The sequence below is a fragment of the Oryx dammah genome, unplaced genomic scaffold (genome assembly GCF_014754425.2).
Source record: "Oryx dammah isolate SB20612 unplaced genomic scaffold, SCBI_Odam_1.1 HiC_scaffold_2, whole genome shotgun sequence".
Classification (NCBI taxonomy): Eukaryota; Metazoa; Chordata; class Mammalia; order Artiodactyla; family Bovidae; genus Oryx; species Oryx dammah.
The window spans coordinates 177032523-177175728 of NW_024070186.1; the positions used below are offsets into that span (position 1 = coordinate 177032523).

The following is a 143206-nucleotide window of genomic DNA, read 5'->3' on the forward strand; positions in this document are numbered from 1 at the left end:
CTGTCCCGGCCACCGGCCCCATTAGCCAAGGTACAGAACAGATACGCCAAAGGACAGTGGGTGTTTAGCCCTTTCCTCTCTCTCCTTACATAAAGTTGCTGGGACCCAGCAGGTCCTGAGTTCCGGTGCAGCATTCTGCTTCTCCTGCTTATTAATTTCACATCTGACAGTCACAAGACAGCTGTGTGATGGCACCGGAGGTCTGCAAGAAACGCCCAAAGGAAGCCCTGGGCTCTGCCTTCCTGGATCAGCTGGCATTCCTGTTAGGCATCTTGTTTAGTAAATATTGGTAGGGACAGACGTGAATTGCTGCAGAGTGTTCTGGCAGAAATATCTTTACTGCTGTTTGAGCCCTTTCCACACTAGGCGGGGGCTCATTTGTTAAAGTTAACAGATAACCCTAGCCTTAGCAGAAAAGAGGAATTTACTACAATGATAAAGGGATGTCTGCAAGAATGTAAATGCCACTGGGCCCTGGAAAAGCCTTAAGCTGGGAGCCACAAAACCATCAGAATTTCTCTGTGACTCTCTGCTCTTCCTCTCATTTTATCATTATTTTTCCATTCACTGGCTTTCTCTTCTTCTCCAGTCCATCCCACAGAATCTGGCCACCCCAAATCCCAGTTCAGTCAGTCGGTCTCAGAGACTGACCCCAACACTTAGTACAGTCAAAATAACAAATCAGGAACTCACCATGTCTCATGATTGGTCTGACCTCTGTCCTGTGTTTACCATAGAGCCCACTGGCCACGGTGGGGGGAAGCTGACAATTACTAGAAAAGTAGAATTAGGCAGCTGCTGCTGCGATTCCAGCAATTATTCTTCATCATAGGGATATTTCCTTTTGGAAAATCCAGCACATAACTCACAAACAAATACAGTTCCTCCTGGTACGAAAACACCATGAACAGATCAATGTTTCTATTGATTGCAAGGACTATTCCTCACTTGGTTTTGATCCTCTCACAATGCCTGGCCGAGATAGATGGCTGCTTCTGTATTTATTAAAGATTGCTTTAAAAGTAACAAACTCTCCCAGTACAATGAAAATCTTTGTACGTCAATACTTATTTTAAAGGTAGATGGAGAAAGAAATATGCATTAAGGAGGAATTGAAGAGACAGAGGAATATGGAATGCCCAAATATCAGGGTGTGTGCCAACTGGATATTAACCAGAAACTTGAATATAACGACTTAATATAAACCACTTAAATGTCCATCTTCATAGCATGGAATAAATTAGATCCATATATATCACAATAAATAGAAAGTGTAATATTGGAGTAGAAAAGCAAGTTGCAGAATAATATTGGTACAATGTAGTAAGGATTATAATAAAAAGCAAGATCACACTATATATTTTTAATGGATTTTTAAAATGATCACATTCACATTTTTAATGAAAAGCATATACATAAGAAAAGAACTGGAAGTAAAATGCCACGATATTATGTAGTGGGAATATGGATGATTTTTTTGGTATTTTTTCTATATTTTAAAATATCTACATATACATCAATATGGATAGATATTAGAGAAAAAAAAAGGTGAAAAAAAGTCAGTTGCAATAAATACTCAGTTCAGTTCAGTTCAGTCGCTCAGTCGTGTCCGACTCTTTGCGACCCCATGAATAGCAGCATGCCAGGCCTCCCTGTCCATCACCAACTCTCGGCGTTCACTCAGACTCACGTCCATCGAGTCAGTGATGCCATCCAGCCATCTTATCCTCGTCCCCTTCTCCTCCTTCCCCCAATCCCTCCCAGCATCAGAGTCTTTTCCAATGAGTCAACTCTTCGCATGAGGTGGCCAAAGTACTGGAGTTTCAGCTTCAGCATCATTTCCTCCAAAGAAATCCCAGGGCTGATCTCCTTCAGAATGGACTGGTTGGATCTCCTTGCAGTCCAAGGGACTCTCAAGAGTCTTCTCCAACACCACAGTTCAAAAGCAATAAATACTACTAGTATGATTAATATTTATATTTATGTAAAATCTATAACAATAAAAACAAAACACCTATTTCTATGGATATATCTATCCATATGAATATATCCATATATATTCACATAAATTCACAATAGAAGATCCAGAAGGAAATGCAGTATACTAAGCTGTATAATGGTTACCTCTGAGGAAGGGACTTAGATACCAAAGGTAAAAGAACATTAGTACTTTATCTAGAAAGTTTTCATATTTTGCAATAATTCACATATTATCTGTGTAACTAAAAATTAAAACAGATAATTTTAGAGAAAACTGCCTACACCAGTCCACGGGTTTGGCTTTCGGAAGCCCTGGTGCGGGTTACTGCCGAAATCCATCATTTACTCCGGTGTGGGTTAACCTGCTTAACGTGTTAAACGTCCTACTCAGAAAACAGATTCTTAAACTGCATTTCGTTCTAAGATCTGTTCGGAAGAAGTGTGGGTCTAACTACTGGAGAAAATATTTTGTTTTTAGTAGCCGATACGTTCTAAAATAGTTCTATAGGGATGAAATAAAACATATATCAAACAAAGAACCAGAAATGAAGTGTACTTGCATGTAAATGCATTAAATAGCTTTCTGGAAAGCTTCAATCACAACTGGGTAGCGTGGCCGAGCGGTCTAAGGCGCTGGATTAAGGCTCCAGTCTCTTCGGGGGCGTGGGTTCGAATCCCACCGCTGCCAGAGTGGGTTTTTTTGCCTCTTGCTACCTCCTCGCCAGCTGTTTTGCTACTGCGTCAGCGCCCCCTGCTGCCAGGCCAGGGCTGGCCGCCCTTATGAATGGAGCGTCGGAGGGGGCGGGTCCGCGCGCGCCGGGGCGGGGCATTGTGGGTAAAAGGAAGCGCTAGGGCCCGCCCCTCTCGCTCCCCCCACGTGTCCGCCTGAGTTTCTCCACCGGCAACATGGCCGCTGCCTGAGAGGATAGTTTGGCCACTGCCGCCTCTGCAGCACGCGGGTACCTGGGCCGTTGCTGCGCCCGCGTGCGGGCCCCGCGGAGAGGTGAGTGCTGTCTTGGCAGTACCCACCCGGGCTGGAGCCGGGCCGTACTCACGAGGTGGGCTTGGGCGGGGCTGCTGAGTAGGCCGGGAGGCCCGCGCCGCGCGGTGCCCAGGGGCCGGGGGCCTCTTAGGACTCCGGCGGGAAGGACGGGCAGCCTGCCCCAGGAGACCCGGGCCGGCCACAGGCTCCGACCTCGCCTCGCCCTGGCAGTCGGTGACGCCAAGGCCGAGGCTACCGGCGGTGACTCAGGGTCCCGCCGCCTTGCCCCACCCGGCTCAGGCCGGCCTCCTGCGGGAGCACCTGTCCGAAGGCAGCCGGTGTCCTGCCGGCGTGGCGGCTCGTGGCAGTGGCTGTGTGGTGGGCGTGAGAAGGGGGCCTGACCACCCACGAGGGAGGCGAAACCCATTGGACAGTGTGGCGCGGGGCAGGCGGCCCGCCCCGATGGGCAGGGGGAGGGTGTCCGGGGCCCCCTCCTCGCCGCCGAACCGGATCAGCTCGAGTCCGGCTAGGCCTGGAATTCTCCATTCATTTATTCCAGCCACCCTTCAGTGCTAATTGGGAACGTGCGGCCGATGGGGCCGGCCCTGAAGGTTTGATCAGACGAGGTGTCAGTAAGCACGTCAAGTAAACCAGTAAATAAAAAAGGTCGTTTTGTTGTGTTAGCTTTAGAATCATTGGAGGGCAGAAAAAGGAGATCTTAAAGCAATTGTCACGGTTTTCTTCATCTGTGAATTGGGGATAAGAGGATTCCCCCACCTCCTAGAGCTGTGATGAGAGCTAAATATAGGGTAAGACGGGAGAAGCGCCAGGTTGTAGCGTTTGTTTCGTGGCTATGTCTCCTGGCCCTTTTATATTGGAAGAAAACATTGTGCCGAGTAAGTAACAAACCTTCCCAAAGATTACGTTTCTACTTTACTTAATCTTAACAGTTTTCTGAGGTCGGTACTTTCGTTAATACCCATATTTGGGGTGAAAATAGTGAAGATCAAACAATGCTCGACGGGGTAGGGGTACCAGACGGCAGACCTGGGATTTGAACCTGTGTAGTTTCACTCCAGAGTCCAGGCTTTTACCCACTACACCATCCTGCCTTCCACTGAAGGATCTAGCAGCATAGTCGTTAAGAATGAGAATAAGGCTATTTGACATCAGCTAGACCCAGGTTTGTGGCTTTGCTCTGCCTTTCTCTGGCACTGTGACCTTGGGTAAGTTACTCTCTGAACTTGAGTTTCCTCTTTTGTTAATTGGGGATGGTATCAATACATCCTTACTTAGAGAGCTACTGAACAGATTACATGAGGATGAATATATTAAGTCCTTAGAGAAGAGAGGGTCTTATGAGTTAAGAATTAATTCTTTTTGCCTCTAGGCCACCTCTCTCCTTTCATTGAGGTGGAAACTGACCGTGACTCAAAAAGGGGAGATGCCTTGTCGAAGGGGCACACAGCCAATAAGAATCCAGACTTTGAGACTGTTTACCCTGGGCCCCTTACCCCTTAATTCAGTTTTGTGTTGTCTCCTTCCAGTAGCTGGAGACTGTTTTTCTGTTTGCCTCTGTTTTTCTGATTGGCCTACAGGTTAGACTCCTGTGTGACCCAGCTATGGCCTTCAGGCATCTCCTCTGCTCTGGACCCTCCCTGAGATTTTACCTTGTCCCCTTTCCATTTGTTGAACAGTCCCCTGGTGGGGATGTTTTCTGTGCCCAGTGCCGTAGAGCCGCTGCCATAGGGTATCTTTGTGGTCACAGGAAACCCTCTTGAGGTCAAGGTGGTCACTGCTGCCTTGAGGTGGTGGCCTGGAAGTGCAGACCACAACCCTGTCCTCAAGTGTCCAGGAGGCCCAAACTGTGAGGCCGCCAGTCTTTGGTTGGGGCTGAATTAGGATCACTGGGTAAAGGGTCTGTCACTGCCTGATCTCATGCACTCATTTACTCAGTCTTTGTACTATGTTAAGTGTTTACGTCACTGTTCTAGATATTGGGAGAACAGCATGAATTTTTAAAAAGATAATAATGCCCGTATCAACTCCACAAAGTAAATTAAATCATCTCTGTTTTATGGTTGAAGCACTGAGGGCACTCATGGAGCATACATTCTAGTGCAGAAGACAGACAACACATAAGCAAATAGACCAACTAGGTAATTCCAAGTTATGATAAGAACCATGAAAGAAATAAAATGGATTTGGTAGTGACTGGAACCAGGTGAGGGGTGGAGGCCTTTAAGGTGAATGGTCAGGGAAACTTGTCTGTTCCTGGAGGGGGTGGGATGGGTGATATCTAGTGAAAAGGAGCCAACCTTTTTTGAAAAGACCTGAGGAAAATAGATGATGTGCGAAGTTCCTGAGACTGGCTGGGGCTTAGCTTGTTGGAGGCCCAGCAAGATCATGTGGGACCTTGGGGCCATGGAAAGGAATTTGGATTTTATCCTATGTGACAGTTGAAGAGTTTTGAATGGGGGAATGATAACTTTCCTTCCAAGGAGCAAGGGTCTTTGAATTTCGTGGCTGCAGTCACCATTTGTAGTGATTTTGGAGCCCAAGAAAAGAAAATCTCACTGCTTCCACTTTTTCACATTCTATTTGCCGGGAAGTGTTGGGACAAGATGCCGTGATCTGTTTTTGAATATTGAGTTTTAAGCCAACTTTTTCACTCTTTCACCCTCATAAAGGAAGAAGGTCGTTAGTTCCTTTTCACTTTCTGCCATTAGAGTGGTATCATCTGCATATCTGAAGCTGAACTATTTCTGCCTGCAGTCTTGATTCCAGCTTGTGATTCATCCAGCCTGGCATTTTTTATGATGTACTCTGCATAGAAGTTAAATAAACAGAGTGACAATATACAGCCTTGACCTTTCCCAGTTTTGAACAAGTCAGTTGTTTTCTTTTGAGGTTCTAACTGTTGCTTCTTGTTCTACATACAGGCTTCTCAGGAGACAGGTAAGGTGGTCTGGTATTCCCATCACTAAGAATTTCCCACAGTTTGTTGCGATCCACACAATCAAAGGCTTTAGCCTAGTTAACGAACCAGTAGTAGATGTTTTTCTGGAATTCCCTTGCTTTCTCTATTATCCAACGAATATTGGGAATTTGACCTCTCATTGCTGTTCTGGGGGTACCGCAAGGGACACAACAGATGAAAATCTCTGCCTTCGTCTAGTTTACCACTGAGTGGCAGTGGGAGTGGGGATGGATGATAACCACGAAGCTGTAAACTGTCACGTGGTCATATGTGCTGTGGAGAAGGAACTGGCTGGGGGGCTATTGTGGTTTTAACTGGGTGGGCAGGGAAAGCCTCAGCCATGAGGCAGAGTCTGAGCAGAAACTTGAAAGAGATGAAGGAGGGCGCTGTGAGGTTATGGGGGCCAGGGAAGCATGACAGAGACCCAGAGGGGGGTTGGGGAAGAGGGGGAGGCCTGTGGAAGATGAGGTCTGAAAGGAAGAGGGTCGGGGAGGGGTTGTTTAGGGCCTCGCATGGGATGGAAACGATGTTGGCTTTTATTTCTGGCAATATGGGGAGACTTTTAAGGGGAAGGAGTGATGTGATTGCTAGCTGTGGGTTCAAGGTGGAAGCAGGGAGGCCAGTTAGGAGGCTGCTGCTCTCAGGTGGGCAGGAGCTGGAGGTGACAGTGGGAGTGCCCAGATGCTTGGCATACTTTGACGGTGGAGCTTACAGGATTTGCTGGTGTGGGATGAGAGGAGGAGAAACACTGAGGATAATGCCAGTGCCTTGGCCTGAGCCTTGTTAGTGTCTGGAATAAACAAGATGACTTTGCATGGTGGCTAGGACAGGGGCCTAGATGCCATTGAATCCCATGGTGAAAGTATGTATGTTCTTTTAAATATTAAACCATTCCAATGTTAAGTAGATTAGACAAAAATTGAGCTGGTTCCATCCCTGGGTTGGGAAGATCCTCTGGAGAAGGAAATGGCACCCCACTCCAGTACTATTGCCTGGAAAATCCCATGGACAGAGGAGCCTGGTAGGCTACAGTCCATGGGGTCACAAAGAGTCGGACACGACTGAGCGACTTCACTTTTATCAAAAGAAAGAGGTCTGGGAAAGGCTGAGATCAGAGGCTGCCCAGGTGCCTTATTTATTTATTTTGGTCTACCCTAGGTCTTTGTTGCTGCCTGCGGGCTTTGTCTAGTTGTGGCTACTAGAAGCTGCTTTCTGGTTGCAGTGCCCAGGCAAGGCCTCTTTTGCAGAGCACCAGCTCTAGGGTATGTGGGCTTCGGTGTCGGGATCAGTAGGTGTAGTTGCCTCTTGGCACGTGGGACCTTAGTACCCAGAACAGGGATGGAACCCATGTCCCCTGCCTTAGCAGTCAGTTTCCTAACCATTGGACCACCAGGAAAGTCCGCCTAGATGCCTTTTAAAACTGAGCATATCCTTCCTTTAGGAATATGAAGGTGAATTATAGTCAGACCTCCATGTTCCTGGATTCAGCTCACCTCAGAAACTACATTTGCCTTGCCCCTGGCAACTATTACATAATATTTACATTGTATTTATGACTTTTTACATAACATTGAATTAGGTATTATAAGTAAAGGCAATGGCACCCCACTCCACTACTCTTGCCTGGAAAATACCGTGGATGGAGGAGCCTGGTAGGCTGCAGTCCATGGGGTCGCTAGGAGTCGGACATGACTGAGCGACTTCCGTTTCACTTTTCACTTTCATGCATTGGAGAAGGAAATGGCAGCTCACTCCAGTGTTCTTGCCTGGAGAATCCCGGGGACAGGGGAGCCTGGTGGGCTTCTGTCTATGGGGTCGCACAGAGTCGGACACGACTGAAGCGACTTAGCAGCAGCAGTAGCAGAGGTGATTTAGAGCTTCCCTGGTGGCTCAGCTGATAAAGAATGCACTGGCCAGGCAGGAGACCTGGGTTCAGTCCCTGGATCCGGAAGATCCCCTGGAGGAGGGCATGGCAACCCACTCCTATATTCCTGCCTGGAGAATCCCCATAGACAGAGGAGCCTGGTGGGCTACCGTCCATGGCGTCTCAGAGTCGGACACGACTGAGTGAGTAAGCACAGAGATGATTTAAAGTATAGGATATGCTTAGGTTGTATCCAAGTGCTATGCCATCTTCTGTAAGATATTCCCCTGTATTCCCCACCTCCCCACCCTCCACCTTTCCCCAGCCGATACTGAGGGACACTGCACTCACCCTCTACCATGGAGACCTGCCTTCTATCCTCCAGGTACCTGAAGTGCTTCCTGTTGCCTGGAGTCCCTCTTCCCCTCTGCTCTCCTGGCTTGTCCAAATCCTTCTGTCCTTCAAGACCCAGCCCAAACTCCCCTTCCCTCCCCCGAACTCCCCAAACTATAACTGAGACCTGAAGTTGGGTGGTGGTGATGTCTTCTTGGTCCTCTTGCTTCCTGTGTGGCTTTGGTAAAACACAAAATAGTGTCTGAGTTCCAGTCTCTTTGTGATTAAACGGGGACAGGTGAGAGAAGAGTATGTATGTGAAGAGGGTCAATTTTAGACATACACACGCACACACAGAAAATCACAGAAAGGAGGTCATCTCACTTGGGGTTGGGTTTAAAGTCAGCTTGAAAATCAGCTATCAGAGACGGAGTCACCCTGGGATCCAGGCCTTGGACTGTCTGCTCTTCCTGCTGCACATCAGGCTCTCCTCTAAAGGTTCCCCACGGCACCTGATTACTTTCCAGGTGTTTTCTTCGTGGCCGTGGACCAGCCAGCTACCATCCTCCTGCCTGGTGGTAAATTCTTCCTTGTCAGTGGTCAGAAAACCCCTGAGGCTAGTCATTGACCCTTTCCTGTGGGTGTAACTCACATGTGATGTCTTGGGTCCACCTGTTTGTACCCACTGCTTCGTGGTTTCTGCCTGCTTTTTTTTTTTTGTTGTTGTTGTTACTTTTAATTGTTTTGATTGATGGGGTATATCAGCAAAAATGTTGTGGGCTGTCCACTTTTGACTCCATGAGAGATATAGGAATAAGATCTGTTTCTGATTGCCTCAGGCTTCTTCCTCCCAGAGCAGGACTGGTTATAGAATGGGTGTCCAGGTGTGTTGGTTGAATGACTGACAGGCCTCTTGTTATCCTTGCAGATCAAGTCCAAGGACCACGTGGCTGGCTCCCCCCTAGTATGGCCAATGAAGAGGATGACCCAGTCGTACAGGAGGTAACTGCCAGGGCGGGGTCCTTTGCATCCATCCTCAGGCCAGCCAAGGACCTGCTGGCTTCCTCTCTACCTGGGACCCTCTTCCGCGTACCTGCCTGGCTGACCCCCTCACTTCCTTTAGGTGGCTGATCCAGCATCAGCTTGTCAGAGAGGATTCTCTGACCAGCCTGCTTCACGTGACGTTCTCATGCACGCCCTCCCTAGCCCTTTACTTTGGCCATGCCTTGCCTTTGGCCACAGCACTTCTCAGCCCCTACACATAAGTCTTCTTCTGCTAGAGTGTAAGCCTCTTCAGGGCAGGGATTTTGTTCTGTTCACCACTGTATCTGCAAAGCCAAGTTCAGTGCCTGGCAACTAATACTCAGCGACTATTGAATGCATGGGCTTACCCAGATTCGGGCCTTTACCAGGTGTTCGCTGAATCCATTGTGTGCTGGGGGCTATGACAGCAGTGAGCCAGGCAGTGCTCCCCCCGTGGGAAGCTTAGGGTCTGTAAGACTGGTAAGGAAGAGGGTTCCAGAGTCGGCCCAGACTGAGACACATCCTAGAGCCACTGGGCCTTTGCACATGCTGTTTCCTCCACGTGTGCCTCCCCGTGCCTGATGAGCCTTCTCTCATCCTTAAGGCCTGGAGGTGGGAGAGGCCATGGTTCATAGGAAGAGCTAGGAAGCAGGAAGGGAAACTAGGTGTGGCAGGGGCAGTGAGGGTTGAAAAGAAAGTAGGGCCAGTCAGATCACCGAAAGACAGGCCCGCCCAGGACAGGAGGTGGAGGGCACAGGGAGGAGGCCCTCCCCTGCCCCTTCCTCATCAGAAGAGCATTTCATTGGTCCCTCTAGCATGCATCTGATCTGGGCACCCTCAGGGAATACATTCTTATTGGGGTATAGTGACCTGGGCGGAGGACATACCGAGGTTGGAGATGTGGTTCCCTTTGTTTTTAGCATCAGTTGAGCTAGTTCTTCTTCCCCCAGACTGCCTCAGGGCCACTAGCCCTGAAATCTGAGGAGCAAGCATGTGCCCGGGGCAGGTTGGGCATTGAGTTCTGTCTCCGGGTTAAGTCTTCTTCTCTTGTTACCAGATCGACGTGTACTTGGCCAAAAGTCTGGCAGAGAAGCTCTATCTGTTTCAGGTAATTATGAAACATAAAGGTAAGAGGGGAGACACAGTAAGTGATAGACAAGGAACAATGTGAAACCTCCAGTGGCTTAGAATTCTTTGCACAGAGGGTGTGGTAAGACACTCTTTGCTTTCATGGATGGGCCAGTAGTAGTCTCTAATTTCAAAGATGGGAAAACCAAGACAACCCTAAGAGAACAGTGTATTGGATGAAGCTTGGGCCCTGGGGACAGCCTGCTCAGTTGTGAGTCCTTGGGCAAGTTCCTTAAAAAAAAATGTCTGTGCCTCAGTTTCTTCAATTGCACAGTGGTGATAGTAATAATACCTGCCTGATAGGGTCCTCATGGGAATCAAGTGTGTCCTTATTAAAGTGCTTAGAATGCTGCCTGGTACAACATTAGCACCACGAATGATGGCTGCCGCTGTAGTTGAGACTCAGGGAGGGGCTTTCTGCGGCAGCTCCAGGGCCGCATCAGCCAACCCCTCCCCTCTTTGCTGCGCTGGTAGTTCTTTATTTGCTTGTTCCAGGTCTTAGTTGGGGAGTGGGGATCTAGTTCCCAGACCAGGGATTGAACCCTGGGCCCCCTGTACTGGAAATATAGAGTCTTAGCCACGGGACCACCAGGGAAGTCCCTGGGCCAATAGTTTAATCCTGGTCACTCCTCCTTGTAACCCTAGACTGTCTGCAGGAATCATTCAGAGCACTTTACATATGTTAACTCATCTCATCCCACAGTAGCCTGTAGTGGTTATTATTACTGTAATTTAATAACAGCTTTCCTGAGATCTGATTCACACCCATGCAATTCCCCCATTTGAGTGTAAATGCAGTGAATTTTAGTCTGTTCACAGAGTTGTACCACCACACCAGTCTATTTTAGGAAGTGTTTGTTGTCCCATCCTCCCAGTCCTAGGCAACCATTAATCTATTTTCTGTCTATAGATTTGCCTTTTCTGGACATTTCATATAGATGGAGTCATGTAATATGTGGCCTCTGTGCCTGGCTCCTTTGTTTAGCAAGATATTTTCAAGATTCTCTCTTGTTATAATGTGTATGAGTACCTCATTTCTTTTCATGGATGAACATCCTCCATGGTATGGACATGTATACCACATTTTATTTCTCCATGCATCAGCTGTTGAGTATCTGGGTTGTTGTCGTGTTTTGGCTATCATGCATAATGCTGCTATGAACATTCCTGTCCCAGGTGTTTGTGTAGAGAGGTTTTCATTTGTCTTGAAATTGCTGGAACCTGTGGAAGCTATGTTTAATATTTTGAGGAAATTTATATTCCCAGCAATAAGATTACTAAGTATTGGGTTGGTCAAAAAATTCGTTTGGGTTTTCCCCATAAGGTCTATGGAAAAACCCAAACGAACTTTTTGGCCAACCCAGTATTTTCATCCGCGTGTTGCATGTGAGAAAAAGGCCCAGGGAGGCTAGGAACTCGCACAAGGGGCCTGGGACAGGGCGGCAGCTCCCCGCTGGCACATGCCGGTGTGCTGGGAAGAGACATGGTGTTGGGCCCGTGGGGCTGGAGGCTGTTGTTCGGGGCCTTCTGCGCTTGCTTCCTCGACTGACTGCAGAGTGATGGACCTGGTGTAACAGTTCATGGTGCGCCAGCCCCGTGCTGGGCCTTGGCTTCATTTGCCTCATTCCCTGTTCCTATTGGTCCTGGGAGGCAAGGAGCTTGCCTGAGCACACTGAGGAGTCTGATTCCGGATCCGCTCCCTTCCCCACCACCTTTCCCAGCGGTCAGGAGGTCACAGGGCTGCCCTGGATTTTCGCAGACCATGGGCCCTCCCGGGCTGTCTTGGGCAAGTCTGTCTCAGCTCCAGGCCCAGTCCAGACCAGTTGTGCTCCAGGCTGCTCCTGGACCTGAGCTCCAGCCCAGGAAGCAGGGAGGAGTCACTCTATTGCTATTTAAGAGAGCTTTTAGGGAACAGCCATCTCCCTGGGTTAGAATATAACTAACTGATCTCAGATGGCCTCCGAAGAAGCGTTTACTTTACGCAGTGCCACGCCTCTGCCAGGCTCCTTCTGGAGACTGTTGTGCTTCTCACAGCGTTGGCCACAGTCTTTTGATAGTGAGTCCAAACCATGACTTATCCATCCCCCCAGAGGTGTACGTACAGCACGGGAGAAAGAAAGGAAAAGCGGGTCTGTGAGGAAGGATGTTACCACGGTCTTCTTTGTTCAGAGCAAAAGAAGTGATTTGAGAGCAGTACACTCGTGTGATGCAAAATAACTTCATATGTGCTGACACGGGGGCCCAGAGAGGCCTCTCTGAGCAGGTCAGTTGGCAGACCAGCTCCCTTCCAACTTTATGGAAAAGCCCACACATCAGCCTGCAGCCTGTAAAGAATCTGCCTGCAACACAGGAGACCCGGGTTCGATTCCAGAGTTAGGAAGATCCCCTGGTGAAGGAAATGGCAACCCACTCCAGTATTCTTGCCTGGAGAATCCCATGACAGGAGCCTAGCAGGCTGCCGTCCACGGAGTCGTTGGACATGACTTAGCAACTAACTCACCACCACCACCGCCCATCAGCAGAAGGAGAGAGAATGGGATAGTGATTCCTGTAGATCTGTTGACTGGGAAAAAAGCACAATCTGACAGTTGAGTGAGAATTATATTTGGTTCAGCAGATGTACTGAAGAGGAAAGCCCAGAGATAGCCTCTCAGCCCTGCAGGACTATTTTGAAGAGAGATGGGAGGAGAGGGTAGATAGTTTTTGCAAACGAACAGCTTCTCTGTGTGGGGGAAGTGGGAACAGCCTGCGCTCTTTGAAATCGCTCCTTTGTTATGCGCCTTAACTGTCAGGTATCCTGTTTTTTCCTTCCTGAATGCCCTTAGGGTGCCCTGTAGGTGGAGTGGCTGCAGGGGCAGAGGGTTTGAAGGCCACAGCATCCTTTGTGGCAGTTGCTTCTGCAGCGAGCAGTTTTTGTTTTCCCTTTTTGCTTCCTGTGGTCTCATTTTACTTGTCCTTCTCCACCTGGGTGGCCTATAAATGAGCAGTTAAGACTGTGGACTCTTACTCTTGACTCCCATGGCATTATGCTGGGTTCCTAGGGGCCATAGGGCCGTATGTGCTGAGGCCTGTTGGGGTTCCTAATGCTTGGACGTGTCCCTCGGATGTGTGAAAGTGGCTCTTTGGAAGGAGGCTAGCTGGAGCCAGTGAGACGGGACTCAGGAGACCAGCGGGGGCCTCCAGTCTGGGGCGGGAGTGGAGAGTACCTATTGATTCTTGGCCAGCACCCCTAGAGCCCAGCTCTGGGCAGGGTGGACTGACGGCTCCCTTCCCTTCCCCAGTACCCAGTGCGTCCAGCCTCGATGACGTATGATGACATTCCGCACCTCTCAGCCAAGATCAAGCCCAAGCAGCAGAAGGTGGGATTGGCCTCCTGGGCGGAGGTGGAGGGACGGGAGAGGTGATAGAGTGGGAGCTGAAAGAAGCCCAGAGGAGTGATTGGAGAGTAAAGAAGAAAACCAGCAACTTGCAGGGCCTTGAGAGCTGCAGAAGGAAACTTCCAGAAAGAAAGGAGGTGGGCAGCTCCAGAGAGGCCAGGCAGGAGGAAGGCCTGAGTTGAATTAGAACACGGGATGGGGTGGACTCAAGGTCACAGGACAGGGCCAGTGTGAAGAGGGCCCAGTACGGGAAATCTCATGCTTCTCAGCACTGGGGTGACACAGGCCAGGAGACCGGCCTGTCCTCAGGCAGCTGCAGCTCTAAGCCCTGTCGTCATGTAAAAAGCTACACCAGCATTGCCAATTCTGCTGACATTTGAAAGGAAGTTAGAAATAAGGAATAGAAAAGCTCTTGATTTTTAAATGTGGGTACCTCATGTAGACTTTGGGGAGTGGAATGTGGCGGCAAGCAAAACTACATGAACCCCTTCCAAAAAAAGCACTCAGGCCCTTCTCTTGGAATTTGGGTCTGTAGCCTTTGTGTGGACTGAAGTCCAGGGGCCTTCGGGGAGGGATGGTGTCAGTCCTGCTTCTGGCAGAGACTGAGGTTAGGAGATGGGTGTGGTGGGGTTGGGGGATCCCCTGAGCGCTGTGCCTCGGGGTCCCCATAGCTGGTGGGGGTGCTTGGTGCCTCCAGGTAGAGCTTGAGATGGCCATCGACACGCTGAATCCCAACTATTGCCGCAGCAAAGGGGAGCAGATTGCGCTGAATGTGGATGGGGCCTCTGCTGACGAGACCAACACGTATTCCTCGTGAGTGCCCTGGGCCCTAAGAGTGCCGAGCTTCGCTTTCTTCAAATATGAGCTTTCCACGGCCCTCAGCGACACCGAGGCCCTGTGCCCCACAGCTGGGCTCCCCACCAGCGGCTCATCTCTGCATGACTGGGCCTGGCACGGGCTTGTCCCTAGGGAAATAGTCTTCCCTCCTGAGATGGCTCCTCTGACCAAGTTCTAACTGGGCCGAGAGGAAAGCTGGCCCCTTGGTGGGAGAGGGAGCTCCCATCCACTGTGTGTCTCTTGGGCCACAGTTGAGTTTCCTCATCCCAGCACCCCTCCTGCGGCACGTGCGGCCTTGGTCTCTGGCTGTTGGAGTTCAGGTGTCGGGGTGGAGGGGGCTGTGCCTCCAGGCCCAGGCCTGAGCTTCCTTCCGCTTGACCCTCATTCTCCCTGTGCTTCCAGGAAGCTGATGGACAAGCAGACGTTCTGCTCTTCCCAGACCACCAGTAACACGTCCCGTTATGCTGCTGCGCTCTACAGGCAAGGTACCCACTCTGGGCTGCCGCGAGGGCTGAGTGGGTGGGAGGGAAGCAGGATGAGGGCTGGGACCAGGAGAGGACACCCTGAAGGTTTCATCTGAAAGGTTGTTGCTGAGCCGTGAAAGACGCCGGGATTCTTGGCCTCTGGAGGAGAGGAATTCAATCCGGGGTCAGTGACAGGCTTGATTGCTCAGAGCTTTTGTGTAATAAAATTTTATTAAAGTATAAAAGAGAGAGAAAGCTTCTGACATAGACATCAGAAGGGGGCAGAAAGAGTGCACCCCTACTAGTCTTTGGCCGGATGTTATATAGTTGCTAAGCTGCTGCTAAGTCGCTTCAGTCGTGTCCAACTCTGTGCGACCCCATAGACAGCAGCCCACCAGGCTCTCCCATCCCTGGGATTCTCCAGGCAAGAACACTGGAGTGGGTTGCCATTGCCTTCTCTTCTATAGCTACAGGCTGCTAATTAGAGAAAGGGAATGTCTCAGAACTCAGAGACTGGCACCAAGCCCTTCACCCACAACATGCATTTTGAGATAACATGGGCACAGGGTGAGTCATCCCAGGCCATAAAACATTGACATGAATCTTGAAGAAAGATAGGTTTCCAAGTAAATATATAGTTTCGTTAACATAGATTGGGAGAACAGTGTATGAGTAACCCTTACTGGTTCTGAGTCTTAATGCGAACCATCTTGAAGAAAGACAGAATCTAGGGTAAATACATAGTTCCTTAACATGGCTTAAGAAAAACATTTCCTTGAGAAAAACGCGTTGGTTAGCTTAAGGTTTGAGAAAAGTTAAGTTCAGGTAGAACCAGGTGTCATTATGGCAACACAGAATTTTAAGAGAAACCTCCTTTTAAATTTGTATAGAGAAGGGGAAAAAAATCTGACCCTTGTAGTTTATTTCCTCCTGCCACTTAAGAGAGAGAAAAAACATCTGACACTTGCAGCCTATTTCCTCCGTTTGGAGACCCCTGGCCTTCCTGCCTGTTGCCCTCTTACCCATGGGGGCCAGGCTGTCAGGGGACTGGGGTTTGCCACCTCCAAGGATTTTTACAGATACTGCCAAACCTGAAGGGGTGGGGCTCCAAAGTCATCATCCTCCTGGGACACAGACACACACAGAGCATGACCTTTAAGGCAGGAGTAGAATTTTATCTTAAATAGAAGGTATTTATGACCCAACAGTTCCATTCCTAGAAAGCATCTATGCGAGAGAAATGAAACATCACCACACAAAAACTTGTACGTAGGTGTTCACAGAAGCATTATTCATGGTAGGGAAAAGTGGAAATGATCCACGTGTCCATCAGCTGATACATGGGTTACAAAATATGGTATAGCCATACATGTGACTATTATTTAACCATAATAAGGAAAGAAGTATTGATATGTGTGCCAACATGCGTGAGCCTTGAAAACATTAAGCTAAATGAAAGAAGCCAGGCACAAAGGACCACACGTTACATGATTCCATGGCGTATGAAATGTTCAGGACAGGCAAACCCATGGAGATAGAAAGTGTTGGTAGATTATTGGTTCCCAGGGGCTGGGAGGAGAGTGGAATGGGAACATGGTTTCTTTTGGGGGTGATGAAATGGTCTAAAGTTGATTGTGGTATTGGATGTATTGCTTTGTGAATATGTTAAAATACATTGAATTGTATGCTTGAGATGGGTGAATTATATGTTATGTGAATTATCTCAGTAAAGCTGTAAAGAAGTACAGGCTTACTATAAGTATTTAGAGTTTATAAAGCAATAAAGAAATTTGAACACTTAGGTGATAAAGTGGGATAGAATAAAAGTAATATCAAATAGCTATACTCTTCTGATTTGAACTCATATCTCAAGGATATAATTCTTTAAAGCCACATTCCTTTTTAAAAAAAAAAATTTATTTGGCTGTGCTGGGTCTTAGTTGTATGCAGCATGTGGGAGCTAGTTCCCCTACTAGGGATCGAACCCAGCACCCCTGCCTTGGGAACACGGAGTCTTAACCACTGGGATGCCAGGGAAGTCTTTAAAGCCACGTTTCTTCCTCTCCCTAGTCACGTATTTACTCCTCATATCGAGTACTCTGCTCCCTCTGGTGTTGCAGAGAACCTGCATAAAGCCTTGCGTCTGTCTGATTTCATTCAAGCCTATATTGACTTGATTGAAACTGATTATCTTTGCACTGCCTCCCAGTGCACAGGTCTGAGGCCCAAGGAAAAGTTAGAATCTGTGTCAGAGGCATGTAGACGCTCTTCTACCTGGCTCCGCCAGGCCTCTCTCCAGCCCACTTGTAGGAGCCAGTTGTTTTTTTTCCTTTTGTTTTTTATTTGTGAGCTGCACTGGGTCTTTGTTGCTGCTCGGGCTTTTCCCTTCTTGCAGCACACGGCCTTCTCATTACAGTAGCTTCTCTAGAGCTCGGGCTCTAGAGTGCAGACTCAGTAGTCGTGTCACACGGGCTTAGTTGCTCCGCGGCATGTGGGATCTTCCCAGAGCAGGGAGCGAACCTGTTACCTCCGCATTGGCAGGTGGAACTTGATCGACTATGCCACCAGAGTCCCTGCACTAGCCAGCTTCTTAATAGGACGGGTGGGGCTTGACAGGGAGACAGGTTGGAGGATGTGGGCTTAGGAAGGCAGTGAGGTTGGTGTGGCAGAGGCCTGGCTGGGGGCCAGGGAGAGTGGGGCGTGTTTGCTGAGTCACCATTGGGGCCAGAACAAGCAATTTGCAGGGAGGGGAGTGGGGGCTGGGGTCGAGAAGCCCTTGAATGTTGGTGGAGGAGGGTTTGCAGGTAAGCCTTAAGAAAGCAACTTTGAGCAAGAGTCTGGGTTCACGTCTTGATCTGGTTTATGTGCTTGCTGTGTCCAGCACAGCCAGATTGGGTTGCGAATGGCTGTCAGCCTGATGATTCCAAGGCTCTAGGACTGGGGGCTAGAGCAGAGGCGGGAGGCAGTTGGGCAGTGAGCTGAGGCCTTTCAGGGAATCTGGGGCCCCTGGTGACTCCCGTGAGCCAAGCTGGGTGGGTCAGCCTCAGCTCCTAGCGTCAGGTCCAGGCCCTTCTTCCTCTGCCAGGTGAGCTCCACCTGACACCTTTACATGGCATCCTGCAGCTGCGGCCCAGCTTCTCCTACCTGGATAAGGCAGACGCCAAGCACCGTGAGAGGGAGGCAGCCAATGAGGGTGAGCTCGGGAGCCCCAGCCCTGCGTCTCTGTACATGTTAGCGGGCGAGGTCGGTCGTGGGAAAAGTACTAAAGGGCTGGATTACAGGATCCTTGGCAGCATCCCCGGCCTCTACCCCCGATGCCGGTAGCACCCGCCCCCATGATTTTGACCACCAAAAATGTCTCTGAATTTCCAAGAGTCTCCTGGGGAAATTGAAAACCACTGACTTAGGCAGCTACCTCTGTCTAGAAGGAGAATTCAGACACTACTGCTTGAGGCCTGCCTGGTGGGTGGGGTGGAGAGCCTCTGCAGAAGCTGCGAGCAGGGCCTTTTCTTTTGCAGCAGGAGACTCTTCCCAGGACGAGGCAGAGGAAGACGTGAAGCAGATCACGGTGAGCCCGGGCCCCGAGAGTGCGCTGGGAGGTAGCGGAGCCAGCTTTGTACTTGGCTGTCTGGAGGCAGCAAGGGTGGGCAGGTCTGCGTGGAGCATGGGCTCAGGGTGAAACAGAAAGAGTCCATCCCTTAGGACCTTCTTGCTGGACTACCTGGAAGGCTAATCTGCCCAGCATGAGGTGTCTGGGAGTGGGAAATGCCCCAGTTGCTAGGTTCTCTGGCCTCTGGGTGGGCCCTGGACGACAGCCTGGAAAGGCCCCAGGCCTGAGGTCCTGGCCCCCACCCCAGGTGCGGTTCTCCCGGCCTGAGTCAGAGCAGGCCCGCCAGCGCCGCGTGCAGTCCTACGAGTTCCTGCAGAAGAAGCATGCAGAGGAGCCCTGGGTCCACCTGCACTACTACGGCCTGAGGGTGAGCTGGGGTCCCTGGGCGGCGCGGACACTGGCCTCAGTGGGCTCCTGGGAGAGAAGCGGACACTGGCCTCAGTGGGCTCCTGGGAGAGAAGCCCCAGTGCCCGGAAGTGTTACCTGCCTCGTCGTCTCACGTCCCCTTTCTTTCAGATTGAGTTGTAGCCACTTGGTAGTGCTACGAGGAGAGAGGTTAGGTTCTGGGGGCAGTTTGTCCTGTGTTCCCGCTTTCCTGCCTGTGTGCGCCCCCGGGGAGTGAGTGACCTTGTCACTGGCGGCGGTGGTGGCCCCTGGGCTCTTGCTGAGTGTGAGCATCTTGGGCTCAATGAGGCTGCTGTTTGGTTACATACTTTTATGCATCGTGGGCCCTGAATGAAGGCCAGACGCCCCGTCAGGTGCTCCGTGGAGAAGCAGCCGTCTGTCCCATGGCTGAGTTCGCTGTGCACCTCACCTGCCAAGGGTGATTTTTACTGTACTTGACTTAGAGCCCAGTCTTTGGAACTATATTGAGTAATGGAAGCAATCGAATGTTAGCTCACAAAGACACCATAGGCTCCGTCTCCCCAACATTTTTGTAGAGGTGGAGCAACTTATGATTATTCTGGAACCTTCCTGAAAGAGATTTTTGTGTTGACAGAGCCTTAGACTTGGGGTCAGTCAGACTTCCAAAAGCTCTCCTGTTTCCTAGTGTATAACCTTCTGCAAGTTACTTAATCTCTGAACCTCAGTTTCCTTATCTATAAAATGGGAATAATAATAACGGTACCTAACTTCACATTATTTTGGGGATGGGATGAGTTGGAGTATGTGTGCAGCCATAGGAACAGAGCCTGGCGTGTGCATAGTAGGTGCTCAGTGAACGCTAGCTGTTATCATTGCTGTCTGTGTTCCTGTGTCAGACAGGGCACAGAGGCACAGATGCGTTGGGACTGTGCAGTCATAAAGGCAGGAAGGGATGTGGTTGAGGCCACATGCAGAGGCCTTGAGTGCTCTGCTCAGGAAGTTGGGGTGATCCTGTGGCCGGCCTTGGAGCCGAACAGTGGGTGACTGTAGAAGGTGATATAAGGCTGAGAACCAGATTGCAGGGGGAGGCCTGGAATGTTGGCTGAGGTTCCTCTGACTCCCTGTTCCTCCCCAACAGGACAGTCGCTCTGAGCACGAGCGCCAGTACCTGCTGTGCCAGGGCTTCAGCGGGGTTGAGAACACGGAGCTGGTCAAGTCCCCCAGGTGAGAGCAGCCAGGCTGGGGCCGTGGAGGGCTGCTGAGCCTGGCACTGGCCCCGGGGGCATCCCTCTCTCATGGGTCCTGCCTTGAGACTGTGGCCCCTTCTGTAACATGGTGGGGAGATGTGGAGGGTCCCTCATCCTCTGCAGAAGGCCAGGAGGGGGTGCTGGGCTTTGGTGGGGAGCGGCTTGGATACAACCTGGTTGGGGGCCTGGGTTGGGCAAGGACAGAGCCCTGCGAGCTGCTGACCCGTTCTCTCCCCCGACAGTGAGTACCTCATGATGCTGATGCCCCCTAGCCAGGAGGAGGAGAAGTGAGTAGGGGGGCCGGACGCCTTTCCGCACTGCCCCTTTCCACCCGCTAACCTGCCCGTGGCCTCCTAACCCTTGGTGTTGGTTTTCAATAGAGACAAACCCGTGGCCCCCAGCAATGTCCTGTCCATGGCCCAGCTGCGCACTCTGCCCCTGGCTGATCAGATCAAGATCCTGATGAAAAACGGTGAGTGGGCAGCCCTGCCCTGGGGGGCCCCAGCCTTGCCACCTCCTGGGGAAGTGGAGTTGGGACAGACTTAAGGAGCGAGGCCCAAGGCCTTTGGAAAGTGCACTGAAGCTGGTGACAGGCCATGTTAGAGGGGCCGTAGGTCCCTGTGAGCCTGGGCAGGCCACTGGCCTTCCTGGGATGTGTTGTTTATTTATGAAAAGGAACTAAGGTAGCTACGGGGCTGAGGTGAAGATTCAGAGGTGAGGCTTCTTAAAGGATTGTGCAGAGCCTCGCGTGTGAGCATGAGCTGTGTTCATTTTCACAGTGAAGTGTGTTCTTGCACCGCTTTGTGGTCCGTCCCCAGGCTCCCCACAGTGAGGACTCTGAGGCCAGAACCGTCAGAGTAGACGTGAGCCTCGAACCTCAGAGCTGCGGAGCCAGAGTGGAGAGGGGAGCTCCCCGGGGTCCAGAGGCTGCTGGCCTTGCTCAGAACACATGGGCCTCCCCTGGCCCTTCCTCTGCTCACTAGGGCTGGGGGCTCAGTTGGGGGTGGGGAGGTGGGGAGAGCAGAGCACAGTGACCAAGTGCATGAATTTTGGAGCCAGACGGCCTGGGTTCAAGTCCTGGCTCTGCCACTTACTAGCCAAGTGATCGTGAGTGAATTTTGAAGCTTCTGGGGCTGGGTCTTCTCATGAGGCACTCCTCCAGGGCTCAGTGAGAGGCGGGGGCCTGCCCCGAGTGAGAAACAGTGACTGCAGCTGTTGCGTTACCACTGTCCTGCTCGACTTGCTGCATGAGCCCACGGCCCTCTTGGCTTGTCTGATGTCTCCTGTGTCCTCCTCAGTGAAGGTCATGCCTTTTGCCAACTTGATGAGCCTCCTGGGCCCCTCTGTCGACTCTGTGGCTGTTCTGCGTGGCATCCAGAAGGTGGCGATGTTGGTCCAAGGAAACTGGGTGGTGAAGAGGTAAGTTCCTTCTAGTCCCTTAGTTGGGAGCACTTAACCCAGTTAAATTGAATATAAGTACTGATTGACTGACTGACAAAAACTCAGTTTAAGTTTTGGGCTTAAATCTATCTTAGTGCTTTCTGTTTGTCCTGCTTACGTTGCATTTTATATTCATTTTCCCCTTCTTTTCTTGTTACTGTTTTCACCAGTAACTGGAAAGTTATCTCAACTCTTTCAGAGATTACCCTACAGATTTCTCAGTTTAATATTAGTTGCTACTTTTTACCCTCATCCATGATGATTCAACAACCTTTAGGTTTTGGTCTTCCTCTCAACTCATTTGTCATTATATTTGTATATTTTAATTCTCTGTTTTAAACCCTGTAAGACGTTATCCAGTTAATATTCTTTTTTTTTAAATTAATTTATTTATTTTGCTCATCATTTCTTTCTGTATCTCTGAGTTCCTAAACATGATGATTTCCTTCTGCGAAATTGAGCATCTGCAGGTCATAAATTTGTTTCCGCTTTGTCCGGAAATGTCTATTTCACCTTTGTTCTTAAAGATTATTTTGGTTTTTAATTTTATTGAAGTAGGGCTGATTTACAATGTTAGGGATGTTTTTTATTGAGTATAGAATTTTAACTTGGTTATTTTCCTTCCACACTCTGATAGAATTTCATTGTATTCTGACCTCCGTTGATTTTATCGTTTATCCAGTGTATGTTCCACTGTCTATGTTTCTTTGTTTCTCTCTGGCTGCGTTCAAGGTTTTTTCTTGTTTTGGTTTTCGTTTTGCACAGCTCGTTAAGATGGGCCTAAGTGGGAATTTCTTATGTATCCTGTCAGGCTGCATAGGTCCTGGATTTGTGGCTTGCTGCCTTTTATTAGTTTCTCTTCTGTGATTGCATCTCCAGACTCTGTCTCCTCCCTAGACTGTCAGTTTCTAGGTGGCAGGGACTGTCTTGACTCCCTTTTCCCCTGGTACTGGGTATAATGCCTGGCACGTGGCCGACCCTTGGTAAACCTGACTACATTTAGTGCGCACTTGAATTATGTTATTTCTAAATTGTATAAGGTAGAACACATTGAATACTCACGGTTTAGGAATGTGATACAAAGTGAGCTATCTGTCAAAGTGTAGATTGTTCTAGACTTTTAAAAAGTTGTTCATTGCGAAAAGTCCATCATTTCCCAGTTGGTTGGCCAAGAAGACTGCAAAGTATATTCGTGTTAGAACCGCATGGTGACAGCCTTTCCCTGGAAAACGGACGGTGCTCGGTGTGCTTTGTGGGGCCTTGCAGCTGCCGTCTGTGTGACACAAGCATCTAATTATGAGGGCCTTTGGGACGGCACTTCACCTGTTATTGGGACCACTTATGTGTGTTTGTGCCAGGCCCCTGTCCTGTAGTGCTTTCATGGGAAGGTGGGCACAGCTCAGCCTTGAAGGAAAGTAGTAGGTGGGTTGCCAGGTGGGCTTGAGGGGGCAGGGAGGGCAAAGGAGTGTGTGTCCCTGGGCAGCAGGGCCTGCATCTGGATGGGGAGTCAGGGTTATGCTGTGGAAATGCTTTTAAGCTTTGGCGCCTGTCATTTGCCCTTGAAGGTCCCTGAGCCTTGAGTGCTGGTCCCATTCTCCCCAAGGGCTTCACCCTCACCCATGCTTGGGGTCTGTCCAGTCCCAACCCCTGACCCCTCCTGCCTCAGCTCACACTGCCTGCTCCTTCCATTTGGGCCAGGGGCAGGGCTTCGGGTGCTGCTTCGTCGCTGCCTCTCTTGGCGTCTCACCTGCTTTATGTGTGGGACTCGCTGAACTCCAGAGTCCTGGGCTCAGCCTGTCTGTCTTTGAGCCCCTGACCCTCTGACCACGCAGGGGCCTTGGGGCTGGGCCCCCGTGAGGGAGGCGTTGGGAAAGGGGTACGAGAGGAACTCGGGTCTGTAGGGGAGGCTGCTACTTTCCTCCACACGGGTTCAGGGAGCCAGGCTCCCAGGGAGAACGGCGGGTGATGGGAGCCCTTGGGGCCCATGTGGGAAAGAGGCCTGGGCTTCTGCTTGGAGCTTGAGGGAGTGGGAGGCAGGAGGGCTGAGGACAGGGCCTGACCGGCCACCCGGTCCCCTTGGCAGTGACATCCTGTACCCCAAGGATTCCTCCAGCCCTCACAGTGGCGTGCCGGCCGAGGTGCTCTGCAGGGGCCGAGACTTTGTGGTAAGTGCCCAGCTCTCTGGCCTCCTGGCGGACCATGGGGGGTGGATGGGGGCTGCACAGAGTCCCAGACCTTCGCCCGGGCAGTGGGCAAAGGGCAGGAGCGTGGGGCCCAGTGGGGCAGTGGGGAGTAGAGGGCTCTGGACTCTGCCTTGCTCCTCCCTCCTCTCAGACCCTGGAGTCTTCAGTTTCATAACCTTTGAGTTCTTAGCCTGGAAGCCATAGGTAGATTCTGACCTGGGAGCCATTTGACCTGAGTGGTATTTTTAAAATGCTGACTCACTGTCTGTTTTTACAAAAGGCAATCAGACTCACGCTAGATTTCTACCTTGTCATAAATAATTGGACCGTCTGGTATCACTAACCCCCAAACAGCAGCCACTTTGAATGCGCCTGACACTCCCCGGTCACCAGTCCCTAGCATGCTGTTCCCTGCACTGTGGCTCTGGGCTTTAGCAACTCCTGAGCTGGCTCATCCTTCACCCCATCACCCTGTCCTGCCCCCCACGCCACCTCCGCGTTTATCCAGAGCTGAAGTCCCAGCCAAGGCATCCCTCCTCAGGGCTTGGCCTCTGAGCTCCCGTGGCCTGCACTGCCTCCCTTGACCTTGGCAGTGGGCTTTGAGTTTGCAGCAGTGTCGTCTTGGAGCTGTCTGTGGTGACCTTGGTGAGCTCATGCACAGGTCTGATCACACCGGGCAGCCCTAATCTGTTGAGGAGAGCGTCTCCGTTTTCTCTTTTCTCACGGGGGTGTCCCGGCTCCTTGGGGAACTGAGCATCCAGATGCCTGTGGGGTTTATTTTCATCTTGGGGATCAGGGTGTGGTGACATCAACTCCCACGCTCACTCATGGCACACGTGCGCTGCTCACCCATAGCTGCCTGTCAGCTCTTCTCTGTTCATGCAGACACTGTCGCATGGGTTATCTGGGAGAGGGTCTTGTCGGATCTGAGGTGTTGTCGGTGACATAGGGGCAAGGCATCCCCCACCCCGGGAGGCTTCTGTGGTGTGGAGTGGGTCCAGCTGCCCTCCTGGAGGTGGTGGCCCTGGAGCTTCTTCACAAAGGAGGAGACAGAGGCTCAGAGTGGAAGTGACTGCCCACAGCCAGAGTCCAGACCCAGTCTGCCTGACACCCCTGCCTGGCTAGGAGCCCTCATCCCAGGCTCCCAGGACGACAGCAGGGGCTTGGGGGACAGTCCTAGGCGTCCTGGAAACACACTTCTTTTTCTCTGTCAGATGTGGAAGTTCACACAGAGCCGGTGGGTGGTAAGGAAAGAGGTGGCAGCGGTGACTAAGGTAAGTGGTGTCCTGCTTGGCCTGAGGTCTGGTCCCACTACTGCAGGGCCGGGGCTGAGTGGGGCTTTTGGGCTGGGCGTGCCTCACCTGGCGCCGTCCCCACAGCTCTGCACAGAAGACGTGAAGGACTTTCTGGAGCACATGGCCGTAGTAAGAATCAACAAGGGTTGGGAGTTCATTCTGCCTCATGACGGGGCGTTCATCAGGAAGCATCCGGACGTGGTGCAGCGGCAGAACATGCTGTGGATAGGCATCCAGGCCAAGTAAGAGCCTGTCGGGCAGACGGGGGGAAAGGACTATCACGTCGTCCCCAGCCACCCTGCTTCCAGCAGGGAGCACAGCCTGGCTGCAACTGGGATGATGACTGCCAGTTTGGAGCTGTGCACACCCCTCCTTCACTCAGGTGGACTTTGCTCCGTGATCCCCGAACCCCCCTGGCAGAGGCCTGCCACCGCCCATTCTGCTGATCCAACCTGACCGGCCTCTATTCTGAGGGGTCGGGGAGGAAGGGGAAAGCACTCAGGAGCAACGTCCCCGGCTTATGTGGCCCAAGGCAGGCTGGCGGGAGGCTGGCTGAGGAAAGGAAGGTGGGCTGCCACTGCCCACCCCCACCATTTGGCTCCAAGCTGCAAGCAGGGACCACCAAAGCTCCATATGGGTGGTGTCTTGTGGGGACGTTTCTCTTGGGAGGCAGACGACTGGGGCCATGATTTACAGTTACGAGGGTTTTTTCTTCTTTTCAGATTAGAAAAAGTTTATAATCTTGTGAAGGAAGCCATGCCAAAGAAGCCAGATGGACAATCAGGTGTGGAGGGCGTTGGCTGGGCGGGCCCTCACCCTCATACTGGCTCCAGAAGTGCTGCTTTTCTAGGGCTTGTCGGGGCTCTGCCTGGAGGGGCTGTGGGGCTTGTTGGTGGCTGCCCTTCTGTGCCTCTTCCCCTTGCCCACAGACCTCAGCTGAAGGCTTGTCTAGTGGCAAAACCTTGCTTCAGGGACTGAGGCTTCTGGACTCCAGGGCAGTGTCTGGGTTCCAGGCCTGGAGATTTCTCACCCTCCAGTTGGCAGGGTGGCTACTGGCAGGGACTCAGCAGTAACTTACTGGGCCTCTGAATGTGGAAATCTGATTTTTCCGGTTCTGTTTTTTCCCTCATGGCTGGGGTAGCCAAATTCCTTCTGGGTAGGGTGGTGGTGAAAGGGCAGACTGGGCCACTTGCTTCTGCACCAGCTGGTTTGCATTTTTCCTGTCCCCTTCCTGTGCTCAGCAGAGTGTCCCCATCAGGATAGAAGGGAGTGTCCATGGGGCAGAGGGGCCATGGGCCTTCTCCCCAGGTCCTTCCCTGCACCGTCTCTACTGTCCTGAGCAGCCCTGTGTCTTCTCCCAGGGCCTGTGGGGCTGGTCTCTGGGGACCAGAGAGTCCAAGTCGCCAAAAGACAGGCCCAGCAGAACCACGCGCTGCTGGAGCAAGAGCTACAGCAGAGGAAGGAGCAGCTGCAGGCGTCTGCGGTCCTGCCCGGTGTGCGGATCAAGGAGGAGCCCATGAGTGAGGAGGGGGAGGACGAAGAGGAGCCCATGGACACCTCGCCCGGTGGTGGCCTCCACGGTGGGCTGGCCAACGGGCTGCCTGCCGTGCGGGCGGCAGGCGGGGACAGCTTCAATGGGCACCCACCCTCCGGCTCTGCCGGCACCCTCGTAGCCCGGGAACTCAGGGCCTTTGTGCAGGCCACCTTTCAGAAACAGTTTGTGCTCACCCTGAGCGAACTCAAGCGCCTCTTCAACCTGCACTTGGCCAGCCTGCCCCCTGGCCACATGCTGTTCAGCGGCATCTCGGACCGCATGCTGCAGGACACGGTGCTGGCCGCCGGCTGCAAGCAGATACTGGTGCCTGTAAGTAGAGCCCCCGGCAGCAGACGAGGTCCCATGGAGGGCTCCTGGGCACGCCTGCCTGTCCAGGAAGAAGTGGCTGTGGGAGAGAGGCTGGCAACCAGACTGGCCTGAGCCCTGCTGGCTTTGGGGAAACAGCTGTTGGTAGGGTGCGTGGGGCAGGGGCACTTGGGAGACCGTTGGCCTCAGTGTAAATGTAGGTTCCCACGTGGTTGCTGTGTACGATATTGGGCTGGTCAGTCTCCCAGCCCTGCACCCTCATCTGAAGTGGGCAAATGTTGGTTTTGTGTCACGGGCTTTGGTGAAGGCCGAGTGGGTGCCTGTAGGCCATCGCCTGTTGCCTGGCACACAGGAGGGCTTTGGCCATGCCAGCTCCCCATCCCTGGGTCTAGCCCCTTCCTGTGCCAGCACCCCACCCATTCCTGCCAGCTTTGCCATTTTTTACAATGATTTCAATTCTAGTGTCATTTGATCTTGTAACCGAAGATGAAGAAACTGAGTTTCAAAGAAATAAAATGCACTTGCCCAGGAAGTGATAGAGCCGGACATTGAACCTCAGTACAGTGGCTGCAAGTCTTAAATCCTTTCTGCTGCAGCTGAGATGAGCTGACCTCTCACCAGAGCCCTCAGCTGTGCCTGGGTCCTGGCGGGCCTCCCTGTCCTAGAGCTGGCTGGCCAGCTCTGTGGCTTTTCAGTGAGCATTTCTGGTGCAGGCCTGCAGGTGCAGGGTGGGCCACCCCCACCCCGGGCTCCTTGTCTTGTCCCGTCATTGGAAGGGGTCTTAGAGGGGAGGAAATACAGGAGCAGAGGGATCTTTGGAGACCACTTCCCTGAGCTGAGGGTACAAGGGTGCCCGGCTGGGTGCTCTCTTCATTCTCCTCCCAGGCTCTGTGCAGACCTGTCAGCGAGTCGGGTGAAATGGGCTGTGTCTGCCTCTTAACAAGGGAGCACTGCCGTCCGCAGCGTAAGATCAGAAGCACGTGCAGCCTCGGGTGATTTGAGGCAAAGGCCCATCCCTGTGTATGTGAGGAGCAGAAACTAGGGCAAGAGGCCCTGGGTCCCAGGCTGGCTGGTGTGTCCCAGGGGATCTGGCCCTCGTGGCAAAGGGTCTCCTTGGTGAGGTCTCTATAGAAGGTAACGAGTTTGGGCACCCTGCCCTATTTGGACCCTCCCTTGTCCACCCAGTAAATAGGTTCAGTTACCTGCAGTTTTGCCTTTCTCTGATGGAGCCAGCCAAGGCAGGGGCACCTGCCTGTTAGCCAGGCTATCTTGGGCTGTTGGAGGGGATAGAGGACAAGGGACACGAGTAGCCATCCCCAGGACCTGCTCATCCTACACTTCTCAGTAGGGTCGGCATCTCTACTCAGAAGACCCTGGCCTTCTCTTCCAGCTCTCTTGCTGACTTTCCTCTGTATCTTAGTCACGTCCAAGGTGGAAGATTCCTCAGACCTGTCCAGCCTCATTTTTTTTAGCACAAGGGAGCTGAGGCCCAGGGAGAGCGAGTATATGCGCCAAGACTCAGCCCCTAGTGCTGCTGCTTATTAGTGGCGTGGCCATGAACACTGAGTAAACCTTGCTGCATGGGACCTCCCTCATGGAGAGTGGCTCCCTCTCTGGTAGCAAATGAGATTTAAAGCCCACCTGGGACTTTACGTGGTAGGAATTGTTACTGTTACTTGGGTTGTGGCGCCAAGACCGGAATCCACTCTGCCAGGTGCCCTTTCCACCGTCCCCTTCTCCAGGCACCAGGAGCCTGGGCTGCCCTCTCTGTGGTCCGTCTTCAGACTCTGCTGAGCCACGTGGCATGGGCTGCTCAGGGTGGATCAGGGCCTCTAACCCATGTTGGCATGGCTTTTGTAGGAGGAGGGATTGAAAGGGATCCCACGATATTCCTAAGGATTTTAGGGGGGTGGGAGTGCTTAGACACATCTGAGGGTTGGTTGAGGGTGGGAGGACACAGGATGTTGAAGCAGAAGGGAGAGCTAGTGGCAGGCTAATGGGGAAACACAGACGCCACCTCCCCACCTTCCCGAGCACGTCTGGCTTGGGCTGGGCTTGTCTGCGCCTCATGGAAGCGGTCTCCGCGCGTGGCTCAGGAGGAGGGGGAAGCCGCAGTAGGTTTGTGGCTGCCCACAGCTAGTGAGAGGCAGAGGCTAGGACTGGAACTCTGTTCCCAGAGCTGGGCGGGTGCAGGCCGACAGGATGAAGGCAGGTGGATTCATGTGTTAGAGCCAAACGGCCAACTCACGCCTGGGCCTCGGTCAGTTTCCCCCACAGACGGCTGCTTCCCCGGATGAGCAGAAGGTGTTCGCCCTCTGGGAGTCTGGAGACATTAGTGACCAGGTGAGGTGACCTTCCCGTCTCCCCAGGAGGGAGCAGGGCGGTGTTCTGCAGGGGGGTACCTTTGGGGAGACCCAAAGTGTAGTCGTATCCATTTCAAATTTTCCAGCCACTCCCGGTTTTAAATATTCTCTGTGTCTCTGTATATTTCAAAACATACTGGATGTGCCAGTGGTGTGAGCCAAAAGCAGTGGTTCCCAAATGTCAGGCTGGACTGGCTGCATCAGAAACACCTTTTAAAAAGTACAGAGATTCAGTTTCGTTCTATAGGAATGGGGTAGGGTCCTAGGTATTTAAGTTTCCACAAAGCCTTCTAGATGATTCTACTGCCCAGCCAGGCTTGTGAACCGGTGATGGACCACATTTCTCAGATGACTGATGGTGGTAGGAATCAAAAGGATTTCTTATCAATCTCAGGTCTCGGATCAGATGTCAGAGAAATGAGTCCTTTTGCCTCTAGTCACACCTGGACAGGAATGAACAGAATATTAATTCAACCAGCAGGATCTGAGATCCAGAAGTTTTCCTTAAATCATGAGGTTGCCTGAATTTTAAAGATTAAGATTTAATTGCTAGACTCCAGTAGATGTGTCCTTTTCCAGGTGTTGTCCTTAGGAACTGGGAGAGAGGGAGTGAGCAAAAGCCCCCACTAAGATCTGTGTCCCCTTTTGCCTCTTAGAAGGAGACTGACAGGCAGGCTGAGAACACCAGAAGGGCAGGGCCTTCTGTGATGGAGAGCCATCTGGAACAGGTCTCTGTGCTTTTGGCCAGAGTGGGTGGCATCTGGGTTTCCTCCTCTTGAACTATTCCAGTAATTAAAAGGAAAAAAAGGTAGTAAATGCGTATTCTTCAAAACAAATGAGACTGAAAGCTGTATGGGAAGCTGGTCTCCTGCTTTGCCTGACCTGATTCCCACTCCTCAGAGGCGATGACTTTTTAATTACAAGGTGTCATTTTATATGTACACACGCACAGATATACACAGATTGTGCTTCTGCTATTTGATGTCTCACCTTGTTATTTTCAGTGGGCTTCTGGTTGCATTGGTTGAGGATTTAGTTTTCAGCTATGTTGGGAGAATGGATGTGTGGGATGTATTTTTTTAGTTACATCACATATCAATGCTAGACTAGAAATGTGTTCATTGTGGAGACAAATATCAGTAGTTTACCATATCCATTTCTTTTTTATACTGCTTTTCTTGTTTTCACTTGCATGGTTTTCTGAACACATAGACACCATCAGGAGTACTGTTCTTGAGTCCCGGACACCTCTCCAGTGGGACCAGCTCCATGTCTCTTGCTGGCTTGCAATCTTGTGTCTTCCTTGTTGCTTAATCTTAGCTTCTAAGGGGACCAGAGGGGTTGTCTGCATTCTCATGTCTTAAAATGGCTTTCTTTTGTCCTCAGGTATTATTTGTCTAGGACTAGGGTTTGGATGGAGAAGGCAATGGCACCCCACTCCAGTACTCTTGCCTGGAAAATCCCATGGACGGAGGAGCCTGGTAGGCTGCAGTCCATGGGGTTGCTAAGAGTCGGACACGACTGAGCACTGAGCGACTTCACTTTCAGTTTTCACTTTCATGCACTGGAGAAGGAAATGGCAACCCGCTCCAGTGTTCTTGCCTGGAGAATCCTAGGGATGGTGGAGCCTGATGGGCTGCCATCTATGCGGTTGCACAGAGTTGGACACGATTGAAGCAACTTAGCAGCAGCAGCAGCAGGGTTTTGGAGGGCAAAGCATTTTCCTCTGAATACTGTTCCATCGTATTCAGGCTTTCAGAGTTGTCGTCAAGTTCCTTGGTCCTCTCTTTCTCGGTCTTTTCAGTTTGATCCACATCCTTCCCTTAAGCCATACGTAAGGTTTTATTCTTACTCTGCATATAGCGCATCAGTGCGTCTCCAGATGTGCCCTTGTGTGGGTTAGTACTGTGCTGGATGGTTGAGTCATCCTTACAAGTTCTGAAATCTCTTTACCTGTTTTTTCTCTATCCTTTTGGAATTCTTAGGTCACACATTAGACACAGTGGATCAAATCTTTTCTCTGTCATTTAACACTTTTTGTTCTTATGGGGGGATTTTGACAGTCTTCCCTCTTTCCTTTTTTTCTTTGGGACATAATGATTTTCATGGCATCCTGTTTTATGCGTCAGGACTTTAAGCCACTCACTCCTCATCCTGTCCACTCAGTTAAGGTGTGGCTTCCCTGCCTGCTCAGTTATCCTCTTGTTTTTCTGTCACACAAAAGTATGTCTAAATACTGCTCCTCTGCTAATGGCTTCACTGGCATTTTTGTTCTTGTGTGCATGTATCTTTATTTCTTCATTTTATTAAGGCTTCTCTCAGGAGATGACAAACTGGCTACACATGTTTGTCTTTAACAAGTCCTAAGCAAGGACTTTGATCACAGACTACAATGTGGAGTTGGGTCCTTAGCTTTAGATTTCTTATTTATTAATGTTTCTGTTTTAGATAATTCCCGTAATAACATGTTTTTGCTACTAAAGCATCGACAGGTTTTGCTTGAAATTTTTTCCAAAAATTACCGGGTACGCCGGAACATGATCCAGGCTCGGCTGACTCAAGAGTGTGGAGAAGATCTGAGTAAACAGGAGGTGGATAAAGTGCTAAAGGTACATCCATTTTTGGTATAATAATATGCAGAGGCTCTGAGCTTCTATTCTGACCTTGAGCCTACTAAGAACCACGACGCCCACAGCTGGCTCCTCCCTGTCTTAGGCGGAGACTGACTGTGGAAACGATCTCGTCTGGTATCCTTCCTGTGGCTGTGCTTATTAATCAGGCTTCCTCTGCACCCTTCCCCAGCCTGCTGGGTCTTCAGCAACAGATAATTGGCATTGGTTTGGTGGGTTTATGCAAAAGGACTAAATTGAATAAGATGTAAACTCCATTAATAGTCTAGCAGGTCATCATCCTTTACAGTGACAGGGCCTAGATTGGAATCTGTACCCCGACTCCTCCTTTGAATTGTGTACCACTTTTTTCTTCCCCCCGTAACCCCATACTAAGTCTTGTGCTCCTTGCTTTTAGTAGAACAATTTAAAAATCAAATTTAAAAAGAAATAAAAATACTTCATTCCTGTTAGGCGTTGGCTTCCCTGTGGCTCAGATGGTAAAGAATGTGCATGCAGTGTAGGAGACCTGGGTCTGGTCCCTGTGTCCAGAAGATCCCCGGGGGCAGGGAACGAATGGCTGCCCACTGCAGTACTCCTGCCTGGAGAATTCCACGCACAGAGGAGCCTGGTGGGCTACAGTCCCTGGGGTTGCGAAGAGTCAGACACAACTGAGTGACTTAACACTTTTTCATAATGTCTTTATGAGTTGACTGTGTGGCACAAATACCATACTTGCAGAAGCATTTAGTTTTAGCATTTAGCTTTCAGCTTTCCTGGAAACTGATGACAGATTCCCTATATTCTAGTATTCTTATATTCCAGGTCCATAGATGCTGATGCAATTTGTGAAGCACCTTTTTTCTGGTTAGCTTATTCATATATCTTTCGTATCCTGTGTTTATAAAGCACATTCGTTTATAGTCCCTCTCTCTTAAGACACCCCTGGGGAAAGAAGGGGTCAAGACCCACGCATGGAGGAGGCTGGGCGGTGATGACCATAGTGTCAGGCAGGTCTTGATCCCCTGTTTGTGTTCTCTCCATGAATCGTAAATCAAGTTTTGATATTCTGCACAGAATGTGCTGCTTTTCCTGCTAATGTCTGCTCTCAACGTGTTTCTTTATTCATAGGACTGCTGTGTAAGCTACGGTGGCATGTGGTACCTTAAAGGGACGGTACAGTCTTGACAACAGTTGCAAATCACTAACCCAGTGAATCCAAGCCCAAGGACGGACGGCAGAGCCAGCAGAGGTGGAAGTAGAGTTTTGGTTGCTTCAGAAGACTCGGAGCAAGAGGAACTGACCATCTCTCGGCCTGGGGCCTCGCACTGTCCAGTGGACAGAGGGGATCATACTCAGCCAGTGGCAGGGTCACCTTAAGGTAGATGGCTCCCAGAAGAGACCAGCTGGGACCTTCTTTGCAGTACAGTTTGAAATTCGTGATGTATTTTGCTTGTTATTTGGTTTCATTCTCATAATAAAGAGAGTGTACACTGTCACCGGCAGGATGATGAAAATCATGGTCTAATATTTTACTTTCAAACTTAATGCCAACAAGATCTGAATTATGTTTACAAGATGAAGAAAACCTCGAGGTTTTTAATATTTAAAATGCCTGGAAGCCAATATTAAGTCTTCAGTTACCTATCTGCTAAGACTTCTGCCAACTTCATTAAACAAACCAAACCAAATTGTTTCACTGTTGGTTTCCTGTGGCCATTTTACCTTTTCAAACAACCTACTTTAAAAGTCACAGTCTCAACTGTTTACATGAACCATAGCAAAAAATCAGAATCAAATACATTTATTCTCAATGTTTGCATATGGATGCAAATAAAACGAGGTAAGTATGGAACAATGTATAAGTGAGGTCATCACACTTTGATGTAAAAAATTTATATTTTGTGTATTTTTAAAATAAATGCTAACACTAACCTGGCATCATGGTGCTGCTGTTTTCAAATGGTTGCAAGAAGGCAGTGCTGTCTGCTCTCAGAGCCTTGTATGTATATCAGGGGGCCGGCAGCCAGCAGCACTGCCGGGTGGAACTGTACAGTCGCATATGTAATTGTAAAATTTTCTAGTACACATTAAAGATAGTACAAAGAAACTTGTTAAATTTTTATGTATTTTACGTAGCCTAATATAGCTAAAATATCAACATGTAATAAAAATATTAAAGTTTTTTGGTACCAAGTTTTTAGTATCTGGTATCTTATACACTGTGTAGTCCACGGGGTCGCAAAGAGTCGGACACGATGAGCGACTTTCACTTTTCATCTTAGCACACTCGCAGTCTGGAGTAGCTACAGTTTTAGTGCTCAGTTGCCACATGTGGCTAGCCCATCGTGACCACTGGATAGTCAGCCCGTGAAGGACTGTGAAAAATTAAAGAATTAAGCTAGATTGGGCGAGACAGGGTATTTCGCTAAAATAAGACTTCCGCTGTGAAAGTCACTGTCGTGACAGTAGAGCCACTACTCTGAAGATTTAGACGATGGTGTCTGTGTATGTACTTCTCCCCGCTGCCAAAAAATAGAGATACAATATTTGGTAATCAAAGTTTTAACAGGTTGATTGTATATTATGTTCTTGGTTCTAATTGTCAACATACATGAGGCTGAAGAGTAAAAACCTTCTAAGATGTTTCTGGAGTGTGTCCAGCTATCCTATAGCTCTAGTCAAGGGGAGGCCCCTTGTGGTACAGCAAAGACTGAGCAGACTGGAACTGGTGGGGCTTGGAGGAGTCAAAGCCTTAAACACTAATAAAGAGAAGTGAGGTAAACACTGAATTCAGATAGCTAGGGAAATAAGAACAGAGAAGGAAATATTTAAAAATAAAAATTAATGAGGTAAAAATGTAAATTAAAATATACCAATAGCTATCAAGGAAGGAAAATGACACAAGCTTGTATAGACAATGAGATGGGGAAAGTTTAGAGGAATTAGATGATTTATAACTAAAACATAAATTACTAAAAGTGGTTGGAAAGAAACTGCAACAGAGCAATTACTAGAGAAGAAAAGGGCCAGGGATCATCACAGTTGAATTATATAAAACCTTTATGATGTAACAGCGTGTGATGGTCCCCCAGATGCTTATCAGCATTGATCTTACAGTCTGACCAAGACAGCATAGTAATAAAAAGGATACACAGTGGGTCCCAGGACCATGTGAAGAATTAAGTCAGCCGAGCCTATGTGAGGGCTTCCATAATGGCCCAGTTGGTAAAGGGTCTGCCTGCCATGCAGGAGACTCTGGCTTGATTCCTGGGTCGGGAAGATCCTTGGACAAGAGATAGGCTACTCACTCCCGTATTCTTGGGCTTCCCTGGTGGCTCAGCTGGTGAAGAATCTGCCCTGCAGTGCAGGAGACCTGGATTCGATCCTTGGGTTGGGAAGGTCCCCTGGAGAAGGGAAAGGCTACCCACTCCAGTATTCTGGCCTGGAGAATTCCATGGACTATATCACAAAGAGTTGGACACGACAGTGACTTTCAGCTTTTCATGTCTATGCAAGGGTGATTTCCTCTGAGATCAGGAACAAGGTAAGGATGCCTACCATAATTACTTCTGTTTAGCATAGTATTGGAAGTACTAGCTAGAGCAATTAGGCAAGAAAAAAACTGGAAAGGAAGTAATATGTTTGCAGATGATATGATCTTATATGTAGAAAATGAAATATTTCACAAAGTTTGGATGAGTTAAGTAAAGTAGCAGAATACAAAGTCACAAAAATCAGTTGCATTTCTACATACTAACAATAAAAAAAATAAAAACAATTCCATTTACTAAGGCATCAAAGGGAGAAGGCAATGGCACCCCACTCCAGTACTCTTGCCTGGAGAATCCCATGGACGGAAGAGCCTGGTGGGCTGCAGTCCATGGGATCGCTGGGAGTTGGGACTGAGCGACTTCACTTTTGCTTTTCACTTTGCTGCATTGGAGAAGGAAATGGCAACCCACTCCAGTATTCTTGCCTGGAGAATCCCAGAGACAGAGGAGCCTGGTGGGCTGCTGTCTATGGGGTTGCAGAGAGTCGGACACGACTGAAGCGACTTTGCAGCAGCAGCAGCAGCAAGGCATCAAAAAAAAAAAAAAAAAAAAAAAATCTTAGTGACTGACCAAGGAAGTGGAAGGTTTGTATAATGAAAACCATAAAACATTGCCAGATGAAATTAAGACAAATGGAAACACATCTTTTGTTCAGGGATTGGAAGAGTCAATATTACCCAAAGTGATCTACAGATTCAATGCAATTACTATCAAAATCCCAATGATGTTTTTTGCAGAAATAGAAAAACCCATCCTAAAATTAATAAGGAATCTCAAAGGACACCAACCAAATAGTCAAAACAATCCTGAAAAAGAACAAAACACTAGAGGACTCAAAATTGATTTCAAAACTTAACTACCAAAGATACAGTGATTTTAAAGACAAATAGACCAATGGAACAGAGCCCTGAAATAAACACTCATATATTGTCAAATAGAAAACGACAGTCTTCAATAAATGGAGCTGGGAAAACAAGATAGGCTTATGCTAAACAAATTTGGACCCTAAAGTAACACCAGAAAAAATGGAGCAAGACCTGAAAAAAAAAAAAAATTTAGAACTAGTGTTACTTGGAGAAGGAAATGGCAACCCATTCCACTATTCTTGCCTGAAAAATTCCATGGACAGAGAGGACCCTGGCAGCTTATAGTCCAAAGGGTCACAAAGAGTTGGACACAACTGTGTCTATGCATATGGTATTACGACATTGGACTTGGCAATCATTTCTTGGTACGTCAGGGAAGGCACAGGTAACAAGGGGAAATAGACAAATTAGACTTGGTGAAAATTTAAAAATTTTATGCATCATAAGACACTCAACAGAGTAAAAAGACATCCCACAGGAGAAAATACTTGTAAATTTTATCATCTAATGTGGGATTAATATCCAGATTGTATAGAGAACTAAAACTCAAAATAACCCAGTTCAAAAATGGGCAAGGAACTGGAACAGACATTTATTGAAAGCATCAAGTGGTAGAGTGGTGCAGGACAGGGGTCTCATGGTGGACCCAGAAGGCAGGCCAGAGCCCCAGGTGGTCTTCAATCTGCAGCCTCCGCACTGGACTGGAAGCAAGCAAGTCTGTGTGCTGTTCAGGAGCAGAGTACTGGTTACTTACAGCCCTCTAGTAAGACTCAACCGTTTTCAAGTCCCGTAATGGGGCTCATCTTGGTGTTGGGCCCCAGGGCTGGGGTGTCTAATATGTGGCTTGAACCCTTTACTGCCCAGGGTGGACCCCTGGCTTGCCCTGTGGCACCCCCTCTTCTGGGTCACCCACTGGGGTTGCGGGTTCAGACCGTATCACTTTTCCCTTCTCATAAGACTATATGGTTCTTTTTTACTGCCTGGTTCTGGGAGAGCCACACTGCTAGTCTTCAGATCATTCTCAGAACTATATGGAGCTGCAGGCTTGTTGTTGTTAAATGGTTTTATTTATATTTATTTATGGCTATGCTGGGTCTTTGTTGTTGCCTGGGCTTCTCTCTAGTTGCGGTGCACAGGCTTCTCTTGTGGAACACAGATTCTAGGGTGCCTGGACTTCAGTAATTAAGGCACTTGGGCTCAGCAGTTGGCACACAGGCTTAGTTGCTCCTTGGCACATGGGATCTTCCTGGATCAGGGATGGAACCTGTGTCTCCTGCATTGGTAAGCTGATTCTTTACTACTGAGGCACCAGGGAAGCCCATGTAGTTGTAGTTTTGAGTTTGCTGGGGGAGGTGAGCCCAGGGTCCTACAGCACCATTTTGATCCTGCCTCCCAGAGTTACTGTATAATGGGTAGTTTCACTTTTGTTCTTTTTTTTAATGGCTGTGCTGGGTCTTTATTGCTGCACATGGGCTTTCTCTAGTTACAGCAAGCAGGGGCACGCTCTAGCTGTGGTACACGGGCTCCTTACTGTGGTGGCTTCTGCTGTGGAACACGGGCTCTAGGCACACGGGCCCAGCAGTTGCGGCATGTGGGCTCGAGGGCACAGGTTTCAGTAGCTGCAGCACTGGCTCAGCTGCCCGAGGCATGTGGGATCTTCCTGGACCATGGATTGAACCCATATCACCTGCAGTGGCAGGCGGATTCTTAACCCCTGGACCACCAGGGAAGTCTGAGTTTCAGTTTTAAAGAGTAAGATTATGGGGCGGAATGGTGGTTGATGGTTGCACAGCAGTGTGAATGTATTTAACACGTTTGAACTGTACACTTAAAAGTGGTTCAGATATTAATTATGTGTATTTTTACCACAATAAAAAACCCAGAAAACTTGAAGTTCAGATAGTTCAAACTGTCAAGCACAAAAAGAAATAGTGTTTAAAGATTAATGTAACTACATGAAAATCTTATTTCACAAAATTCCAGTAACAAGGTAAAATAAATAGCATATAATATCTAATTGCAAAAGTGAATTTCCTAAATACTAGAGCTCTTTAATAGGCAAAAGGCAATGCAAAAATGGCTTTGAACAGATTAAAAGCTATTCAACCTTATTAATAAATGCAAAACTAAACAATAAGGAAAATACCATTTCTCCTCTATTAGTTTGGCAAGGGTCATAAAGTTTATTGGTATGGCAACAAGCCCATGAAAAGAGGCTCAACATGGTAATTATTAGAGAAATGCAAATCAGAACTGCAATAAGCTACCACCTCACATAGGTCAGAATGGCCATCATTAAAAAGCCTACAAATAAATGCTAGAGAGGGTGTGGAGAAAAGGGAACCTTCCTATATTGTTGGTGGGAATGTAAATTGGTGTGGTCACTATGGAGGTTCCACAAAAAACTAAAAATAGAGTTGCCATATGATCCAGCAATCTCACTCCTGGGCATGTATCTGGAGAAGACACTAACTTGTAAAGATCTGTGTACCCCCAGGTTCACTGCAACACTATTCATGATAGCCAAGACACAAATGCCTATCAACAGATGAATGGGTAAAGAAGGTGTGGTGCATATATATAAACAACAGAATACTAGTTGGCCATGAGAGGCGAAAAGCAAAGGAGAAAAGGAAAGATAAAAGCGTCTGAATGCAGAGTTCCAAAGAATAGCAAGAAGAGATAAGAAAGCCTTCCTCAGTGATCAATGCAAAGAAATAGAGGAAAACAACAGAATGGGAAAGACAAGAGATCTCTTCAAGAAAATTAGAGATACCTAGGGAACATTTCATGCAAAGATGGGCTTGATAAAGGACAGAAATGGTATGGACAGAAGATATTAAGAAGAGGTGGCAAGAATACACAGAAAAACTGTACAAAAAAGATCTTCAGACCCAGATAATCATGATGATGTGATCACTCATCTAGAGCCAGATATCTTGGAATGTGAAGTCAAGTGGGCCTTAGAAGGCATCACTACGAACAAAGCTAGTGGAGGTGATGGAATTCCAGTTGAGCTGTTTCAAATCCTGAAAGATGCTGTGAAAGTGCTGCACTCAATATGCCAGCAAATTTGGAAAACTCAGCAGTGGCCACAGGACTGGAAAAGGTCAATTTTCATTCCAATTCCAAAGAAAGGCAATGCCAAAGAATGCTCAAACTACCGCACAATTGCACTCATCTCAGTTCAGTTCAGTTCAGTCGCTCAGTAGTGTCCGACGCTTTGCGACCCCATGAATCGCAGCACGCCAGGCCTCCCTGTCCATCACCATCTCCCGGAGTTCACTCAGACTCACGTCCATCGAGTCCGTGATGCCATCCAGCCATCTCATCCTCGGTCGTCCCCTTATCCTCCTGCCCTCAATCCCTCCCAGCATCAGAGTCTTTTCCAATGACGTCAAGGCTGTATATTGTCACCTTGCTTATTTAACTTCTATGCAGAGTACATCATGAGAAATGCTGGGTTGGAAGAAGCACAAGCTGGAATCAAGATTGCTGGGAGAAATATTAATAACCTCAGATATGCAGATGATACCACCCTTATGGCAGAAAGTGAAGAGGAGCTAAAAAGCCTCTTGATGAAAGTGAAAGAGGAGAGTGAAAAAGTTGGCTTAAAGCTCAACATTCAGAAAACGAAGATCATGGCATCTGGTCCCATCACTTCATGGGAAATAGACAGGGAAACAGTAGAAACAGTGTCAGACTTTATTTTGGGGGGCTCCAAAATCACTGCAGATGGTGACTGCAGCCATGAAATTAAAAGATGCACTCATCTCACATGCTAGTAAAGTAATGCTCAAAATTCTCCAAGCCAGACTCCAGCAATACGTGAACCGTGAACTCCCTGATGTTCAAGCTGATTTTAGAAAAGGCAGAGGAACAAGAGATCAAATTGCCAACATCTGCTGGATCATGGAAAAAGCAAGAGAGTTCCAGAAAAACATCTACTTCTGCTTTATTGACTATGCCAAAGCCTTTGACTGTGTGGATCACAATAAACTGTGGAAAATTCTGAAAGAGATAGGAATACCAGACCACCTAACCTGCCTCTTGAGAAATCTGTATGCAGGTCAGGAAGCAACAGTTAGAACTGGACATGGAACAACAGACTGGTTCCAAATAGGAAAAGGAGTACCTCAAGGCTGTATATTGTCACCCTGCTTATTTATCTTCTATTCAGAGTACATCATGAGAAACACTGGACTGGAAGAAACACAAGCTGGAATCAAGATTGCCGGCAGAAATATCAATAACCTCAGATATGCAGATGATACCACCCTTATGGCAGAAAGTGAAGAGGAGCTAAAAAGCCTCTTGATGAAAGTGAAAGAGGAGAGTGAAAAAGTTGGCTTCAAGCTCAACATTCAGAAAACGAAGATCATGGCATCTGGTCCCATCACTTCATGGGAAATAGATGGGGAAACAGTAGAAACAGTGTCAGACTTTATTTTTGGGGGCTCCAAAATCCCTGCAGATGGTGACTGCAGCCATGAAATTAAAAGACGCTTACTCCTTGGAAGAAAAGTTATGACCAACCTAGATAGTATATTCAAAAGCAGAGACATTACTTTGCTGACTAAAGTTCGTCTAGTCAAGGCTATGGTTTTTCCTGTGGTCATGTATGGATGTGAGAGTTGGACTGTGAAGAAGGCTGAGTGCTGAAGAATTGATGCATTTGAACTGTGTTGTTGGAGAAGACTCTTGAGAGTCCCTTGGACTGCAAGGAGATCCAACTAGTCCATTCTGAAGATCAACACTGGGATTTCTTTGGAAGGAATGATGCTAAAGCTGAAGCTCCAGTACTTTGGACACCTCATGCGAAGAGTTAACTCATTCGAAAAAACTCTGATGCTGGGAGGGATTGGGGGCAGGAGAAGGGGACGACCCAGTGTGAGATGGCTGGATGGCATCACGGACTCGATGGACGTGAGTCTGAGTGAACTCCGGGAGATGGTGACAGACAGGGAGGCCTGGCGTGCTGCGATTCATGGGGTCGCAAAGAGTCGGACACGACTGAGCGACTGAACTGAACTGATAAAATGAATGAAATAATGCTATTTGCAGCAACCTGGATGAATCCAGACCATGCTAAATGAACTAATCACAAAGAGAAAGACATGATATCACCTTAATCTAAATCTAAAATATGACCCAAATGAACTTTCCTACGAAAAGATCCACAGACGCAGAACAGACTTGTGGTCACCAAGGAGGCGGGGATGGGGGAGGGAGGGCTTGATTAGGAGTTTGGTAGCAGATGTAAGCTATTATCTACAGAGTGCAGAGACAGCAAGGTCCTACTGTATAGCACAGGGAACCATGTTTAATATCCTGTAATAAACCATAATGGAAAAGAATATAAAAATATGTATGTGTATAACTGAATCACTTTGCTATACACCAGAAGCTAACACAACATTGTAAATCAACTACGCTTCAATAAATTTAAAAAAAAAAAATACACGCTTTAAAGATGCATGGTTCAGTAAAAATGCAAGATACACTCACTTTAAACTATGGGGTGATATAAGCACATTCATATACAGAATAGTTTGGGTTGACATACCAATAAACTGGTAACTGGACAGGACAAGGATTGGGAGGTCAGAGGGTCAGGGAAGATGAGACAACTTACTTTAAAAACTGCTTATACTGTTTGAAGAAATGTTTTACCCATTAATCCAGCTTTGCCATTATGCAAAATTAGATTCAATGCTCATTTTAACGTGTGAACATTCTAAAGTGTCTTTTCTATAACTGAATTATCAAATGTTTTAAGAATCAACTAGCCAAATGCTATTAATTTAGAACCAAGTCTGACATTTCTAAAATAGTGAAAATCATATAAAGCATACACATTTTTTAATCATATAGTAATTTTAATGAACATCAATATGAGCAGAATTTGTGCTACTACACAATCCCAAAGAATGGGAAGAATGGAAATGGAAAAAAAAATCACTATCAATTCTTCCCAGATAGATTCTGTTGGAAGAAGAAAAGTAAACAGTTGGTAATAACAGTGAAATGGCAAGACTGAAATAACAAGCAACTGATCCATTTGTTCATTTTCACAGGTAATTTTATTTGGTTTTTAGAAAAATATATACAATAAATGGAACCTCAGTTTTCTTAAATAGTTTTAAATTAAAAGTATGCAAGTGAGAGGACACGTGTATTTCCACAGTCAGGACATCAACACTGTTTAATACAAAGTGGCAGATAGGCATTCTGCAGCAAGTCACAAACGTGTACGGGAATGGTAGGAAGTGAGTAGGAGCAGCTTGAGACCAGTAGGCTAGCCAGCTCAGACAACACAGTGGGGGTGAAAGGTCTATCTTGCCCCTTTAGTGTGAATTTAAGAAAAGAATGATTTGCCTATCCTAGCCACTACAGCTTTTGAGTACAAACATTTGAATGCGGGGAGAAGGCCCTCCAGGGCTCTGCTAACAAGCTAACTGGGCCAGCCAGAGCCTGCCCTTTCAATTTGGTATTCAGCTGGACTGAGATGTATTAGGATTACCCGTCAGTCACAGTGCCACTGGTAGCAGATGTAACGAACTCAAAGGCTTGGAGTATTTGTAATGCCATTTGCTTTGGATGGGACCCCTGCTTTCTCCTGAACATTTTTCACGAATTCACAGTATCCAAGTGTTTGTGAAAGACCTTTTCATGTGGCAGCCGTCTGACTTCTACATAGTTTTGAGAAGTTAAGCAAGAAGGCAGCAGGAATTGTATTAGCTTTGTTTCAACTCTGCCATTTCCCCTATATAATATACACTATATTATATACACTATATACTACAGTTACTCCAGGCCTACTTCTCTAGGGGCACAGATCCTCCCTCCACTGGTTCTGGGGCTTTTCAAGGAACTGCAACCTAATCATCGCGCTAGCCAGAGGCCAGTCTGTCATGGGATTTCCTGAGGAGCTTAAACAAACTGGATTATACAACTGCCACCAGGAACCACCTTCCTTCCTCACTCTATGCATTTGCTAATACATAAGCAAAGCAATGAGGCCAACGTCAGGACCAACATCAGGCTTTGGGGTCGACACACACTTGTGTAAGTGGTAGAGAGAGGTAACAGGAAACAGGCCAGTTAGCCGTGGAGCTGGTGGTTCACTTAGGAATGAGAGGAAAGAGATCGGTATTTGGTTCTCTGTTCATCTATTTCCTGTTTCGTTTTCTTGATGCAACTAAAAATCTCCTTAAAAAGCGCTTTGTATTCTGGTGGCGTCGAGGTGGTGGGGGAGCTGATGGGCTCTGGGGTGACAGAGGCTGGGTCCCAGCTGAGGGTGCTGGGCTTGGGCTGGGCGTTCAGGGCAGCCAGGTCCTTGGCCGGAGCCCGGGAGGTCTGCACAGCCTTGTGGGACAGACTGTCCTCCTCCTGCTGGCACTTCTTCAGCAGCTCCTCGTACTTCGCCTTCAGGGCGCTGTACTGTGTGTCCACCTCGTGCAGAAGGGAGATGCCCCTCTGCTTCACTGCCTGGGCCCGGCGGATGCAGGTCTCCTCGTGGCCCCTCACGATGTCGCTGCCCGCCAGGCTGCTCAGCACCGTCTCGCTGCTGCTACGCTTGAGGGGCTTCCTGTGCGCTTCGGGCACGGTCAGGAGCATCTCGTCCAGCAGGCTCTGGCTGGGCTCTTTGAAAGGGACAAACAGAGAGTCCGGCACCAGCTTTTCCACCCCGTTCACAAAAGGATGCTCCGCCTGCAACATCTGCCGCATCTCGGCCACCTCCACCTCCAGCTCCAGCGCGCGGGCTCGGTAGGCGTCCGTGGCCCCCAGCCGCTGCTCCAGCTCGCTGTTCTCCTTCAGCACCAGCCCGTATTCCTCCTCCATGGCCACCCGCTTCTGCCGCTCCAGGCTCAGCTGGGCCTGCAGCATTGTCACTGTTTTCTTCAAATGCTCATTTTCTTCCTCATCAGGGCTTTGCTGACTTGGTAAGGAAGTGATCTTCTCAGCAAACACATGATCATACACGAAGTGCCTGGGGGAAATATTGAAAGACTCTTACACAGGCCGACTGAGAATGCAAAGACGGAGGCTGATGATTTTTTTCCAACTACGTATTTTTGAGGAGCTGTGATGTGACTGATTTTTTGCCTATTCCACCCTAGAGCAGTGGCTAAAATGAATGTGTGAGGCTGACAACACATGGAAGAAAACACAACTTTTGTAATTTTTTTTAAACATTAAAAATGCTATAGAACATCCATTCCCAAAGACCAGTAGTATGACTGAGACTGTTCAAGGAGATCAGAACAGCCAGTGGTGCTCAATCTTGGCTGCAGATTAGAATCACCTAGGCAGTCCTAAAACATACTGACGCCTGGGTCCCTCCCTCATAGATGCTGACCTAGTTGGTCTGCCACATGGACTAGAGGGTTTGTATTTTTTAAAGCTCTTCCTATGATTCATAATATGCAGCTAAGACTGAGAACCACTGCTGCAGTGATTTTAAACCAAGAACAGACAGACATCAGAATCACCTGAATAGCCTTTTACTCACACCTAGAGATTCTGATTAGGCCTGATGGCGATCTGATGAACAGTCAAGTTGAGGCCCACCAAAAGCACGAGCTGGTCTCTCTCCTGGTCAGAGTCCTGGGCAACTTGTAACTCTACTTATTTGCTATCTGCCTCTTCCTGAGACTGAAAGCTCCATGAGGGCAGGAACTGTGTCTGTTTTGCTCACCACTCCTCACATCTGGCATAGCACCTGCCTTACCACAGGTGTTCAAGAAATAGTTCTTAAATGAAGATTCAATCTCCAAAGTCTAAATTGTAAAAGGCTTTTCTACAGGCAAAAAAAAACCAACCCTTCTGTTGGCCTGGATTTTGTTTTACTGAAATTTCAATTGGACTAAACAACAACAACAACAAAAACTATCACCTGTATGTTTAAGTGGTTTTGTTCAAACCACTGGTGGTCTAATAGCCAAGTGGCATTTCCTAAAAGGGTACTTTTAATCTACTGGGATCCAGAATGTGCCAATGACACGAGATGTTCTCCTGCTTGCAAATGGAAGGTGGGCTCTTACTGGCGGAGGTCATACAGCTCTTTCAAAGACGAGAAGCTGGGGGCCGACTTCTCCTGGTCATGCCTCCCCTGGCTCCTTCTCCTTTGGCTGGATGATTTCAGCTCCTCCACTTGGCTCTGGAGGTGATCAATGTTCATTTGCAGGCATTCAATTGTTTCAGTCAGACTGTGAGGAACAGACAGAAGCCAATTGCAGCTTGTCATATTAAATTAAAGGCATAAGCAGTGAGGAGAGCTTAGTTGCCAACCACTCAAACTGGGCTTTTGTAATTGGAAAAGACTTCTATTTAATCTCTATTCTCCATAGAGAATTAAATTAAAGCTTACCCCATACTGACCTGAACCCACTACAGCCATGTTCTATTCTAGTTTATACTAAATGACTTCCCCTAGGGCTTCTTCAATGGATTCTAAAGAATTTACCTCAGAATCTTTTGCTGTGAGGCCTTGCTGTCAGCAACGAGCTTTTGATTTGTTTCTTCTAGTTCCCTCGCTGTGACGTCTAATTGCTCATAAACTTTTGCATGCTGTTCATTCATCTGCCGCAGAAGCTCCACCTGCTTGGTCAGATACTGGAAGAGATAATTGTGACCAGGTTACACATTAAACATGTGGGATACCTGCAGTATTCCAAGTATAATATAGAATGTATCCTGCAATTCACTTCAATTCTGACACCACCTGGAGTGATAAGGGCTCAGTTCCACAAAACTGCCCCCAATTCAGGTACCAGAGGTAAGTCCTAGGGATCACCCGTCCTTTCGACCAAATAGCTATAAATTTGGGAATTCCCATGACCTCCTCTCACATTCAATAATCTGCTAAAACAACACACAGAGCTTGGGAAAGGGATTTACTTACAGTTTTATTCTTCTCAGATGCACCACCCTCCTGGAAACCCCTTGGTCTCCTTTCAGAGTTTTACTGAAGCTTCATGGCACAGGCATGATTAATTAAATCATGGGCCACTGGTGAACAAACTTGATTCCAGTCCCTGACCCCTCTGCAGAGGCTGGCGACGGGGCTGAAAGTTCTAACCCTCTAATCATGTGGTCGGCTCCTCTGGTGAGCAGTCTCACTCTATCATTCAGGAAATTCCGAGGGATTCAGGACATGGGGACAAAGGTCGAATATATAGTTTTCATTATACCACAATACCACAAGTTTATTTTACGAAATGAAGAACTTCAAATCTCAATTAAACTACTTTTCTTAAAAGGAGCTGAGTACAGGCTGTCCTTTATATGTTTAGTTCCCCTAAAGCTCACCAATACAGTTTAGGCTGGTCTACTTTTATAAAGCACAAAACACACATAAAATTAATATTTGACAGGAAAATCTAGGCAAGACATGATAATCCCACAAGAGAAAACGCTTGGAACACATCATCAAAGTTTAAGCAAAAATATATTTTACAGAAATAAGGAAAGCCTAAGAGGGAGGATTTTAGATGATTTTTGCTTGAAAAATATTTGATTTCTTTCTTCTAGGTGAGATATTCTGGACAAAATAGGGAAAAAAATATTGACTTAACCAGAAAAAGATACTTTAACTTAATATTATTTAACAATATTTTTAATTCTGTGAGAATGTTGTCACCATAATCCTCCTTATTTGTGAGAAATCTGCCAGATTATTTACTTTGCTAAGGGTGCTTTCCAATTGGCTGAGGATAAAGGGGAATAATCACAATTTTAACGCCTCGCTGTCACGTTACCTTGATTCCCTATCCCCGCATCTCCCCAACTCCCCCTGCCACTCGACTCCACTTAAAGACCATGAAACACTATATCTATTCCATATGAAACAGTCATAATATTTCTCTGGGGGCACAACCAGAAAGAGGCAAAAGGTAAGTCTGAAGCATTACCAATGGCCAAATGGTAACAGACCAAAGACACAACTTTAAAAATACTTTCTCAAGGATCTTCAGACACATCTGTTAAGTATTTGCAAAACTAATGGACTTCTTTCAAAGAACAGGCTACATGACTTTCAACGGGCTCTTTAGATGGCAGTGTGCTGCTGCTAAGTCGTTTCAGTCGTGTCCGACTCTGTGCAACCGCATACACGGCAGCCCACCAGGCTCCCCCGTCCCTGGGATTCTCCAGGCAAGATCACTGGAGTGGGTTGCCATTTCCTTCTCCAATGCATGAAAGTGAAAAGTGAAAGTGAAGTCGCTCAGTGGTGTCTTGACTCTTAGCGACCCCATGGACTATAGCCCACCAGGCTCCTCCATCCATGGGATTTTCCGGGCAAGAGTACTGGAGTGGGGTGCCACTGCCGCAGAGTTGAAAAAAGCATATGAGGCCTTTTTTCAAATCTAGTTACACAGTTCAGTAGCAATGTGTTGAGAAAACACTTCATTCTCATACCTTTTCATACCCCTGAAACTCTTGGCTGAGAATGCTTGGGAAAATTCTTTGAATTTTAGGAAGACAACACACACTTTATACCATCCTCAGTGAGGGCTGGGTAAAACCTTGTAATCAAGATTTAATACTCTCATCAGAGAGTATGAGTCAAGATTACAGAAAGCCTCATGCAAGTTCAGGTGAAGGTTTGCTGTCAAATGAATTTGCTGCACTTGGGCCAAAAAAACCCTTGTTTTTATAGAGCTTTTTGGGTTCAGAATTTAAAATGAATTGTGGATCAGTTAGTATCTACTTTGTAGGACTGAAGGGGCTTTCCTCATAGTTCAGTTGGTAAAGAATCCGCCTGCAATGCAGGAGACCCTGGTTGACTCCTGGATCGGGAAGATCCCCTGAAGAAGGGATAGGCTACCCACTGCAGTATTCTTGGGCTTCCCTTGTGGCTCAGCTGGTAAAGAATCCGCCTGCAATGCAGGAGACCTGGGTTCGATCCCTGGAAAAGGAAAAGGCTACCCACTCCAGTATTCTGGCCTAGAGAATTCCATAGACTGTATAGGCCATGGAGTCTCAAAGAATCGGACACAGCTGAGCAACTTTCACTTTGTAGGACTGAAAGTATTAAATGAGAGGGAATGAGCACAAGGCATAGCCCCTGTGAAAGCCTGTTTACTCTACTCCCTCAATCCCCACCAGCCTCTCCTAGAGGTGTGCCCTTAATCCTTCCCTCTGGCTGGCAATGTCCTGGTGGGTTCCTGTCACTGACGGGAATGTGTTCAATCTCTTCAGAACACTGGAGTGGAAAAAAGAATATAGAAATGTGTTTAACAGCTGCAGACATTCTGCAGGCTACTTTATGTCAATTATAAGGTCTCAAGTAGAGCTTCCCATGTGGCTCAGCAATACAAAATTTGCCTGCAATGCAGGAGATGTGGGAGACTTGGGTTTGATCTCTGGGTTGGGAAGATCCCCTGCAGAAGGAAATAGCAACCCACTCCAGTATTCTTGCCAAGAAAATTCCATGGAAAGAGGAGCCTGGCAGGTTATAGTCCATGAGGTCACAAAGAGTTGGACATGACTGAGGAAGGAAACTATGACAAACCTAGATAGCATATTAAAAAGCAGAGACATCACTTTGCCAACAAAGATCTGTATAGTCAATCTATGGTTTTTTTTCCAGTAGTCCTGTACAGATGAAACAGTTGGACCATAAAGAAAGCTGAGTGCCAAAGAATTGATGCTTTTGAATTGTGCTGGAAAAGACTCTTGAGAATCCCTTGGACTGCAAGGACATCAAACCAGTCAGTCCCAAAGAAAATCAACCCTGAATATTCATTGGAAGGACTGATGCTAAAGCTGAAGGATAGTTTGGCCACCTGATGCCAAGAGCAGACTTATGGGAAAAGACCCTGATGCTGGGAGAGATTGAAGGCAAAAGCAGAAGAGAGCAGCAGAGCAGGAGCTCATTAAGAAAGCATCACCGACTCAACAGACACGGACTTGAGCAAACTCCGCAGGACAGAGGAGGACAGAGGAGCCTGATGTGCTGAGTCCATGGGGCCACAAAGAGTCAGACACGACTTAGTGACTAAACAACAAAGGTCTCAAGTATTCTTTGGGACAATTCACAACAATCTAAAAGTCTAATACATAGCGCGTGTGTGTTTAGTCACTAAGTCATGTCTGACTCTTTTGCGACCCAATGCACTGTAGCCTGCCAGGCTCCTCTGTCCATGGGATCTCCCAGGCAAGAATACTGGAGTGGGTTGCCATTTCCTTCTCCAGGAGATCTTCCTGACCCAGGGAATGAACCTGCAAGTCCTGCATTGGAGGCAGCATAGACAAGACACTAATTATTAATTTAAGAGATATTTCTGCCCAGTAACTGGATTATTCACATCCTCCTTAGGATCTGCCCCTAAAGAGCAGATGGGAGGCCAGTGCCCATGGAAGTCTTGGTGGACAGAGGACCAGAAGAGAGAGACGGCCTGACGGGAGGCAGCAGTAGAGCAGCTAAGAGCACAGGCTGTGGGGCTGGAATTTGGTTTGGAGTCCCACTTTGCCATTTCTAACTGGATGACTCCTATAAGTAACTCAGTTTTTCTAAGGTGAAATTTCTTCATCACCTAGGGAAGGGTTCAGCATGCTATTTTGCAAATGGTAAAACTGCTCAATAAGAGCAGCTATTGTATTCTTATTTACAGTTAAGTTTTCAAACTTTTAGTGTGCTAAAATTCATCCAGGGGATTTATAAAAATATAAGAACCTGGGCCCCTTTCCCCTAAAATTGAGTCCATGAGACTGGGATTGAATCAGGATTCTGCATTTTTAGTAAAAACCCCAGATGATATTAGTATAAGTGGTCCGTGGATCACAATTATTGGAAAAATGTTGATCTCAGAAATGGAAAATCCTGGAAGCCTCCCCTCCTCCAAACCAATGTCTGTTTCTCATGGGTCTAGGAGACATAAACAGTCACTTGGATCAACAATGAACAATTTGCAGTTATTCAATAAAATTAGGCTATATCTTAACTGTATCACAACAGCACTCTTTACCATGTTATACTATGACATGTTCCTACAGTCATAATTCCCTGAAATCAACTCTTTTCGACCCCATGGACTGTAGCCTGTCAGGCTCCTCTGTCCATGGAATTCTCCAGGCAAGAATACTGGAGTGGGATGCCATTCCCTTCTCCAGGAGGATTTTCCCAACCCAGGGATTGAACTTGGGTCTTCTGCATTGCAGGTGGATTCTTTACCGTCTGAGCCACCAGGAAGGCCCTCATATACTAAATTGTGAGTGCTCCTTCCTAAATTTTCAGTCCACCCAAATACTCTCTACAGATGGCTTATCTACTGCATTTTAAAACACTGTAAATGGATAACTTCAAACATACATAAATGCAGAAAAAATGGTCTAACAAACCCTCATCACATCATCCAATTTCAACAACTGCCAATACACAATCTTGTTTCATCTCTTCTATTCTTCCAAGCCCCAATCAATTTAAAGCAAATCCAAGACAGCTTAAATATACATATTTATATATCTCTAAGTGATAAGACTTCATTTTAACCACAATTCAAATCATACCTTTAAAAACCCCAACAATGCCTTAATATCATCTGTTATGTTTTAGTATTTACCATTTTCCTGTCTCTTAATGTTTTTTCCAGTTTCATTTGTAGTCCTTATTTCCCACTCAGGGGGCAATTTTATCTTGAATTTGTGGAGTTGTCTCATGCTAAGGCAAGCTCCCTCTTCCTTTAGGGCCTTTGTTATCCTCCTCTCCCTTCTCCCAGGGCCTTACTTTTCCTGGCTGGCTCCATCTAATCCAGCAGTTCTTGATCTGAGGTCCCTGGGTAGAATTGAGAGGATCCAAGAACTTGGTTGGAAGAAAAGTTATACCTTCATTTTCACTAACTTCTAACTGAAATTTAGCATTTTCTTCAATTAGGAATGGAAGTAACAAACCACCAGTAGTATGAGGAATTCTTAGGAGTTCATCACCACCAGAAACCACAGTTATCATATGATAGTGGTTGCAGAAATCCTGATTTATTTCATCACTATTTGAAATTATAATTTTTAGATTGCCATTTGATTTTGATATTTAATGTATTAACAAACACATGTTAATATATCAGAAATTTATTTTTTCAGTATTTTAATAGTCATTTCAATATAACCAATTCCCTTTGTAATTCTGTGTCTTTTATGTATTTTAAGAGGGTCATCAAAGAGTCACTAGAAAGCCAAAGGGATCCACAGCATAAAGATGGCTAAAACATTCAAGATTATCCTTTAGGCCTCCATGCAAACATAAAGGCTTCAGAAGCCTTTCTAGGCCACCCCGTTTAAAGCAGCACCACTCCCAAGGGACACTGTCGTTGGGTTGGCCAAAAAGTTTGCTTGGGTTTTTCCATAAGACGTTATGGAATAATTTCTCTCAAAACACTTTGCACTTAATGAACAACCAAATTGCTTACTTGTTAACATCATAAATCCTCCTTGAAGAACGGAAGCCTCTTATATATCTAGTCCATTTAGCACAATTCTTGATCCACAATAGGGACTAAAAAAATATTGATAACTGACAATTTCTAGACCTCTCTTCACAATAGCTTATCACACCCGGTACCACAACTCAAGACTGCTGGAATGTTGAGAGGATCATTCAGAGAGGCTGAGAAGAGCTTTGGCTATAGCCCTTTTGGGAAAAGGCTCTGGTTAGTCACTAATTCTTCCCCCCGGCTCCATTTAAAGATAATTTACCTGTGTTTATTCCCCATGGCACAGCTATGCCCCAGCAATCTGAAACAGACTTTTTTTTTAACAAGTCTCTCATACATGGGCCCCAAGATATTGAACCTTTTTAAAGATACAATGTTCAAATTAGATTTGTGGCCAGTATAAAGGAAACAAGTCAGCATGTAAATAAGTACAAAGAGGCTGTTTAGAAAACTACAGTAGGTCCCCCTTATTTGATATATAAAAATCTGTGGGGGGTGGGAAAACACAATGAAACCGTTTAGGAAGAACTTGTGATATTTTGGTCTTAGATGACTTGGCTTTAAGGACAACCTGAAGACTGGCAGGGAGCTTGTTTTCATGTAGTAGGAGTTTAATCTTATTATCATTAAATCAAAGCTAATCAGAAAAGCCCTTCACTTCTCTAAGACTCTGTGATAGGTTACCTAACAAAGTAGTTTGACTAAACTGGTCAGCAACTTCTAAGAAAAATGTTGAGCCCTCTTAGCAAGCAGTGAGTGATATGAGAGCAGAGAATCAGAATCCACGTAGTCAGACATTGCTTTAAGGTTGGCCTCTAAAACTTCAAATTAGTATTTAATCAAATTTTTCCAATTCTACAAGCAAATGGGTTAGCTTATTTTCTGCTGCTGCTGCTGTGTCGCTTCAGTCGTGACCGACTCTGTGTGACTCCACAGACGGCAGCCCACCAGGCTCCGCCGTTCCTGGGATTCTCCAGGCAAGAACACTGGAGTGGGTTGCCATTTCCTTCTCCAATGCATGAAAGTGAAAAGTGAAAGTGAAGTTGCTCAGTTGTGTCCAACTCGTAGCGACCCCATGGACTGCAGCCTACCAGGCTCCTCCGCCCATGGGATTTTCCAGGCAAGAGTACTGGAGTGGGTCGCCATTGCCTTCTCCGTAGCTTATTTTCTACCCTTCATTTAAAGGCATGGCTATGCTTCCTATGTTCTAGTTGTTTCAATTCAGAATCTTCGATCACAGCCTCAAATGAATCTGCCTGGACTGCAGAGATCCTAAAATTCAAGTGCCAAAAAGAGCTTGAGTACACTAGTATTTACCATATTAAACAAGGGAGAGTGATGAGGGGATATTTAAGCAAAACAGTGGCAGAAGGGGAACACGGGGGTAGCAAAATCATAGGCAAAAATGTCAACTTATAGGCAAGAGTATCAAAGTTTAAGTTCCGTGGGTTGTCTCCCAAATGTCTTAGAATATGTACAAAATGTCACCTCAAGGAGTATACGCCTTTTACGAGTATAAGGTCCAGGTTATATGAAAAAGCTATAAGCACGCTGCCTTTACAATTGAGGCAAACCTTTGAAAAAGGCCAGAAGGATTATATTAACACCTATTTGCAACTGTAGAACCCTGACCTGGAATGCTGAAAAGACAGACACAGCCAAACACTCATAAGGAATGGAATGGAAATTTGGCTTTTATGTAGTGTTGGGATTATCCTTATATTAAAGATTACGGCCCAACTCCTCTGAACTTAGTATCAAAATGACCTTCTACAACACTGAAGAAATGTTTCCCACTACCTTTGAAAAACCTCTCTCCCCTGATTAAAATTTCCCTTGGAGGAAATTTAGGAAAAAGTTAAAAAGTATGAAATATGAAAATAAAAACCACTTATAATCTCATTATTAAAAGCTTTGCTTGTTTTAATTTAGATCTACTTTCCAGTAATTGAAAAGGATTTATTTTTTTCAGGATTAAGATTCTTTCATTACTAAAATTCTTGAAACACGGATCAACAGTGCAACAATTCATACTGTCCAAAATATATACACTTACATATATATAAGTGTATATATCATTTCATCACCTCAGAACAGCCCTGTGCTAATGTCATGCAAGCGTTCCTATCACCATTACACAGCAGAGCAAACAGGATCTGAGAGGTAATTCATTGGCCTAAAATCTAGCCAAAGAATGCTCAAACTACTGCACAATTGCCCTCATCTCACATGCTAGCAAAGTAATATTCAAACTTCTCTAAGCCAGGCTTCAATAGTATGTGAACTGTGAACTTCCAGATGTTCAAGCTGGATTTAGAAAAGGCAGAGGAACCAGATATCAAATTGCCAACATCCATTGGAACATCGAAAAAGCAAGAGAGTTTCGGAAAAACATCTACTTCTGCTTTATTGACTATGCCAAAGCCTTTAACTGTGTGGATCACAACAAACTGTGGACAATTCATCAAGAGATGGGAATACCAGACCACCTGACCTGCCTCTTGAGAAATCTGTATGCAGGTCAAGAAGCAACAGTTAGAACTAGACATGGAGTAACAAAGGAGTCTGACTGGAACCAGAACAGACTGGTTCCAAACCGGGAAAGGAGTATGTCAAGGCTGTATATTGTCACCCTGCTTATTTACTTATATGTAGAGTACATCATGAGAAACACTGGACTGGATGAAGCACAAGCTGGAATCAAGATTGCCGGGAGAAATATCAGTAACCTCAGATATGCAGATGACACCACCCTTATGGCAGAAAGCAAAGAAGAACTAAAGAGCCTCTTGATGAAAGTGAAAGAGGAGAGTGAAAATGTTGGCTTAAAACTCAACATTCAGAAAACGAAGATCATGGCATCTGGTCCCATCACTTCATGGCAAATAGATGGGGAAACAGTGGAAACAGTGACACACTTTATTTTTTTAGCCTCCAAAATCACTGCAGATGGTGACTGCAGCCATGAAATTAAAAGACGCTTACTCCTTGGAAGAAAAGTTAGGACCAACCCAGACAGCTTACTAAAAAGCAGAGACATTACTTTGTCAACAAAGGTCCAGCTAGTCAAAGCTATGGTTTTTCCAGTAGTCATGTATGCATGTGAAAGTTTGACTATAAAGAAACCTGAGTGCCAAAGAATTGATGCTTTTGAACTGTGATGCTGGAGAAGACTCTTGAGAGTCCCTTGGACTGCAAGGAGATCCAACCAGTCCATCCTAAAGGAGATCAGCCCTGAATATTCACTGGAAGGACTAATGCAGAAGCTGAAAGTCCAATACTTTGGCCACCTGATGCGAAGAGCTGACTCATTTGAAAAGACCCTGATGCTGGGAAAGACTGAAGGTGGGAGGAAAAGGGGATGACAAAGGATGAGATGGTTGGATGGCATCACCAACATGATGGACATGAGTTTGAGCCAGCTTCGGGAGTTGGTGATGGACAGGGAAGTCTGGCGTGCTGCAGTCCATGGGGTCACAAAGAGTTGGACATGACTGAGCGACTGGACTGAACTGAACTGAAAGTCTAGCTATCTGGTATGGAACTGAGGGTTTAGGTCTGAATCTTCTAACATTGAGGTCAGAGCTCCTTCCACTTCCTTTCAAAATCTCCAGAGGTGGAAACATTTAGGAGTTATTGGAAGTACTTTGTAAACTGCTTATCTGTCCTTTGTGAAGATATTGATTTGAACAAGTACTCATTGATTATCTACTATGTTTGAAAGACCATGAATAAACACAGCAACAGCCTTCAAAGTTGCAGTGGAAAGTGGGAAGGTAAGGTGGGGCGGGGAGAGGAGGAGAATAAAACAATTCAAGAAATAAGTATAATATACAGTAGAATATTGATAAATGTAGTAGGGGGAGCACAGAATGCTTTAAAATTTTCAAGGAAGACATGAGCTCTTGAAATAAGGGCCCCTAGGGCCAGACTCCTTTGACTCCTGTGGGGATGATGCAGGTTTCCAGGCAGAGAAGCAACAAAAACTCAAGGCTATAGGCTGCTCACACAACTGTCAGAAACTTTAAGAGAATCCAGTCGTGTTTGATGGTGTCAGATCTCATTATTCTCCAAAGCTTCTCTCCTCCTCTTCAGCCAAGAAAAAAAAACTTGCTCTGGAATCTTGAAAAATTAGATGCTGAATAAAAGCCACACAGGCTATATAGGCATCTCTGGAGACAATCATTACTTTCAAAGCTTATTTAATCTTTTTTTTTTTTTAAACATAATACCTAACAAAATACTGATCAATTTTTATGAAGACTGTTTGAAACCCACAAACAGTTTTTGAAAGCATACTTGTAGTTCTACTGAGAAAATATCCTTTGACAGTTTTCTAGTTGTCTATTTCCATAATGAGTCACAGTTTGGGGGATTTTATCCTAGTATTTTTACCAGTTCCTCATCATTCTTCATCCACTCTTGAGTAGTTTGTTCCAGGACTATTTTCTGGCTGATTTAAAATTTCTCTGGGTTGGTAGAGAGGTTCCTTTTTGGTTTTCAATATATTTTCTAAATTTAAAAAATGATCATGTATTACTTTTCAAATCAGGAAAATTTCCAATGAACATTCTAAAAAGTTAGTTTAAAACTTGTACAAGTGACTCCATTTATGTAAAGTTCAAAGATAGGCTAAACTGATATAAGGGTATTAGAGTGCTGCTTAGTGGGGGTGGTGACTGGAAGAGCTGATAATGTTATTTCTTTCTTTTCTGATTTTTTTATTTTTTAAATTTTTGGCTGTACTGGTCTTCATTGCCACACAGGGTTTTCTCTAGTTGCAGAGAGCAGTAATGCATGGGTTTCTCATTGTGGTGGCTTCTCTTGTTGCAGAGCACAAGAAGCTCTAGGCGAGTGGGCTTCAGCAGTTGCGGCATCTGGGCTCTAGAGCGCAGGCTCAATAGCTGTGGCACAGGGCTTGGCTGCTCCACGGTATGTGGGATATTCCCGGCCTGGCACGCAGATTCTTTACCACTGAGCCACCAAGGAAGCCCACTTTCTCATTTCTCATCTGGGTGTTGGCTGCAAGCGTATTTTTATGAAAATTATCTGACTTAACATTTGTGTTTTTTTCTGTATATATTTTTTAAAGTTTACTTAAAAGAGAAAAAAAGACATCAGGTTTGAATTAAAGGAAGAGTCCTTATAAAGTTTAGGGGGCTCTCCAAGGGTATAATGGTAAAAGACACTATACATACTGCATGGGTCATCATTTAGTAGAGAATTAGGTTCTTCAGCTGCCTGGTTACTTTTATGAGAGTGTTCAGGCCATCCTTGGTATAGACTATTGGACAGAGATCTTGGAAGTCTGTCGTGATCTGCAAGTCTGCCTGGGCACAGGTATAAATCGAGCAGGCAGTAAGTCTAGTCTGTAGGAGGCCCCTGGCTGGAAGGTGGGTTTAGACAGAATTGCCATTTCATCTCCATTTCATCCCACTCCTTATTGACTTTCAGGAAGCGATTTATAAAGAGAAAGAAAAAAGTCAACCATAATGGCAGAGAAGAAATCTAAGAGAAGAAACCTTTGTTCTTACTCAAAAAATAGCTTTGGATAAAGAGTAAAATGTTGAACACTACAATACTTGGTCTATGAACCACTGGATTACAGAAACAAGAGATCTATGGAAATGTTTCTGGAAGTACTCCAGGCTAAACTTACTCAATTTGCTTTATATTAATACATATAGTTGATTGTATATTTATTTAATCATTAAGGTCTGACCTGGATACTTCATTTCTATTATCCTTTTCAATATAAGAGTCAGGGGTTGGGGAGAGGTGACTGCTGGGGTCACGGTACCACATCTGTGTGAAAGCTTGAATACAAACGTTTTTTAAGGAAAAAAAAATCTTACGGAAGACATTAGATAGTGGAGTGTTATTTATAGATTTGGATAATCTCAAAGATCTTTGGATTTTTTTCAGAATGTCAATGATCTCTTTTAATTGTTTAATCATTTTCAATACCACAGAAAACAAAAGTATAAAGACAGGTAACTTAGATCATAAAGCAACTGTGTTTGTAATCCTTACAGTAACAAATAGGTAATTATACATATTATATACATTCTCTAATTATACAAATACTTGGACTTTTAAAATCTGTATTTGGCAGATGTGCTAAAATAAGTATTCACTACAGTATTAAGTTATGGTGATTTGTAGGTACTTTCATGGAAAACACCAATACAAGGTATTAAGACTATTCAAATAAATGTACCACACAGTACATGATAATCTTCAGGTATATGCCCTGGGACCACTCTATGAAATCTTCCAGTCAGTTGAAAAACAAAGCCCACGAAACAAAACAGGAATGAGTTTCTTGACCATGTATGACACTTGAATATCACAGTTTTAAAATGCTGATTTTCCTGCATTTTTAGGTTTCTGCCCAATTCTATGAGTGATAAATTCAACTTTAGGTATGGGAAGTTCTATGCTCTTTTGATATAGAATATACTTAAAATGATAGCTGATGACTTCAATATCATTACAAGGTACACCTTTCTAGAATTATAAAAGCATATTTTGTCACATCATTGGCTAAATTCATACACCCTGAGATGGGAGGAGGGGAATCTACTGTATGCACCTTAATTATGATCACTACGTAAAAGTAACAATACTGAAACGATAAATCTGTCTTAGTTTTAATGACAGGTTTACTCGTATTCAAAAACGGAAATCTGTAATTCCGATTGAAATCAAGGACTACGTCGTCTACTCTGCATTTCTAGGGCCTGGTTCAGTGTATAATCAGAGCCTAGTAAGTTCTGGCCATGACGAATGGTTTCTGCGTTCTAAGGTCTTCTCCATTTTCCTGCACATAGGCTTATAAGAGTCCTGGTTCTACTGTATCAATTTGAGGGGAAGGAGCTACCATTTAAGTGCAAGACTTTTTTTAAGGTGGGTGGGTAGTCTGGGGCCTGAAATGTTCTGACGGACAATTGTTTGGTTAATATCCATAACTATCATCTTTACAGTCACCTGCCCTACACATAGTTGGGCTGCATTAATGGGACCATTTATAAGACAGTGCTCCCATTTTAAAGCCTTAAGCTAACATGACTTCAACAGAACTTCCCATACCTAAAGTTGAAAGTCGTATTATGAAATCAGGTACTACAATTTTAAAAATTTTCATCAAATTTAGGATGGTGTTTGGTCAAGGGGAGGGGATGCAGCCAAGCAGGCTTTACAGAGGGAGTCTCAGCAGACAGTTTTCTTTCTCAGTCTGGTTGGTGGGTACAAGGGTACCCACTATATTTTTCTCTTGTACCTCTTTGCAAATCTTAAATATTACATAATTCATTTTTAAAAGAAAAAATAAAAAACTAAATGTAGTAGTCACAGCTTTACTTTGCTTCACATATTGGTAAATATTGGACCATTTACTTCTAAATATACTTCACCAAGGGGGTAGAGAAATGTCTTTCATCATAGCAGATTCATGTACTGAGAAAGCTTAAAGACAGTAAAAATCAACCTCTATACACTTTCCATGGTTCTTTATACTTAAAAAGTCTATGTTATAAACATTACTTTTAATTGCAAGTGTTACTTTAGTAGAATACAATTGGTATAAGAGTAGAGACAGCCAATACCGCAAAAGTAACTCTCCCGTTGAGTAAATTTACCTCGATTTCCTGTAACTGCTCCTGATTGGTTGTGTACATCTGCTGAAGAGAATCCTCCAACTCTGTGTTTCGATCCAGTAATGTCTTCCCAAGCTCAGCAGCAAGTTGGAGATCTAGCACAACAAGCAATCCTATTAGGGTAGCGCAAATGATCTCATTTCAACATTTTACATAAACCAGGGCTTAAAATAAGAATGAACTAAAACCCAACCCAATGTTTAAAGTTTAACTTAGATCCCAAAGAAAGATGGAATGGCTCAGAAGGAAACCCAGATTCTACTTAAAGTTCAGTGACAATGGGGCCTTTTACCAGGTAGTGTACTCTTGATGTACCCTTACTGACAAGACGTCAAGAATAGCGATGTACTTTATGGAGGTGTATTCATTTGTTTAGGAATGATCATTCAGCATCATGACATCTAAGTTCATAATTAGTTGCCAAAGTACAGGCAAACCTAAAGTCCCATGAGTTTGGCTGCTATGAATACAACTGTCAAAGCAAGTGTGTTACAGACCCTGGCCTTCTCAGTGTACTAAAACTTAAGTCAAAAAAAGGAAAATGACATCAGTGATAAGAACACTACCGCAGGTCTCTCTCATTTTTTCTATTTCTTTTCATTCCTTCTTCAAGATGAGCAAACCAGATAAGCAAAGCAGCAGAACAGTTTGTGTGGTAACTCACTCATAGCTCAGACTTTCATTTAACACAGAACCATATTTCCATTTTAAACCTCGCTTTTCAACACTCTCTCTTCTTAGGCATATGTGCATATACGACAGCATTAGTTTTGTTACACACAATCCCAGAAACAAAAATTCACTGATAAAAAAAGGACAATAGTTGTAACATAGGTGCCTAAAACACTTTTCTGCATAGTAAGTTGGAAAGGTCCTTTGATAACAGTGGAAAATGCACTGAACTGAGTAGGAAAATCTGGAGTTCAGTTCTGGCTGCCATTTACCAAGTGAACGCTTTAAACAGAGTGACTTTAAACATCCCTACATGTAGTATTCTTGTGTAGAGAGATGACTGTCCTGTCAATACGATCGTGAAAATCAAACGAAATAATACCCGAGGAAGTACTTTACAAACTACGCAGCAGTACACAGGCAAAGTTATTAGTCTTCATTGATTCACAAGTGAATGACTGTTGCTGACTGCCATAGCACAACCCAAGTGTGAGCTATGACTGAGCTACCATACAAAACTATACTGCTGCTTTGTTGCTAGACACCATGCTAAGATTTGGCTAGAATGCTGAATAAATGGATGAAGTTCCTGCTTTCCTGACACTCCCAGGTTTACAGGGGAAGTCAGACAGCAAATAAGTAAATAAACTTGAAAACTGTGATAAACACTATTCATCCATACATGTATGCATATATTCAATAATACCAAACATCATTCTGGGGATATACAAGTGAACTCAGCTAACTCCCTGCCCTCATGGAGCTTACAATCTCATGGGAGAAACAGCATAAGAAAATACATACTAGATAGCAAAAAAATGTTTTGTTTTGTTTTGTTTTTTTTAAAAAAAGGAAGGAAGAGGGAAGGAGGGGTATGGACGTGGGAGGTTGAAATTTAAGAACAGGCAACAAGGATGATATTAGACTCCAGACATGAAGGACTGAATAAGTGCCTCACGTAGATCTACTGAGGGGACCAGCATCAGAGGCAGAGGGAAAAGAAGAGCAAAGACCCTGGGAGGAAGCATGACTGGCGATAATAAGGACTGCAGCCAATGAGGCTTGAGCACACTGCGTGTGTCTGTGTGCATTTTGTGGCTGGGGCAGGAGGAGACAAAGAGGGCTTCCAAGGATGGCCAGCTTGTTAAAGCCAAACTACGGAGATCAAGATGCTGATTTTCACTGAGTGAAAGGGAACCATGTGAAGGCTTTTGATCAGCTCCACTCCGGCTGTTGGGTAAGTCGGCCAAAGAGACTAAGGTGGCGGCAGGGTGACAGGGATACTGCAGTCACCTGGGTGAGAGAGCATGGTGGCTTAGACTAGAGTGGCAGAGATGGAGATGAGTAGAGGTGGCAAATACTGGATGTGTTTTGAAAGTAGAGCTAAAAGGATTTGTTAATCAATTGGATGTTCTATGTGATAGAGAAGAAAAAAAAAAAACCTCCAGGTTTTGTGATAAGGAACAAAGGATTTTCTACTTTAGAAAAGGAGGTCATGATGGAAGTCTCTCTTAGAAGACGTTTTAGCTAAAGCTTGAGGGAGGAGGATTTTACCACATAAACACCAGGAAGAGGCCCTAAGACGGGAAAGAAACTGGCACACTGTAGGGCTCAACATGGCTCATAGTTTCATGTCTGAAATGCAGTACTTGGTTGCAATCTCAAAAACGACAGAATGATCTCAGTTCATTTCCAAGGCAAGCCATTCAATATCACAGTAATCCAAGTCTATGCCCCAACCACTAATGCCAAAGAAGCTGAAGTTGAACAGTTCTATGAAGACCTACAAGATCTTCTAGAATGAACACCCAAAAAAAGATGTCCTTTTCATCATAGGGGACTGGAGTGCAAAAGTAGGAAGTCAAGAAATACCTGGAGTAACAGGCAAGTTTGGTCATGGAGTACAAAATGAAACCGGGGGAAAGGCTAACAGAGTTGTGTCAAGAGAACACACTGGTCATAGCAAACACTGTCTTAAAACAATACAAGAGATGACTTTACACATGGACATCACTAGATGGTCAATACGGAAATCAGACTAATTATATTCTTTGCAGCTGAAGATGGAGAAGCTCTATGCAGTCAGCAAAAACAAGACCAAGAGCTGACAGTGGCTCAGATCATGAACAATTATTGCCAAATTCAGACTTAAACTGAAGTAGGCAAAACCACTAGGCCATGCAGGTAAGACCTAAATCAAATCCCTTACAGTTATACAATGGAAGTGACAAACAGATTCAAGGGATTAGATCTGACAGACTGAGTGCCTAAAGAACTACGGATGAAGGTTCGTAACACTGCACTGGAAGGCAGTGATCAAAACCATCAAGAAAAAGAAATGCCAAAAGGCAAAATGGTTCTCTGAGGGGGCCTTACAAATAACTGAGAAAAGAAGAGAAGCAAAAGGCAAAGGAGAAAAGGAAAGATAAACACATCTGAATGGAGAGTTCTAAAGAACAGCAAGGAGAGATAAGAAAGCCTCCCTCGGTGATCAATGCAAAGAAACAGAGGAAAACAATAGAATTGGAACAACAGAGTGGACAAAACGTGGTCCACTGGAGAAGGGGATGGCAAAAACACTTCAGTACTCTTGCCTTGAGAACTCCATGAACAGTATGAAAAGGCAAAAAGAGAGGACACTGAAAGATGAACCCCTCCAAGTCGGCAGGTGCCCAATATGCTACTGGAGAACAGTGGAGAAATAACTCCAGAAAGAATGAAGAGATGGAGCCAAAGCAAAAACAACACCTAAATGTGGATGTGACTGGTGATGGAAGTAAAGTCCGATGCTGTAAAGAGCAATATGGTATAGGAACATGGAATGTTAGGTCTATGAATTAAATTGGACATGGTCAAACAGGAGATGGCAATTTAGGAATTCGACATTTTAGGAATCAGTGAAATAAAATGGATTGCAATGGGTGAATTTAGCTCAGGTTACCATTATATCTACTACTGTGGGCAAGAATCCCTTAAAAGAAATGGAGTAGCCCTCATAGTCAACAAGAGTCTGAAATGCAGTACTTAGATGCAGTCTCAAAAATGACAGAATGATCTCTGCTTGCTTGCAAGGCAAACCATTCAATATCACAGTAATCCAAGTCTATGCCCCGACCAGTAATGCTGAAGAAGCTGAAGTTGAACGGTTCTATGAAGACCTACAAGACCTTCTAGCACTAACACCAAAAAAAGATGTCCTTTTTATTATAGGGGACTGGAATGCAAAAGTAGGAAGTCAAGAAACACCTGAGTAACAGGTAAATTTGGCTTTGGAGTACAGAATGAAGCAGGGCAAAGGCTAATAGAGTTTTGTCAAGAGAATGTACTGGTCATAGCAAACACTGTCTTCCAACAACACAAGAGAAGATTCTATCCATGGACATCACCAGATAGTCAATACTGAAATCCGATTGATTATCTTATTTGCAGCCAAAGATGGAGAAGCTCTATATAGTCAGCAAAAATAAGACCAGGAGCTGACTGTGACTCAGATCATGAACTCCTTATTCCTAGATTCAGACTTAAATTGAAGAAAGTAGGGAAAACCACTAGATCATTCAGGTATGACCTAAATCAAATCCCTTATGATTATACAGTGGAAGTGAGAAATAGATTTAAGGGACTAGATCTGATAGAATGCCTGATGAACTATGGATGGAGGTTCGTGATATTGTACAGGAGGCAGTGATCAAAACCATCCCCAAGAAAAAGAAATGCAAAAAGGCAAAATGGTGGTCTGAGGAGGCCTTACAAATACCTGAGAAAAAAAGCGAAAGGCAAGGAGAAAAGGAAAGATATATCCATTTGAAGGCAGAGTTCTAAAGAATAGCAAGGAGAGAAGAAAGGCTTCCTCAATGATCAATGCAAAGATATAGAGGAAAACAATAGAATGGGAAAGACTAGAGATCTCTTCAAGAAAATTAGAGATACCAAGGGAACATTTCATGCAAAGATGGGCATAATAAAGGACAGAAATGGTATGGATTTAAAAGAAGCAGAAGATATTAAGAAGAGGTGGCCAGAATACACAGAGGACTATACAAAAAAGATCTTCATGATCCAGATAACCGTAATGGTGTGATCACTCACCTAGAGCCAGACATCTTGGAGTGCAAAGTCAAGTGGGTCTTAGGAAGCATCACTATGAACAAAGCTGGTGGAGGTGATGGAATTCCAGTTGAGCTATTTCAAATCCTGACAGATGATGCTGTGAAAGTGCTACACTCAATATGCCAGCAAATTTGGAAAACTCAGCATTGGCCACAGGACTGGAGAAGGTCAGTTTTCATTCCAATCCAAAAGAAAAGCAACGCCAAACAATATTAAAACTACCGCACAATTGAACTCATCTCACACACTAGCAAAGTAATGCTCAAAATTCTCCAGGCCAGGCTTCAACAGTATGTGAACTGTGAAATTCCAGATGTTCAAGCTGGATTTAAAAAGGCAGAGGAACCAGGATCATATTGCCAACATATGCTGGATCATTGAAAAAGCAAGAGAGTTCCAGAAAAACATCTACTTCTGCTTTATTGACTATGCCAAAGCCTTTAACTGTGTGGATCACAACAAACTAGAAAATTCTTCAAGAGATGGGAATACCAGACCACCTGACCTGCCTCTTGAGAAATCTGTACACAGATCAAGAAGCAACAGTAGACTGGTTCCAAACTGGAAAAGGAGTACGTCAAGACTATATATTGTCACCCTGCTTATTTAACTTATATGCAGAGTACACCATGAGAAATGCTGGACTGGATGAAGCACAAGCTGGAATCAAGATTGCCGGGAGAAATATCAATAACCTCAGATATGCAGACACCACCCTTATGGCAGAAAGCAAGGAGGAACTAAAGAGTGTCTTGATGAAAGTAAAAAAGGAGAGTGAAAAAGTTGACTTAAAGCTCAACATTCAGAAAACTAAGATCAGGGCATCCAGTCCCATCATGTCATGGCAAATAGATGGCGAAACAGTGAGAGACTATTTTTTTAGGTTTAAAATCACTGCAGATGGTGACTGCAGCCATGAAATTAAAAGACGCTTACTCCTTGGAAGAAAAGTTAGGACCAACCCAGACAGCTTACTAAAGGGCAGAGACATTACTTTGCCAACAAAGGTCCATCTAGTCAAACTATGGTTTTTCCAGTAGTCATGTATGCATGTGAAAGTTGGACTATAAAGAAAGCTGAGTGCCAAAGAATTGATGGTTTTGAACTATGGTGTTTGAGAAGACTTGAGGGTCCCTTGGACTGCAAGGAGATCCAACCAGTCCATCCTAAAGGAAATTAGTCCTGAATATTCAATAGAATGACTGATGCTGAAGCTGAAACTCCAATACTTCGGCCACCTGATGCGAAGAACTGACTCATTTGAAAAGACCCTAATGCTGGGAAAGATTGAAGGTGCAAGGAGAAGGGGACGACAGAGGATGTGATGGTTGGATGGCACCACTGACTTGATGGACATGAATTTGAGCAAGCTCGGGAGTTGGTGATGGACAGGGAAGCCTGGCGTGCCGCTGTCCATGGGGTGGCAAAGAGATGGACCCGACTGAGTCACTGAACAACAGCAGCCCAACATAAAGCCAGTGCGACAGAAGCTCACTAGGGAGCGTGGAATGGGAGCTAGAGGAGCAGGTACGGGTTAACATTACACAAAGTATTATTTGCCATGGTAAGGAAAGTTCAGATTTTATTCTAAGTATGTAGCAAAGTCATTTCACCCAGTGTTGAAAAATACACTTATTACACTTATTATCAAAAGAGGGAACCTCACCACATATGATTTTAAAATAATTTTTAGAGGTTGACAAACAAGATTTAACATTTAATTCATTAAACCAATATTAGAACTTAACAGAGAATAAGTGGTAACTGGAAAGCAACTTGTGTTACCTGGTACTGGCCATTTGAGGGCATAATTAAATTGTGGTTGGTTAGTTTTTCCTCACAAGGCAAAAACAAAGCAGCAAAACCCATGAAACACCACTCCAGCTCATTTTAAAACATCTTACACCCATTTAAAATAAAACAGTATACTGTTGTTAGATCAGTTTTAAAATACACTCTCTTGTGATTTAAATATTAACAATGTCTATTAATGTACTTAAGACTTCATATACCAAGTCTATGAAATAATATCTTGTATTCACAAGACATCGAAACCCTTTACAAACTGTTCAACATTGCAAACATTTGACATTATTTTTTAATATCTTTTCAAGGTAGTTAATCCAGATTTTCAAGTGAGAAGCACAAAGATGCTAAGAAGTGATGTGACCAATTTCACATGGTAAGTCATAATAAGCAAAAGAGAAACCACTGTCAACAGATTCTAACTTTCACCCTCATCACGATTCTCTATTATCCATATCCACACACTTTTAAGTTTGTTGACAGGGATGTCCACATCTTTGTTTAAGGTACAGAGTACCTCAGTCTTTTTACTTGTTTTCCTAGATGACAATGAGAAACTAGAGTTGAGCTCTTTGGCTTTTACTGCCTGTGCTGCCAGGGAAAGCATATACAGCCCCAGGCGAGTTGCTATCTTGTTTTCACTAAATGAAAAAGGAACTACGTACAGCTGAGATTTCCAGAAATAATTATTTTATACTCATAGAGTGTGTAATGTGTATACACAGCCCCACAAAATAACCACCATGCTGAATTATTAAGGACAAAGCAAACATTACCTAGACATTACTTAAGTCTCTCCTGGCCTGCTATAAATTGGTGAGTAACCACTTTCCTCACTGGGAAAGACCAGAGACTCACCAAAGATATTCTTATCCAGCAACCAAAACTGAGCCAAAACCTCTTCCAGAAGCAAGACTAATTTGAGACCATCTACAGCTATTTCCTTCAGTTAGGAAACTACCCATGTTACTTAATGTCAGCTGGGAGCGCCTTTCCCGTTTCTGCTGCCACAGAAGAGACGCCCAGTATAGCACTCTTGCAGTAAACATCAAACAGAGAAGAATTTGAGACTTGTCCTTATCGCAATCCTTATTTTGAGTTAAACAAAACCCAAGCCTGGCTCAGTAACCTGAAGTTTCAGTCTTCTAAATATTTCATTGGATGTGTAGGATAGAATTCTGGCAAAACAAGTCTCAACTACAAGAAAGCGTCTGTGAAGTCACACTGTATAATAGGATATTACTTCATCTGTTAGTTTAAAGACAAATGTCTTTTTTGGTCTTTAAAAAAAAAGTGTATTTCCTGTTGGGCAGCATCTGGCTTCCATTACCAAAAGGAGCCAAAAGCTGGCAGTAAGCCCAAGAAGGTTTTCTAAATAATTTGTGGAGGGAATGGGAGAATATTCAATGTCCTTTATTCTTACTTAACACACAAAAGAAAAGGAAACAATATAGTTTTGAAGCCTTATACACCTGGTCATCTCACTTTACAGAAAGGATTTTCATTAAGAGGTTGTCTTTTCTAAATCCTATTGAACTGGCGTAGGCAACCACTAAAAATACCACAGATTTACTGCAGGCTTGAGAACTGCAACTTTCAATACCTTCATGTTTAATATTCTTTCACTAATCAGTCTTTGCAAGTGATAATAATCTATTTTAACAATATAAACTATTAGCTTTAAACAGATAGTCTACTCAGCCCTATGCCCTAGGTAAAAAATTAACTCTAGTAGGCAGGTGATTTTAAAAAAGATCTTCCTTCCAGAATTCTGAAATCTTTAAATTTCACTGCTCTTACATTTTTCTTCAGTTTTTTTTTTCTTTAAAGAGGACAACGTATTCCCATGTTAGCTGTAGTCTCTAGCATTCATTCAATAACGTTAAGGCTGAAAGTTTTTCCTATTACAAAACCAAATGCGTCATCTGGTGATGCTTCTGTGTAACTCCTGTTGCCGATGTTACTATAATTGGGAAAGCAAAAAATCTGAATATAAACAACAAGAAAAATGACGGTGTCAGTTTTAATGACCCTCCAAACAGTGATTCAGCAAACTCGTTGCTCATATGGAAAAGGTACTCATCTTATAAAGTAGAAATCTTAATTTAAACTAAGATTTCATTTGCTGATCTATACAGTAGAAACCCGAATCCTTACTCTAAGCTTGCACAGCTCCCCAAATGACAATTACAACAGCAGCTGGTCTAAAAGAAAACCCAGTCTCTGAAGTCTTTCCACCTTGTTCTCAGGGGCACATTTCAAAGCAAGCATCATCATCACCTACAGAGAAGGCTCCTGCTGTCCCAGAAAGGATCTTACTCACAGAGATCACAGTCAGTATTCTTACTTTGTCAACTCAGCCCTCTGACAAAAGACTCTTCAAAGTGTTTTATAAAAGCAACGGGTTTTCTTCTCTTGCCTGCACAGTTTCACGTTTCTAACAAGGTATGAATGGTAGACCACAGCCTTCTGAGGTTAAAAACTTTCAACAATTTTAATTTTTACAAAGAATGCCCCAAGCAAACTTTGGTAAAGAGGTTCAATCTACTTAAGTAATGCTTCTATTGCTAAAGAAAAAAAAAAAAAAATTGTAGTTCTATGACTGAGCACAGGATCTTAGAAAACTGTTTTAGCAACTCTCTTCAAGTAAGGCTCTCAGTAAAATTAACAGTGAGGATGTTAAAAAATGAACAGACATGTGTCTGCACTTGATAAAATCCCACTAGATCTGCTTATCAGCCTAAGAGGACAGACTTGCTCCCAAACCTTACTCAGCAGCAAAATTATCTAGGGAGGGCCCACCCACTGCCAAGCACTGTAGTGGGCACACCAGAAGGCAGCACCTCCAGTCAACAGATTCCTAGTAAATGAGTAGGATCCTGTCTGTCCTGTGGACAGGGACTGTAGTCCTAATGCCTCAATGAACACCTGGCACAGAATAAATACAATTTTTGAAAAATTAACAAAAGATCCATTAGAAGTTTAGGAGTTAACATATAATGTAATGAGAGTAGGACAAAGAGATGCTTCTATTCACACTGTAGCTTTCATTCTTTCACAGGCCAAATTCACAGTTGTGACTGTTGGAATTTCACATCTATTCCTACCCCACACACTGGGTTATGACACACAGGGTTATGTCAAAGTCCATTGTGATAACAAATGTAAAAGTCCTCTGAAAAGAACAGACCAAATTCCAAACGGAAACTGGCACAGAAAGTTTGGACCTGTGCGCTTCAAGAGTTCATTACATTTGCACACCTGATGACTTGATTTCAATCAGAGGTTAGAGAGTTCCACGTCTAATCTCAATATGTTGCATTTGCTCCTCAGTAAGTTGAAATATTACAAGTGGTTGTTCCTAACAACCTCCCACGGGAAACTGCAGTGTAGACTAACGTGCCTGGTGGAAGAGAGCCATGAAAACAATAATCCTGTGTGAGTGCCTCAGTTCAGGTCAACAAATGTTAAAACTGAGTTTCTATTATGTGCTAAGTATTGTGCTAGATAGATTAAAAAAAAAAAAAACCTGTACAGAGCTACACTTTCTAAAAACAATAAAGAAAACTATTTAGTTATGATTATAGGGCAAACTGCTTCATTTCTTTATAGGGAAAGGTTGCAATTGCAAATTGGTTGCCTCATAAATTCTGGAGAAAGTATCAAACTAGGCCATCGATCCCTCTGGGGCATCCTGAAAACAGGTTAAAACATAAGACAAATCTGCCTTGTGGATGCTGTGAATATGATGGCAAATACTGCACTGCAGCCACTGAATAGGTTAGACTATGTAAGCATAATTACTTACATAAACTTTGACTTATATAAAGACTATATAAACTTTGATTTAAGCTACAAGCCACAACATATTGATTTAAGAAATCACCTTCCCCCAAAAGAGTTCCTTATGTTTCTTTTCTAAGTATAAGTCTTTTAAGCCTACATTCTTCCCCCGGCTAAATTCAATGGTTAGCATGAACAAACACCATGGTCATTTAATGTTCAACTAAATGAGATGGTAACTTTTTATGCCAGTTGAGAGATGAAAAAGTTGATTTATACAGATTGCTGAAACGGAAGATGCCTGAAAAACATTTCTCAGGAGACAAGAAATCCAGGACAGGCCAAGATAGGAATGCCTCTTGTGAAAAAGTTAGGGGGCAAAGTGAAGGAAGCAGGTGAGGCAGAAGTGCCCTCAAGTCATTCACTTGGCATCTGGTAAACTACGCCTAAGCAGCCCCCCTCTCAGCCCGTCTAACACCAAAGAGCTGTAAGCCAGGTGGCGAAGAAGAGATAGGGGTTTGAGCAGTGACTAGGACGACTCCTCATTCTGAGTGTGCGGATTCAAAAATACTTTGCACTACGGCGGAAACTAACACAGTATTGTAAATCAACTAAACTCCAATAAAATCAGTCAAAAAAAAAAAAGAAAGACTTGCTTCCACATTTGAGGGAAGTCACTTGGCCGCTTTAGCATCCGCGTTACCCATTTGAAGGGGAACAATATGAGTTACTCTCTCAACGGAGTTATTGTGCGGATCAAATATGTGCGGGATTCCTGCCACACGGCACTGCCACCCCGGGTCCACCACCTGCAGCAGCTCACACTCGCCGGCTGTGAGCACCGGCTGTGGTTCCTCCCCGACGCGGACAGCCCGGTAAGGGGCCACCCCTCTCCGCTCCGAGGAACACCTTGGGGATTAAATCAGTTAATCCCCGGAGAGAGCTCCAAACGGTGCCTGGCGCCCGGTCAGCTCCTGACACGCAGTAGTGGCGGGGACGATGGGGGATGCTGATTACCGTGCAGGAGCCCGGGCCCGCGCAGCGGAGTCCTCCCGCGCGGGACCAGCAGACGCGACAGTCCCAACGCCAGGTGAGCGCCAGATCTTCCCCGATCCTGGCGTCGGTGGGCCCCGAACAAAATCAACTTTTTAACAGTTTCGCGGCCAGGAGGTGAAGCCTCGAGCCGGCAGCCGCCCTGCCCTGGCCAGGCCCTGCCTGGCGACCGCACCCTCACCTTGCTGGAGGTCCTGGTGGTCGTACCACGGCTCGTCCTCCTTCATCTCAAACTCCTCCACCAGGTTTTCCGCCAGCATCTCGGCCGGCTCTTCTGAGGGCAGCGGCCCCCGCCGCCGCCGGCCCGCCTCAGCCGCTGCCGCGGGCTCTCCCCCGGCCCCTCCGCCCTCAGCCAGAGCCGCCCTCGGGCGGGACACGCCGCCGCCCAGGCTCCACCGCGACGCCTGACCACAGCCGCCGCCGGCGCCGCCACGGGGCGGCCCGCAGCGCACGCCGCGGACTGGCTTCCCTCGCGCCGCCCAACCGCCCCAACGGCCAGCGCCCGGGTGCGAGCTCCTGAGTCGGCTCTCCGAGCCCGCTCCTCACGCCGCAGCCGGGCCCAACGTGGCACTTTGGCAGAAGCCTCCCCGACCGGGGCTGCGATTCAAACCCCCGGCGGCCCCTCGGCCAATCGCGAGCAGGCCGCCGGCCGAGCGGCGGCGACTTCGTCCAATCGCGTCTCGCCGCAGGCCCGCGGTTCGTCCGGTATCAGAGGCAGGCAGCCAATGGTGACTCCGAAGGAAACAAAGAAGGCGGGAAAAGGACAAGGGGTGCGGCCGAGGGTCCCGCCCTCTCCTCCCTTCGAAACGCTTCTGGCCGTGCAGTCGGCGAGCTGGAGTGAGGAGGTGGTGGCCTCCGCTTCCCCTGTGGTGGGTGGCCGGCTGCATGGCCGGTGGACGGGCTAAGTAGGCGTGAGAGTCAGAAGTACGGTCTACGAGCAGCGGACGGTTGCGGGCGGGGGGCGCGAGGCGTGCCGGGACCCTGAGGTCCGCTGCCCCGTCGACCCCTGCTGGTCTTCTGACTCCCAGATTTGCTCTGCTTGATGCCAGGAAATCGAGGATCGATTGGAAGTTCAGGGCAGTTAACTGTTTTCTTCTTGATATCTGAGCCCTCACCTCCAAATCGCTGAGAATTTGTACTGCCCCTGAAACGGTGGGCCTCAGACCCACCTGAAGGTGCAGTTGAAGCGACTCCTGAGAAAAAATTTGCAAGAGTTTTTGCATACTTTTTTAAAAAGAGAGATCACAAGTTAAGCATCTGGAGTCATAACGTTACACCTGGAGAGAGAATGCAGCCCTAGCCTTTGATGGCCAGTAGGACAGTGAAAGCTGTTCTTTGCATACAACAAAATAAATACTGCTCGTAGGTTGTAGCTTTTACCATCTTCCTGCAGACAAAACACAAAAATTCTAAAATAAGGTGACAGATCAGAAAGTCAGTGTTCTTAGCCTTGATGTAATAGTAAAGGTACAGCTGACAGAAGACAGCTATGGTAGAATGCCAATAATCTTAGAAGATACAGTCGTTTCAAAGGGGATAAAAGAGGAATGGTAAACTCACAAATCCTTTTCTTCTAAATCCAGGGACACTAAAAAGTAAAATGTTACTGATCTATTTTTATTGTTAGGTTAAGAAAGAAACTAGGTTTACCATTCTACCCTAACTGCCCTTATTCTGGTAGAGGTATTATTAGTCCACAGCCAAAAGAAAATAAAACTATCTTAATTTACAAGTCACTACACATAAAGCTCTTTGGAAAGAGAGATGATTGGATTTAGGATTTGCTGATGGTGAGCTGTTGAAGCTGAAGGGCCAGAATCATGCCTCTGACCTTCAAGAAACTCATCTTTCATAGCCACTAGTAACTGAAAGTGCTAACCCTTTCTCCATGGCAAAAGCTTATTTTGACTCCAAATCAAACGGGAAACTGTATTGAAATGTTCTTTAGCATTCTTCAAAAAACAATTGCAAAACAACAACAAAAAAGAACGATCTGAAGAATTAAAGTTATTGATGATTTTTAAGTCCACACAAAACCCAACACACCAGACTTTATGCCCTTTAGTATTAGTGTGTTCTTTTTAAGGACACTGGGGGAACTTCTCCTCTACCCCCCGCCCCCGCCCCGGAAAAGCTTCAACAAAAATTGCACTGAAAAAGACAAGTTAGCTTTCAGTGCTAAACACCCTGCTTTCAAGGGGTCTCCATCATTATTTAGAGTCCATGTAGTCATAGCTAAGAAGCAATCATAAGCAGCCTCTTCAGCAACATTATTATTTGGTTTAGCAATAGGTTAACAATAATAACCCAAGTTGATTCTGAAAGAAGGGTGTTGGGTTTTCATTTAATAATTCACCAGTATTTAGTGCATGTTCCCAGCCTAATCATTACACCATTTTGCTACTTTTAAACTCTTCTATATAAAGCATTTTGTATTAAAGAAGAACCAGGTTCAGAAATTCTTTGTTCCTGCTTGTAAAGATACACTTACTATTCATGTTCTTTGGTGTCTTGTTGCTATAGTAAAGTCAAGTGAGAGTTTTAAGTAGTGTTGACTTTAAAGCGATTGTAAGTGGTGGTTTTCAGTTTGATACCTACTGAAATAAGTGTTTATTATAATGAAAATAATCTAAAGCAAAATATCCATAGTTCTTTTTGCAGATGGAAATAAGAAAGATTTTTACTTTTTTTTTTGGTCATAAACAGAAGTTCAGGCTATGGAATTTTTTATAATGTTATCAAAACTTTGTATCCACCATGCTGCTGCTGCTGCTAAGTTACTTCAGTCGTGTCCGACGCTGTGCGACCCCATAGACGGCAGCTCACCAGGGTCCCCCATCCCTGGGATTCTCCAGGCAGGAACACTGGAGCGGGTTGCCATGTCCTCCAAAGCATGAAAGTGAAAAGTGAAAGTGAAGTCGCTCAGTCATGTCCAACTCTTAGCGACCCCATGGACTGCAGCCCACCAGGCTCCTCCATCCATGGGATTTTCCAGGCAAGAGTACTGGAGTGGGGTGCCATTGCCTTCTCCTGTATCCACCATATATATACATATATATGTGTATATATATATGACATTAACTTTATGTTTCAGACAAGATGGGTGCTTAACTCAAAATCTTTTTTAAAAATTTGAACTCAGCTAAGCAAGCTTATGATTCCTTGCAAAATTCTGAGTTTATAAATACCTGCCTTCTGACTTAATGATAGATCAGTTCAGAAGGTGTGGCACGCTTCTTGTTTTAGCATGCCTGAAATAAAACTAAGAAAAAGACTAGTGCCTAGATTTTGGTGGGCTAAATTTGTATCTTAGGGCTTCTCTGGTGCTCAATGGTAAAGAATCTGCCTGACACCTCAGGAAACGCAGGCTCAGCCCCTGGGTTGAGAAGATCTCCTGGAGAAGGCAATTGAAACCCACTCCACTATTCTTCCCTGGGAAATCCCATGGTCAGAGGAGCCTGGCAGGCAACGGTCCATGGGATCACAAAAGAGTTGGACACAACTTAGTGACTAAACAACAAGAAGTTTGTATCTTGGCTTTTGGTTCTCCTGACCTCCTTGTTTTTGGCTCTCTTAGTAACCAGTGGCCTCGGCTTCAGTCTTCATTCTCACTTATGCCAAAAGTAAGTCCCTAGAGTGAGGTCTTCAGCAGTAGTTCCCAGCTTTTTCAAACTGGAGAATTACCTTCATAGCCAAAAATGTTGGTTCATCTCCACATTTTAGTACTTGTATTTTTCAAAGGTTTGAGTATGCATAGTAACAAAGAAGTGCATATATATGTTTTTCATCATTACAGCAGAATCTATAGACATTTTAAGAAAGCTAGTACACAAGTAAGTACGAGGGACATGAGTTTGAGCAGGCTCTGGGAGTTGGTGATGGACAGGGAAGCCGTGGGGTCGCAGAGTCAGACACGGCTGGGCAACGGCACTGAACTGAGTACACAGACGGGCAGACAGTCTGTATTTTGTTTATAGACGATGCTTGATCTACAAATGGAATTATTACCCTTTTTGATAATTCTCTACTTCCTATAGAATTAAAATCATTCTTGCATCTACATGATGCAAAATGAAGCTCAGGGACTTAGGTCATTTGATCATTTGAGCCAAATCTCCACTTCCCCCTTATAACTTGCTCTCTGGATCCCCAAGTAATTGGGTAGTATCGACTGAGGTGCCTGCTTCATTCCCAGGGATTATTTAAGCAAGTAGCATCTCTCGAATTATCTGAATATTTGTGTTTTCTGCTTGAGTAAGATTTTGGAGAAGTGCGTATTAAAGAACCCGCCTGCCAACGCAGGCAGACGTAAGAGACATGGGTTCGATCTCTGGGTTGGGAAGATCCCCCGGAGAAGGGATCCCATTCCAGTATTCTTGCCTGGAGAATCCCACAGACAGAGGAGCCTGGCAGGTTGCAATCCATAGGGTCGTACAGAGTTGGACATGACTGAAGTGACTTAGCACTCACACACCATTATAAAACAGGAAAATTCTGTTGTTATCTTAAAACTATAGTCAAGATTAAAAAAGCAAGATGAGTCTATACCTACCTCTTGCTTGGTTAACCTTTCCCTGCTTTCCAGTTGGATAAATCAAGTCTATGGATGGGTAAAACAAACACGCTGGATTTAAGAGGAAGGTTTACATGAGAGCAAGGACCAAATGGGTTCTTTCTATACCCACGTTAGCCGTGTCCTTTGGGCCAAAGTTACATAGGGTGTAAGATCAAAAGAGAATCAAAAGATCAACAAGAGAAGATAAAAAATGGATCTCCCAATGCAAGTCTGTACTACTGAATGGACAACTTTATACTAAGATGAAAGGCTTGCTTCTGTTCTTTCTCTCAGACACTACTTAAGGATGTCACCTCATTGTTTCATTTCTGTTGTGCCCTCCCAAGTAGGGAGGATCAGTTCAGTTCAGTCGCTCAGTCGTGTCCGACTCTTTGCGAACCCATGAATCGCAGCACACCAGGCCTCCCTGTCCATCACCAACTCCCGGAGTTCACTCAGACTCACATCCATCGAGTCAGTGATGCCATCCAGCCATCTCATCCTCTGTCGTCCCCTTCTCCTCCTGCCCCCAATCCCTCCCAGAATCAGTCTTTTGAGTCAGCTCTTCACATGAGGTGGCCAAAGTACTGGAGTTTCAGCTTTAGCATCATTCCTTCCAAAGAAATCCCAGGGCTGATCTCCTTCAGAATGGATTGGTTGGATCTCCTTGCAGTCCAAGGGACTCTCAAGAGTCTTCTCCAACACCACAGTTCAAAAGCATCAATTCTTTGGCGCTCAGCCTTCTTCACAGTCCAACTCTCACATCCATACATGACCACTGGAAAAACCATAACCTTGACTAGACGGACATTTATTGGCAAAGTAATGTCTCTGCTTTTGAATATGCTAACTAGGTTGGTCATAACTTTCCTTCCAAGGAGTAAGCGTCTTTTAATTTCATGGCTGCAGTCACCATCTGCAGTGATTTTGGAGCCCTAAAAAATAAAGTCTGACACTGTTTCCACTGTTTCCCCATCTATTTCCCATGAAGTGATGGGACCGGATGCCATGATCTTCGTTTTCTGAATGTTGAGCTTTAAGCCAACTTTTTCACTCTCCACTTTCACTTTCATCAAGAGGCTTTTGAGTTCCTCTTCACTTTCTGCCATAAGGGTGGTGTCATCTGCATATCTGAGGTTATTGATATTTCTCCCAGCAATCTTGATTCCAGCTTGTGTTTCTTCCAGTCCAGCGTTTCTCATGATGTACTGAGAAACATATAAGTAGGGAGGATAAAAATGCCATAAACACATCTCCCTGGTCACTAGTTAAACATGTCTAAACTCTTTGATATATTTCACTTTTATAAGTTAGAAGAGATATTAAAATACATATTCAACTAAAGCCACACGCTATGCAAAATAGTGTTCCTGGCAACATCTCAAAAATTGTCGAGTGAGTGGATTAGGAAAGTAAAATGTTAAATCTGGTTACATATTCACAGCTAGTGCTTTTGGACTTTTATTTAACTAAGTTAACTAGTATCTGGTGGAATTTGGTCACCCATCAGCTGAATCAGCTCTTGTATACAAGTAGTGAATGTTAACCATTTCTTTTTTCCTTAAACTAAAGGAAGAAGAATTCCTCTGCATGGAAAATGACAGTTTTAAATATCAAACCCATTGCTTGGGCATTCTCTCTAATAACATTAGGGACTGAAATGCTCAATTCTGTCTTCAGTTTCTACTATGTAAAGCTTTTTTTACATCTGTACAAGGTTTCAGAAGTGGCTTTTTACCAAGCCCAGGTGAGATGGAGCCCTTGTTGTCCATTTACTTTAGGAAAGTTTCTCCTTCTAGTTGTCCCTAGTGATTTTCCAAAAAGCTGGCTCTTCACAAGTTGAAAGAGTTATCAAGAAAAGGTTATCCATGTCCAGGATCCTCTGTTTAAGGGCAAAGAGACTTTTAAAAGATGGTCACTTATAACAGCTTTAATGCATATATATATGTATGCATATATATATCTAGAAAAATGATACAAATGAACCTTTTTGCAGGCAGGAATAGAGATGCAGATGTAGAGAACAGACGTGTAGACACGATGGGGGTGGGGTGGACGTTGGGATGAATCAGAAGATTTAGATTGACGTATGTGCGTCTAGTCAAGGCTATGGTTTTTCCAGTGGTCATGTATGGATGTGAGAGTTGCACTGTGAAGAAAGCTGAGCACCAACGAATTGATGCTTTTGAACTGTGGTGTTGGAGAAGACTCTTGAGAGTCCCTTGGACTGCAAGGAGATCCAACCAGTCCATCCTAAAGGAGATCAGTCCTGGGTGTTCATTGGAAGGACTGATGCTGAAGCTGAAACTGCAATACCTCATGCGAAGAGCTGACTCATTGGAAGATAGCCTGATGCTGGGAGCGATTGGGGGCAGGAGGAAAAGGGGACGACAGAGGATGAGATGGCTGGATGGCATCACTGACTCAATGGACATGAGTTTGGGTAAACTCTGGGAGTTGGTGATGGACAGGGAGGCCTGGTGTGCTGCAGTTCACTGGGTCGCAAAGAGTCAGACACAACTGAGCGACTGAACTGAACTGATGTGCACTGCCATGTCTAAAACAGATAACCAATGGGAACCTGCTGTATAGCACAGGGAGCTCAGCTCAGTGCTCTCTGGTGACTTAGATGGGTGGGATAGAGGTGGATAAGAGGGAGGGGATATATGTCTATGTATAGCTGATTCATTTCCTTGTACAGCAGAAACTAACACAGCATTGTAAAGCAACTATATCCCAATTATAACAAATAATGACAGCTTAAAGTTTAATGGATACATTTTTGGTTATCTGGAAAAATTCCTTATGTGGAAAAATTAGAATTATTATTAAGATATTCTGTGTTTTGAAATGGCCCATATATTTACAAATTGTCTTGTAACTCATTACCAATTAGGTGGTCAGAATGGATAGAGTTCATGGTCTTAAAAACCCATATGGTTTATAATGTTACTTGTTTATTACTAACAACAACATCCTTGATTTAATAAGTATTTTTTCCATTTTGAGATAGCAAATGCTAATATTTTAACCTTTCCTGATGAAATTATGTAAAACTGTGCCATGGTCTGTAAACAGGCCATCATTCTTTGCAAAGGCATGGCCATATGCCTTGTGGGGAGACAGCGGAGCATAATGATTGAAAGCACGGACTCCAAGGTCATCTGCCTTGGCTCAGGCCCTTGGTTCAGTCATTTATTAGCCAAGAAAGTTGCTTAACTTCTCTGACCCTCAGTTTCCTCGTAAAGAAGGGATAAGAATAGTGCCTACTTCATAGGGTTGTTTTAAGGATTTAGTGAAATAATTCATATAAAAACTTGTTCAGTGCCTAAACACATTCTGGTTTGGGGGTACTATTAGCTGTCATTATTATTTCAGCATGTATACTTCCTGCTGATTCTGGAAGCAGTGACTTTTTTTTCCACCTGATCAACTTTGGTCATTTCATATTAGTTAAAAATGCAAGTTACTTTCATTGGTATAAACTACACTAAAATAATCCTGTGGTTTTTTTTTTTTTTCTAGATGATTTTAATGATCTGGAATGCTCTTAACAACCTGACGGGGTATTTTCACAACAACTCTAAGGCTGACTGCTGTTCCAGTCGTCGCCGTTCTGTTTTGTATGGTGCCCCTTTATATACAGCGGCCTTCCTGCTTCCTTGGTTCCCCTGGAAATACTATCATGAAGGTGACTGGCTTAGTGGGCTTCAACTGGTGGTATCATTATGTGCTTTTGATAGCACACTTACCTTTGTTCAGCAAGCCCAGTGTGTACTGTTTGCGGAAATTTTCACTAGATATGAAAGTCGGCTTCAGCTTATTACAATCAACCAAGTGGCGTCACTGGTAGGATCTACCAGTATCCTTTTCTGTGGCCTCATCTCTGATAACATGGAAATTTTGCTCAATTTTCAGGTCGTCGCTGTTATTGTTGCCATTTTGGCTACTGCCAGCCTTTATACTGGCACGTGCCACATAAGTCACTTAGAACCTAAAAGAAGCCCCGAGGAAAGCCATCTCTCAGAAACTGTACAGGATCTCCCCTGGACCTCCGTCGTCTCATTGATGAGACAAATCTTGACGCAGAAAAACTTTCGCCTTTTTCTGATAGTGAATTTCTTCCAAGTCTTCCATTTAACCTTCTTCAGTAACTTCATGATGATATTTGTTGATAACCTCATTCCCATGGATGTTCTTCCTTCTTCCATAAGGAGCATCATGTATGGGGCAGGCTATATCTGCCCACAGGTATGTGATGATTCTTCATGTATCTTCCTACAAGGATTAAAGATATAACTCTTACCTAGGCTAGGGCCTTCCATGGTGGCTCAGTGGTAAAGAATCTGCCTGCCATTTCAGGAGATGCAGATTGAATACTTGGGTCAGGAAGATCCCCTGGAGGAGGAAATGACAATTTTCAAGTCCAGTACTTTTGCCCAGGAAATCCCATGGACAGAGGAGCCTGGCGGGCTACAGTCCATGGGATCGCAAAAGAGTCGGACATGACCTAGCAACTAAACAAGAACTTATCTGGCTGAGCATTAAAAACCTGATTGTATCAGTAATGAAAAAATGATTCAGATTTATTAAGAGGCCCAAAGATTCAGATTCCCTACATTAGACAAGATTCAGTAGGAATATGATGGAAACAAGAGATGAAAAGAAGAAAAGGAGGAGAACCCAATAAAAGCTGAGCTCTGTGATATTTTTACTATTTTAGCTTTTGAATTTTGTCCTCTTGAGCTTCCTCATTTAAACCTCTGCAGAGCTATGGAAGAAAGTGCATGGCTTCCTGTGAGCATGTCATTTTGCTTTAACCTGATATTTAAGATTCCTGTGACTGTTAGAAGGAAGAAGAGTTATTTGATCATGGATTCCTGAAGCCAGGTTTCAAAAGCACTTGGCTAAAAAACTAAAGTCCTAGAATTCCAGAGTGTTAGTAAAATTCCATGGCCATGACCATTATTGTGGAGGGTGTGTCCTCCTTCAAAAAATAAACCAGCCTGTTGTTTTTTACACGATTTGGAGAACTCATGAATAAAATTGCTTCCCTTAACCTAAATCTATCCTCCAAAAATATGACTTGACCTAGCCTATGTTATGGATTTTTCCTGTTTTCTCAATTAAAATATGTAACCTATACTCTTCAGGGAGTAAGTTGAGTAACTTAGATAGAGGAGATTTTGCTGCTGCTGCTGCTGCTGCTAAGTCGTTTCAGTCGTGTCCGACTCTGTGCGACCCCAGAGATGGCAGCCCACCAGGCTCCCCCGTCCCTGGGATTCTCCAGGCAAGAACACTGGAGTGGGTTGCCATTTCCTTCTCCAATGCATGAAAGTGAAAAGTGAAAGGGAAGTCGCTCAGTCGTGTCCGACTCCTAGCAACCCCATGGACTGCAGCCCACCAGGCTCCTCCATCCATGGGATTTTCCAGGCAAGAGTACTGGAGTGGGGTGCCATTGCCTTTACTATTTAGTAACTTTTACAAAGATTTAAGCCCTGTGGAATAGAAATGGTTCTGAAATGTTCTAAGTGTTGCCACACTTTCTTAAGCAAAGTATATGGTATAGAATTTGCCTTTCTGCCATTAGCTCAAGGCCTTTATCATAGTTTGGTTACTGTATATACCATAATATTGAGAACTCACATTTTTTGCGTGCTTACTGTGTGCCATGGACTATGCCAAGTACATCATATACATTATCTCGTGTAATCCTAACTACCATTATCTTGTGTAAGCCTGACAACTACCTTCGAGAGAAAGACCTTCCAAATGAAAAAAGAGAGGCTCAGAGGCCTTTAAAATTGCGCACTTTAAGATTCTGTCATGGTCTGTTTAGCAGAGGTTACCAAATAGAGTATCAGTTTGGGTTTATCGATATAGTCCCAGGTACTGTGTGTACATAATAAAATGATACTCTCCCTTAATGGCAGTTTGAGAGTTTTCAAGCTGTTTGTTGCTGTGTTCAATGACCCAGAATGGGGAGCTGCTTGAATTCTTGTCTCTATGTGTTATTGTCAGATTCTAGGCTATATATACATTCTCACTTTTAATCATGTACTTGCCTATAGTATCTCCTCTTCTGCAGGCAAAAACAAGTTTGTTAAACTCTTACCTAATTTTTTTTTTTTCAAGGGTAGTTAGGTATTTGGAGGCTTCCCAGATGTCACAGTGGTAAAGAATCTGCCTGCCAATTCATGAGACACAAGAGACATGGGTTAGATCCCTGAGAAGAAGATCCCCTGGATAAGGAAATGGCACCCCACTCCACTATTCTTGCCTAGAGAATCCCATGGACAGAGGAGCCTGGCGAGCCACAGCCATAGGGTCACAAAAATCAGGACTGAGCAACTGAGCACACACACATGGGTATTTTTAAGCAGCTTTGTTGAGACGTAACTCACATACCATACTTATTAGTTCACCCATTTAAAGTATACAATTCAGTGGGTTTTAGTATATTCACAGACATGTACAGCCATTACCACAGTCAGTTTTACTTTTTAAAAAAAATTTAAACTTTTTGGTTGTGCTGTGCCACTTGCAGGATTTCAGTTCCCTCACCAGAGACTGGACCCAGATCGCAGCAGTGCAAGCCTGAAATCCTAACCACCAGGGCACCACGGAATGCCCACGACAGTCAATTTTAGCACATTTCATTTTTTAGAAAATCAATATGTATGAGTTGAAATAAGGTAGTTTTTTTGGTTATTGTTTTTCTGAGGTATGATCAACTCTCAGTAAATTACATGTATTTAAACTGTATGACTTGTTACATTTTGATCTATGTCTGTACCATGAAGCTATCACCACATTCAAAGTAGCGGACATACCCATTGCTCTCCAAGTTGTCTTTGTGCTTCTTTGTAATCCGTCCCTTTAATTCTATCTATTTTCTAGATTTTTATATACATGGAATAAGATAATATGTACTATTTTTTGGTCTGGATTCTTCTGTCACACTGTTGTAGTATCAATATTTCACTCCTTTTTATTGCAGAATAATATTCCATTGTATGGATATACAACAGTTTGTTTACCTATTCACTTTTTGATGGGCATTTGGGTTGTTTCCAGTTTGGGGCTATTATAAACAAAGCTGCTGTGAACATTCATGTCTTTGTATGGACGTATTCTTTTCTTTCTCTTGGGTAAACCTCTTGAAGTAGAATGGTTGGACTGCATGGTAGGTGTATGTTTATTGAAGACACTGATAACCTGTTTTCCAAAGTGGTTGTACCATTTTACAATCCTCCCAATAATGTAAAGTTTTCCAACTGTTCTACATTCTCATCAGTACTATATCAGGCTATTTAGTTTTAGCCATGTTAGTAGGTGTGAAGCAGCAGTATGTTACTGTGGTTTTGATTTGCATTTTCCGATGACTGCTAATGATGTTGAGTATCTTTTATTTATTTATTTTTTTTTTGAAGGTTAAACTTTTAAACTTTATTTTTTTTTAAAATTAATTAATTTATTTATTTTTAATTTTTACTTTACAATTCTGTATTGGTTTTGGCATAGATTGACATGAATCCACCACAGGTGTACATGCATTCCCAAACATGAACCCCCCTCCCCCCCCCCCTCCCCACAACATCTCTCTGGGTCATCCCCGCGCGTCAGCCCCAAGCGTGTCATATCCTGCATCAGACATAGACTGGCATTTCGATTCTTACATGATATTATACATGTTTCAATGCCATTCTCCCAAATCATCACACCCTCTCCCTCTCCCTCTGAGTCCAAAAGTCCGCTATACACATCTATGTCTTTTTTGCTGTCCTGCATACAGGGTCATCATTGCCATCTTCCTAAATTCCATATATATGTGTTAGTATACTGTATTGGTGTTTTTCTTTCTGGCTCACTTCACTCTGTATAATCGGCTCCAGTTTCATCCATCTCATCAGAACTGATTCAAATGTATTCTTTTTAATGGCTGAGTAATACTCCATTGTGTATATGTACCACAGCTTTCTTATCCATTCATCTACTGATGGACATCTAGGTTGTTTCCATGTCCTGGCTATTATAAACAGTGCTGCAATGAACATTGGGGTACATGTGTCTCTTTCAATTCTGGTTTCCTCTGTGTGTATGCCCAACAGTGGGATTGCTGGGTCATAAGGCATTTCTATTTGCAATTTTTTAAGGAATCTCCACACTGTTCTCCATAGTGGCTGTACTAGTTTGCATTCCCACCAACAGTGTAGGAGGGTTCCCTTCTCTCCACACCCTCTCCAGCATTTATTGCTTGCAGATTTTTGGATCGCAGACATTCTGACTGGTGTGAAGTGGTACCTCATTGTGGTTTTGATTTGCATTTCTCTAATAATGAGTGATGTTGAGCATCTTTTCATGTGTTTGTTGGCCATCCGTATGTCTTCTTTGGAGAAATGTCTATTTAGTTCTTTGGCCCATTTTTTGATTGGGTCGTTTATTTTTCTGGAATTGAGCTGCAGGAGTTGCTTGTATATTTTTGAGATTAGTTGTTTGTCAGTTGCTTCATTTGCTATTATTTTCTCCCATTCGGAAGGCTGTCTTTTCACTTTGCTTATGTTTTCCTTTGTTGTGCAGAAGCTTTTAATTTTAATTAGATCCCATTTGTTTATTTTTGCTTTTATTTCCAGAATTCTGGGAGGTGGATCATAGAGGATCCTGCTGTGGTTTATGTCGGAGAGTGTTTTGCCTATGTTCTCCTCTAAGAGTTTTATAGTTTCTGGTCTTACATTTAGATCTTTAATCCATTTTGAGTTTATCTTTGTGTGTGGTGTTAGAAAGTGATCTAGTTTCATTCTTTTACAAGTGGTTGACCAGTTTTCCCAGCACCACTTGTTAAAGAGATTGTCTTTACTCCATTGTATATTCTTGCCTCCTTTGTCAAAGATAAGGTGTCCATATGTATGTGGATTTATCTCTGGGCTTTCTATTTTGTTCCATTGATCTATATGTCTGTCTTTGTGCCAATACCATACTGTCTTGATGACTGTGGCTTTGTAGTAGAGCCTGAAGTCAGGCAAATTGATTCCTCCAGTTCCATTCTTCTTTCTCAAGATTGCTTTGGCTATTCGTGGTTTTTTGTATTTCCATACAAATCTTGAAATTATTTGTTCTAGTTCTGTGAAAAATATCGCCGGTATCTTGATAGGGATTGCATTGAATTTGTAAATTGCTTTGGGTAATATACTCATTTTCACTATATTGATTCTTCCGATCCATGAGCATGGTATGTTTCTCCATCTATTAGTGTCCTCTTTGATTTCTTTCATCAGTGTTTTATAGTTTTCTGTATATAGGTCTTTAGTTTCTTTAGGTAGATATATTCCTAAGTATTTTATTCTTTTGGTTGCAATGGTGAATGGAATTGTTTCCTTAATTTCTTCTTCTACTTTCTCATTATTAGTGTATAGGAATGCAAGGGATTTCTGTGTGTTGATTTTATATCCTGCAACTTTACTATATTCATTAATTAGCTCTAGTAATTTTCTGGTAGAGTCTTTAGTGTTTTCTATGTAGAGGATCATGTCATCTGCAAACAGTGAGAGTTTTACTTCTTCTTTTCCAATTTGGATTCCTTTTATTTCTTTTTCTGCTCTGATTGCTGTGGCTAAAACTTCCAGAACTATATTGAATAGTAGTGGTGAAAGTGGGCACCTTTGTCTTGTTCCTGACTTAAGGGGAAATGCTTTCAATTTTTCACCATTGAGGATAATGTTTGCTGTGGGTTTGTCATATATAGCTTTTATTATATTGAGGTATGTTCCTTCTATTCCTGCTTTCTGGAGAGTTTTTATCATAAATGGATGTTGAATTTTGTCAAAGGCCTTCTCTGCAGCTATTGAGATAATCATATGGTTTTTATTTTTCAATTTGTTAATGTGGTGAATTACATTGATTGATTTGCGGATGTTGAAGAATCCTTGCATCTCTGGGATAAAGCCCACTTGGTCATGGTGTATGATCTTTTTAATGTGTTGTTGGATTCTGATTGCTAGAATTTTGTTGAGGATTTTTGCATCTATGTTCATCAGTGATATTGGCCTGTAGTTTTCCTTTTTTGTAGTATCTTTGTCAGGTTTTGGTATTAGGGTGATGGTGGCCTCATAGAATGAGTTTGGAAGTTTCCCTTCCTCTGCAATTTTCTGGAAGAGTTTGAGTAGGATAGGTGTTAACTCTTCTCGAAATTTTTGGTAGAATTCAGCTGTGAAGCCGTCTGGACCTGGGCTTTTGTTTGCTGGAAGATTTCTGATTACAGTTTCAATTTCCGTGCTTGTGATGTGTCTGTTAAGATTGTCTATTTCTTCCTGGTTTAGTTTTGGAAAATTGTATTTTTCTAAGAATTTGTCCATTTCTTCCAGGTTGTCCATTTTATTGGCATATAATTGCTGATAGTAGTCTCTTATGATCCTTTGTATTTCTGTGTTGTCTGTTGTGATCTCTCCATTTTCATTTCTAATTTTATTGATTTGATTTTTCTCTCTTTGCTTCTTGATGAGTCTGGCTAATGGTCTGTCAATTTTATCTATCCTTTCAAAGAACCAGCTTTTGGCTTTGTTGATTTTTGCTATGGTCTCTTTTGTTTCTTTTGCATTTATTTCTGCCTTAATTTTTAAAATTTCTTTCCTTCTGCTAACTCTGGGGTTCTCTAATTCTTCCTTTTCTAGTTGCTTTAGGTGTAGAGTTAGGTTATTTATTTGACTTTTTTCTTGTTTCTTGAGGTATGCCTGTATTGCTATGAACTTTCCTCTTAGCACTGCTTTTATAGTGTCCCACAGGTTTTGGGTTGTTGTGTTTTCGTTTTCATTAGTTTCTATGCATATTTTGATTTCTTTTTTGATTTCTTCTGTGATTTGTTGGTTATTCAGAAGCGTGTTGTTCAGCCTCCATATGTTGGAATTTTTAATAGGTTTCCTCCTGTAATTGAGATCTAATATTAGTGCATTATGGTCAGAAAAGATGCTTGGAATGATTTCGATTTTTTTGAATTTATCAAGGTTATATTTATGGCCCAGGATGTGATCTATCCTGGAGAAGGTTCCATGAGCACTTGAGAAAAAGGTGAAATTGATTGTTTTGGGGTGAAATGTCCTATAGATATCAATTAGGTCTAACTGGTCTAATGTAACATTTAAAGTTTGCGTTTCTTTGTTAAGTTTCTGTTTAGTTGATCTGTCCATATGTGTGAGTGGGGTATTAAAGTCTCCCACTATTATTGTGTTGTTGTTAATTTCCCCTTTCATACTTGTTAGCATTTGTCCTACATATTGCGGTGCTCCTATATTGGGTGCATATATATTTATAATTGTTATATCTTCTTCTTGGATTGATCCTTTGATCATTATGTAGTGGCCTTCTTTGTCTCTTTTCACAGCCTTTGTTTTAAAGTCTATTTTATCGGATATGAGTATTGCCACTCCTGCTTTCTTTTGGTCTCTATTTGCATGGAATATCTTTTTCCAACCCTTCACTTTCAGTCTGTATGTGTCTCTTGTTTTGAGGTGGGTCTCTTGTAAGCAGCATATAGAGGGTTCTTGTTTTTGTATCCAATCGGCCAGTCTTTGCCTTTTGGTTGGGGCATTCAATCCATTTACGTTTAAGGTAATTATTGATAAGTATGATCCCGTTGCCATTTATTATTTTGAGTTCGGGTTTATACTCCCTTTTTGTGTTTCCTGTCTAGAGAATATCCTTTAGAATTTGTTGGAGAGCTGGTTTGGTGGTGCTGAATTCTCTCAGCTTTTGCTTGTCTGTAAAGCTTTTGATTTCTCCTTTGTATTTGAATGAGATCCTTGCTGGGTATAGTAATCTGGGCTGTAGGTTATTTTCTTTCATCACTTTAAGTATGTCTTGCCATTCCCTCCTGGCCTGAAGAGTTTCTATTGAGAGATCAGCTGTTATCCTTATGGGAATCCCCTTGTGTGTTATTTGTTGTTTTTCCCTTGCTGCTTTTAATAGTTGTTCTTTGTGTTTGATCTTTGTTAATTTGATTAATATGTGTCTTGGGGTGTTTCGCCTTGGGTTTATCCTATTTGGGACTCTCTGGGTTTCTTGGACTTGGGTGATTATTTCCTTCCCCATTTTAGGGAAGTTTTCAACTATTATCTCCTCAAGGATTTTCTCATGGTCTTTCTTTTTGTCTTCTTCTTCTGGGACTCCTATAATTCGAATGTTGGAGCATTTCATATTGTCCTGGAGGTCTCTGAGATTGTCCTCATTTCTTTTAATTCGTTTTTCTTTTTTCCTCTCTGATTCATTTATTTCTACCATTCTGTCTTCTATTTCACTAATCCTATCTTCTGCCTCCGTTATTCATTATTTGTTGCCTCCAGAGTGTTTCTGATCTCATTTATTGCATTATTCATTGTATATTGACTCTTTTTTATTTCTTCTAGGTCCTTGTTGAACCTTTCTTGCATCTTCTCAATCCTTGTCTCTAGGGTATTTATCTGTGATTCCATTTTGACTTCAAGATTTTGGATCATTTTCACTATCAATATTCGGAATTCTTTCTCAGGTAGATTCCCTATCTCTTCCTCTTTTGTCTGGTTTGGTGGGCATTTCTCCTGCTCCTTTACCTGTTGGGTATTCCTCTGTCTCTTCATCTTGGTTATATTGCTGCGTTTGGAATGGCCTTTTTATATTCTGGTAATTTGTGGAGTTCTCTTTATTGTGGAGCTTCCTCACTGTGGGTGGGGTTGTATCAGTGGCTTGTCAAGGTTTCCTGGTTAGGGAGGCTTGTGTTGGAGGTCTGGTGGGTGGAGCTGGGTTTCTTCTCTCTGGAGTGCAGTGGAGTGACCAGTAATGGGTTATGAGACGTCTAAAGTTTTGGAGTAACTTTGAACTGCCTGTATATTGAAGCTCAGGGATGTGTTCCTGTGTTGCTGGAGAATTTGTGTTATATGTCTTGCTCTGGAACTTGTTGGCCCTTGGGTGGAGCTTTGTTTCAGTGTAGGTTTGGAGGCATTTGATGAGCTCCTATTGCTTAATGTTCCCTAAATTCAGGAGTTCTCTGATGTTCTCGAGCTTTGGACTTAAGCCTCCTTCAGGGCAGCTGATTATACAGTAGTTGCAACTGGAACATGGTTGTTGTTTGTTGCTCAGTCATGTCTGACTCTTTGCAACCTCATGGACTGTAGCCAGCCAGGCTCCTCTCTCCATGGGATTCTCCAGGCAAGCACAGTGGAGTGGGTTGCCACGCATTTCTCCAGGGGATCTTCCCAACCCAGGGATCGAACCCAGGTCTCTTGCCCTGCAGGCGGATTCTTTACTCTTGAGTATCTTTTAATGTGCTTACTTGCCATGCATATATCTTTTTGATAAATTATTTGTTCAAATTTTTAAAAATTGAATTGTATAATGTTGAATTGTAAGAGTACTTTATATATTCGATATATTATGTAGTCTCAGTAAAAGTGCTTTTTTAGATGTATGTTCAGCAATATTTTCTTCCAGTCTCTCTTGGCTACTACATTTTAAAAGAAGTATAGCCAAAAGGTTTCCATGATTCTTTTTCTCAAACCTTCATACTAACATATGTGTTTCTGTTGATCTCAATAAAAAAATCATTATAAAATGGAAATCCAAAATTCCTTCAAATTTTATTCTTGATTTCTCAAAAAGTGACACCTATAAATTATTGGGGGCAAAAAAGACAGCTCTTTGGAATTTGCTGTTATTTTTTTGGCTAGGTCACTTTAACATACTGCCTTTTGGTTCTGGTAATGAAGACTAGGTGCTGCATTTTCATTTTCTCAGTGTCTTCCCCATAGCTTTCTTCTAAGGAGTTGAATAAATGAAAGGAAAGAAGAATGAGGAAGTGTTCTTTCTCTGCAATAACTGTTTTAATAGGCTTGTGACTCTTCCACATCCCACTCACCTCCAAGAGGCAGAATGGTAAATGGGTTAGGAGCATGGAGACTGCCAGGGAGAAGTCTGCCTCCCCTCTTATTAGCTGTGTGACCCTGGCCGAGTTATTGAGGCTCTCTGTGTTTCAGTTTCCTTCTCTGTAAAAATGGAAATAAAAATGGTGCCTAAAGATTATAATGAGAATTAAATGAATTAACTTTGTAAGGCATGCAAAGTTCTTGAAACAGTTCCTGGCACAAAATAAACCCTCTAGAAATGTTAACTTTTATTATTAAGTCTCAGTACAGCAAATATTTATTAAATGTTCACTGTTTGTTTTGATTTAAGCTTCTTTGGCATCTGTTTGCCAACACTTGTGCTGGGACATGTTATTCATGAACTTCTACTTAATAAACACATGAATGGAGAGCCAAAATCCTCAGTCTGTGGAAGGCTGTATTTTAGTACAAGCAAAAGCAGTCTCTTTTTTTTGTTGCTATATTACCCATCATTGGCTCATGTATTTTTACACTGGACAGAATTATAACAGCTACCAATTATTAAGTACTTTGTATGATGAGAGGGACAGAGACAGAGGGGGAGTGCTACAGGGAGGAAATGCTTCCTAGGTAAAGTAAGCTGGTAAAAGTGGCAGAGCTAGAATTTCAACCCAGTGTCGACTTTAAGAAAAATGCACAATATAAGAGTTGGGAGTTAAGTTTTATTTGGGGCAATATGAGGACTGCTGCCTGGGAGACAACAACTCAGGTAGCTCTCTGAGAAACTGTTCCAAAGAGGTAGAGGAGAGTATATATGTGATTTTGGTAAAGGGGGTGTACATGCAACCGAGCATGCTTATTTTTTAGAAAGTTTCTGCTGGTCACAAAAAAACAGTCGTCACCATGAAGGATTTTAGGGCTTTTCTAGGTATGAGGAGATATGAGAATTTGACTCATAGAATCAGCTTCTGGGAATGTCTAACTACTGAAGACTTGTTCTGCCAGTTTCCTGGGAGCACAGATTGCCTCGTTTCTGCTCTCCACTCTAAACCTTTCGGGGGCGGTGGGTGTGGTGTTGGAGGTCAGCAGCTTCCGGAGAACCTGATTTAATCCTTTTAGAGGCAGATGGCAGCACCCATGGCAAGTGCCCATTTGTGGTTGACACTAGGGAATCTGGTTTCAAAATCTTGCACTTTCCACTTTGTTGCATGTTTCCTAGAGTATTACTCTCATGTCTTGTGTAGTATTTTATGGGTTGGAGATTGAGAACAAGAAGCTTCATTTCAAAATGTGGAACTGTGTAAATTTACAGTATTATTATTATATTTAGGAATATAAGGGGACTTGGTCTGTTTTACATACTTTATCTTACAGAACTCTGAGAATTGGTGTGGATCCTCTCAATCACCATTTTACTATCCAGAAAAAAAGCACTCTTGTTCCTTGAAAGTAGAGAAGTAAACCAAAAAATCAGTCGGAGCAGGAAACCCTTATGTTTGTTAAAGAATATTGTTATTATACTTACATCATTAAAAATTCTCTTTTAATTGTATGTACATTTAGTTAGTGAAAATGATTCAGGGCTAAACAATGTGCTTTTTTTATTGAAAACAAAGAGCATCTTCTAATCTTTGTTAATGTACATATGTATATTTAGCACTAACTTTTCGGTCTAGAACAATGAACTTTTTCATTGCTAGCAAGAAATGCAGGAAAAAAATTGAACTCTCAACATGAATCTATTAGAAAGATGAAAATATATAAGATTAGACAGGAAACACAAACCGAAGAAATCGATACCATCACAAACTATTGTTAATTTCTGGTGCTTGCTTTTAGGATAAAAAAGTACATTTCAGATATATCTGGAATTCTTACTAAGAAGAATATAGTAAAATGTTTATTTTACTATTCACTACTGTGTACGAGGTGAATTCTGGGCTTTAATCCCAAATTTTAAAATCTGAATATATTTCAGATTTGAGTTGGCCTTTTCACATTACAATAAAGCAAGGCTCATCGTTTCAGTGATGGTTCTTTCATAGTTGCTTTCAGTTAAACCTCCTCTCGTTAGTGTGAAAATAAAAATGTATGAAACTACTTCCCACTTTGTCCATTTTATAGGAAATAATAGCTGGGTTTTGCAGTATCTTAGTCAACTTTTGTGGGTATAAACAGATCATAACACTTCTAACCATGATAGGTAGTATTAGTTGCGTGTTTCAACTGATATTATGATTCAGAAGCAAATTTAGTTTTTGCTGAGAATGTTTGTTTTGTTGTCAGGAAGAGTAAGCCTATTTCACTGGATTCCATGTTAATGTTATGCCCATCTGTTTCCATTTCAGTGCCTTGTGCCTATCAGCCAGTCCTGGCTGAGGAAGTTTGGTTACTATAAGATTATCTTGTTTTCATTCTACCTAGAAGGAACAGCCTCCCTTGTCATGTTGCTTCTTGGACAGCAGTACTATTACTTTTTGGCTCTGTATCTCACTGTTATCATGTAAGTAAATGCCAGAGTCGATCCCCTAAGTACCATAGATCTTGCCATTTCCTTTTAAGCAGTGAAACGTCTTTGATCTGAAATGTATTTAGTGTTCATTTCTAGGCAATCATTATACTTTTCTGTCTTCTTATTTGGGGGGTGATTTTTTTTTTTAATGTGGAGTCTTTTTTTTTCTTTTCTTTTTTAACCAAATATAGTCTTTGTTGAATTTGTTACCATATTGCTTCTGTTTAATGTTTTGGGTTTTTTGGCCAGGAAGTATATGGGAATCTTAGCTCCCTGATCAGGGATTGAACCCACACCTCCTACACTGGAAGGTGAAGACTTAACCACTGCGCCACCAGGGAAGCCCACCACTCTGTCTTCATTTTTGCAGAGATTTCTAATGCCAAGTTTTGTAGTAAAGTTAAATTCCTCTTTCTGACCTGTTAAAGTGCATCGTTTAGTAAATCCTGCTGCCAAATAAAGGTCTTATCCCCAAAAGATGTTCCTTGCCATCTTGGGAAATGGCTCTGCCATCTATCTAGTTGCCCAGGTCAGAGACTGAGAAGTTGTCTTTGCCATCCCTTTCTTGTCTCCTACATCTAATAAGCTACCAATTATTAGTAGTTTTAGCTCCTTAATATGTCCTGAACCCATCCCTTCTCTGTTCCCATTGTCATTCCTTTAGCTCAGGTCTTCGTCATCTCTTACCTGGATTTCCATATAACCTCCTACGTGGTCCCCCTGCCCCTAGGCCCCAGTTGCTTCTAGAAGAGCGTGTCATTCCTTTGCTTAGCAATCTTTTAAGTGGCTTCTCTCTGCTTTCTTGATATAATGCAAAATGATGATATATGAGGTCCTTTGTTATACTGGCCCTGTTTACCTTGATATCTTCATTTCTTGTTACTCCTCCCCTTACAACGAATTCCTGCCCTAGAGAAACACTTTGCAGAGCCAGGTTCAAACACCTCCATGTCTAACATGCAGCATTCTATGCCTGAAAAGCTTTCACCATTCTTACCTGGCTCTCTCCTTCTGTTCCTTTAGGCTGCAGCTCAGGGATGTGCTTTCTGGAAAGCCTTCTGCAATTTCCTCACCTGGATTAGGTGTCCCTCCTGCTGCTGCTAAGTCACTTCAGTCATGTCTGACTCTGTGTGACCCCATAGACAGCAGCCCACCAGGCTCCCCCGTCCCTGGGATTCTCCAGGCAAGAACACTGGAGCGGGTTGCCATTTCCTTCTCCAATGCATGAAAGTGAAAAGTGAAAGTGAAGTCGCTCAGTCGTGTCCAACCCTCAGTGACCCCATGGACTGCAGCCTTCCAGGCTCCTCCATCCCTGGGATTTTCCAGGCAGGAGTACTGGAGTGGGGAGGTGTCCCTCCTACATGACCGCAATGCTCCATGCTTCTCTCTGCTGTAGCATTGATCCTTCTGTCTGCGACTGTCTTTGGCCCCCACTGGACTGAGCTTTATTATGAATAAAGTCTAGTTTCTTATTACTGTGGCCCCATCATCTACTACAGTTCCTGCAAATAGTTGGTCCTTAGAAAATGTGTTTTGGGTGAACGAACTAATAAATCTAACTCCAGGTCCCTGTTGGAACAATTTGAGAAATTTTTCATGAAGACTTAACTGCATTTTGAGTAAATCAGAAGCAGCAAATATAGTAATTAACTCAAAGTATTGATCTCTGTTGGAGAAGGAAATGGCAACCCATTCCAGTATTCTTGCCTAGAGAATCCCAGGGATGGGGGAGCCTGGTGGGCTGCCGTCTATGGGGTCGCACAGAGTCGGACACACTGAAGTGACTTAGCAGCAGCAGAACCCCATATAGATAACTATTCTGTAAATCTACAGTGGTAGCTTTGGTTATGTCATATTTAAAAGACATTTTTATAGTGATTTTTAGAATGAAAATTTTTGTTTGCTTTTTCTTTTTTTTTTTAAACTTAAATCATTCCCCCATTTTCTTTCTTCTATCATAATTAAAATGTTTTCTGTCTCTTAGTAGTTCTTAATTTTCCTCTTGGTACCAAAGGATTTCTGTATTGGGTGTGATGTTGAACTAGAAGACTTTCTAAATGCTTCTCCAGTTAAAATATATTGGAATTTGTGTGTGTATATATATATATATATTTATTTATTTATTTATTTATTTGGGGGCTGTGCTGAGTCTTTGTTGCTTCGCAGGCTTTTCTCTGGTTCCAGCAGGCGGGGGCTACTCTTACCTGCTACACGTGGGTTTCTCATTGCGGTGGTTTCTCTTGTTGCAGGGCACAGGCTCTAGGGTGCTCAGGCTTCAGTAGCTGCAGGACGGGGACTCAGTTGCTGTGGCGCCCGGGCTCTAGAGTACAGGTTCAATAGTTGTGGTACACAGGCTTGGCTGCTCTGTGTGGCATGTGGGATCTTCCCAGACCAGGGATTGAACCCGAGTCTCCTCCATTGGCAGGAGGATTCTTTACCACTGAGCCACCAGGGAAGCCCTGGATTTATGTTATTAAACACTGCTGCTGCTGCTGCTGTTAAATCACTTCAGTCGTGTCAGACTCTGTGCAACCCCCAGATGGCAGCCCACCAGGCTCCCCCATCCCTGGGACTCTCCAGGCAAGAACACTGGAGTGGGTTTCCATTTCCTTCTCCAATTCATGAAAGGGAAAAGTGAAAGGGAAATTGCTCGGTCGTATATACAATATTTTAGTTAGCTCTTTTTTTTTTTTTTTTTGGCATGGGACAAGGATTGTGCAAAATAAATAAAAGAAGATAATATACCTTTCCTTGAAGGTGAAGGTGAAGTCACTTAGTCGTGTCCGACTCTTTGCGACCCCGTGGACTGTAGCCTACCAGGCCTCTCTGTCCATGGGATTCTCCAGGCAAGAATACTGGAGTGGGTTACCATTTCCTTCTCCAGGGGATTTTCCCGACCCAGGGATTGAACCCTGGTCTCCCGCATTGGAGGCAAACACTTTAACCTCTGAGCCACCATGGAAGCCCAAAGCTTATGGTAAACAATTAGCAAACCTAAGCAGTAGATTTTAAAGTTAAACTGAGAAAAAGTCTAAAATATCTCCTGTACTTGACTTCTGTTATCAAAGATAATTTTTAAAATTATATATTAATGTGAATGTGAGAAAGTGGATTCTCACTTTTTGTTTTATTGTACAGTTTACAAAATATTTATTCTGTTTAAAATATAAACCAAAACTCTATGTCATTATTACCATGCTCATGAAGCTAAAGTTCATATTTATTAAGGCAGTGATCAACTATAGGGGAAAAAAGGGGGAAAAGGAGGGGAAAAAGGAAAAAAAGGAGAGAAAAGTAATGAATTTCCATGGCATGTTTTGTTCTTTAGAACCTATCCATAATTTAAGCAGATTTAATGAATGGGTAGTCAACTGAGAATGAGTAAAAAGCATAGTAAAATTTTCAAAATGTATTTATTTTATTTTTAAAAGAGAATTATATAGTCATAGATACATTCTGGGAGGATAGAAGTGTGTGCCTAATATATTTTTATTTTTATAGCATATTATTTCATTTTTCCTTTTCTGTAAACCAAATGTCAATTTTGTCGTCTGATTTTTAAACAAATTTGTGTCTCCTAGTTGTAGAATTTTCATATGTATACTTTAAAATTGTTTCTAGGGTAATTGTGCAAGCTTCTTTTTGCTTATTTAACTTGCCACTGGCTGACATGGTCGATGCAGACTTACTGAAGTTCAATCGGCAGTAAGTATATTTTTCAAATATTAGCTATACAGATATCACATGGAGGGAGAACATATTAGTATCTCAGTTATATTGCCACTACAAATCACGTAACTGAGAGATGGTCATAAGAAGCAGCATTGGAAATCAGAGAGCAGAACATAATAAGATATTCATAATTGTTCACCCTGGGCAACTTTTCCCTGCTTTTCAAAGGACATGATAATTTTTCATCCCAAAGCTTCATACAGCTGGTGCTACAACAAAGTTAAATCTCAGAAACCAAAGTGAAATCTCAAATAGCTTTATTTTATAATATAGTAAGTCCCCAACGTATGAACCTTCAATTTGTGAACTTTCAAACATGTGCAAGTATTCCATCAACTTCAGGCTAAGTGAAATTTCAGCTTGCCCTCCTATTGCTGACAATCCTTCCGCTCTATCTTATCTCATCTCTTCTCCCTCCTCCAGTTAGTAACTCTTCTTGCCTATTCACCCAATGCCAGCTGTTGTACTGTAAGGTAATGTACTGTAAGATTAAAAATGCTTTCTTTATGTTTTGTGTTTGTTTTTTGTGTATTATTTGTGTGAAAGGTATTATAAACTATTATAGTACAGTATTATATAACCAACTGTGTTAGTTGGGTACCTCGGCTAACTTTGTTGGACTTATGAACGCATTCCTGGAACACAGTTCATTCATATGTAGGGGACTTACTGTACTGCACTGGATGATCAGGCAAAGTGACCTTTACTCTGTAGCATCACAAGAATTGAAATTGAAAATCAAGGTCTATCTTATAAGCTGATGATGAGAGGTTTTGTTCTGCGGTATGGTTATTATAAACGCTTTAGATCAGCCATAAGATTCACTTGATTGACACATATTTTCTGATATGTGCTCCATTTTATGGATTAGAGAGGAATGTATTAAGACCAGCACAGTCTTTATTAGCTTTGTAGAAACTGCATGGCCTTTTTTTTCTGTTCAGTTCAGTCGCCCAGTCTTGTCCGACTCTCTGCGACCCCATGAACTGCAGCAGGCCAGGCCTCCTTGTCCATCACCAACTCCCAGAGTTTACCCAAACTCATGTCCACCGAGTTGGTGATGCCATCTAACCATCTCATCCTCTGTTGTCCCCTTCTCCTCCCGCCTTCAATCTTTCCCAACATCGGGGTCTTTTCCAATGAGTCAGCTCTTCACATCAGGTGGCCAAAATATTGGAGTTTCAGCTTCAACATCAGTCCTTCCAATGAACACCCAGGACTGATTTCCTTAGGATGGACTGGTTGGATCTCTTTGCAGCCCAAGGGACTCTCAAGAGTGTTCTCCAACACCACAGTTCAAAAGCATCAATTCTTCAGTGCTCAGCCTTCTTCACAGTCCAACTCTCACATCCATACATGACTACTGGAAAAACCATAGCCTTGACTAGATGGACCTTTGTTGACAAAGTAATGTCTCTTAATGTAACTTAAATTGAAGGAAGCTTTGCCAACCCAACTTGGTGATTTCTTCCATGTTTCAGAGTTTGTTGCTAAGTCATATTTGGAGTGATGAGCAAGAAAGTGAGCTCCTTATGTTTCAGAACTATGTCCCTGATCCCTAGAAAACTGAGAGACTTAAATCAGTTTTTTAAAAATAAATTAACAGGAAGAAATGTCAGTAAACATCTTTTAACACTCAAATTCTTTTTGAATGAAACTGGGTACTAATGAATAAAATGCCTCAAACAGTTGGAAAGGGAAGGGCACCAATATTTACCAAATGCCAGTGTGTACAAGCACTGTATGGCTTTTGCTCATTCAAGTCTCATACCAGCTGTGTGTGGTGGATGTTATTGACTCCAAAAATATTTACTGATTGCCTCCTGTATGTCAGGCCCTGTGGTCAATGCTAGGGATACAATACAGTAGGTTTTGTAGTAGCAAATCCCTTCTAAAAATATACTCTCCTATGCACATGCTGGATGCTTCTGACTGAAAGGCTGTTCTTGAAGAGACATATGCTTTTCTGCTCCCGTAAGTTGTATCCTTACCAAAAGTCAGTACTTTTTGTTTCAAATTGGTTAATGTCAGATGCAATTGTTATTATAATTCCATTTGTGCTGTGCTAAGTCGCTTCAGTTGTGTCCAAATCTTTGCAACTCTAGGGACTGTAGCCCGCCAGGCTCCTCTGTCCATGGAATGTTCCAGGCAAGAATACTGGAATGGGTTGCCATTTCCTCCTCCAGGGGACCTTCCCAACCCAGGGATTGAACCCAGGTCTCTTACGTCTCCTGCACTGGCAGTCAGGTTCTTTATCACTAGCTCCACCTGGAAAGCCCCATAATTACATGTAGTTACCAGAGATCAAATTGGAAACATCTGCTGGATCATCGAAAAAGCAAGAGAGTTCCAGAAAAACATCTATTTCTGCTTTATTGACTATCCCAAAGCCTTTGACTGTGTGGATCACAATCAACTGGAAAATTCTGAAAGAGATGGGAATACCAGACCACCTGACCTGCCTCTTGAGAAATCTATATGCAAGTCAGGAAGCAACAGTTAGAACTGAACATGGAACAACAGACTGGTTCCAAATAGGAAAAGGACTACGTCAAGGCTGTATATTGTCACCCGGCTTATTTAACCTCTATGCAGAGTACATCATGAGAAACACTGGGCTGGAAGAAGCACAAGCTGGAAGCAAGATTGCCGGGAGAAATATCAATAACCTCAGATATGCAGATGACACCACTCTTATGGCAGAAAGTGAAGAGGAACTCAAAAGCCTCTTGATGAAAGTGAAAGTGGAGAGTGAAAAAGTTGGCTTAAAGCTCAACATTCAGAAAACGAAGATCATGGCATCTGGTCCCATCACTTCATGGCAAATAGATAGGGAAATAGTGGAAAGAGTGTCAGACTTTATTTTTTTGGGCTCCAAAATCACTGCAGATGGTGACTGCAGCCATGAAATTAAAAGACGCTTACTCCTTGGAAGAAAAGTTATGACAAACCTAGATAGCATATTGAAAAGCAGAGACATTACTTTGCCAACAAAATTCTGTCTAGTCAAGGCTATGGTTTTTCCAGTGGTCATGTATGGATGAGAGGGTTGGACTGTGAAGAAAGCTGAGTGCCAAAGAATTGATACTTTTGAACTGTGGTGTTGGAGAAGACTCTTGAGAGTCTAAGGGACTCTGCAAGGAGATACAAGCAGTCCGTCCTAAAGGAAATCAGCCCTGGGTGTTCTTTGGAAGGAATGATGCTAAAGCTGAAACTCCAGTACTTTGGCCACCTCATGCGAAGAGTTGACTCATTGGAAAAGACTCTGATTCTGGGAGGGATTGGGGGCAGGAGGAGAAGGGGATGACAGAGGATGAGATGGCTGGATGGCATCACTGACTCGATGGATGTGAGTTTGAGTGAAGTCTGGGATATGGTGATGGACAGGGAGGCCTGGTGTGCTGCGATTCATAGGGTCGCAAAGAGTCGGACACAACTGAGAAATTGAACTGAACTGAACACTTATATTTTATAAACTTAGGAAATATATGTATGAAATCAAACATTTCTATGAAAACTAAGTTGAATGCTTTAGAAAGACTTGATAAAGCATAAAAAAATTACAATCAAACCTGATGTCTTGAGACCTTTAAATGTTTAAGGAAATAGAAAATTCTAAAACTATTCTGTATTCAGAATGCCTTGTAAACAACTTTAGGTTCTCTCTATAAATTGATGGTAGAAACCATAGATCCTGTTGTATGAATAGTGTATGTGCCAGAAAGATATCACAGCACTTTCATCAGTGGACCTGTATTCAAAAAAAAAAAAAAAAGATAAGTGAATGAATATAGTTAAGTTGAAATAGAATGGTCAATGTCTCGTCTTCTGAAAATGATTTGTTTTTGCTTTAGTCAACCATTGTCCTGATCATGTCAGATAAGAACTTAATCAGAGAGCCAAAGCAGATATAACCCTTGCCCTTGTGACTTTGATGGTCTAGTGGAAGAAACTGATAGCAGTTATCTTCTTATATTATCATGAAATCATAATTATCCTCATTTTTCCAAAACTAAAACTCTTGAGGAGTTAACTTTCCCAGGGTAATGTAAGCACGATTGAAGAACTAGGAATGAAACTCAAGGTCTTATGGTCAGATCCATCTTCTTCCAATTCTCTGGCCTCATCTTTTCTCTTTTTCTTTTTTTCTTCCCTTTCTTCTTCACCCATTTTCTTCTCTTCTTCCTTAGTTGCAAGTTTTCCATCATTGGTTGAAATATGGACAAAATTTCAGTTTATTCAGGCAATGCCCTTGATCTATTTTATATGATGTAACTTAATTATCAAAAAATGATATGGCAGGATTCTCACTGAGAATGTATTAAAGTAATCCTTTATAAAATTTGAGAAGGAAGACAGGTGTGAATCCCAGTTCTGTTGGTTGCTAGCTGCGTGTCTGTGGAGAAGCTTGTCTGTGCTCCCAGCCCTACAACAGAAGTGATGATACCTTCCTTACAAGATTGTTGTGGGACTTATGTGAAATAATACATGTTGTTGCTGGAGGTATTGTGGGTTCAGTTGCAGACCAGTGCAATAAAGCAAATATGGCACTAAGGCAAGTGACAAATTTCTTGTTTTCCAATGCATATAAAAGTTATATTTATACTATATGGTAGTTTTTTAAATATGCAATAGCATTGTGTCTAAAAATGTACATACCTTAATTTAAAAATTCTTTCTTGCCAAAAAATGAAATGTCCAAACTACAATAGTAACATCAGAGATCATTGATTACAGATCACTGTAACACATAGAATAATAATGATAATGTTTGATATATGGCAAGAATTACCAAAATGTGACTCAGAGGCAGAAAGTGAGAAAATTCTGTTGGAAAAACAGACTTGTTCAATGCAGGTTTATGACAACTGTGCATTATCAGATGATGGTTAGCATTTTATAGATTGTTTCTATTATTGTCTATTTAGGCTGAAGGAGGACTTATAGATTGTTTCTATTATTGTCTATTTAGGCTGAAGGAGGACTTAATAGTCAGAAAGGTCCTTGATACTTGGATACACATACATAGTGTATATACACTCACATATATACATACGTGTAGTTTGTGTGTAATGTAGACTTATGCTACTTTTTTTCTGTTTCAGATCACCCCTTTCCTCCATGGTCTTTGGCATCAATGCTTTATTTACCAAACCTGCTCAGTCTTTAGCTCCCATGGTGATACTCTCAAGGCTAAACCAGTTTGGATATGGAAACGCAAACAAAAGGTAGAGTAAAAAAACACTTTGGAAGAATGTGATAGAAATATGAATGCAAACTCAACCTTTTACATTGATGACTGGGTGATATCTCAGACTTTGGACAGTGTAAGTCATTAACTTACAGGTTGTGAGTAAATTATAATAGAAAATATTAATGTCAAACAAACTTCAGTAGGGATACCTTTGAAGTGAAATAAAGTGAAGTGAAGTGAAATAAAGTGAAGTAAAGTGAAAGCTGCTCTCCAGGCCAGAATACCGGAGTGGGTAGCCTTTCCCTTCTCCAGGGGATCTTCCCAACCCAGGGATTGAACCCAGGTTTCCCGCACTGCGGGCAGATTCTTTACCAGCTGAGCCACAAGGGAAGCCCAGAATACTGGAGTGGGTAGCCTATACCTTCTCCAGTGGATTTTCCTGACCCAGGAATCAAAACGGGGTCTGCTGTACTGCAGGTGGATTCTTTACCAACTGAACTATCAGGGAAGTCTTTAAGGGTATTGTTTAAATATGCTACAAACGTCTACATAATTCACCCTAAACTACATACGGATTGCTTTTCTATGTCATTCACTCATTTATCATTTCATTCCACAAATGTTTCTGAGGGCCTGCTGTTATCTGCCAGGTTCAAAGGTGCTGGGGATACAAGATAAATAAGGAGTCTCCATGGAGCCCCACAGCTTGCAAAACACTAAGGCCCCACCAGCCTTTGGTGATAATGGGACACTGTGGCAATGCAGGGAAGAGGTTCCTACCTACTTCTGTCTGCCTAAAGTCAGGGAGCCCTTTGCAAAAGAACGGTTTCTTGAGCTGAATTTTGGAGGTTGGGCGGATTTTCTCTTCTGAACCCAGAGGAATGTCATTCCAGGCAGAGAAAACAGCGTGGCAAGTGTCTGGAAGCATGAGAGAATGCTCATGAAGGCCTTCATGTATTCAGTTGACAAACATGGTGCAGAGCCTGCCACATCCTAGGCTCCGTGATAAGGCCGTGAACAGCAGGGAACAAAACAACAGAAGCCTCTGCCCTCCCAGAGCTTATGTTCTAGCGTGAGGAAGGCAGACAAGAAATTAGCTAAGTAAAATACATAGTGTGTTAGTTGGTGAGAAGTCCTCTGGCGAAAAATAACACAAGAAGAACAGGAAGGCTTGGGGAAAGCTGCATTTTTACACAAGGTGATGGGGAAGTCTCACTGCCAAGTAGGTGGCATTTGAATAAAGACTTGAAGGAAGGTGGGAGGGGAGCAGGGTGCTCTCCGGTAGGAGTGTTCCTGGCAGAAAGAACAGTGAGTGCAGAAGCACTGAAGTGCAGCAGGCCTGGCACTCGGTCTGATGAGGAGGCTCCCTGTGTGGCTGGAGCAGAGAGAGCAGGTGGAGGCCAAATCTGCTGGTCCTTGCAGCCCTTCTTTATTGCTCTGGTTTCACTACGAGGTAAATGGTGATGGTGAGGTAGTGGAGGATATGTTCATTTGTTTATCTGACATTTTTTAGAGCAGTTTTTTAAAAAGGATTCTTTATTATTATTGGGCTTCCCTGATGGCTCAGAGAGTAAAGCGTCTGCCCACAGTGCGGGAGACCCGGGTTCGATCCCTGGGTTGGGAAAATCCCCTGGAGAAGGAAATGCCAATCCACTCCAGTATTCTTGCCTGGAGAATCCCATGGATGGAGGAGCCCGATAGGCTACAGTCCATGGGGTCACAAAGAGTTGGTCACCACTGAGCGACCTCACTTTTCACTTTGATTATTATCATTGGCTGCGCTGGGTCTTCTTTGCTTTTGTTTGGCCTTTCTCTAGTTGCAGTGAGCATGGGCTATTCCTTGTAGTACACAGGCCTCTCATTGTGGTGGCTTCTCTGGTTGTGGAGCACAGGCTCTAGGCTGCTCCGGCTTCCACCGTTGCCACATGTGGGCTCTAGGGCTCATCAGCTCTCGTAGTTATGGCTCACAGGCTCTAGAGCATTGGTTTAGCAGTTGTGGAGCACAGGCTTAGTTGCTCTTTGGCATGTGGAATCTTCCCAGACCAGGAATCGAATCCGAGTCCCTTGCATTGGCAGGCAGATTCTTATCCTCTGCACCACCACGGAAGTCCTAGAGCAGTTTTAGGGTCACAACAACATTAGGCAGAAAGTACACAGAGTTCCTATAAATTCTCTGCCCTCCCACACAAACTGCTTCCTCCACTATCAGCATCCCCAACCGGAGTGGTACGTAATCCACGAGCCTACATCCTTATCACCAAGGTCCATAGTTTACATTAGAGTTTGTGCTTGGTGTTACATACTCTATGGATTTTGACAAATAACTCATAGAATAATGACCTATGGACAATGACATGTATCCACCATTACAGTATTATACAGAATAGTTTTACTGCCCTAAAAATCCTCTGTGTTCTGTATATCCATCCCTCCTTCCCCCCAACACTGACAGCTACTGATCTTTTTTACTGTCTCCATAGTTTTGCCTTTTCCAGAATGTCATACAGTTGGGATCATACTTTTCATATTGGCTTCTTTCACTTAGTAGTACACATTTAAGATCACTCCATTTCTTTTCATGGTTTGATAGCTGATCGAACCTGGGTCTCCTGTATTGCAGGCAGATTTTTTACTACCCGAGCCACCAGGGAAGCCCTAATTTCTATTTAGCACTGAATAAATATCCCACTGTGTAGATGTACCCTGCTGCTGCTGCTGCTAAGTCACTTCATTCGTGTCCGACTGTGTGTGACCCCATAGACGGCAGCCCATCAGGCTCCCCCGTCCCTGAGATTCTCCAGGCAAGAACACTGGAGTGGGTTGCCACTTCCTTCTCCAATGCAGGAAAGTGTGCCCTAGCTTGTTTATTCATTCACCTACTGAAAGACATCTTGGTTGTTCCCAGATTTGAGCAATTATGAAGAAAGCAGCTATAAACATCATGTGCAGGTTTTTGTGTGGATGTAAGTTTTCAACTCCTTTGGGTAAAGACCAAGGAACACAATTGCTAGATAATATTATAAACGTATGTTTCATTTTCTAAGAAACTGCCAACCTGTTTTCCAAAGTGACTATACCATTTTAATTTCTCACTGGCAAAGAAATGGGAGTTCTTGTTTCTCCACATCCTTATCAACATTTGGTATTGACAGTGTTCTGGATTTTGGTCATCCCAATAGGTGTATAGTGGTATCTCATTTTAATCTGCAATTTGCTAATGACATATTATCTAGAACATCTTTTTACATAGTTATTTGCCAACTGTATGTCTTTGGTGAGGTATCTGTTCAGATCTCTTGCCCATATTTAAATCAGGTTGTTAGTTTTCTTATTGCTGAGTTTTAAGATCTCTTTGTATGTTTTGGATATCAGTCCTTTGTTTTATATGCCTTTTGCAAATATTTTCTCCCATGTATGACTTGTCTTCCCATTCTCTTGACAATGTCTTTGGCAGAACAGAAATTTTTAAATTTAATGAAGTCCAGCCTATCAGTGACTCTTTCATGTACTGTGCCTTTCATGATGTATCTAAAAAGTCATTGCCACCTAGATTTTCTATTCTTCTAGGAATTTATAGTTTTGCATTTTACGTTTAGCCCTGTGATCCATTCTGCGATAATTTTTGTAAAAGGTAAAAGATCTATATCTAGCTTAATTTTCGGCATGTGTATGTCTAATATCATTTGTTCAACCTGTTCCTCATTTTATTTGCTCCTTTGTCAAAGATCAGTTGATTGTATTTATGTGGGACTATTTCTGGCCTCTCAATTCTCCTCCACTGATCTGACTGTCTACTCTTCTGTCAATATCACAGTGTATGTTTTCTCTTCCAGTTTTACTGAAATATAATTGACCTACAGCACTGAATAAGTTTAAGGTACAAAGCCTGATTTGTCTTACATACAATAGGAAATGACTGTCACAAGTTTCATGAATATCCATCATCTCATATATTGATAGATATAACACAGTATCTTATTGCTGTAGATTTATAGTAAGTCATGATGTCAAATAATACCAATCCATTGACTTTATTCCTTTTCAGTATTGGATTGGCTATTTTTCATCTTTCTCATATAAAACTTATGATCAGTTTGTTGATATCCACAAAATAACCTTCTGGAATTTTGTTACAGCTTGTGTTGAACCTATAGATCAAGTTAGGAAGAACTAACATCTTGACAGTACTGAGTTTTCCTATCCATGAACATGAAATATCTCTGTTTATTTAGTTTATCTTTGATTTCTTTCATATTTTGTTAGATTTATATCTAAGTATTTCATTTTGGGAGGTGCTAATGTAAATGGTCTAATACTTTTAGTTTTAAGTTCCATTGCTGGTATGAAAGTGAAAAGTGAAAATGTTAGCCACTCAGTAGAATCTGACTCTTTGTGACCCCATGAACTATAGTCCACCAGGCTCCTCTGTCCATGGAATTCTCCAGGCAAGAATACTGGAGTGGGTTGCCATTTTATTCTCCAGGGGATCTTCCCAGCTGAGGGTTTGAACCCAGGTCTCCTTCATTGCAGGTACATTCTTTACCCTCTGAACCACCAGGGAAGCAGGAAAGCAATTGATTTTTGTATGTTAACCTTTTAACCTGCAACCTCGCTATAAATGCTTGTTAGTTTCAGAGGCTGCTTTTTTGCTTTTAGTTGTTGGTTCTTTTGGATTTTCTACAGACAGGAATTGATTTTTTTGTTTTCCTTATACCACTCGTATCTTTATTATAAACATTTTAAAATATACAAAAAGGTTGAAAAAGTTGTACAGTGAAAACATATACTTACCACCTAAATTCAACTGTATCTTACTATATCGATTTTAGCATATATAGATAAAAGTATCCATCCTTCTACCTATATATATCAGGTCATTTTGTTTTTCTTTAGAATTTTTTAAAAATTTTATTTATTTTTTAATTGAAGGATAATTGCTTCACAGAATTTTGTTTCCTGTCAAACCTAAACATGAATCAGCCATAGGTATACATATATCCCCTCCCTTTTGAACTTACTCCATATCTCCCTCCACTGTTGTTTTTCTTCATAACTTTTTATTATGAAAAATTTAAAACACAGATTGAAAGAAAAATATTGAGAAAATCCAGGCACCCACTCCTTAGATTCAATAGTTTTGAACTGTGCCCTATCGGCTTTATCTGTGTTTATGTGTATATAATATGTATTTCTGGAGAAAGGCATGGCAACCCTCTCCAGTATTCTTGCCTGGAGAATCCAATAGACAGAGGAGTCTGGCAGGTTATAGTCCATAGGGTTGCATAGAGTCAGACACAACTAAAGCGATATAACATGTATATATGCATAACATGTATTTGGTTAAGTTGCAAATGGAGTAGCATGTCATATATCTTATAGCTTATGTACATCTTACAGTTTAGCTTACATGTCCTAAAAATAAAAGCATCTTGCTTGAAGAGTTTTGAGCACCATAATGACCTGATTGAACTTATCTTTTAATAGCATCCTTCCGGCTGCTGTGAGAAATAGGATGAATAAGAGGAGTAAGACATGGGAAACCCGCAGTTTAATAACACATGATATATTATTGTGCTTGATGGCAGCTGGAGGGAGGTGAGATTGGAAAGGTCAGGGGCTGATGCTGCATTTAAATTTTCTCAGTCATATTCATCAGCGTGTCCCAAATGTGATGACTTTTAAACTTTTGTTATGTGAGTACTCTATGTACTATTATTTATTTAACATCTTTCTTTAAATTTATTTTAAATCATAAACTTAAAAATCATAAGCAAAAGTATACATGATATACATGTAAAACTGAATCATTTTGCTATATACCTGAAACTAATACAACACTGTAAGTCAACTATACTTCAATAAAAATTAAATTACTTAAAAAATATACATGGAATCATTTATTTGGTGGGTTTCACTTTCCTAACAAATTTAGGTACTTAAAAAGAACTATTGTGTATCATCTGAAAATTATCACATGTATTACCAGGAGTACAGACACTGTACTTTGGCAAAGACTACTATAGGTAAAGGAAGTCACTGAAGATTTTTAAACCCGGGCAAGACATAATTTGAATTTTGTTTTTAAAGTATTCTATAAAGGACTGGAGAGGGGAAGGAATTAAACCTCAGTTACTGGTCACCTACTATAGAAAAAGTGCTCAGGATACAAAGATAAATAGGTTGCTGCCACTAAGGAGCCTGCAGTCTAGTAAAGGTGATAGATTAGGAGGACAGGCAATTTCAGAACAGAGTGGCAGGTGCCACAATTAGAAGTACATGCAACGTATAACAGTGGCTAAAATGTGAGTGTGATAGACACTGCTTCAGAAACTGAGTCTGGGAAGGCTGTACACAGGAAAAGACACTTCAGTCATTTCAGAGGAGACAGTAATACTATAATGAAGACATTAATACTATAAATGAAGACTGGAAGTAACCAGGGAAGAGAATGAATATTGCAAAGCATGGAAATGTGAAATGATGGGGCATTCATTCAACAAATATTTACTGAACTTACCTGTATACCAGCTCCTGTGCTGAGCCCAAAGAACAAAGAGATGAGATGCTGACCCTTCTCTGAGTAAGCTTACAGTTAATGATAGTGAAAATCATAATGCTATGTGTTAGGTGTTATCAGTATAAGTAAGTGTGCGATGCTGTGGAAGAACACACTATCTGAGCACATAATTCAGACTGGGTAGCAAGGAAATGATCTCAGATGAACTGTGAAAATGTAGCAGGAGTCTGTGCAAGTACAGAGAGACCATGTGACATGCTTGGAGGAACTGCACATGGTTTAGCAGTTTGAGAAGTGTGGATTTGTTCCTTAAAGGAATGAACTATTATTGTTGTTAAACCAAGGGGTAATAATGTTATACTCGCCTTTGAATACATCACCCTGGAGATGTGGAGAACGGTTTGAAGTGAGGTTAGCCAAATCCTAGAGAAAGAATAATTTGAAGGCCAGAGTTGGTTTTATATGAGAAATGCTGATGAAGGCCTGAGCTAAAGCACTGTCATGTCGAAGGTGAGGAGAAGCCCGACCCAAGAGAGGTTAGGGCATCAGAATCAACAGAATTTAGTGATCCTTGGATTTGGAGGCATGACTGATAATTGGGTAACTGTGTGTTAAGCAATGAGTGGCGTATACGAAAGAATTGTATGTGGACTGTTCTGGAACACATTTTTTGGTAGAACTTGATGAAACTCTCAGTCTTAGCTTCCCCATCTAGCAAGTGAACGTTTTCTACCTCCAATAGGGAAGCTGCTTGAAATCTCAGTAGCCTTAAAATCCTCAAACCATGTTGCAGAAGAAAACCATGGTGACTATTAATAAAAGGGGAGAGGAACAGATTCTGGGGTAGAAAGGACTCAAAGCTCATTTGCTGGTGAATGTGAGAGCAATGGAGAGAAAAAGAGTGCACTTACTTTGTGCTCCTCCAAATTTTCTTTGAGAAACACAAGCTCTAAAGCAATGGTTCTCAACCATGTTGCACACTGGAATCACTTGGAGCTTGAATAAGTCCTGATACCCAGGTCACACCTTTGACCAGTGAAATTGGACTCGCTGGGGGTGAGATCTGGGCATCAGTACTTCTAAAAGCTCCCTCGCTTGTTCTAGTGTGCAGCCGATGTGGAGGACCTGCAGACTGACTTCCTTGAAAACAGAGGCCCTGGAGACATTCTTGTTGACTCAGGCATAGATATGTTGACAATCAGACACGTTGGCAGTCTAGTCTTGTGATATCATAAGCATTTTTTAGAGTTATAAACTTGTTCAGGGTACTCAAGTATCATTTATCTTTGATAATTTGACGTTTGGCATCTCATGGCCTCACATAGTTATTGACAATCTGAAAGTGTCTGACTGAAGTCCAGAGGCAACTGTATACTTAGCAGGATATGGGCTGATGATCAGAGAGTGTTATGAGAGTCACCAGTGTGACAAAGTTAGCAAAAATGTCTATTTGAAGTAAATTTCCTTCTTGGAAGTGAGTTTTCTGATTAATATTTTACTATTACAATATACAGAGCTATTTGGTTCAGGGATATTATTCTCTCCAACTGTGATTTTTGAAAGATGGTCTGTGACTCTTTGTTATAGTTAGAGAAATGTTTGTTCTGCAGGGGGTAGATTGTTTTTCTAAGTTTAGTAAATCTATGCAGTAGCCTGTAAATGTAATGGTTCAACTTGTTATTATTGGAGATTCATAAGAGAGGTACTTAGGCAAGAAAAGCAACATGTATTCTCTTCTAATTATAGGGGATAAGGTATTTCATGTAGTAATATTAGAAATTGATTGCCTGATTAGTTTATACATGCAGTTTCTATTAAAAAATTGCAAGAAAGTCCACACTTTTCATACAAAATAAACAACAGTGAAATTCTAGTGTATTATAGAAAAAGGACTACTCTGTCCATTTCGTCAATTAATTATGCTTGCATGCTTTTATCAGCAAACATTTGCGGGTACCTACTGGATGTTAGCACTGAGCTGGAAGCCGAGATAAAGGAGTCGTAGGACATGCTGCCTTTTCGCCTTTTAGTAGTTCACGTGGTGTTAGTGGGGGAGGCATACCGGAAGGTCCAGGGCAATGAGCCAAGTCCAAGGTTAAGAGGCGCACATCGTGCAGGAAGAGCACAGACTTGGCCCTGGGTGGCTCGGCACTGGGCTGACTCCATATGGTAGCATTGTCTTTTAGCCCTGGCCAAATTCCTGCCGCTTGCTGCATATTCTGCAATAGAAACATACATTTTCCCAATGGTCAAAATCTGTCAATTTCCTTGCTGAATTAGTGTCATCTGTAAAGACTTTACAGGAAATGTAAATCAGATCCTTCACATACCCAAATAGAGTTTTCTAGATCAATCTGCCATACATACAAATGTGTTTTTAAATATTATACACGCAGCCTTCCTTTTTCTTGTCTTTTGTTCTGGAAGCCTCACAATAGATACTTCCCAAATTATACTTGCAACAAAAGTTCAGGAAATGACTTTTCTCTTAATAACAGAGTAAACAATGCTGTCTTCAACTCTAGCAAAGAAGCAGAACCAAGATGAGTTGCTTCAGGGTGAATATCTGACACAAAAAATAACCTCAACTCTTGCTTTTTTAAAAAACAAATTTTAATTGCTGGAAAACTGCTTTACAATGTTGTGATGGTTTCTGCCATACAACAGTGCAAATCAGCCATAATTATACATATGTCACCTCCCTCCCCTCCCACCAACCCACCCTTAGATCATCAGAAAGCATCTGGCTGGGCTCCCTCTGTTATACAGCAGCTTCTCACAAGCTATCCGTTTAACACATGCTAGTGTATATATGTCTACGCTACTTTCTCCACTTGTCTCACTCTCTCCTTCCCCCACTATGGCCACAAGTCTATTCTCTGTATCTGCATCTCAACCCTGTTTTTTAAATAACGAAAGCATTCTTGGTATTTAACTCTATGTAGTTAATCATTAGAATCAATTTAAAAACTGTTTTTTGAAAACAAGTGCTTGCCATAGAGATTTACCATAGTGACAGCCTGGGGATCCTTAGGCAGGAATCTCTCCTGACTTCTGTTTCATATTAGGATGAAATCAGTAGTCTTATTTAGTGTTAAAGATTAAGTTACCTAGGGTAGAAATGAAATAGTCTTATGTATTATACTTGATTCTAGTGGATTTTGTTCTCTCAAAATATCAAAACTATGTCATACTGTTGATTCCGTTGTAGTTATGATATGCTTATTGTGAATTTCTTTATTAAAGTTTTACATATTCTTGCTTTATGAGGCTATTGATGAAGCATAGAGGACTAAAAAGGAAAAAAAATATGGCCTTTCTCTGAGGAGTTCATGCATCCTGCTATAGGATCACTAGGAAAGCTAGAAATACTCAGCAATTTAGAACTCTCCATGTGTTCAGAGCCTCAAATTTTGTACTTTGGTGAGACATGACTTTCACCTTCCCCATCACTGTCTGTTTGGGAACAAAAGATTAAAATATATACAAAATATCTTACAGTTGTGGATCATCACAACTGATATGAACTGTGTACATAAGGATATGGGCTTCCCAGGTGGCTCAGTGGTAAAGAATCCACCTGGCAATGTAGGAGCCGTGGGTTCGATCCCTGGGTTGGGAAGATCCCCTGGAAAAGGAAGTGGCAACCCACTCCAGTATTCTTGCCAGGAAAATCCCATGGACAAAGGAGCCTGGTGGGCTACAGTCCCTGGGGTCGCAGAGTCAGACATGACTGAGCATGCACGCACATGTAAGCATGTATGTTCGTTGGGATTGCTGGAATGAATATTGCGATAATCAGTCTTTTTTTTTTTTTTTAGAATTTAAGAAATGTTTATTTATTTATTTGGCTGCACCAGGTATTACTTGCTGCATATGGGATCTTTGAAGCAGCATGCAGGAACACTTCTTACTCGCGGCATGTGAACTCTTAGTTGCGGCATGTGGAATCTAGTTCCCTTACCAGGGATCACACCTGGGTCCCCTACATTGAGAAGAGTCTTAGCCACTGGACCACCAGGGAAGTCCTGGGATAATCAGTTTTTAACAAGATTCGTATAGTAAGTCCCTATTCCAACTGTGATGAACATGTGAGCACTTGTAGCATTCTAAATTATTAGTAATATTTTGCCCAAAAGATTCTGATTGAAGTTGAAAAACTTTATTAATAGTGTCAGAAATGAGGCTGTGATGTGAAAATTTTGGTGTAGGAAATTTCTATCTGGAATTTCATAGGACCATAATAATATATATCCTGTATTTTGCCACGGAATTATCAATGTTGTGTTGATTTCTTCCCTATGGCTCACTTCTCTTCCTCTGTAAATAAGGGTCATAATGTTTCATTGCAAAGGGACCGCCTGAGGACAAGATTATGTCCTAAGGAGGATATAACCAACACTAAAGATTTTCCTTTGGAGAAATATTATGACCTTTAGTCTTTATAGTTGGAAGCATTAACAGTAGCCTCCAACCTCTGGCAAAGAAAAACGGGTGTATCAGATGTTAAATCCTTACATTTCCGGGTCAGCAATGTGATTTACCAAGTTACTCTTTTTTATAAACTGTTTGGCTGTAATGGGTCTTTGTTGTGCCCAGGCTTTCCCTAGTTGTGGCGTGCGGGCTTCTGTGGTTGGGACTCAAGGGCTTCTTGCTGCAGCGCTCGAGCTTCTCTTCTATGTCCCTGTGTCCTCTTGCTGTGGAGCCTGGGCTCAGAGCACACAGGCTCAGCGGTTTCAGCAGCTGCAGCGCACCGGCTTCTCTAGTTGCAGTTGCCCCATGGCATGTGGGATCGTAGTTCCCCAACCAGGGATTGAACCTGCGTCCCTTGCATTGGAAGGCAGACTCTTAACCACTGGACCACCAGGGAAGTCCTTACCAAGCGGTACTTTCTTGCTCTTGATATTTGTTGTAGACAGTTGCCTCTTCACAGGAGTTTCTGAATTCATTTCTGCAGAGGGTATATGACTTTCTCCTTCAAAAATGAGGGGTTTTCCCCTTCTAATAAATTTATATTATAAATATCTTTTTTTTTTTCTCCTGGAGAGATTTTTAGTTTAAATCTAGATAAAAATCTCAGCTCCAAATAGCTGTGGAATGTTGGGTGATGTAATCAACCTGGCTAAGCCTTAGTGTCTTCTTCAGGGTTATTGTGAAAATCAGTAGCAACTAAGAGAAAAATGTCAAACAGGGCCTGGCACACAGAAAGTCTGCCCTACGTGTCATGCCCTCACTTTTCTTACAAGGGGCTCATCAGGCTGACCCTGTGTGTGCGCTAAGTCACTTCAGTTGTGTCTGACTCTTTGAGACCCTATGAATCACCCTAGAAAGGAGAAATTTCTTCTTGAGGAAGTAATAGCTCACGTGGACTCAGGTATTCTGGACCCTAATTCAAAGGAGACTGTATGGCCACAGAAACCATAGTTTCTTTGGGCTTTTCCATCCTGGGCTCCTACTTCTCTGCAGGAGCATTTACAACACTGCTTTTGACATCAACTTCTTTGACAAGAGATGTCTATTTCAATATATTTCATTGATCCAATTAGGAAGCAACATTTCTAATTTTATACATTTTTGAGCTTATACTGATAGCAGAAAAGGAGAGTAGAAAGGAGGCCAACTTTGCTTTAGTTTTCAGATGTGGAAAAGCCCCCGTGTGATAGGTTTGGAGGTGATAGATGAGTTTTGTAGACCCCTTTACGTACAGAGCTGAATTTACAAATTGTTTAGCAAGGAAAGCTAGGCTAAGAAAATAAGCCAAGAGAATGAAGAAAAAGATACCAGACACTAATATTTTAGAATGTAATAAGCTGCACGTAGGTATTTTTCTTTTAAAGGTAGGTCATTGTGAGATAAAATTGGGTGCAAACGTTTTTCCATAAGCAAAGGTTTTTATTATAAGATAAAATTAAATATATTTATCATCTCTTTGCCTCCTCTAGAACGTAAACTTTGTTGAAAGTAAGAATCATTGTTGATTTATTTACTCTACATTGTAAGAACCTAAATCAATAAGTGAGCAATAAATATTTGAGTGAATGAAATTATAAGCAGAGCTTCGGTATTATTTTTCTACCAGAGATTCATTTAAAAATGTTGTTAAGGTTGGAATTGACATTCTGAAAGCATAAAAAGGCCAACTGGTCACTCTGTTGCTGTTTAGTCCCTAAGTCATGTCTGACTCTTTGCAACCCCATAAACTGCAGCATGCCAGGCTTCTCTGTACATCACTATCTCCCAGAGTTTGCTCAAACTCATGTCCATCGAGTCAGTGATGCCATCCAACCATCTCATCCTCTGTCGTCCCCTTCTCCTCCTGCCCTCAATCTTTCCCAGCAGCAGAGTCTTTTCCACTGAGTCAGCTCTTTGCATCAGGTAGCCAAAGTACTTGAGCTTCAGCTTCAGCATCAGTCCTAATGAATATTTAGGGTTGATATCCTTTAGGATTTTCGGGTTTGATCTCCTTCTCAAGAGTCTTCTCCAGCACTACAATTTGAAAGCATCAGTCCTTCGGCACTCAGCCTTCTTTATGGTCCAACTCTCACATCTATACATGACTAGTGGAAAAACCATAGCTTTGACTATACAGACTGCTGTCGGCAAAGTGATGTCTCTGTTTTTAATACACTGTCTAGGTTTCCCTAGTAGCTTAGTTGGTAAAGAATCTGCCTTCAACGCAGGAGACCCGAGTTCGATCCCTGGAGATCCTCTGGAGAAGGAAATGGCAACCCACTCCAGTATTCTTGCCTGGAAAATTCTATGGACAGAGAGGAGCCTGGTGGGCTATAGTCCATGGGGTGGCAAAGAGTCGGACATGACTGTGCGAATAATTTTCACTTTCAGGTTTGTCATAGCTTTCCTTCCAAGGAGAAAGTGTCTTTTAATTTCATGGCTGCAGTCACTGTCTGCAGTCGCTGTCAGCCTTCTTTGGAGTCCAGGAAAATGAAATTTGTCTGTTTCAACTATTCCCCCTTCTGCTGCTGCTGCTGCTAAGTCGCTTCAGTCGTGTCCGACTCTGTGTGGCCCCATAGACGGCAGCCCACCAGGCTCCCCCGTCCCTGGGATTCTCCAGGCAAGAACACTGGAGTGGGTTGCCATTTCCTTCTCCAATGCATGAAAGTGAAAAGTGAAAGTGAACTCGCTCAGTCGTATCCGACTCTTAGCGACCCCATGGACTGCAGCCTACCAGGCTCCTCCATCCATGGGATTTTTCAGGCAAGAGTACTGGAGTGGGGTGCCATTGCCTTCTCCGTTTCCCCCTTCTATTTGCCATGAAGTGATAGGACCAGATGTCATGATCTTAGTTTTTTGAATGCCGAGTTTTAAGCCAGCTTTTTTCCTCTCTTCTTTCATTTTCATCAAGGCTCTCTCCTCCTCATTTTCTGCCATTAAAGTGCTATCATCTGCATATCTGAGGTTGTTGATATTTCTTCCAGCAACCTTGATTCCAGCTTGTGATTCATCCAGCCTATTTCAAATGATGAACTCTGCATATATGTTAAACAAGCAGGGTGACAATATAGTCTTGACGTGCTCCTTTCCCAGTTTGGACCAGTCCATTGTTCCAAATCTGGTTCTAACTGTTGCTTCTTGTCCTGCATACAGGTTTCTCAGGAGACAGTTAAGGTGGTTTGATATTCCCATCTCTTTAAGAATTTTCCAGTTTGTTGTGATCCACACAGTCAAAGGTTTTAGCATAGTCAATGAAGCAAGAGTAGATATTTTTCTGGAATTCCCTTGCTTTCCCTTGGCAATTTGATCTCTGGTTCCTCTGCCTTTTCTAAACCCAGCTTGAACATCTGAAGTTCTCGGCTCACATACTGTTGAAGCCTAGCTTGAAGGATTTTGAGCGTTACCTTGCTAGCATGTGAAATGAGCCCAGTTGTATGGTAGTTTGAACATTTGGAATTGCCTTTCCTTGGGGTTGGAATGAAAACTGATCTTTTCCAGTCCTGTGGCCACTGCTGAGTTTTCCAAATTTGCTGGCATATTAAGGGCAGCAGTTTAAAAGCATCATCATTTAGGATTTGAAATAGTTCAGCTAGAATTCCATAATGTCCACCGGCTTTGTTCATGGTAATGCTTCCTAAAGGCCCACTTGACTTCACATTAGAGGATATCTGGACTCTAGATGAATGACCACACCACTGTGGCTCTCTGGGTCATTAAAACCCTTTTTGTGTAGTTCTGTGTATTCTTGTCACCTCTTCTTAATCTCTTCCTCGTCTATTAGGGCCTTACTTTCCCATCCTTTATGCTGCTATCCTTGCATGAAATATTCCCTTGATATCTCCAATTTTCTTGACGAGATCTCTTTTTTCCCCCAACCTATTGTTTCCCTCTATTTCTTTGTATTGGCTTAGGAAGCCCTTTTTATCTCTCCTTTCTATTCTCTAAATTCATCCATATCCCAGTAGAGGGTATGCATTGTGAAAGAGGAAAAGAATTCTCTAAATCATGGGCATCTCTCCCAGATTAGAATAGCATCTTAAAAGAAAGAGGAAATCTTAAGAAAAGAGCAGGAAGAGCAAGGAAATTTTTGAAGCGCATCAAGTGATTCAGTGAAGTAATATGAAAATGAAAATGGTTGCAGCTTCAGTAATAATGGTGTCAGCCTTGAAAGCATTGGGGGTTAGACCACAACATGGTATTTATCAAAGTACCTTAGTCATTTAAATGTTCATTCTGCTGCCTTCCCTTGAACTTCCAGCCTAAAGCTCTCTCCCTGTAATGTTGTCAGCACACTCACTGGAGGCTTTGCGCCTGCAGATTATCACAGATGTTCTCTACGCCTCCTCTCACCCTGGAAATAAAAAGAAAAAGACAATTCTGTCTTTGAGATCAGAAATCTCCCAGAGAGAACCCATATCAGCTGGAATCTAATTTCTTGATATTTCTGAAACTGGAATCTGCTATAACTAGAGAATGCAGAAGGACAACGGGTTCCTATTGTTAAGCACTCAGATAAAAAGCACACAGGTGCCTCAGCCAAGCAGAAACCAGTCTTTTCATGAGACACTGGGCTTTGAGCACATACTGTATAATTCCTTGACTAGCAGTTCACGGCCATGGTTCTGTGGCTTTTTGTTCATTAAAGGTCTTGATTAGGCCACTTCCTTTCTTTTTCTGTGTGTTTAAGAAGTGTGTGATTTAGGCTGTGACAAAGTGGAACTTGGTCTTCCCTGGTGGCTTCAGTGGTAAAGAATCTGCCCAGGCAGAAGATGCAAGTTCAATTCCTGGTTCTGGAAGATTTCCCTGGTGAAGCAAATGGCAACCCACTCCAATATTCTTGCTTGGGAAATCTTACAGATAGAGGAGCCTGGCTGGCTATAGTCCATGGAGTTGAAAAGAGGCAGACACGACTTAGTGACTGAACAACCACACTAACAATGTGGAGCTTGACTTTCCCTTACCTTTTGACATCTTGCACCTGTTGTCGACCCAGTCCCCTGATCTGGCCTGTCTTGTGGGTCTAGTCAGTGAGTAGTCAAAGGCAGGGAGAGAAGCATCATGTTTCTACATACCTACATCAAGTTCAAAAGTATAGTCATGACCTTGTCTTCTCATTCTCAAAATCTGTGATCAGCTCTTTCAAACCTCCTGTGTCTTAGTATTGACCAATAGAAATCACTGAATTCCATCCCTATAGTGGTCGGAGGCCAAATTATGGTAATTCGGACATAAGTGTCAATGGTAAAGCCCAGTTTAGCTGCAAGAGACAGAAACTCAATGGAAGTAAGCTCAAACGAAAAAGGGACTTACCGGCTCATATAACTGAAAAGTCAGACAGAGCTAGGCTCTGTGTAGGTAGTACTCAAATGATGTTAGGAATCTGTTTATCTGCCCATGACTTTCCCTCTGTGTTGAGTGCAAACTTTTACCACGTGGCAGCAGGGTAACCCCAGGTTTACATGGGCCTACAGCCTCAGATCCTAGAGGAAACATTTGTCCCAGTAGCACAGCAGAAGCTCCGAGCTGGACCCTGAAAGGCTTTGCGTGAGTCACATGTCCATTCCTGAGATAGCAGCTATAGCCCGACTCTGACCAGGTCTTGGTGTATGCCTGACATTGGGGTGGGAGCAGGGTAGTCGACATCCACTGAATCTTCAGGACTGAAACAGGCTTACTGTGGAAGAGGGCAGAAGATTTTTCTTAAAGGAAGAAATGCTAGGAAGACAAAACACCATGTGCACCTAGAAATGAAGTTTCCCATCGATAGTCTGGGTGGAGCAGAAATGTAACCGCATCCTGACAGCATGATGGGGCTCCTTTGTTACTTCTAGAGGCTACAGTCAGCATGTGCTGGGAAGTCCAGCTGATGGCCCACACCTTTGTGATTGTCTCAGAGCCCAGAAAGTAGCAGCAGAGGAGCAAAGAATGGGAAAGTCATAGTCATCAATTCTTGGATTGAGTAGGACTCAAGGTGAAGCGTGGTTTTATGGAGCAGTAATTGGAAGCAAACACAGTCCAGTCCAGAGCACCCAAACTTTCCTGCCTGTGGCCTTTAGAGGCAGAGGTAGCAATGCTTAGATGTTTTCCCATGATTCTAGTCAGAGGTCTTCTAGTTAATATCTACTTATCCTTCAGGATTCAGCTCAAATCCCACTTCCCTGGGAGAACCTTCTCCAGACTCTACCTGCAAACGCTCTGACTATGAGCTCCTATCTAATACTTTGCTTTTTTCCATCTCAGCATTTTTTCTTCATTTGTAATCATGGGTAAGTCAATCTTATTTATGATAACTTGATTAAGGTCTATCTCCAGAACTGGGAGGTGAGCTCCATGAAGTAGGAACTCAGTTTTGTCACCATTGGATAACCAGTCCTGAACCCAGTGCCTAGCACATTAATAATCACACAATACCTATTTCTTAAATGAGTGAATGACACATAGGTTCTGGTAATATCAACTGATTCTGGTATGAAAATATAACAAGTCACCTCCTTTTCTTGTACCATATAGTTTGACTTTTCCACTTACCTCCTCAATTGGCTGAATTAATGAGGTGCTGTTTTAGATAGCCCAAGTAACCAAAGAGAAGCTGCAAACCAAATAATCAGCCCCCAAACAACCAGGAGGCCTCTTTTGCTGTGTATGATTTAAATGAAAAAGTATGATCTACTAAATATAATGCAGAACCATAGGCATCTTGGGCTTAATGAAGTTCTTGGCAGAAAAAGTTGTGTCATTTCTTAATATTATTATTAAGCCTGGTTTCCTCTCATAATCTCAAATTGTGTAGAATGGAAGTCAATTTAGTAATAAAAATGAATGCCCAGCTCCTGCCTCTTTGAAACTCTCTGGATGGTGATTTCAAGACGAAAGTGTCATGACTATGTAGATACGTATTTGTATGCATTGTGCCCACCTCCGCCTCTGTCCTCCTACGCCCAAGGTGGGGTCCTTCACTGTGGCCACAGCACTTCTCCCCAGGCATTGAGATCAAAGGAGTACGTATCAGCCTCCCCTGGTATAGCCAACTAGAAGGTAGGGATTATTTACTTATTCAGTTATTTGAAAGAATAAAAATTATTTGATAAAATTAATTTACTTTTTAAATGGGCTCAATAGATATCAAAACTTTTCTGAAACTTCTTGTTGTATAGCTTTGAGTTAATAAGAAAAGAAGCCACTGGAGAAACTAACTGTGTTTCAATATTTTTTTCCCTCTCAGTACAATCTTAGATCTTCATGACGCCATGTTTAATTTGATTTGCCTGGTCCCACTGGGCATTGCAGTAATTCAGATCCTGGTTTGGAGCCCATTCTCCATCAGGAAGAAGACAGACTACACAGGGGCCTTCTAAGGGTGACCCCAGCCGTTACAGGACTCAAATGAACTTCAGTTGTTTGTTCTCATAGAGTTTACATTATGCCAGAGGGCAAAGCTGTTCTTTATAACCTCTGATTTGTTTAGAAAAAAAAATGAATAAAACAAACAAACAAAAAGTCCATCAAATGTAGAAGTTTTTGACTCCATAATAAGAATGTTAAATATGGGGACTTCCCTGATGGTCCACTGGGTAAGACTCTGTGTTCCCAATGCAGGGGCCCTGGGTTCGATCCTTGGTCAGGGAAGTAGATTCTATATCCTGCAGCTAAAGATTCCACATGCCACAACTAAAAAATTTTGCATGCCACAACTAAGACCCAGCATAGACAAATAAATAAATAAATATTTTTTTAAAAGAACGTTAAATATGAATTAAATTGGCTGTTTCCAAGTGGTCTCACTGCCTGAACACAACCTTTTACTCCTTACCCTTGAATTGCTATGTGAGTTGCTTTGGGTTTCCCAGAACTCGCCTGACTATGTGTGCTACTTTTTTTTTTTTTAAGCCCCATATTGCTTATTTGACTGATTTTATTAGTGATACACCTCCTCCTTTTCACTAAGTAATACTTTATCACAATTGTCTGTAGATTCCCTGTGATTAATAGTCAACAGACTTGGGAAACTCAGAGACCAGGATAAGAGGACTCATATAGTCAAGATTTCTAGGGTTCGCTGTCTTGGTTGCAGAGCTTTTGGTTGTGAAGAAGGAATTCAACTTCAGCTGAACTCAACCTCTTAAAGAGAGGTTTCCGGGAAGGATGCAGTAGGTAAATTCATGGGCATCTGTGACAGGAAATAAAACAGGACTAGAGGGGAGAGTCAGGGTGCCTTTGTTTGTTCCTGTCACCTTCGGTCTTTTCTCTCTCATTGTCTCTCTCCTCTCTTCTCTCTCTCTCAGCTGGCTGAGAACCAGTTCAGTCACCCACCTTCATCTAACTGACTTGCACTCTGTGTGCCTGTCTAGATTCTCTTATCCAGGAGTGATAATTGGCCCAGCATGAGACACTGAGACACATTGATGTGATAGAAATGCTTAATGATTGGCTCTATGGGAAAAAAGTAAGCACATATACATATGTAATTTTATTATAAATTTTACTGATAAAAATCTGTACAGTATATGACTTACAAATCATAATAAAACGTGGCTCCTTTTTTTGGAAATTCCATATACCTATAATTTCAGCATGACTTGCTATTTCTTTTTCTTTTTCCTTATTTTTTGGCCACAGGGTGAGTCATGCAGGATCTCGGTTCCCTCACCAGGGACTGAACCTGTATTCCCTGCAGTGGAAGAACTGAGGCTTAACCACTGCACTGTTAAGGAAGTCCCATAACTTGCTATTTCTTACAAATTCCATATTCCATTAGAAGTTTCTATAATTGGCAACAATAGTCATGAAATCAAAACTATGAATAAATGCTTGATTATCATTCAATTCCAAAAAAAGTCACCCATGTCATTAACCAAGGAGAGTAGTTCCAACCTAAATATTGTTTTATATTTTGTTTCTGTTAATGAGTAAGACAAAACAAATAACGAAGACACACTTCAGAACTGCACTCAGTCAGCCACGACATGAGCAACCTCTTTGATTAATTGAATGGTAGGTTTTGAGTACTGGAAAGAATATGTTCTGAATTTCTTACATTTTTCACAGTGTACCAGCTACAGACATGACAGTTTTGGGTTTAATCTGCATTATTTTGAGTTAATCTGCATTATTAACATTTTACTGCTTCCTTAAATCTAGTCCAGGGGTCGGCAAACTATCACTCCTGGGCCAAATCCAACCTTTGGCCTATTTTTGTATAGTAACAGGCTTCCCAAGTGGTACAGTGGTAAAGAATCTTCCTGCTAATGCAGGAGATCGATCCCTGGATCAGGAAGATTCCCTGGTGAAGGAAAGTGGAATCCCACTCCAGTATTCTTGCCTGGAAAAATTCTATGGGCAGAGGAGCCTGGTAGGCTGTAGTCCATGGGGTCACAAAGAGCTGGACATGACTGAGCACACACACATGCATGAGATCCAAGCATAGGTTTTACATTTTAAAGGCTTATAATTAAAACTATGCAACAGAAACTGCATGTGGTTGCAAAGCTTAAAATACTATTTGGCTCTTCACCAAAAAAGTTTGCTGACCCCTGGATTTAGACAATCAAAAAACCAAAGCAGAAGTTTACACTAATTTTCATGGTGTTAATACATCTAACATGGCTAATTTCAAGCTACAAATGTAATATCAGTGAACACAGATTTGAGAAGTGCTAAGTAGCATACCACTGTAAAATTAGAAAGCAAAACAAAAACCATAATTCCATATACACATGTCATATCACATATACACATTCTATCACATATAGAATAGACATTAATAACATTACAGAGAGACTTCCTTGGTGGTCCAGTGGTTAAGACTCCATGCTTCCACTGCAGGGAGTGTGGGTTCAGTCCCTAGTTGAGGAACTAAGATCTCATATGCTGCAAGGTATGGCGAAAAAAATATGGAATAAAAATAAAAAATGAGTAGTGTTTTGAGTTATCACTTCTGTTTTTTTTTTTTAAATACTTCTGTGGAAATTTTAATAAAAATATCCATCCCTTTGTGGTTATTGGTTTTATTTTCCCCTGGTTCTACAGCAGAAACAATCTTCATATTTTCATGTAGTAAACATTTTTGTTTTTTTGTTTTTTTATAAATTTATTTATTTTTTATTTTACTTTACAATTCTGTATTGGTTTTGCCATACATTGACATGAATCCACCACGGGTGTACATGCGTTCCCAAACCTGAACCCCCCTCCCACCCCCCTCCCTCACCTCTGTTTTTAATATAATGTGTGTATATATATACACATATGTATATACATTTAATATAATATATATATATGATTATATATATATATAAAATCACTGTGGATGGTGACTTGCAGCCATAAAATTAAAAGATGCTTGCTCCTTGGAAGGAAAGCTATGACAAACCTAGACATCTTATTAAAAAGCAGAGACATCACTTTGCCAACCAACATCCATATAGTCAAAGCTTTGGTTTTTCCAGTAGTCATGTATGGATGTGAAGGTTGGACCATAAAGAAGGCTGAGTGCTGAAGAACAGATGTTTTCTAATTGTGGTGCTGGAGAAGACTCTTGAGAGTCCCTTGACCTGAAAGGAGATCAATCAATCTTAAAGGAAATCAACCCTGAATATTCATTGGAGGGACTGATGCTGAAGCTGAAGCTCCAGTACTTTGGCCACCTGATGCCAAGAGCTGACTCATTGGAATAGACCCTGCTGCTGGGAAAGATTGAGGGCAGGAGGTGAAGGTGGCAACAGAAGATAAGATGGTTGGATGGCATCATCTACTCAATGGACATGGGTTTGAGCAAGCTCTGGGAGGTAGTGAAGGACAGGGAAACCTGGCATACTGCAGTCCATGGGGTCACAAAGAGATGGAAACAGTTGAGCTACTGAACATCAATATGTATATATGGACTTCCCTGTTGGCTCAGACAGTAAAGAATCTGTCTGCAATGCAGGAGACCAGAGTTTGATCCCTGGGTTGACAAGATCCTCTGGAGAAGGATATGGCTACCCATTCTACTATTCTTGCCTGGAGAATTCCATGGACAGAGGAGCCTGGGAGGCTACAGTCCATGGGGTTGCAAAGAGTTGGACATGTCTGAGTGACTAAGCATGTATCCATGCATAAGTTTATATATAATTTTAAAATAATGGGCATTTTAAAATCCAGCTTGAGAATTCCTGAAAAGTTAGCAATGGCTCTCACCAGCTAGCTTACCACTGGGTCTACTTCACAAAAGTACTGTCTGTGTTGCTGCTACTTGGTCTGTGGGTGGGCATGTTCAATAAGAAGTGTAAGGGGTGTAGGTGAAATAGACCTGATTCATATTCTGAGTTCTCTGATTCAAGCCAGGCCTTTGCAGTAAGAGAGTACAAAATTGTACAGTTCCTGAATTTGTTTTCTTTTTGCTTTCCCTGAAATCAGCAAAGTTCTTTCAGGGCCTGGAGATGGGGAAGGCCAGAGATGGTGATGTTGATGGCATTATCTTCCAGCAAGGTCTGTTAATCATAAATTCACACACTTAATCTTAAAAAGGAAGCTAAAGATTGTGAAGAAATTTGTATTTGTGTAAACTGTAATGTGCAGCATATCATGTGAGGAGAGAATCAGTGAACTTGAAGATACATCAATGGAAATTACAGGCATACCTCAGTCTATTGTGCTTTACTTTATTGCACTCCACAGACACCGCTCTTTTTATAAATTGAAGTTTTGTGGCAACCCTGAGACAAGCAAGTCTATCAGCATCATTTTCCCAGAAGCATTTTCTCACTTCTTGGTAATTATTACAATATTTCTAAATTTTTCATTGTTATATTTGTTATAGTGATCTGTGATCAGTGATCTCTGATGTTACTATGCAAAAAGATTACAATTCTCTGAAGCCTCAGATAATGGTTAGCATTTTTTAAGTAATAAAGTGTTTTAAAATTATGTACATAGGGTTTAAAAAAATTGTATTGGAGTATAGTTGACTTACAGAGGAGGGCATGGCAACCTAGTCCAGTATTCTTGTCTGGAGAATCCCATGGACAGAGGATCCTGGGGGGCTATAGTAGATAGGGCCGCAAATAGTCGGACACAACTGAAGTGACTTAGCATGCATGCGTGCATTTAGTTGATTTACAATGTGTTAGTTTCAGGTGTACAGTGAGTGAAATGAATCAGTTATATATATCCACTCTTTTTTAGATTCTTTTCCCATATAGGTCATTACAGAGTATTGAGTAGAGTTCTCTCTGTAATACAGTAGGTTCTTATTAGTTATCTATTTTATATATAGTAGTGTGTACATTGAGTTTTTGATATAATGTTATTGTACATTTAATAGACTACAGTACAGTATGCTTCCCTAGTAGCTCAACAGTAAAGAATCTGCCTGCAATGCAGGAGACCTCAGTTCAATCCCTGGGTTGGGAAGATGCCCTGAAGAAAGAAATGGCAACCACTCCAGTATTCTTGTTTAGAGAATTCCATGGACAGAGGAGCCTGGAAGGCTTCAGTCCATGAGGTCACCAAGAGTCGGACATGACTGAGTGATTAACATTTTCACTTTCACATTGTGTAGACATAACTTCTAGATTCACTGGGGAACCAAAAAATTCATGTGATATTCACATTATTATGGTGATCTGGAACTAAATCCACAAGATCGCCAAGATATACCTGTATTCAAGCTGAAACACACACACGGAAAGAGGAAACAGAGAAAATAGAATACCCAAGATATTTGGGACAATTTGGAGCAAACATACATTTGAATGAAATGCCAAAGAAAAGAAAAAGAGACCAGGTCACAAGAAATATTTAAAGAAACAATAATCAAGAGCTTGTTATTTGTTTGTTGTTTTTACATAATGAAAGACAGCAAACCAAGAAACTCAAGATCCAAGTAGCTCAGAGAACCAGGATAAATAAAATACCAGGATAAATATACAAATAAACTTATAAGGCAAAACCATATTATATGATGGACACATCAATATGAGGGACACATCATATTCAAACTGATAAAAAGCAAAGATAAGGATGAATTATTGAAGGCAGCTAGAGAAATAAGACATGTTACATACAGAGGAATAAAAATCAGAATAACAGCAGACTGTAAGTCAGAAACTATGTAAGACTTAAGACAATGGAATGACATCTTGAAAATTTTGAAAGAAAAATATGTTAACCCAGAATTTTATACACAGTGTAAATGTCTTTAAAAGTTAAGGTGAAATAAAGACTTTTCAGACAAACAAAAGCTGAGAAAATTCAGTACCAACAGACCTGCATTATATGAAATGCTCAAGAAAGTTACCAGGTAGAAACTTGGATCTTTACTAAGAAATGAAAATCTCTGAAAGTGATTAAAATGAAGATAAGTATAAAAGACATTTTTTTCTTATTTTCAATCACTTTAAAAGGTAAATGAGGATCCCTCATACATTATGTAGGACTGTAAAATGGTAATGCCAGTAGAATACAGTTTTGCAGTTTCTTATTAAAACTAAGCATGCAATGGTCATGCAAACCAGCAATTGCACTCGTGCGCATTTATCCCAGAGAAACAAAAACCTTATGTTTAGACAATAACCTGTGAATGACTATTCATAGCAGCTCTATTCACAGTAGCCCAAAACTGAACAGCTGTGATGTCCTCCAACAGGAAAATAGTTAAATAAACTGTGACACACATAACCCATCAAATACTATTCTACAGTAAAAATGGTACAACTTGGATGACTCTCCAGGGAATTATACTGAGCAAAAAAAGCCAGTCACAAAATGTTGCACACTGTATGACTAGTTTATGTAACAGTTTTTAAAATAACAGAATCTTAGAAATGGAGAACAGATTTATGGTCTTTGGGGGTTTGGGACAGGGTGAGGAGGTAGAGAAATCGGTGTGGTTACAAAAGGATAACACGAGCAATCTTTGTGGTGATGAAACTGCTCTGAATCTTGACCGTGGTGGTGAATACATAAACCTACATGTGGCAAAACTGTATGGAACTAAACACACACACAGACATACAAGTAAGACTGGAAATCAGAATAAGATCAGTAGATTGTATTAATATCAGTGTTGATTCTGATTGTGATATTATACTACAGCTTGAAAGATGTTACCCTTAGAGTAAACAGGGTTAAGGCACGCGACTCTCTCTGTATCATTTCTTACCACGGCATGTGAATCTACAATTACCTCGATAAAATTTTCAATAAAAGATGATTGACCATCTGAAGTAAAAGAGCAGTAATGTATATAATGTAGTATAGAATTACAGAATATGCAAAAATAAAATGTAGGACAAAAATACCCTAGAATATGGGAGGAATTGGGTGTCATAAGATTCGTACGCTAGGTGGGAAGAGATACAGTATTTTAAGGTAGAATCTAAATAATTAAAGATTTTAATTCTAAACTCTAGGGCAATTATTAAATACATACTTTTAAAGTGAGGCACAAATAAAAGCCAATAGTGGAGATACAATGATAAGAATTACTCAACTGAAGAGCATGTGGAAAAAGAGGAAAATGCACACCAACAGTTGAAAGATATACCACGTTCATAGCTTCAGTTCAGTTCAGTTCAGTCGCTCAGTAGTGTCCGACTCTTTGCGACCCCATGAATCGCAGCACGCCAGGCCTCCCTGTTCATTACCATCTCCCGGAGTTCACTAGACTCATGTCCATTGAGTCAGTGATGCCATCCAGCCATCTCATCCTCTGTCGTCCCCTTCTCCTCCTGCCCCCAATCCCTCCCAGAATCAGAGTCTTTTCAAATGAGTCAACTCTTCGCATGAGGTGGCCAAAGTACTGGAGTTTCAGCTTTAGCATCATTCCTTCCAAAGAAATCCCAGGGTTGATCTCCTTCAGAATGGATTGGTTGGATCTCCTTGCAGTCCAAGGGACTCTCAAGAGTCTTCTCCAAAACCACAGTTCAAGACCATCAATTCTTCGGCACTCAGACTTCTTCACAGTCCAACTCTCATATCCATACATGACCACAGGAAAAACCATAGCCTTGACTAGACGGACCTTAGTCGGCAAAGTAATGTCTCTGCTTTTGAATATACTATCTAGGTTGGTCATAACTTTCCTTCCAAGGAGTAAGCGTCTTTTAATTTCATAGCTTCAGTCACCATCTGCAGTGATTTTGGAGCCCAAAAAATAAAGTCTGACATTGTTTCTACTGTTTCCCCATCTATTTCCCATGAAGTGATGGGACCAGATGCCATGATCTTCGTTTTCTGAATGTTGAGCTTGAAGCCAACCTTTTCGCTCTCCTCTTTCACTTTCATCAAGAGGCTTTTTAGCTCCTCTTCACTTCTGCCATAAGGGTGGTGTCATCTGCATATCTGAGGTTATTGAGATTTCTCCCGGCAATCTTGATTCCAGCTTGTGTTTCTTCCAGTCCAGCGTTTCTCATGATGTACTCTGCATAGAAGTTAAATAAGCAGAGTGACAATATACAGCCTTGACATACTCCTTTTCCTATTTGGAACCAGTCTGTTGTTCCATGTCCAGTTCTAACTGTTGCTTCCTGACCTGCATACAGATTTCACAAGAGGCAGGTTAGGTGGTCTGGTATTCCCATCTCTTTCAGAATTTTCCACAGTTTATTGTGATCCACACAGTCAAAGGCTTTGGCATAGTCAATAAAGCAGAAGTAGATGTTTTTCTGGAACTCTCTTGCTTTTTCCATGATCCAGCGGATGTTGGCAATTTGATTTCTGGTTCCTCTGCCTTTTAGAATAAATATTGTTAAAATGACCAAACCAAAGTTATCAAGATTTATTGCAATCCCTATCAAAATACCAATGGTATTTTCCACAGAGTTAGAACAAATAATTCTAAAATTTGTATGAAAACACATAAGACCCTGAACAGTCAAAACAATCTATGGGTGTTGCCAGAGCGGGGAGACGGAGGAGAAGATAAATAGGTGGAGATTGAAATGTATAAACTTATAAACTTTTGATTACAAAATAAATTAGTGTTGGATATGAAATGTACAGTGTGGGGAACATAGTCAATAATTATGTAATATCTTTGTATGGTGACAGGTTGTAATTAGATTTATCATGGTGATCATTTTGAAGTGTGTAGAAATATAGAATCACTATGCTGTATACCAGGAACTGACATAGTGTTGCACATCAAGTATAATTCAAAAGCAACAAACAACCTCATGGAAAAAGAGATCAGATTTGTGGTTATCGGAGATAGTGGAGGGGAAGGGGAAGTGGGGATTGGATGAAGGTGGTCAAAAGGTACAAACCTCCAGCTGCATGCATGCATGCTAAGTTGCTTCAGTTGTGTCCAACTCTTTGTGATCCTATGGACTGTAACCTGCCAGGCTCCTCTGTTCATGGAACTTGCCAGGCAAGAATACTGAAGTGTGTTGCCATGCCTTTCTCCAGGGTATCTTCCCTCTCCAGGGACTGAACCCACATCTCCTGCACTGGTGGGCAGATTCTTCATCACTGAGCCACCAGAGAGGCCCCACTGAAAGGTACTGTTAAGAAAAAGAAACGGTAAGCCATAGACTGGGAAAAAATATTTTCAAAGTTCATCTTTTTTAAAGGACTTGCAGGTAGAATGATAACTCTCACAACTAATGAACAGATAACAAACAACCTAATTTTAAAAATGGACAAATACTTGAACAGACATTCCACCAAAGAAGATACACAGATGGAAAACGAGTACAAGAAAGGATGTTTAACATTATTGGTCATTAGGAAAATCCAAATAAAAACCACAATGAGATATCACTATGTAACTATTAGAATGGCTAATATAAAAGCTAATAATATGAGAATTCCCTGGCAGTCCAGTGGTTAGGACTCTGTACTTTCACTACTGTGGGCCTGGGTTTGATTCCTGGTCAGGGAATAGGATCCTGCAAGCTGTGTGTCATGGAAAAAAAAAAAAATCCACATTTCAATTAAAATAATTTTAAAAAACAAGCTAATAATACTGCATGTTGATAAGATGGTGGAGCACCCAGAATGCTCATGCTTCCTGGTAGAATTAAAATGGTCCAGCTGCTCTGGAAAACAGTTTTGGCAGCTTCTTATAAATTTAAATATACTCTTGGCATGTACTGCAGAATTCCCACTGCAAGCTATTTGCCCAGAAGAAAGAAAAACTATGTTCACTCCAAATATGTACACATTTGTTTATGGCCTTATAATTACCCCCCTCCAAACTAGAAACAAGTGTCCTCCAGTTGGTCAACTGATACACAAGGTGTGGTACATCTACTCAGTGGAATACTAAACGTCAATGAAAAAGCGATACTGCTGATACTAACGACAGCATAAATGAATGTCAAATGCATTATGCTAAGTGAAAGAAGTTAGACTTAAAAGATTATCTACTGTATGATTTCATTTACATGACATTCTGGAAAAGGCAAATCTACCAGGGCAGCAAACACATGAGTGGTTGCCAGGGCCTGAAGGCGGGGAGACAGGCTGACTACAAAGGGCCACAGGGATTTTAGGCAGTGGAAGTACTCTGCATTTTGATTGTCGTGGCAGCGTTCAAATCTTACTGAACATCAGGGAATTCACAGTAAAGAAAACTCTGTGAATGTAAAGTGTGTGCAAAAGCCTTCACTGAGTATGCAGGACTTAACCAACTCTGGAGAATCCACACTGGAGAGAAACTTTCTGAATGATGACCTGTATGCAGGTGAACTTTTAGTCAGAGCTCAGAACCTGTAATATATCACAGAATTCACTCAGGGGAAAAACTTCACTAATGTGGTGAGTATGGAAAAACTTTTCGATTGAACTCAACCCTGATCATTCCTCAGAGAAGTCACACTGGGGAGAAGCCCTATAAATGTGATGAGTATGGTGAAGCCCTCAGTCAGCACTCAGGCTTAACAAACACAAGTTAGGAGGGAAGCATGGAAACCCTCCTAAACTAAGAAAACATATGTGTGATGAGTGTGGGGAGACCTTCACACAATTAACTAGCTTGAGAAATCACAAAAGAATCCACATGGGGGATAAGACTTACCGATGTCCTGAATGTGGCAAGGCCTTCACAAGGCCTGATATGTTTGGGACCCTATGGACTATAGCCCACCAGGCTCTTCTGTCCATGGGATTCTCCAGGCAAGAATACTAGAGTGGGTTGCCATGCCCTCCTCCAGGGGATCTTCACAACCCAGGGATCGAACCCAGGTCTCTTGCATTGCAGGAAGATGCTTCTCCTTGTTGTGAATTCCCTGATGTTCAGAAAGATGATTTCCACTTGTGAAGGGGCTTCCCCAGTAGCTCAGTAGGTAAAGAATCTTCCTGCAATGCAGGAGACCTGGGTTCGATCCCTGGGTTGTGAAGATCCCCTGGAGGAGGGCACAGCAATCCACTCTAGTATTCTTGCCTGGAGAATCGAGAGTGTGGCAAAGCCTTCAGTCAGAAGTCAGGTCTTATTTATTCATCATCTCAAAATCCACACACTAGAGAAAGCTTTCAAATGTTCTGCATGTGGGCAAGCCTTCAGCTTCAAATCTCAATAAACACAAGAGAGTCCACTCTGAGGAAAAATCCTATACAGATAAATATTCTGGGAAGGCTATAGGCAGAGAGCAACACTGATTCAGCATCTGACAGGCCACATCCTTCTAAGTGTGAATGAAGTGAAGCTTGCAGTAGAAGCTCAGTTTTGATTAGGCCCCCGAGAATACACTGAACTGACTCCTTGCCGAGGTATTTGGAGACAACTTCAAGTAGAGTTCAGAATACTTTTTAATTGAGATAAAATGTTTCTTGAACTTCATTATTTACAGAACATCAGTGATACCAAACTGAAAACTTGTTTAAAGGTTATAAATGCTGGTTGTTGCTCAGTTGTGTCAGACTCTTGGCCACCCCATGGACTGCAGCACACCAGGCTTCCCTGTCCTTCACCATCTCCTGGACTTTGCTCAAACTCATGTTCATTGAGTTGGTGATGCCATCCAACCATGTCATCCTCTCTCGTCTCTTCTCCTTCTGGCTTCAATCTTTCCCAGCATCAGGGTCTTTTCCAATGAGTCGGCTCTCTGGATCAGGTGGCCAAAGTACTGGAACTTCAGCTTCAGCATCAATGCTTCCAATGAACATTCAGGATTGATTTCCTTTAAGATTGGCTAATTTGATCTGCTTGCAGTCCAAGGGACTCTCAAGGGTCTTCACCAACTACAGTTCAAAAGCATCAATTCTTCACTGCCAGCCTTTCCCAGTCCCCTCGCCCCTCTCAGCCTTCTTTATGGTCCAACTCTCACATCCATACATGACTACTGGAAAAACCATAACTTACTAAAACCTTTGTAGGCAAAGTAATGTCTCTGCTTTTTAATATGCTGTCTAGGTTGGTCATTGCTTTTCCTCCATGGAGCAAGCATCTTTTAATTTCATGGCTGCAGTCATCAACTGCAGTGATTTTGGAGCCCAAGAAAATAAAGTCTATCACTGTTTCCATTGTTTCCCCATTTATTTGCCATGAAGTGAGTGGGCCAGATGCCATGATCTTAGTTTTTTGAATGCTGAGCTTTAAGCCAGGTTTTTGATTCTGCTCTTTCACCTTCATCAAGAAGCTCTTTAGTTCCCCTTTGCTTTCTGCCATAAGGGTGGTGTCATCTGCCTATCTGAGGTTATTGATATTTCTCCCGGCAATCTTAATTCCACCTTGTGCTTCATCCAGCCCTGCATTTCACATGATGTACTCTGCATATAAGTTAAATAAGCAGGGTGACAATATACACCCTTGATGCACTCCTTTCCCAATTTGGATCCACTCTGTTGTTCCATGTCTGGTTCTAAGTGTTGCTTCTTGACCTGAATACAGGTTTGTCAGGAAGTGGTCTGGTATTCCCATGTCTTTAAGAATTTTCCAGTTTGTTGTGATCCACACAGTCAAAGGCTTTAGTGTAGTCCATGAAGCAGAAATAGATATTTTTCTGGAATTCTCTTGCTTTTTCTACAAATGCTGGAAAAGTTGAGAATTTGGAAAAATAAGCATCAACAAGAAATTTACCTGGGATTACCTTTGTTAAATGAAATGAAGTGTCAGTTAATACAATGAAAAGGTACACAAGGGCAATTGTAAAAAAAAAAAATTATATACTGAATTCATTAGTTTTTATGTTTTGCTTTTTCAAATCATTGATTTCTAATGAGCCTTAGCCTAGCCAAATGTTGAAATTGCTTCTGTTAGTACAGTTGAGGTCACTGGACTATTCAAGAGCTTGGAATATGTGAGATGATCTGCCTGTTTCCCATCTACCTTGGCTACCTAACCAAGCCTCTGACCAGAACTGGTGGCCTGCAGACCCTCCCTGATTCCCACACCCAGAACTAGCATTTCCTGGTGAAAAAGGATGTGTTATATTCTAAGTGATGCTTCTGGGGGGCTCACAGGTAAAAATTCCGCCTGTGAAGCAGGAGACTCGGGTTCGATTTCTGGGTTGGGAAGATCCCTTGGAGAAGGAAATAGCTACCCACTCCTGCGTTCTTGCCTGGGAAATCCTGTGGACGGAGGAACCTGGCAGGCTATAGTCCACGGGGTTGCAAAGAGCTGGACACGACTTAGTAACTAAAGAACAACAGCAGGTGGTCTATCCCTGATGGCTCAGATGGTAAAGAATCTGACTGCAATGCAGGAGACCCAGGTTCGATCCCTGGGTTGGGAATATCCCCTGGAGAAGGGCATAGCTACCCACTCCAGTATTCTTGCCTGGAGAATTCCATGGACAGAGGAGCCTGGTGGGCTACAGTCCATGGGATCGCAGAGTCAGACACAAATGAGAGACTAACACACACACAGAGTTGTATGCATTTGTCAAGACTCATAAATTGTATACTACATAGGGTGACTGGAAAAAATTTACAGACCATAACATTTGTTTTCATTTTATTTTGGGAAGATTGTCCTAAAGCAATTACACAAATACCACTTAACTTGCTATTTAGAAATGCTAGTTTCCTCTTTTGGGTTATCTGCACACTTAAAAAAATAACTGATTCATTAAAGGATAATTTCATGGCCCTCCCTGGTGGCCTAGTGGTTAAGAATCTGCCTGTCAATGCAGGGAACATGAGTTCGATCCCTGGTTCGGGAAGATCTCACATGTTATGGAGTAACTAAGCCTGTGTGCCGTAACTACTGAGCCAACACTCCATGACTAGAGAGTGGTCCCTGCTTGCCACAAACAAAGAAAGCCAACGTGCAGCAATGAAGACCCAATGCATTCAAAAATGATATCATGACTTTTGAATACTTTTAATTAAAGTGCATATTGCTTCTGCTAAGGATCTCATCTCTGATTTCTCCCTGGTGAAGCATGTTGAAAACTCTATTTATAGCAGGATTCTGAATCAACATACTTGGAATGGCCCAAGAAACTGCATTTAATCAGCATCGCCAGGGAGTCTGAAGCTCATGGTCTAAGGATGGCTAATTACCACTAGGAGGCAGTAGAGCTTTGTGTGAAGAAAGCGGGTTCTGCGATCAGACTGCCTGCTTTCAAGCCATGCTTCAGTTGTTCATTGGCTGTGCAATGGAAGCTTTCTGTGCCTTAGATTCTTTTCTGTTAAAAGAAAAAAAGATAACAATAGTATCAACCTTATTAAATTGTAGTGAGGGTTAAAAGTGTTAGCACAAAGCCTGGAGTCTGGTACATACTGTCCTTGTTAGCATCAGGATGTGTGATACTCTGGCAGTGCTGTTATAGGAGGCTCCGTTTCTTGAACAGTGAGGCTGTAGTTCAGACGGAGAATTTCATGTGGTTCTACCACAGCTCCAGAGTGCTTTTCCTCCAGGTACTTTCTAGGCGACTAGGCAAGTCTCACACAGTGAAACAGAAGGTGGAGCTAAAGGAGAGGGTGATGGATACGGGGTGGGAAGAGTCGGAAATGCAAGGATTTTGGTTTCAGGTCATAAGGAGCTGACAATTAGTCAAGCGCATCACTCTCAAAACAAAAAAATATCTCCATTTCTAAACTTTGTCACAGTTATGTACTATGCAGGAAATTGTTTTCCATTTATCTTATAGAGTGTTATGCAACTCTGAATTTATGAGATCTGTTTTTAAAGTGTCAGGGGAAACAGAAAATCATACCACTCCTCTTGTATACTATGTAAGTACAGATATGTTTATATTAGCCTTTGGGAAAAATCCACAGAATTTATAGTTCACAAAAGAAAGTAAGCAGGTAAAGTAACAGATCCTGTAACTGGCAGAGACTTTAAGAGTCTCTGATCCAAGTTCATGACCTTACGTACAGATAGTCTTTATTAATCTCCAAGTTTACAGACAAAATAATTAAGGTTATACGATTTTCCAAGGTCTCACAGAAAGTATCAGGATTGTAACTAGAATTTTAACTTCCTGCCTCCTGCAGTAAATATTCATCCTGTTTTTGATGGTAAAGATGAGGGCTGAACAAACTGATACAAGGACGAGGGACCGGGAGGGAGTCTGTGGTGGGACAGAAAAGGCTTTGACTAAGAACCACAGGCATCTGAGAAAGCTTCATTCCCATAAATTGTGTGTTTCAGGCAAGTGAAGGCTGATACTTGTGGGGTGAGGGAAGGCTCACCGGTCATCTCCATTCCCATAAGGAGTATGCTGTTGTGCAGTCACTCAGTTGTGTCAGACTCTGTGACCTCATGGACTGCAGCACGCCAGGCTTCCCTGTACTTCACCAACTCCCGAAGCTGGCTCAAACTCATGTCCATCGTGTTGGTGATGCCATCCAACCATCTCATCCTCTGTCGTCCCCTTCTCCTCCCACCTTCAATCTTTCCCAGCATCAGGGTCTTTTCAAACGAGTCAGCTCTTCGCATCAGGTGGACAAAGTATTGGAGCTTCAGCTTCAGCATCAGTCCTTCCAATGAATATTCAGGGTTGACTTCCTTTAGGGCTGACTGACTTGATCTCCTTGAAGTTCAAGGGACTTCTCCAAGGCCACAGTTTCAAGGCATCAGTTCTTTGGCCCTCAGCCTTTTTTATTGTCCAGCTCTCACATCCATACATGACTACTGGAAAAACCATAGCTTTGACTATACAGACCTTTGTAGGCAAAGTAATATCTCTGATTTTGAATATGTTGTCTAGGTTTGTCATTGCTTTTCTTCCAAGAACAAGCATCTTTTAATTTCATGGCTGCAGTCATCATCTGCTGTGATTTTGGAGCCCAAGAAAATAAAGTCTATCACTGTTTCCATTGTTTCCCCATCTATATGCCATGAGGTGATGGGACTGGATGCCAAGATCTTCGTTTTTTGAATGTTGAGTTTCAAGCCAGCTTTTTCATTCTCTTCTTTCACCTTCATCAAGAGGTTCTTTGCTTTCTGCCATAAGAGTGGTGTCATCTGCATATCTGAGGTTATTGTTATTTCTCCCGGCAATCTTAATTCCACCTTATGCTTCATCCAGCCCAGCATTTCTCATGATATGTTAAATAAGCAGGGTGACAATATACAGCCATGATGTACTCCTTTCCCAATTAGGAACCAGTCCATTGTTCCATGTCCAGTTCTAACTGTTGCTTCTTGACCTGCATAGAGGTTTCATAGGAGGCAGGTAAGCAGTATGATGTAGGTAAATTCACCACTGTCTGAGGTTTTATTGTTATAGAAACTTAATACATTGGTACATTGAGAATGGAATCATCTCTAACAGGAAGTTAGCACGAATAAAACTCACAGACCAATGCAGAAAAAAAAAAGCCCCAAACCTATTTATTAATTTATACTCTGATACAAAACTATCCATGGGATAGATGGGTATGTTTCCCCCATCAGCACATTTTCATGCTATATAAGGAATACAACATGTGGGAATGAGGGACATGGCAACTTCAGGATGATGTTAATGGACGAAGTCATGGTGCTTGATACCATGAATGCACCCATCTCCAGCTACACAGAGTGGCACCTGCTGCTTGGAGCAAAGCAGGCCTGACTTTGGTCTCCTGGGCTTATGGTAGAGAGCCACTGCGAAACCAATCTGCCTTTTCACTTCCTAAGGCTGACCCAATCCTCTCCATCTTCCACCCACAATGAGCTGTTAATTCTTAGTACGTTATTACCCTCCTTCAGTCAACGTGCAGTCAAGTCTTGGCTTGGGGACCTGCCTTTTTAAACGTGACTTTGCATCGCTTTGCTCTAACCCGTAGTGTGCATTGCGTTAGAGCATATAACCCAATGTGTGATTCTCAGCAATTTTATTTTCCAGTTTCCAGAATTTTTGAATGCAATTTTATGACTGACTCCATGTACCACCAACCATGTAAAAAAAAAAAAAAAACTGACAGTTTTTTTTCTTGAAACATCCTTAAACATATGTCAAAAAATAACTTATTCCTGATGCTTGTGTCCAAACAGACACACAAGTTCCAAATTAAAAAAGCTAACAAATGTTAGATGTCCTCAAATATGACGTGAGTTACCAAGTTCAAGATGAAAATACACTCATGTATTTACAGACATGGGCTGCTATTTATAGACAACAGTGGAGAAATTCCAGTCCATGAATCAAACAAGGGGTTGGAGATTCTAAAAATGAATCCATCGTACTATCAAACCCTACAGGAATAACCTAGATTTATTTTGCTGATTTATTTCAGATTTACTCCACTGAATAATCATGATGAGCATTGTAGATGTGGTGAAAATAATCTATAAATGTCTCCTAATGAAAGCAAAAAAAGATGCATTTCACAAACCCAAGGCAATTTGTTTAAATTGTAAGATGTCTGAAAAGTAACAAATTTGGCTCCAGTATCATTTATAGTTTTGGTTATGAAACAGACCATTCCTGGAGGAAGAACAGTCTGTTCTATATTCACAAATACCAAACTTCACTTTAGTGAGCTTCTTGAGCAAAACTGGCTTCTCCCCAGCGACCCCCTGCCCCACCCCACTTCCTCTTGGGCCTGGTGTGGGAGGCAAGAGGGGAAGGTGGGATCTGAGTTCTGTTGGCTCAGAACAAGTCTCTGTGGTGGAGGAAAGGCTGCTGTCATATCTAAAACTTTTTTTTTTTTAAAGACTTGAGCATAGAAAGCTAATGAACATGGAAATGAAGTTTCTTCCCTGATGGCTCAGATGGTAAAGAATCTGAGTGCAACGCAGGAGACCCGGTTCAGTCCCTGGGTCGGGAAGATCCCCTGGAGAAGGGGATGGCAACCCACTCCCCTATCCTTGCCTGGGAAATCCCATGGACAAAGGAGTCTGGCAGGCTACATTTCATGGGATCGCAGAGTCACACAAGACTGATCATCTAACACAACAATTGTAGAAGAGCTTAATAGCTGCTTTCAGTATCTACTTTGTCAGTTTTAGGGAAGTATATGGAACAATTGCAGGGCAATTCTGAGGTTTTGGTTATCTAATAACTGAATACCTTTTGCCTGGATTTAATGATTTGTGCACACAGTAAGTTTAAGGAAGATCCCAGGCTAAGTCGTAAGACAAACTCACATTAGTTACGGCTACTAACAAATCAATCACAGTTTTCACAGAGAAGGGAGATGGTTCTGTCTGATTTTCAGGCTGATTGATTGCTCAAGTATTATCTTTCATAAACGTATTCTTTCTCATTTTTAGACCAGTTTGTGGTTGTGGTTATGCAGGATAAAATAGTGGTCTTCTCTCATGCCAGCAGAGATGTGGTTCTGTGGAAGGCATCTAGTCAAGGCTATGGTTTTTCCAGTGGTCATGTATGGATGTGAGAGTTGGACTGTGAAGAAAGCTGAGTGCCAGAGAATTGATGCTTTTGAACTGTGGTGTTGGAGAAGACTCTTGAGAGTCCTTTGAACTGCAAGGAGATCCAACCAGTCTATTCTGAAGGAGATCAGCCCTGGGATTTCTTTGGAAGGAATGATGCTAAAGCTGAAACTCCAGTACTTTGGCCACCTCATGAGAAGAGTTGACTCATTGGAAAAGACTCTCATTCTGGGAGGGATTGGGGGCAGGAGGAGAAGGGGACGACAGAGGATGAGATGGCTGGATGGCATCACTGACTCGATGGGCGTGAGTCTGAGTGAACTCCGGGAGATGGTGATGGACAGGGAGGCCTGGGGTGCTGCAATTCATGGGGTCGCAAAGAGTCGGACACTACTGAGCGACTAAACTGAACTGAACTGATACAAACTATTTAAAATACTTAGGTTTATGCACAGGCTTGCCAGGTAGCACTAGTGAGAAATAAACCATCTGCCAATCCAGGAGACAGAAGAGACATGGGTTCCATCCCTGGGTCAGGAAGATCCTCTGGAGGAGGGCAGGGCAAACCACTTCAGTATTCTTGCCTGGAGAATGCCACGGACAGAGGAGCCTGGTGGGCTACAGTCCACGGGGCCGCATATAGTTGGACACGACTGAAGTGACTTAGCACGTGTTTATGTACATACATACATACATGCCTTGTCTACTATAAAATATTTAAAGTTTTAAAAGCTTTCTTAACATACCATGCAATTTTTTCATGTATTTCATATAGACCATATGTTTGAATATTTTACAGTCACAAAATAAGGCTTTATATTTTCAAAATCAGACTATGAAAACACAGTGGCATGAAGTTACAGGGTGAGTTGGGTGAAGAAGAAGCAGCCTTTCACAGGATCAAACCCACATACATGCAGAAGACTGCAATTAAGAGGCCAAGGATAGGGATGTTTTGAAAATATATGTAAAACAAGATGAAAGAGTTCTGGACCTTTGAAAATGCCCCAGAAAGTGAAGGAAAACAAGTCTTCTCTTTTATCAGAGCTCTGACTCAGACCTGCTAGTAAAAGACCTTGCTGGGTTGAAATATACATTTAAAGAAATAACATATTTTTCCTTTAAGTGGATCAAACTATTACATGGGCAAATTTCTTTTAGGGATCCTAGAAGCAGTAGTATACATTTACAACCTAAGTACATAGGTGGCTTACTGTGATGTTCGCAGCCCAGAGGATTCTTACAGGTACCTCACGTTTTTATCCCACAATTACTGGGTGCACCTGTAGTCCAGAGGAACTTGGGCAACTCGGAAGCTCTCAGGCTTAGCAAGGAGATGTCAAAACGAGGGCTGCAAAGCCACACTTCCTCTGGACAGCTTTCATTTTCCTAACAATGTACACTTCTTTTGTAGCACGCAGCAGACTGTAGTGAACTATTCATTTTGTGATTACTTGGACCCACAAAGTAATCTTCCTTCTTAAATAGTAAGCTGTGAGGATGTCATTGTGTTTATTTTGCTTTCCTCTCCATTTAGTCCAGGGCCTCATGTCTGGCATGTACTCAATAAATCTTTGCCAATGTGAAAGTGGCAGTTCTTTGTCTTTCCAACTTTATCCCCGACATAAATTGAAACAGGTATGAGATTGCCATGGGAGGGAGGCTGTGGGGTCCAGAAGGTTCTAAGTAGGTGAAGTGCTGTGGCTGGCACAGAGGTGATGCAAACGAGCCAGCTGGGAAGAGGGGCAAAGGTTTTCCTACTAAGAAGATAGACATGCCTGACAAGTACATAAACTTGAATTTGCTGCCTGATTTTGTGATTCTTAGGCTTGAATGTTAAGCAGTTTTGTGTTTCATATTCTTTTCAGCCACTTTCATCCTCACTCTCTTAGTTCAAAGTCTCAGGAAGAGGTCTGGGAATAGACACAGGAGGAGGAGCTAACATCCTGGGCTCTAAGGGAATGTCTTATGGAGGGTAGCTTTGCAGAGACCAGTCACATTGGGAATAAGCATTGTTATTATGATAACCTTGGTTGAGTTTTTACAGTTTACAAGGCATTCAGATCATCTGATTCTCACAGACGTGTTGTGAACTAAGTGTGTGTGTGTGTGTGTGTGTGTGTGTGTGCTCAGTCGTGTCTGACTCTTTGCGACCCCGTGGACCACAGCCCACCAGGCTCCTCTGTCCATGGGATTTCTCAGGCAAGAATACTGGAGTGGGTTCCCATTTCCTCCTCCAGGGGATCTTCTCAAGCCAGGGATCAAACCCGCATTTCCTGCACCTTGTGCATTGGCAGGTGGATTCTTTACCACTGAGCCACAAGGGAAGCTCTCAAAATCATGGCCCCAGATTACAGATGAGGAAAGGGAGGTTCAGGAGAGGGTGAATTATCCAAGTTATAGTGAAAGCAAGAGAAAATTAACATTTTTTGGAGAACTTACTATGTCCTGAGGCACTATACTAAACACTCTCTATATTTTTTTTTACTTTTAATTGGAGGATAATTGCTTTACAAAATTATGTTGGTTTCTGCAGTACAACAACGTGAATCAGTCATATGTCCCCTCTCTCCTGAACCTCCCTCCCACCTCTACCCCATCCCACCCCTCTAGGTGGTCACAGAGCCCCAGGTGGAACTTAACTGTGTTACATAGCAACTCCCCACTAGCTATCTGCTTTACACATGGTAATGTGTAGGTTTCATTGCTACTCTCTCAATTTGTCCCATCCTCTCCTTTCCCCACTGCGTCCACAAGTCTGTTCTCAATGCCTGTGTCTCTAGTCTTGCCCTGCAGATATGTTCATCAGTACCATTTTTTTTCAGAATCTGTGTTAATATATAGTATTTGTTTTTCTCTTTCTGTTTGCACTCTCGCCTTAAACACTTTATCAGAGACCATAGTGATGTCACTGCATATGTCTGAGATCATATCAACAAAGTTCAGATAAGAATCCGTTACATTTACTAATATAAAAAAATTTATTGAATACAGTTACTAATTTTATTTTTTTAGAGGTGCTCATTGCTTAATAACCATAAGGAACATCTACTGAATACACTGGGGAAAGCTTGCATTTTTCTTATACTCCGCAAAATATTAAGAAGCATAACAACAATCTAAGTCCATGAAAACATGTGATTATACTCTTTTTAGATCATTATCTCTTCAACAAGATGACAATGAACAACAGTGGCGGCACATTTTGTGTTTCTCTACAGATCCAGCTCTCTCTATATAGGTTCTCTTCCTAATTGAAAAGAGAACATGAAAATGCCGTAAATTGCAGCCGATAAGAACAATTACAACAAAAAGCGCCCTGCCTAGAGTTCTAGATAGGAAAGTGATCCAGTCAAGATTTGGGACCTATGCACAGAGCTGTGACCCCAGCTAGACACCTGAGCCCTGGTCAGGGTAACACTGAGCAGAACCCAGCACAGAGGGTGTCATTTATGTGTCCTTTGAATATCACTGCATTTCAAGGCCAGAAAGAATATTGGCTCTTAGCTGGCTTTTTGTGTTATCTGTGCCTCTTCCCCTCTCCATGAGGGATAATTGAGGTTTTAATATACAGCCAGTGACATTCTAGTCGATGTAGGAAAGGGGCAGTCCCTGAGGGCAATCTGAACTTCTGCTTAGTATATTTACTCTTGCTGTTTTCCTTCCTCCTCATTTGTAATTCAGGAGGCTCTCTGAGAAGGGAGAGACAGCAAGGCTTCTTAGATGGATCGAAGGACTGTGAGCTGGGATACCAGGTTCTATGAAAAGGTCTGCTATTGAATTTGTTCTGCTACCTTTAGGCAAATCATTTGATCATGCTGTGCTTTGGTTTTGTCCTGTGCTTGCTAACGGTAAACAACATGTAGTTGACTATTCTGTGATTATTATAGAGTATTTAAATATGAGACTGATTTATTTTTCCAGGCCACCTGCTCAGGTCTGAAGTGAAAATCTGCTTCTTTGAGATGTTGGGCTTTGTGGCAGTCAACTGACCCTAAACCCTTCAGACAACAGCAGCCATCTAGTTGCTGCTTCTCAGCCCATCAGGCTTACTCTATAGTTGAGGGGCTTATCTTGTGGTCTCCTTTGTTTGCAGAAATGAAATATGTCATTCTATACGTTCTTGCTGCTTTTACAGGCCCCTGCCCAACCCTCCCTCACCCCCTCTAAAAAGATGAAGGCTTTCTTTGGCACAGAGTTGCTTTGCCTGTGACACTGATCCTAAGAGGCAGTGGAGACAGATGACATGGCAAACTGAATTATCTGAGTTTGCTACTACAGTTCCTTTTTGATGATTTGGGTCTGGACCACTAGAGGTTTGAACTAGATTTAAAGGTGCAGGCTCTTCGGGATTTTGGCAGGAAGCAGTTAGAGTATGCTGGAAAGAGAACACAAAGTACCCTCCTCCTCTCTGCCTTTTTGGTTTGTTTGTTTGTTATAGCCTGTGTTACATTAGGCAACAAGATGTCCCTGTTAGTGAAAGGTGCCAAGCTGACGTTCTTAGAAGCTAATAAAAATGTTTGTGGATAAGGAAGGGTTTTGTTCCTCATCAGTGATCCTCACGACACTTTTAAATAACCATCTCTGAAGTGCACGAATGGAGTTAACAGAAAGGTTTCTTTTGTTTTGAATTAAAATAAAATGTATTACATGATGTCTAGTGCAGTTAAATTAGAAGCATTTTCTAAACAAACCTAGCAAGGTGTTAAAGGGATAGGATCCATGAAATGTTTGACTCCTTACTTGTAGCTTTGGTGGCAGCAGGAAGAGCTTCAGACACAGGAACACAGTGTAACCTTTCAGTTTTGAAACGTTGCTAGGTCTTCCTGTGCTATAAATGATCAAAGACACATCTGGGTAAATATTGCTTGCAAATCTTGGTTGGCTTGAAGAGTACTGGATCCAACTTCCGTTTGTTAATTCAAGGAAACGAGCAGGCAGGGACTCGAATTTGGGGTCTTCATTCTTGGACAGGATCATCAATACACCAGAACATAACTTGCAGGTGCCCCAACTGCAGAAGCTTCCAACAGAGGCAAGAGTTTTCGCCGATGCCTCTTAGAGACAGGTAGCCAGCAACCTGCCAGGCTTGAGGAACTGGGCGGGTAGGTGGGGAGGGATTGGCGGTAACATTTTGCACTTAGATTCACGTCTACTTTGCAGTTCCTGCAAAGCAGGGTGTAGGTCCTTGGGGTGGACGTCTGGCTGGTCGGCTCTAGATGTGAATAGGAAGCCATGTAGCTTGGCAATTATGTTAAAACTGGCAATCTCTGTCTCTGGCAAGGACTTCGTCTGTATGAATGTACGAAGGGGATGAGGGTCACCCCGGGGTCAATCTGCACAACCTGGAGAAAAGTCCCGCCCAGGGGTGGATGAGGGGCCCAGAGGCAAAGACTAAGGCGACGAGAGACCAGACCTGCGTACACTACCTTGGAGGGACGGGGAGGCTTCGGTTACCGCCTTCGGAACGATCACCTCTAGCCTAGAAGTATTAATATTAAAATCATTTCCGCCATTGTAAGGAGCCGCAACAAGACGGCAGGCGGGGACGCGCGCCAGGCGGATGCGCGCTCCCTTTGTCCCGCCTCCCGGCCGGCTGGCTCTTTAGGCCGAGGGAACGCGCTTCGGAGAGAAGGCGCCGCAGGCGTTGCGATTGTGCTCCGGGTGGAAACTGCCTTCCGCGGCGGCGGCGTTCCGGGGGCGGAGAGGACCGGGTAGGCGGGAAGGTTGAGCGCCGCCCGCTCCTCCCCACCCCCTGCCTCGGCCCTGAAGGGGCTGGATGGGCGGCGAGTCGGGCGCGATGGCTCGAGCTTGGGCGGCGGCGGC

General features: G+C 43.1%; 4 protein-coding genes, 1 long non-coding RNA gene and 1 other non-coding gene across 10 annotated transcripts in view; 4 read left to right on the forward strand and 2 right to left on the reverse strand.

Moving 5' to 3' along the window:
- The first annotated feature begins 2586 nt into the window (after window positions 1-2586).
- On the forward strand, window positions 2587-2668 carry TRNAL-AAG. The gene has a single exon. It is a non-coding gene; the product is annotated as a tRNA-Leu (tRNA).
- A 182-nt stretch (window positions 2669-2850) lies between these two features.
- Window positions 2851-34139, forward strand: POLR3E (RNA polymerase III subunit E). Of its 2 annotated transcripts, XM_040257696.1 has the most exons (21): window positions 2851-2983; window positions 9068-9141; window positions 10220-10270; window positions 13572-13649; window positions 14365-14480; window positions 14907-14989; window positions 18054-18161; window positions 18487-18536; window positions 18826-18945; window positions 20083-20168; window positions 20434-20478; window positions 20572-20663; window positions 21490-21610; window positions 23715-23796; window positions 25029-25088; window positions 25194-25351; window positions 25832-25893; window positions 26471-26973; window positions 29236-29313; window positions 31817-31942; window positions 33074-34139. In XM_040257696.1, exons 2-21 carry the CDS (start codon window positions 9106-9108, stop codon window positions 33128-33130), a joined length of 2112 nt encoding a protein of 703 aa, XP_040113630.1. In that variant the 5' UTR covers window positions 2851-2983; window positions 9068-9105; the 3' UTR covers window positions 33131-34139. The 2 variants fall into 2 exon arrangements, with proteins under 2 accessions (XP_040113630.1, XP_040113636.1); XM_040257702.1 differs by lacking the exons at window positions 2851-2983; window positions 9068-9141; window positions 10220-10270; window positions 13572-13649 and having other exon boundaries at window positions 14392-14480; window positions 18092-18161.
- An 8969-nt stretch (window positions 34140-43108) lies between these two features.
- On the reverse strand, window positions 43109-71414 carry CDR2 (cerebellar degeneration related protein 2). The gene is made up of 5 exons (XM_040257711.1): window positions 71060-71414; window positions 59437-59549; window positions 45832-45980; window positions 45410-45574; window positions 43109-44355 (listed from the first exon to the last, which is right to left on the reverse strand). Exons 1-5 carry the CDS (start codon window positions 71136-71138, stop codon window positions 43491-43493), a joined length of 1371 nt encoding a protein of 456 aa, XP_040113645.1. The 5' UTR covers window positions 71139-71414; the 3' UTR covers window positions 43109-43490.
- Window positions 71415-77022: 5608 nt separating this feature from the next.
- LOC120875985 (transmembrane protein 180-like) lies at window positions 77023-119183 on the forward strand. Its single transcript, XM_040257719.1, has 6 exons — window positions 77023-77180; window positions 78959-79684; window positions 91629-91783; window positions 95414-95497; window positions 100630-100752; window positions 118910-119183. Exons 1-6 carry the CDS (start codon window positions 77031-77033, stop codon window positions 119040-119042), a joined length of 1371 nt encoding a protein of 456 aa, XP_040113653.1. The 5' UTR covers window positions 77023-77030; the 3' UTR covers window positions 119043-119183.
- Window positions 119184-140337: 21154 nt separating this feature from the next.
- LOC120876037 lies at window positions 140338-143005 on the reverse strand. The gene is made up of 2 exons (XR_005724103.1): window positions 142810-143005; window positions 140338-142211 (listed from the first exon to the last, which is right to left on the reverse strand). It is a non-coding gene; the product is annotated as an uncharacterized LOC120876037 (long non-coding RNA).
- The window catches only part of METTL9 (methyltransferase like 9), a 50749-nt gene continuing 48594 nt past the window's right edge, over window positions 141052-143206 (forward strand). The window contains exon 1 of one of the 4 annotated variants that reach the window (XM_040257743.1): window positions 141052-141148. In XM_040257743.1, the coding sequence (XP_040113677.1) occupies window positions 141104-141148 (45 nt within the window). In that variant the 5' untranslated portion in view covers window positions 141052-141103. Of the gene's footprint in view, window positions 141149-142969 lie in introns of those variants that run through there. The other 3 variants (XM_040257739.1, XM_040257726.1, XM_040257733.1) reach the window with 3 other exon arrangements.

What these genes read in the sequence shown, in the direction of transcription:
- LOC120875985 (XM_040257719.1), top strand. Translation starts at nt 77,031, where the DNA reads ATGACAGTTTTAAATATCAAACCCATTGCTTGGGCATTCTCTCTAATA. An exon ending in CAGGCTATATCTGCCCACAG is followed by an intron (nt 79,685 to 91,628) that starts GTATGTGATGAT and finishes TTTCCATTTCAG; the next exon opens with TGCCTTGTGCCTATCAGCCA. An exon ending in TATGGAAACGCAAACAAAAG is followed by an intron (nt 100,753 to 118,909) that starts GTAGAGTAAAAA and finishes TTTCCCTCTCAG; the next exon opens with TACAATCTTAGATCTTCATG.
- POLR3E (XM_040257696.1), top strand. Translation starts at nt 9,106, where the DNA reads ATGGCCAATGAAGAGGATGACCCAGTCGTACAGGAG. An exon ending in ATGACCCAGTCGTACAGGAG is followed by an intron (nt 9,142 to 10,219) that starts GTAACTGCCAGG and finishes TCTTGTTACCAG; the next exon opens with ATCGACGTGTACTTGGCCAA. An exon ending in GAGCTGGTCAAGTCCCCCAG is followed by an intron (nt 20,169 to 20,433) that starts GTGAGAGCAGCC and finishes CTCCCCCGACAG; the next exon opens with TGAGTACCTCATGATGCTGA.
- CDR2 (XM_040257711.1), bottom strand. Translation starts at nt 71,138, where the DNA reads ATGCTGGCGGAAAACCTGGTGGAGGAGTTTGAGATGAAGGAGGACGAG. An exon ending in TCACAGCAAAAGATTCTGAG is followed by an intron (nt 45,575 to 45,831) that starts GTAAATTCTTTA and finishes TGTTCCTCACAG; the next exon opens with TCTGACTGAAACAATTGAAT. An exon ending in GAGCTGTATGACCTCCGCCA is followed by an intron (nt 44,356 to 45,409) that starts GTAAGAGCCCAC and finishes TATTTCCCCCAG; the next exon opens with GCACTTCGTGTATGATCATG.